At 39.7% G+C, this 103,164-nt stretch overlaps 10 protein-coding genes across 14 annotated transcripts; 3 read left to right on the top strand and 7 right to left on the bottom strand.

The window, feature by feature from the left end:
- Positions 1–1,471: 1,471 nt before the first annotated feature.
- On the bottom strand, positions 1,472–11,731 carry LOC147314954 (WD repeat-containing protein on Y chromosome-like). Its single transcript, XM_086260311.1, has 10 exons — positions 11,685–11,731; positions 11,554–11,599; positions 11,114–11,173; positions 7,290–7,452; positions 7,116–7,211; positions 6,958–7,016; positions 6,112–6,244; positions 5,971–6,010; positions 5,106–5,194; positions 1,472–4,369 (listed from the first exon to the last, which is right to left on the bottom strand). The coding sequence occupies exons 2-10, from the start codon at positions 11,590–11,592 to the stop codon at positions 4,152–4,154; spliced, it is 897 nt and encodes a 298-aa protein (XP_086116437.1). The 5' UTR covers positions 11,593–11,599; positions 11,685–11,731; the 3' UTR covers positions 1,472–4,151.
- A 1-nt stretch (position 11,732) lies between these two features.
- Positions 11,733–18,406, bottom strand: wdr95 (WD40 repeat domain 95). The gene is made up of 14 exons (XM_086260434.1): positions 18,347–18,406; positions 17,725–17,955; positions 16,948–17,033; positions 16,760–16,852; positions 16,631–16,676; positions 16,509–16,555; positions 15,274–15,391; positions 15,076–15,145; positions 14,333–14,573; positions 14,134–14,239; positions 12,601–12,752; positions 12,290–12,392; positions 12,034–12,140; positions 11,733–11,739 (listed from the first exon to the last, which is right to left on the bottom strand). Exons 1-14 carry the CDS (start codon positions 18,404–18,406, stop codon positions 11,733–11,735), a joined length of 1,467 nt encoding a protein of 488 aa, XP_086116560.1.
- A 2,928-nt stretch (positions 18,407–21,334) lies between these two features.
- On the bottom strand, positions 21,335–26,483 carry tex26 (testis expressed 26). The gene is made up of 7 exons (XM_086260461.1): positions 26,408–26,483; positions 22,739–22,823; positions 22,481–22,643; positions 22,226–22,382; positions 21,878–22,060; positions 21,626–21,787; positions 21,335–21,505 (listed from the first exon to the last, which is right to left on the bottom strand). The coding sequence occupies exons 1-7, from the start codon at positions 26,481–26,483 to the stop codon at positions 21,372–21,374; spliced, it is 960 nt and encodes a 319-aa protein (XP_086116587.1). The 3' UTR covers positions 21,335–21,371.
- Positions 26,484–28,214: 1,731 nt separating this feature from the next.
- On the top strand, positions 28,215–33,886 carry LOC147314951 (high mobility group protein B1-like). Its single transcript, XM_086260433.1, has 3 exons — positions 28,215–28,357; positions 28,470–28,691; positions 33,883–33,886. The coding sequence occupies exons 1-3, from the start codon at positions 28,215–28,217 to the stop codon at positions 33,884–33,886; spliced, it is 369 nt and encodes a 122-aa protein (XP_086116559.1).
- Positions 33,887–33,954: 68 nt separating this feature from the next.
- hmgb1b (high mobility group box 1b) lies at positions 33,955–36,617 on the top strand. Of its 2 annotated transcripts, none has more exons than XM_086262054.1 (5): positions 33,955–34,144; positions 35,235–35,390; positions 35,490–35,635; positions 35,737–35,911; positions 36,010–36,617. In XM_086262054.1, exons 2-5 carry the CDS (start codon positions 35,244–35,246, stop codon positions 36,145–36,147), a joined length of 606 nt encoding a protein of 201 aa, XP_086118180.1. In that variant the 5' UTR covers positions 33,955–34,144; positions 35,235–35,243; the 3' UTR covers positions 36,148–36,617. The 2 variants fall into 2 exon arrangements, with proteins under 2 accessions (XP_086118180.1, XP_086118181.1); XM_086262055.1 differs by lacking the exon at positions 33,955–34,144 and adding an exon at positions 34,476–34,608.
- A 1,197-nt stretch (positions 36,618–37,814) lies between these two features.
- Positions 37,815–56,672, top strand: LOC147314949 (protocadherin Fat 4). Of its 4 annotated transcripts, XM_086262053.1 has the most exons (16): positions 37,815–39,224; positions 39,395–39,635; positions 39,828–40,169; positions 41,669–42,579; positions 42,689–42,863; positions 42,980–43,160; positions 43,302–43,552; positions 43,662–47,993; positions 48,101–48,202; positions 49,513–49,814; positions 50,326–50,411; positions 50,524–50,703; positions 52,589–52,716; positions 52,811–53,025; positions 53,104–53,359; positions 53,615–56,672. In XM_086262053.1, the coding sequence occupies exons 1-16, from the start codon at positions 39,171–39,173 to the stop codon at positions 54,967–54,969; spliced, it is 9,111 nt and encodes a 3,036-aa protein (XP_086118179.1). In that variant the 5' UTR covers positions 37,815–39,170; the 3' UTR covers positions 54,970–56,672. The 4 variants fall into 4 exon arrangements, with proteins under 4 accessions (XP_086118179.1, XP_086118178.1, XP_086118177.1 ...); XM_086262052.1 differs by having other exon boundaries at positions 52,811–53,359; XM_086262051.1 differs by having other exon boundaries at positions 37,815–39,635.
- Positions 56,673–62,788: 6,116 nt separating this feature from the next.
- LOC147314948 (olfactory receptor 1500-like) lies at positions 62,789–63,760 on the bottom strand. Its single transcript, XM_086260310.1, has one exon. The coding sequence runs from the start codon at positions 63,758–63,760 to the stop codon at positions 62,789–62,791; it is 972 nt and encodes a 323-aa protein (XP_086116436.1).
- A 16,444-nt stretch (positions 63,761–80,204) lies between these two features.
- LOC147314947 (olfactory receptor 52E8-like) lies at positions 80,205–81,196 on the bottom strand. The gene has a single exon (XM_086260432.1). The coding sequence runs from the start codon at positions 81,168–81,170 to the stop codon at positions 80,205–80,207; it is 966 nt and encodes a 321-aa protein (XP_086116558.1). The 5' UTR covers positions 81,171–81,196.
- Positions 81,197–83,818: 2,622 nt separating this feature from the next.
- On the bottom strand, positions 83,819–84,810 carry LOC147314946 (olfactory receptor 52E8-like). Its single transcript, XM_086260309.1, has one exon. The coding sequence runs from the start codon at positions 84,782–84,784 to the stop codon at positions 83,819–83,821; it is 966 nt and encodes a 321-aa protein (XP_086116435.1). The 5' UTR covers positions 84,785–84,810.
- An 8,442-nt stretch (positions 84,811–93,252) lies between these two features.
- LOC147314945 (olfactory receptor 2AT4-like) lies at positions 93,253–94,245 on the bottom strand. The gene has a single exon (XM_086260308.1). It carries the CDS (start codon positions 94,243–94,245, stop codon positions 93,253–93,255), a length of 993 nt encoding a protein of 330 aa, XP_086116434.1.
- Positions 94,246–103,164: the final 8,919 nt, after the last annotated feature.

The raw sequence follows: 103,164 nt of genomic DNA, 5'->3' as shown, positions 1-103,164 counted from the left end.
GTGGCTCAAATTCACTGCTTTCTGTTATTCATCTTTCACGTGGGATGTGAGAAACACGCTTTTCAACATCCTGTGAAGGCAGCATTCATTCAGATGCACTTTGACAGATCTGTCCAGATTTGTGACTATGAACACAGCTAGAAACAAGAAAATCAGGACAGTGTCTTGTTTTGTTTTTTTCCCTCCAGTGACAGTACATGAAAGAGCAAGTTGTGAACAGTGACGGTGACTTGATTTTACAGAGACAAAGTAGACTTGACTGGTTTCTAAGTGCTAACATAAGAAGCAACTTGCCCCCAGTCTACTGTTACTGAAGTTACTACATGTTCTGTCTATATTAAACATTAAATAACAACATTAACATGTTTTTGTGTACTAAATGTGTAACTAATGTGAATTTCTGAGAGCTTTAACCTGTAATTATAATGTTATTAACTATAAACACAAACTATTATACGATTTAATAGTTACTGTAATCAAAAACCCATCAGATGTGCATAACCTCCCCTGGGTTTCTCTTCTAATTATTGTTTGTTAACCTTATATTACAAACCCTCATACTTTCCCAGTAAGAGAAGGACTGGGGACTATTCAGGTCTGTCTGTGTGAATGCGTGTGTAAGAAAAAGGATGATGGATTGCAGGTTTTAAAGTTCTCCATGGATATTGTTTCTACGGCAGTCCAGAAGAAAAAAATAAATACCACAGTGACAATTTACTTGATGAACTACACACTATGCACACTATCTCAGTCCCTCATTTTTCATTTTATGTCACATTTCATTTTGTTTTCACAAAGTTGACTCTGTCTACAATGGTGCATTCCCCTTACTTTTACCTGAAATACATGCAGCAATTCCTTCTAAAATATTGCAATCCACGCTACTTGGTTTATACAGGCAGGTGACAAATTAAAACCCCTGACCGCTACAGTGAAGTGATTTGGTGGCTCTTGGAGCTATTTTACTAAGAGAATCAGGATCCACTTGTCCCCTTAGAGGGAAATCAATACAGAATGGTTGTGAGAGATTAGCCTTTATCCTGTGATGAAACATTTCCATCCCGATGAGTGGTCTCTTCCAGGATGATGAGACTCCAATCTATAGGGGTCACTAAATGGTTTAATAAGTATGAAAATGTGATGTGAATCACATGGAATGTTTTGGATGTATTAGACACATCTTTTTACCACAGTCAATAAAACATAAAGATACTTTCTGTTTTGTTTTGTTTTTTTCCCTCAATTTGCCATTGTCTTTATTCTGATAAAGGTCTCCATCTTTGTTATACTTTAAGCAGGTGTCTCCTGTTTAGACTCAAGGATCAGATAGATCCTTCTCCTTCATGTGCTCAGAAAAAACAAAGAAGGGCATTTAATGTAAACTGCAATGCTTTATTTCTAAATGATAAGAATAAAAAATCTGAAAGCAGACTTTTATTAAGAAGACAATGTACAGTACTGTGGATGGGGTAATTTATTGAAATGCACTGACATACGATGTATATGTTTATACAGTGCTATTGATCTTGAAAGTCAATATTGAACCTTTATTCTTCAAAACCGCCTGAACTCTCTTAGATAAGCTCTCCTGTACTTTCTTTAAGTAAGTAGTCTTCATGAATAGTTCTCCAGGCTTCTTGAAGGACATTCAAAGCTCTTCTTTGGATGTTGGTTGTTTTGTTCCATTCTTTGTCAAGATGATCCCACACTGCTTCAGTAATGTTAAGGTTGGAAGTCTGAGGACATCAGCCCGTGGCTGATAGAGGCCCATTATGTGTTTTTCTATCCAGGTATGCATTTCTTCTTTGGGATTATTGTTACGCTGATAAATGAAGTCATTGTCAGCTAGATGTTTTCCAGATGGTACTGCATAGTGGCACTTTTTTGTGTTCCCAATTCTATCAATTTTGACAAGATTCCCAACAACACTGGCTGCAATTCTGCCCAAACAGATGGTTGTAGACACTCATTGTAGTACCTCTTTCTTGACCTCCATATATATATATATATAAATATAAGAACTAACTTCAGGTATGGCCCCCACAGAGCCCAGATCTCAACATCATTGATTGTGTCTGGGATTACATGAAGAGAGAAGGATGCAAGGAAGCCTTCATCCACAGAAGATCTGTGATCAGTTCTCCGGGATGTTTGGAACAATCTACGAGCCGAATTCCTTCAAAAACTGTGTGCAAGTGTACCTAGAAGAATTGATGCTGTTTGGTCACACCACATATTGATTTGATTTAGATTTGTCTTTTGTTTATTCAGTGCACTTTGCTGATTAATGAAAATAACTGATTAACATTTCCATTTTTGGAAGCATTCTTTGTTTACAGCATTTTTCTCGCCTGCCTAAAACTTTTGCACAGTAGTGTGTAATTGTTTTCTACATTCAAAACAAAAACAAATTATTTGTTTTTGTGACAGGCAGCTAACTAAACACCTAAAATACAATTAAAATTGGTTCTTTGCTATGGCACTGGTTCTTCCCTTGCACTGGGTGACTTTTTAATGCTTGAATGATTCATAAGTCAGTGCTGTCTTTTAACGACCTTTGGAAAGCCTGGAGAATTACTATTATTATTTTTTTAAAGGCCACTTTAAAAAAATTACAAAAGTCTGACTTCTTGGAACCAAAATATAAAAAAATAAGGGGTGGATCAAGACTTTTGCACAGTACTGTATGTTAGTCTGATAAAAAAAATAATAATAATCATGAATAATGCACATATAAATCTGCATATACATATACATATATTTTGGTTAAAAATCTCATTAAATTGTGCAAACCAGAGTTCTGCTCATTGAAACCACATTTTTTTCCTATGAATTTGTGTTTTTCCCCAATAATGTCAAATTTTCAACCAAACAACAAAAGGAATAAAGAATAATATTAATGAATTCATGTTTTCGCATACTCTCGTACATTTAAATATTTACTAGCCAATTATATTTTGGTGACTCTGAGTAACTGATTCATGATGTAAGAGTAAAAACAGTGGAAGTGAAAACAGTAACGTTTTAGGTTGTACCTAAAAGTATGAGCTATGAGATGTTGTAAAGAGAAATGTCAGGTGATCATTCCCTGTTGCTTTGTCACTTCTCTCAGAAAAATACAGGAGTGTGTGGGATCTGTTCTTATGAATTTAGATACTAATTATAAAGTACAGAGATTTGAAAAATAATCATCCTTTGGGCAGCAGACCTTCTAAGAGGTTTGCTGTCTTAATATTCGACTAGGCTATAAAAATAAAATTTAGCATGTTTCTTTTTCTGTTTGTTCAACACAAAGGTATTTTTTGAAAAAATCAATAGCTAAATTAGTTTACTCAGTGACACGGAAGAAAATGTCATCTTAACAGTTTAAAGTCATGAGTGTCAAAATTCAGCAGTGTTCCTTCCTACTTTTCTTGCTTACTTTGCTTTATGTCAGCGATGAGATCAAAAGTGTTTCAAAATAGAAATGAGAGCAGAACTAATTTTTGTAACAGCAGGTGACCTAGCGTCCTCCTGAATATGAACAGCTTCACATCTTCCATAAATTTTATAAATCTCCTTTTGGGTGAACTCGTGCTGTCTTTGTTGGTTTAATGAACTTGGTTTGATTTTCCTGATGAGAGAGTCAACTGTATATGATTACATGAGGCCTAATTGTTTGATATTATTTCATTCTACTGTATTTTCCATGTTCTGTCTTTAAAAGTATTGGATGCTGCAATGACCCAGTTTCCCAATACTGGCCAATACAGTTTCATTTTTTTTTTCAGTTGACTCAGTTCATCAGTGCTGCTTATGATAGGATCAATAGAAGCGAGGGAGAGGTGAGGTGGTTCACTGGTGTGTGGTGGCGCCACAGCATCAAAGCATTTCAGAGCGGAGTGGTTCGATAGCTTGTTAGTATGCCTGACAATTTCATCGCAAAGTCTGAAATGCAAAAGAAGACACACTTGCTCTAAATTTAAATCTCCCACTTTTTTCAGCTTAGACTGAGTTAAGACTTGCATTGCATATGTACAGTAGTCTTTGCCATAAGAATAGTTATAACTCTGTAACACCCAGCCTTCTATTCCTTTCAGCAAAATTTGCATCTTTTTTCTTCTTCTTTTTGCAGGGGAAGTGAAAAAGGCGGATACTGTATCTTGCACAGCTCAGGTAAGTTTTTGTGAAATAATGCAGTTCACCTTTAGTTCCCCTCTATCCTCCTCAGTCATGTCGGGATTGATTGCATGAGATAGACCTGTTTTTACATTCAAAATTTCATGATCTGGCATACTCAGTGGATCAGTCAGAACCTCAAAGGGGACACCAGGATGAATCCAAGATGAAGAAATGTGAATGCTCCAGCTCTCAGCCTGCCCAAAGGTGCCTGTGGGGAGGGAACTAAATGATCAGTTTTGATATTTTACCAGTTTGCACAGCGTGGTGCTGAACACAAGTGACATGGCCAAAACTACGGCTTCTTAAAATGTCACAATGTCTGAATCCATTTAAAGTCATTTTTCTGCAGCGCTATCCAACTGGGCAGCAGACCTTCTAAGAGGTTTGCTGTCTTGTAAATAACAAAAAAAAGGGAAATTATTTTTTGAATTTTGCTTTCAGTTTTCTGTGCAATTCAGTCAGTGGATGAAACTTTATTAAAATGCATCTGGCTCAAAGTGGTGGCTCAAATTGAGTTTTAGAAGGATATTTATATGTCTCTGTGATGAAAACTTGATATCAAACACATTTTCCTAAGGACTCCAGCTTCAGAAGGCTCCCACTTTACTGTTTTCCAGCTGGTTTGTTTAAACATCCTCTTCTGGTTTGGAAAGAAGCAATTACAATTCTAGCCAAACTGTTACAGCTCTTCTGCTCCAGTTGCTGCCACACAAACCAGCACGAAACCAAACAGCAGGTACTGCTTGTTTAATTACTAGTTTAAATTATACCTAATGGGTATTTGAAGCTGAGAGAACATATACATAATACAGAAAGAATTGACCCCCGGCCCCTCCAGTTGGTCAGTAGAGCCATGTCTCTCACACTGAATTCATTAACATTAATGCTGTTTTGTTTAATAAAGTCTAGAACAGGAGGATTGACATGTGCAAAATGTCACCTACCTATGAATTCTCCTTGTGTACTCCAAAGACGCACCGTGTAGTCAGTGGATGAGGTAAGCACCACTTGATCATTGTCAACAATGTGCAGGCTGGAGCAGAATAAAGAGACATGAGATGAAATGGGAGAAGGCATTTCTGGAGGAACACACTAAATCATCTACCCTGTTGGTACGTAAGATGGCAGATGCATCGTGGGCAGCTTCTCACCTATACTGATTGTACGTTTAAGCCCTTCCCACATGCAGTCTCTTCTATACTTTGTTTATGTACTGCAGCAGCAGGAAGTTACCGGTAAGCTGTTTCTGTTGCTGCTGCTGCTGCAGCTGCTGCTGACACCTCAGACTGAGAATGAGTGGATTCACTAAGGATGTACCCATGAGGAATTTTAAGCATGCAACTAACTAAAAGTTAAACACACAAAGAGTCTAATTCAGTCAGGTCCACTATAGTCAAAAAAGGGATGGCATTTCCAACTGTAGTAATTTATATTTCATGGCATGGCTCTTTTCTGTGCCTTCCTACACTTTCAAATGGATACATATAAAGCCAGAGCTGGGGAGAGCAGCAGCAAGACCTCTGAGCAAAAAGAACAGGCACCAGTGATAACACATATGACACTGATTAAGTCAGACACAGCATGAAAAGAGGAGCTGGCCTGGAGGTGGGTTGCAAAGCAGTTTGCAGATACACAGTAAAGCAGACTAAAACATCTTAAATACCATGTCCTATATGAAATGTGTGAATTGGATCCTAGAAGAGTGGTTCGTGTGGGCTGGCACTGATGTCAGCTGCCTGGCTTGAGACTGAGCTTGATTTTGTGACCCACCTGAATTAATGCTATGCTCTATTTCTGTATTTTACATACCCAGTAACTGTGTTGGTGTGGGCACGCCAAAAGGTTTCAGCTAAAGGAATAAAGGAAAAAAAGTGTCCTGATAAAGACAATATCTAAATTTCACCATTTGCCAAACAAAAGAAGAAATCAAAGAAAAAATAATATACTAACCTCTTAGTGATTTCTTCTCAGGGTCTAGCTTTTCCATGCTGTAGACATAGATGTAACCAATTCTGTCAGCCATGTACAGCAGAACATCCTTCTCTGCTTTGGCCAGTTTTGTTATCTTTTGTTGAAATTTGGACTGAAAAGTGCAGATGAAAATAAAAATTGGAATTTACTTAATACTTCTGTACAAATCGATCCCTGATTATTCAAATTCATTATTTGATAATGGATCTCTTCAGCTCAAATGAACAGAAGAAAAGGAACAAAATCAAACAATAACAGTTATCTCCCCCGTCGTGACCAAATGTTACCTTCCCCACCGAGGGACTTAATAGCCTACATTTCACTGAATAACGTTCCTCTTCAAATAATATAACATATACATAATAGAATAAAAGCTGTGTTGACTGTTAACAAAAAATTGCAAGTATGCGACCCATTGATGGTTGGTTAATAAACACAGGTGAAGCCAACAACTCTTTTGATTCGGAAGATTTTTTCAGGTCATTTGTGTTAATATTTTTGTGCTGCTTCTTGTGTTATTTGGGCTGACTTTAGCAGAATTGCTTAGGCACACATTGCATTTTATTTCAGCTTTGAGGAGGTTGGAGAACTGCTTGGATGTCCTCATGTTCACCCACCTCCCAAAGCAAGAGGCCCTGCTTTGCATTACTTAGCTGCAAGGAATGTACCTGGGAGTTTCTTAAAATCTAGAGCTAAGCAAAGAACATGCAGACTATATATTATCTTGATTTTTATTCAGCTGTTTTAACGATAAGAGAAAGAAAATAAGTATTCCTTGATTGCCAAAAGGGAAACAGGAAAACATTGCAGAGTAAAAGATCTTACAGCTTTGAAGCTGCTAACAAACTTTCCTCTGCCGAGCACATTCCAGAGATTTACACAGCCTTTAAGAAGAGAAAAATATATAATTAACATTATAATGGAGGACACTGTAAGGTTGCACAAGTGCAGTCTTGCTTATTAGACCTGTTTATAGCACTGACCTTCGGCCCCAGATGACAGGAGAGCTGTAGTTGAGGAAAGCTCTTTTAAATAGGAATCCTTCAGGAAAACTATGCTTGGAACACTCGTATCCAGACCTAATTGAGAGAGGGAAAATGTGAGGCAAATGCAGTGATTTGATCACATTAAATTTCACTTTGAAGCTCCAAAATCACCTTTAACATCTTGCTGTTCAGCTACAATGGGACTAACAAACCGACACTGTATACGTCCAGAATCCACGTTCCACACTATAATCTCGCCATCAGAGCTGCCAGTGGCCACAAAAGATGGGGGACACTGTGCCATACAAAGGATGTCATCCTTATGGCCATTTTTCTGTAGAGAGGCAAACTGTTAGTCTTGGTACAATTGCAAAAAGATTAATTTGTTAATCCTAAACCCAAAACTGCAGTTCAGTCTGAGTGATTCAGAGTAATTATCCATCTTTACACAAGGTAAAATGCATAGCTTATGGTTATATTTATGGGGGTGGGTGCGTGGGGGGTATTGTTAACATATATAACAAGTACTATATAAAAATTTAAAATATCATGTCACATTTCACCTCTGACACTTCATTTAAGGGCAATAGACTGAACGGAAGGTCAAAGTGATTGCAACACTATGTTCGATCAGTAAAACAATGTTCTATTTTTTTGGGATTGATAACATATACACACACACACACACACACACACACACACACACACACACACACACACACACACACACACAGACAGACAGACAGACAGACAGACAGACAGACAGACAGACAGATAGACAGACAGACAGACAGACAGACAGACAGACAGATAGATAGATAGATAGATAGATAGATAGATAGATAGATATGGAACTATTAATGGGGATTATATACACATACACATGTTATTTCATTGTATTTCATTATCTACATTACAGTAACGGCTTATAACTACTTAAATATATAACAATTTGAATACATGCACATGTTTCTGAATAAGTACTATTTCTTTTGGAAACCAACCTTTTTTCACTTGATTTTTTATTACTAAACACATTTACTAAACAATGAATCCTACACATGTACTATATACACTGATACAAATCATATACGGGACCTCTAAGAGCTAGCTTGATTAACTTATGTCATTTCTCAGTTCTTTCATATATTAAAAAAAGAAAGAAAAAAGGAAACAAATTATACAACTAGCTCAATTTGAACAATATATCAGTCTTCTCATTTAACTCTGCGTTATTGTGAATACTTTGTAAATATTGCCAAAACAATTCCTGAATCTTATCAGCTTAGAAATGATCAAGAAGTTTGTGCACCTCATGGAATACGTAAATGCCAGAAAGGTCAACTTCTGTTAAGCAATAATTTACAGGAAATGAAAAATCAAAGGATTAAAGAGCTGGGAGGAATCAGGATGGAGAATATTTTGAGTTATTTCAGGCCTAATATGAATGTCAAAGAGCTTTCACTGAAGTCTTGATTTTGCCTAAAATATTCAAGCCAAATATGTCACACATGGATTAGCAACTCATTTGATGTCAAACCCCTGAGCAAGCAGACAAGCCAAACATTAGTCCTGCTGCTGTACTTCACACACTGATACAAAGTGATTCATCTCGTTCTTCATGTGCCTATTTCTCACTGCACTCAACAGGAGGATTTTGCTTGGAGTGATGCTGCCAATGTGTAACTGTATACACCACTAACCGGGAAAAGCAGATGGCATTTTGAACTTGGATTATATTCCGTGCCAAAGTGAAATATTTAGCGGAACTAGGTCATGTTTTTAAAGTTTAATGAGATGCAACACAACACTGACCATCTGGAGGAACTGAAAAATTCACACTGAACTGGAGGCTCAGTGGGTAATGGGGAGGAGAGCAGTACATATAAAACAACCCATTGATCTTCCTCCTCCAGGCCATTAATGAAAAACAATTTCAAGAGAGCCCGCTGTAGATAATCAAAGGGGTCACTTTTCTTCTTGGCCACTGTAATGTAGCCTTTCTGCTCTGTTAATGGGCGTCTTTGAGGGTGAAAGGAACCATGAGGCATAATGAAAGAGATGGAAGGGCATGGGACTTGCTTCATCCAATGAATCATACGGCATTAATGAGAATCAGTTTTTCTCCTGCAGCTCATGTATGCAGAACTGTGTCCCGCTGTCAGAGATAACTCCACCAAATTAGTCAGGTGAGATCAGATGAAACAAAAACTGTAATTTATGAGCTGATATTTGAGGGGGTTGATTACGCAGCTTTGAGAGCACTAGTCACTTTCAAAAAAAATGGAAAGAAATCTGAGCACTTGGCAGTTTTACCTGGTAATGAAGTCAGGATTCGCTTGGTCTGCGGAGGCGATTAAATGTTTAGTGTCCAAAGCAGCATAATTTGTTGTCTCATCATATCCAAATATGATGGTCAATCAAAAGAGATTATGTTGAGCTTTCCTTTTGTGTCTTATAATAGAACAAAACATACTTCGGAATTTTATAACTACATATATGTCTCCAAATGCCATTATATAAGAACATAGAGTCCTTGTTTATTAATACACTAGAAGGTGGTAAAAGAACACATCTTTTCTGATTTTTCATTAAGAAAAGATTGCATTTTAGTGGTATTGCAATAACAAGTGTTTTTTCTTTAATAAAACTCTTGATATAATTTTATGTATACACAAAATAATAAGAAACCTTATAAGACACTGTAATATTGGTGTTCAAGGTCTGCATTCTGGACTAAATCAGTGAGAGAAACATCATTTCAGCAGAATCTCAGATTGTGTGGAACAGAGCGTGCCATGAAATACAAGTATAGGTGACAGGTTAGAGTTCAGCTGCACTGGAACTAAGACCCAAAGAAGTGATGTGAGGACGCTGATGTGTATGGAATAAAATTAGAAAAATGCCAGCATAATTAAGTATTGTCAGACATTTATGAGGACAATTTTATGAGAGGAGTAAAGGTGGAAAACTGAGGAGAGGAGAGTGAGGCGGGAAGGGATATTTCACTGCTTGAGTTTAAAATCTGTCTGCAGGCAATGCTACGCAGCAGGGCAGAGATCAGGGAAGCTTTGTTACCCATCTTTCCCTCTGAGCTTTTCAGCCAGTCAGCAAAAATTATTCTTTGGACTTTCATAAGACTATAGTATTCTTTATATGTCTGTATAATATGAACACAGGGGCAGTAGGGAAGCTTTATTTTCAGTGTTTGTAGGTGCAACAGTGACTGAGGCAAAGCATGGTCAGGACTGGCCCGGCAGCCCCTACTAAATAATGTACAAAGATGATTTGTTCTGTGACAGGAAGGATAAAATGCACCACGGTGGGTTGTGTAGCATTCTGATTACACAGACAAACCTAAGTAGGTACTGAAAAATCAGATGCAGGCTTCAGCTTGTCTAGAAATACAAGAGGTAGGTGTAGCTATTTTCTTTTCCTTAAATATAGCAATGCCACACTGTGTCAATTTTCCGCATTTAAAATTTCACACAAACGTATGACCAGCAAAATGCTGTGGTAGTCCAAGAATTTACACTGGCACATTATGAGAATGCATTACAATTGTTGTATGAAAAGCATTTTAATGGTCAATGTGATTCAATGTTTTGTATACAACCAGGTTATAACAGTTATTATAAGATTATGTTCCATGCTATGATCATGTGCATTGATGTATAATCTCCAATGTATATTTAAAACAACACACTGACTTCACAATGATAATCTGACACAATAATAATAATCTGTGATTCAGCTAGATAGACTACAACTCTAGTTTTTTAATGTGTTCCACTAGACTCACTTTGCCCTTTTTTCAATTTAGTACAAAAGCCTGTGCTTTGGCTGACATCAGCTTCACCTAAAATACATGTCACAAAGGAACACAAGCTCACTCAGAGGGCACTAAACACTTTTTTAAAAATGTTTTTAACTTGAGCTTCTGTTGTTAGACTTGTTGTTGTCAAAAGAATATTTGTAGTAGTGTTTGTAATTACCAGATCATCCTGCCATGAAGCCTGTGGCCTCTGGACATGATGAAGATCCTCAGGTATGTCCTGACAAAGTACAGACGCTTAATCAGAAAAACAGGGAGGCATTTTGAATTTTTTATATTAGCAATACCTTTTTTTCCTTCATCTTTAAAACATCCTTTAAGGATAAAACATGTCATTAGACATGGGATTAAAAATGTGCATCATTTTTTCTCCTTCATTTGTCTGGTTTTATAAAACAATTTTAAGAAGGGCATATGTGATATGAACCGTCTTTATTTTCTATTTCAGAAAGGAGGTTAGCTGGTAATAACAGTGTAAACAAATCCAAATAGGATGCAACATGATGGAAGGATGGAGGAAAGAAGAAATAATTGGATGGGGATTTCTGAAATACAACTGACAGATAATACCTTGAATTCGTTCATTTCTTTTGTACTCACTGGGTAAATGTCAATCTTCCGGTCCCTTCCCACTGACATCACATAGCTTCAAACATAAATTGCACAAGCTCAGCATGGATTCAAATTTATTCTAAGCCAAAAACACTTCCAAATATCACATCATTACTCACAAATTCCTGTGGACTTGGAGAAAGATGCAGTCACACACCTCACGACATTCACCATCTACAGGGAGAAAAAAAATTCAAAGTAACTTTTCAATGATCAGATAATTTAATGTTTCAAACTTTCTGAGAGAGAAAAAGAAAAAAGAAACCCATGCCTTTCTTTAATGTCTTCAGGCATAGACCATTGTTGAAGTTCCAGATCTTTAAAGATCCATCTCTTCCACCAGTGACGAGTCTGCAGACTCGAGAACATACGATGTGAGAATGGCATCTTATGGCAATGTAATATAAGTATGATAAGGTAGTGGCTTATTATATTATATAAAAGGTGACACTAAATATTGTATCATACCTTCTCCCTTTGGGATCAAATGTCAAACAAGTGATAGAAGACAGTTCGTGAGAGCCACCAAACTCAAAAAGTTGACACCCAGTGTCAAAATCCCAGACTCTCACAACCTAAAACCAGTAACAGCTCAGGTTTATTAAACACTTGATTTTCAGAATATCTAATATGATGGTGGTGTATGTGTTTTAACAGACACTGGAATCATTATTAATAGAATTCCTAAGGTGGTTAACATGTTGCAAAGCAGTAATTTACTCACAGATCCTTCAGTGCAGCTGACTACCTGACGAAACTCCTTACTGTAACCGCAGCACAAAACAGGCTCATTATGAGAAACAGTGAAGTGGCGGTGAAGCCGCTGCCTGACAGAAGAAAAAGATAAGAAGATGAATGAAATGACTAGAACGAGATTAGTATTAAGGAGACACAGTCATCTCTGCAAAAATAAATCTCCTATAAATCTCATGTTCAGAATGAAAGTAGGATTTTAGTTTAAAATCAACAGCTGTATTGAACTTCAGAGCATATTGGATCCCCTCGCTAACTGAGCTCAAAGGCATGACATCCTACCTTAACTTCAGAGGGAGCATAGTCATACAGTCCGCTGCAATATACAGAGACTTCATTGCAGGGGAATATGCGCATGCAGAAATATCACCATGAATCCGGCTTGCTTTGGGGTCTGCTGTAAACAGGCAACACTGATCCTGAAGATGCCAAATCTGAAGTAAACAGATGAACAGCAGTGAAAGACCTCACACTGTTTACTGTTTATCCTTTTAATCACAGTATAAATTATGTCTTATGAGAGAATAAAGTATACTAGAGTTATACTTTTATGTGAAAAATAAAGTAAAATATTTTTTACATCTTACATTTAAATACTATGAGTTCAATAGTTCGCAGATTCACTTTTAGTAGCAAAAACCTGAAGTAATCATTTTCTGTATTACTTGATCAGCTTCTCATATTGGTGTGTGAGAAATTGGTGTGCAGGAATTTTGGCCCACTCGCCATTGTGATACCCTGATTACTTTCTTTGTAGATTTGTTGATGTGTCTGGGATAACCGTCCTGCTGCATAATCCACTTTAAGCTTCAGCTGTGAGACAGATGGCCTCAAATTTGTCTCTAGAATACTTTGGTATACAGCAAAATGTATAGCTTACTCTATGACTGTAAGGAGCCCAGGTCTGGTGCAATACAAGCCTAAATCATCACCCCTCCACCACCATGCTCGACTGTTCACATGAGGTGTTTGTTCTAATATGCTGTGTTTGATATTTGCCAAACATAGCATCATTCACTGTGGCTAGAGAGCTCCACTTTGGTTTGGTGTGTACAAGGAACATTATTTCAGATGTCTTGTGATTTGTTAAAATGCAGCTTTGCAATCCTAAACCATGTTGCTGTTCTTTGTAGAAAGAAGAGGCTTTCTCCTAGCAACAAGAATGGTCTTTTTTTTTTTGTTGTTTTGGTTTTTTTAAAATAATTGTACCGTCGTGAACATTTCATATCCTAACTCTGACCTGTAGTTTCTGAGATATAGATTTAGGAGTTTTTCTACTTTCTCTGAGAATTGCATGGTCTGAAGTTGGGGTGAATTTGTCTACTCCTGGGAACATTGATCATTGTATTAACACACAATGATTGCTCCAAATCAGCAAACTCAATGATGATCGGTCAATCAAGTGTGCTTCATTAGCAGCCCAGGCCAACACTAACGGGGCACTTACTGTTTCACAGAACAGCATAGAAACTTTCTTTTTGACGTGACCGTATATACAGGCTTCTATCAGTATTATATTGTACCACTGAATCCTTATTATTATGGTTCATCTGTAATCATCTATCAAGTAATGTGATACAATTGAAACTCACTGTCAAATTTAAAATGTAGTGGACTAAAAAGAAAAGTATAAGTATCCCCACTGGAACATGGTGGCACTAAACTGGCAAAGTTAACCTTATATCAAGTTTTCTAATACTGTTGGAGAAATGCACATGGGCTTGATGACTGTACAACAATAAGAATCACAAATCATTTGTATAATTTGGAAAACATAAAATCACACGTAAAACATAAAAATGAGTCATCAGTCACTTTCACAGTGCAGTCTGTTGAGACAGAGAAGATTTGATTGTCTTCTGAGGAGATGCGGATGGAGATGATAGGAGCAGAGTGGCCTTTCAAAATACCAGTTGGTTTTCTAAAATTGAAATTGAATCAGGTGAAAAAATGATTGTTTTTTAAAAACATGATACTTCAAAGAACAAAATCCTAGTGACTCTAGGTCCCTTACCCAGAATAATGTGGATTCCACAGGCGTATAAGTTTATCCATGCCTCCAGTAATCAGCAATCTGTGCTTCTGACAGAGGTCAAAGGTCCTGACACCTTTGTAGATGCTAAAGACAGTCTGATCACACGATGCCCGGACCTGTGGTGTCCAACTCAGCTGGATCTTCTTGGATTTACCTTCATAACAGGTCTCTTTAATTTCACTCAGCTGTTGCTCAGCATCTGTTAAAGGCAGCAGGCAGCCTCAAGAAGGAAAAAACAAAATAAAACATAGACAATACACATTTTATTTAGGCTTTGTGTACAAGCATCAATCAAAACATTCCTTTTGCACCAACGGTAAGTCATTATCAGAATAAATGACCAAGTCTGCAAGTGGACATGCCCACATGCGGGGTGATCACGCACACAGACAGGTGGGAATAGATTGGTGAATTTGTGATAGATGAGTCATCATGAGTCATTTCTCACAGCTATCCATCCAGGCTACCTAATGTTCAAAACTGTGTTTAATTACTGAACACTGCAGAATACAAAGGAGTTGATTTTTTAAATCTATTTTTTAACGACCATCCTAAGGATGCGTGATTTTCAATTTGGTTCTCTCATTACAGACACTGTGTATGCATCCAAAACAGACAAGTAAATATGTACATCCAAGTAACAACAATAAATGTATGATTTTCTGGTATTGTACTGAACATATTATATAGGAAAGACGGAAATAGAGCTGAACAGAAATTACCTATAACAAGAGAAGAAGATTCTTCATTTGATGAGGAGACAACAACCTGAAGACTATGAAAATATTTATTCTAAATTGGGAAAGAAATGTTTCTGTTTTAGGACTTTCATTTCATAATATATGTCAAATATCACACCATGACCAAACCTCAATATATTTCTTTGTATGGAGCATAACCACAGAAAGGTAAAACGTCACCTGTGTCACCCAGTCATGATGAACCTTCCATCTAATAAAAGCCAGGTTTGGAGAAAGAACTGCATGGTTAATTGATATGTTAGGTATAGTTTCAGTCTTTGGCAGTTTATTCCATAACCTATAAAAAGAGATGTGGAGATGTTCAGTCATGCCTGAAAACCATCAGACATTCAGAGATGCAACTTCATGTAAGTTATGTATAATTAGGGGACACATAGAATCTGAGGTATAATTTTAAATCACATAAAAATAACCAGCAACATGAAGTTGCCAATTTGACTAATATTCTCTATTACATTCTTGTTTACAGATTATCATATTCTCGTTTACAGATTGTTGCTTTATAATTTGAATTAAATGACAGCAGTAGTAACACTACTAGTAAAATACACATGTTTTAATCCTCCGTGAAACAGTCTAAAAATAAACTCTCAAAAGTGTTAAAAAGTGAATCAAATCAAGGTAACTTACCTTTAAACTGCATGATAATTAAAATAAAACAAAATAAATTAATAAAAATCACTGAGTTAAAAACCAGCTGGCACCAAAAGTGACTGATGATAAAATTTCTTCACTTGGCTTTTATAAATATATAAACGTTGAAAATTAGACGGTGCTAGAGGAAGCAGTAAATTGGATTTACAGTGTATGTAGAGGATCCTCCACTGATGATCCATATTCCACAATCAGTGGAGGATGAAAAACTGACCTTAACTTTAAAATAAATAAAAAAAAAAGAGAGAAAAAGAAAATCTCAAGAAAGCAAATCATAATAGCCATCTTATAATAGCCTCAGTATTGCAGTTACCATGCAACTGAAGTGGTGTGGGAGTTATTGTAAAGTGGGTGATATTACTCAGTAGAGCATCCCAAACTTTTAATTGCTGTGTATTATGCAGAATCACCAAACACATTTTAAATATATCTTGTCTTCTGAGGTATTTCTTTTTAACTTGCAAATTCTTTTTGATCAAGCAAGATCACAATTTGGGAGAAAAACTAATACTGAAGTACTGACATATGATTGTCTATGAATGGTTAATGCCTCTCCCAGGCTTTTTTTGATCATCCAGTAGTGGAGAAAATCAGAGGTAATACTTAAATTTGAATAGCCAAAATGTTTTGCTTAAAGTCACAAAAATATGTCACAAAAATATCTTCAAATGCATTCATAATATATACAGAAACAAAACTTGAATTTAAGTGAGTGTAAGTATTTGAAAAAGCAACATTACCTGAAGGTATCTCCAGCAGAGGATATTAAAATAATAGTCACACATCCCTGAGAGACAAAGCAGTTAGATCTCTGCCAGATTTTTGTTTGATAATTCAATCAGCTTTTAATAACAAGACCTACTTCAGAGTCTCCATACAGAACACAGCATTTATCCTGGCCATTGTAGCTATGAGCAGAAAAACAAACACCGTGTAAAGAATTCATTTAGGTAATCATAAGACGATGCTAGCGTGAAGAATTGCTGCTCACCTGTAGTCCACTGTCAGGGGTATTGTTTCTAGTTCACTGATCTGACAATAAGGCTCCAGAGAGAAAAGGTTATAAAGCTGGAGCTCTCTGTCCCTGCACAATAGTAAAGATATCTACATAAACAAACTTAGCAGAGCCCAGGACCTGTAGTTAATGAGACTAAATTTTATTTCACCACTTCTCATTACCCTGTCGCGATCATCAGCTTGTTGTACTCGCTCATCAGAGCAAAGTCACTTGCCCATTTTGACTTTGTATTTGTTGGATCTTCATTCTGTGAAAATTAACAAATACATTAAAAACTCATATTTACAAAATTCAAGGTCACTCTGAAATGACAATTGACCTGCTGTTCTGAGTTTGCTGTTTGTTATGTTAGCTAAATAATATGAATATGCTACAATCACCGTTAGAACAATTTTAAAGGTTTAAATGCTTTCCAAAAAAATTTTTTTTATTTAAATGCCCTCGTCGCTGATGTGCTGCATATTCCAGTATCAGTAATTATTTCCACAGTGTCACAATACCTGCCTCTTTTAGGAATTTACTGGTCTTTTTAAAAATATATACACTGGCAAGCTGGTTTGAAAGAATGTTCAACAGGAACTATTTAACTCAAGGCTGAATGCAACAGACTTTAAAAAGTCCATCCATCCATTCGCTTCCGCTTATCCTTTTCAGGGTCGCGGGGGGGGGGGGGGGGGGGGGGGGGGCGCTGGAGCCTATCCCAGCTGTCATAGGGCGAGAGGCAGGGTACACCCTGGACAGGTCGCCAGTCTGTCGCAGGGCCAACACACAGGGACAGACAACCATTCGCACTCACATTCACTCGCACATTCACACCTAGTGGTAATTTGGATTATCCAATTAACCTATCCCCACAAGTTGACTTTAAAAAGTCATCAGGAAGTAATCATGGTGTTGACAGTAAGCATTCAGGTAAATGTGCACAAGCTGAAACATACAAACAGGTGTTTGGTCTTCTGGGGTTTAAGTTCAGGACTCCAGTGGCAAGCACACCCGTCTTCTCGCACTGTTACGATGGTGCCATCATGAGTAGACTGGATGTTGACGATAGGAATCCCGTGATTAAAGGAATTCATGGTGGCTGGCAGAATGAAGGCCACCTGGTTGTTGCGTCTTGCAGTTTCCTCCTGCCCTTTATACTGCTGCAGCATGTATGTGCAGAACTCACCCTGTATCACATTATGTTGTGTGTTAGAAAAGCCAGTGTTCTTCTGTATATTATTATTATTACAATTGTATCAGTTCTTTAAGGAATTATTTTTAGCCTTTTCTTTACTAACCTAAAATTTTGCAATTAAATTAAAGGTCATAATCCAATGTCCAGGGAAGATACATTACTATTACTGCACAAGGAGAATATATTAGTTTACAGTCAACCTAGGGCTAGGAGCACTCTGATAATTATTAGTTATACTTGGTTCACAAATCCCCACTAGCCAAAGTAATTTTACTGCTGTCTAGCTTTTGTTTTTTTTTAAATTGCATAATCCTGGTGTTTACATACATGGGAAAGTGTTTTGAAGGGGTGTATGCTTCACAAAAAAACATAAATAATCTCACCCATGAAATCGTCCCTTTGCCTAAATAATCAATCTTCTTAAATAACCCTTGAATCTCCATGTAGGTCTGTGAAATTTAAAGAGTGGAAGAATGAACTGACACTTTTCTACGGTAAATTCTTCAGGCAATTTCCTTAATTGTAGATAAAGGGAAATACAGACGAGGCAGATTTTAAAAAAATTCTGAGACAGAGATGCAAAAAGAGGTGTGATGCTATCTTACTGCATTAGGTAAATCCAAACACTTCTTCATCATAGGTCCAAATTTGGCCACATCAATGTATCTCAATCCACCTGATTCAAATTCCTTTGCAAGAAAAAAAAAATTTAAATCACATTTCAGAAATGAATAACCAGACAATACATTTTTTAAAAAAACAGAAGAGATCACACAATACCTCAAATGCTAGTTTCAGTTTCTCAAGGGTCTCAAGTGATATTTTCTCATCAATCTTAATCAGAAGGAGGGAATTGTGAGTTATTATGCAAGGCAACCTGGATTATTAGAATAAATCAGCATGGTGAAAAATAAAACAAGTAATTAAGTGTAATTGGCAAATATGCTACTTCCATTTTTTTTCACTCCATTTAAGCAGTTCTTAAAATCTGAGTGCTAAAAATGCAAATTAAAAGGATTTTTTTTTTTTATGTATATATTTATTTTACACTGAACCATTATCAGCACATATGATTAGGGCTCAACCTCAGAGTATAATTACTATCTGTAATGGTCACTACAGGCACCACCAGCAATGTCATGTCTCGAAGATGCTTCCACAAGGCCGGATGGCAGGCCATGCTCTCTGTGTTAATGGCCTATCCTCAGATTTTCCATGGTTTCCTAGCAACTGGTCCCTGATCCATGAAGCTCTTTGATCGATCATTAATAAATAACACGGATAAACAGCCTAATTCCTCAAGGATGAAACTAGGGTTGAGGTTTCCCCACGGTATCTCCTGAACTGGGGAGATAATTGTTTAATCAGTCAGAGTGATGGAAGGACTAAAAATGTTCACATAACCTCGACTGCTTTGCAGATCCCTTTATAAGAGATGCATAACTTTGAACTCCTGAGCCTTTTCTGCCTAATCTGTTAAGGCGCACTGCTCATTACATTAGCTAGGAGTCTGACTGACATCTGCAACTGAAACCCACAAAGTTGAGCTGCTGCATTTGCACCAGCCTCCCACATAATTCTATCATTTTTGTCAGCTTGAAAGCTTGAATTTGAATCTACTGGGGACCTTTTAAGTAGTTGGCTCAGCCACAATGTTTGTTTTACTTTGGCCTGAAACATGGCCATCCTGGGCTCTGGGATAGATTGTCCTGCCCGATGTGCTGTCAGGGAGCAAGTAAATTGATCATCAACTTGATTTAAAATGGCATTTTTGGCATTAGCTCACATCCATGCTGCTACTGGTAGGATGTGCTTCAGCTGTAGTCAAGTTTAAAAGCTCTTCGAGATCTGTAACATGGTCTGTAAAGTCAAGTTCAGAACTGCAGCACTCTAGTGACATCTTCAGGCTAAATGTAGCAACTCTAGAAAAGAAAGCTCATGGGCAAGGGGTGAAAATATATAATGATGTTATCCCATCTGGACTTTGTTCTTGGAGAGATGGTTTGGTTAACATTTATTCACTCATTTCATTTCGCATTTAGCTTGATATTTAGATTTTTACCTTGAGGTTGTAAGTTGAATTGATGAGGTAATATTGCTGTCTCGTGATTTTCTCATTATTTCCGAGTGTGACAGAGTGCCTCCGTCTGCTCTGTTTGAGCAGCTCTTTCACCAACCAGTCAGGCTGTTCTTTTCCATCCTCGCTGTCAGTCAGTTGTCTTGGTACTGAAGAATCATCTGCTTTCTCATCCCGATATCCCAGCCCAGATGTGTTTCTTGTCCTCTCGTCTAAACCACTCAGTTCTGAGAGGATGCTGGAGGATTTGATATATGGGTAAGTAACGTTTAACCTTCAGTTATACAAGAAGGGACTTATTAGAGGAATCAAAATTCTCACATGTTTGAAAAAGAAACATTAGCGATGTTGCATATGATCTGTTTAATCCTAGGAATGTGATTATGATTCCCAGGTGACAGTGCTTCCTGCATTACAGGATAACTACTAAGTACTACCACAGATGGCAACACAAGCCCCATGACTACAGCAAACATTTTGTAACCAAGACTGAGAATAAAGCAAGGCTTCAACTTTTATCACTTGTCTAGACATTTAAACTCTGTTAGAGCTGACATTTAAAAGCAATGTGATTTCCAGTGGCGGCAGGGTAAACAATAACAGAGCAGATTACCTGTGTACATGTTGAGTCTCTAATCTTCCCGAAGCTGAAGAAGAGCGAACCTTTTTCCCCAAAGGCATTCTTTTTAATTCCTGTATCTTAAAGGTTGGTGTGACGTAAAAGGCACATTTTAGTGTTAAACATTTCTTCAAAGAGACCTCCAAACAGACGTTAATCAGTCAGATCTTACACTAGCTCACCTGATACTCACTTATGCATTACACCTGAACAGAGCAGGTGGCCCCGTGGTAACTAAGACACCAAAAGTGACAACTGAGACTACACAGCTTAAAACAAGACCCAGTGCTTGCAAAGAATCAGGGCTGTGACCATGTAAACATTGCAAATGGATAGAAATAAGCTATTGAGATATTGTTCTGTATTTTAAACTACTGTGCCACATTTTAACTTTCACTTCATTTAATTTACATTGCAAACCTACAGTTGCTAATATGTGTCAACAAAGGTTAAGCATTTTTCTTTTATTGTTATCAAGCTGTATAAGAATTGAGTTAAGTCCGATTGGGGAATATATTTTATATAAAACTAAGAGAAGCACGAGAACATTTGATTATTAGGCACAGACGTTAGGTCACAATATCACGCACACAAAAACTAAATCAGCAAAAATGAATTCTTTCATGTTTAATTCATAATATTATTGTGCTGATTTTACAGACTGAACTGAGATTACATAAAAACACAAACAGCTAATATAAAATGATGAAATTCAGTGAGGTCCTGGCCAGCTTGATCTCCACTCTGGCGAGTCTGAGTTACGCACAGCTGCTGGAAGTTTATTGACTTTCTCCTTATTGTTTGGACAGACATCTTTACTCAAAACCACTTTTAGAGCCTCCTGCTCTGTAAAGCCAAAAGATAAAAACCAACATAAGCACATCTGTCAAACCACAATTACTGAACAATCTGTTATAAAGCTAAAACATCAAAATAAATAAATAAATAAAATAAACTGGTGCTAACCCCTTTTAGGTAAAATTCTGTGTAACTGCTCCAGCTCCTGGGGTGTCAGAGACTTCATCACAGATGTGACAGTATTGACTGGCTTTCCGAAAAAATGGTCATAGGTTGTTACATTAGCACGATTCTTCTGAATCTGCAAGTTTCTTGGTACAACAGTGGGAACTGTAACATAGACAATCATCATCTAATACACTGCAAATCACCAGAGCTGCTGTTTACATGCATCTTCTATAGTTTTTGAGTAGACAGTACCTATACCGGGGCAGGTCACATTTGGATCTGTTTTGCAACAGCGAGAAACACTGACCATGAGTTCAGATTTTTGGTTTGGCTGGCGATAATTGGCCCTCATCACAGTGTCAGTAGAGAGTGATATGCGGTGCCTGTTGTGCATAGGTGCAAACCATCTGGCTGCTTTTTCAGTGTCATTGTACTCTGTCAAGAAGAAAATACCATGACAAAATGAAAATGAATGGCAAATGGAAAATGAACTGTAGAGAGAAATGTCATGAAATGTTATGACATCTGGATGTGTGTGCACAGATGTAGTCAGCCATTCTGACAAGTTCTCGTACATGAGATTGACTGAAAATTGTGTACCTTGAGGTGTACCCATGAAGTCACATTTGTAAGTGGAGAGGTACTGTGCGGTTAGGGCCTTACGGATCTCACCCTCAGAAGGGAGGCATTTCAAAGGGAATGCAATATGGTCAGAGTTTCTTGCAACATCCCTTGGCAGCCTCCACATCATGAAAGACTTGGGGGAAAATAGCTTAATTTAAAGGTTACAATACACTGTGAAAGGTCAAGCATGCCATTTCACTATAAATGTAAAAACTGAGGGTTGGTGCCAACCTTGCTGGGATGCGGGTTATTTCTCCTCTGCCCTGAGGCTGTTCCTGTACGAATGCATTCAGGTTTACAGGCAGGCTTCCAGCTAAAGTCCTTACTGTATATACTTGAACCAAAAGGTCCAGACTGTGAATATGAGTCTATCAATGACGTTGACAGGGGCTTCCTACATAAGTACCAGCACAGACACATAATTACACACACAACCATGCATAATGTGTATGCTTATTTAGAGCCTCATAAGTCCATGATTTTACTTACAGGAAAATATCTGCAGCTGAACTTGGCTGGTAGACGAATTGCCTTTTGTGAGTTGTTTCATATGGATCCCACCACTGTTTCCCCCCTGGAAAAAATACTACTATACTGTAACTACTTTTTTAAGTATTTCAATCACTGTAGACATGGCACATCTAAAGCTGAGTTCAAATTAAACTTTTTGATCTACATAGTAACGACAGTATAACAAAGGCTACTGTATACCTCTGTAACGTAACTGTGCTTAAAATAAATGTTACTTTTTGATCCATTAAAATGTAGACTTGTACTAAAAAATGAATCTGTACTTCTAAGTTCTGTTGTTCTCTGTAATTTTAATATTATCCAGATTTTGCTTGAAATATTAACATGGACTTGGACAAAAATCACATAAAACAAAAGCATACTGGAAAATTTACTGTTAGTCAATTTGGTCAAAATTGCCACGTAAAACATGAGTAGTAATTGGTGCATCTGTTTAATAAGAGAGTATAAAATGGGATATTGTGACTGTGGTGCATGTGCTTGTATTATAAGGATTTGTTAGAGGTGCCTTATATACACTGAACAAAAATATAAACGCAACACTTTTGTTTTTGCTCCCATTCCCCATGGGATGGACGTAGAGACCTAAAATTCATTCCAGATACACAATATGACCATCCCTCCCAAACAGTGGTCACAAATCAGTCCAAATGTGTGGTAGTGGGCACATCTGCTATATTGAGATAATCCATCCCACCTCACAGGTGTGCCACATCAGGATGCTGATCTGACATCATGAGTAGTGCACAGGTGTACCTCAGACTGCCCACAACAAAAGGCCACCCTGGAATGTGCAGTTTTTTGCGCTATTGGGGGTCTGGGGACCCAGAACCGGTCAGTATCTGGTGTGACCACCATTTGCCTCATGCAGTGCAACACATCGTCGCATGGAGTCTATCAGATTGTCAATTGTGGCCTGTGGAATGTTGGTCCACTCCACTTCAATGGCTGTGCGAGGTTGTTGGATATTCGTGGGAACTGGTACATGCTGTCGTACACGCCGGTCAAGCACATCCCGAACATGCTCAATGGGTGACATGTCCGGTGAGTATGCTGGCCATGCAAGAACTGGGACATTCTCAGCTGCCATCTGCCCTGAACAATGTGAACCATGATTCATCCGTGAAGCGCACACCTCTCCAACGTGCCAGACGCCATCGAATGTGAGCATTTGCCCACACAAGTCTGTTACGGCGACGAGCTGGAGTCAGGTCAAGACCCCGATGAGGACGACGGGCATGCAGTTGAGCGTCCCTGAGACGGTTTCTGACAGTTTGTGCAGAAATTGTTTGGTTGTGCAAACCAATTGTTCCAGCAGCTGTCTGGGTGGCTGGTCTCAGACGATCTTGGAGGTGAACCTGCTGGATGTGGAGGTCCTGGGCTGGTGTGGTTACACGAGGTCTGCGGTTGTGAGGCCGGTTGGATGTGCTGCCATATTCTCGGAAACGCCTGTGGAGACGGCTTATGGTTGAGAAATGAACATTCAATGCACGGGCGACAGATCTGGTTGACATTCCTGCTGTCAGCATGCCAATTGCACGCTCCCTCATTGCTTGTGGCATCTGTGGCATTTTGCTGTGAGACAAAACTGCATATTCCAGGGTGGCCTTTTGTTGTGGGCAGTCTGAGGTACACCTGTGCACTACTCATGATGTCAGATCAGCATCCTGATGTGGCACACCTGTGAGGTGGGATGGATTATTTCAATATAGCAGATGTGCCCACTACCACACATTTGGACTGATTTGTGACCACTGTTTGGGAGGGATGGTTATATTGTGTATCTGGAATGAATTTTAGGTCTCTACGTCCATCCCATGGGGAATGGGAGCAAAAACAAAAGTGTTGCGTTTATATTTTTGTTCAGTGTATATAGTAACAGACATATAAGGTGCCTTATATGCAATGTTCTCTCTAATTTCTCATATGTCTGAGCGAACGCACAAACTCCCTGAGCGGTCCCTTGGACCACTGTGAGCAACAGTAGACGTGTGCACTGTGGTCACGCCAGCATCGAATCCATCCAAATTACATGGTTTATTAAAATAATCAAATTACAGCATTTACATTTATGTTAGACTCCTTTTAACTGCTTTATCCCACTTACAATGAAAATGTAAAAACATCTTGTTCATGACCTGTGTAGTATGTTAACACTATTGGAAGTAAAAATAACTTGAACTCCAATTTTGAAAACAAAACTTTCTTTTTTTTTTTTTTTTAATAAAGCGGACTATGAGTCTGTGGTCTGGGAGAGAGTCCTGTAACTCTCTGTCTGCAAAATAAAGTATACAAAGACCAATGTTGGGTAATTAATTATATAGTTACTTCTTTAAAAAGTTACTGAGTTTTGCAAACAAAGTTTTTTGCAGCTGTTTACCTAAAAATGCTGCCAAGGCGTTTTTTAAATAAACATTTCAAAATATTTACAGAACAACCAGCTGTTCTGCATCAAATTTGATGCCACACAAATTATTTGTGCTACTCCAAAAAATCATTTCTGTCCACTGTGAGATAAAGGAGAACATCAAAAGCCTGATACCTGCAGGCCTGACAACAGGAGATGTATCACTGCTGTAACACCTGTAACATTCAGCAGTCGCCTCATTGTTCTAACGCACACAACAAAACTATTGACTACACTACACACTAACTACACAAAATTTGCTCTAAACGTTGCAAATCTCTGGCATTTCAAAACCGCCGTCACTCCTAAAACTTCCTGGAGTGCTTTCAAGCGTTTTCCTTATATGTTTTTACCGTTCCTTCCCGCAGTAAATATAAACAACGATAGTAATCCAGAAGAAAACCAAACATTGCATATATTTTTATCATAACTCTGGTTTTACGTGGCCTATCAACACAATTTAAAAACTGGTATAAAGTCCACACTTTTTCCGTCAATTGTTCCTTCTGTCCTGCTCACATCTCCAATGGTTGTACACGTTGTCATTAACGTGGCTTCACTCCACAACAGCCACGCGGCGCCGCTTTTCTAGCTAAAACACCGGTGTCGGCACATAAGGACGCTGTCATAGCCTATCAACGACGTTGATTAGCTGTGCATTTACGTGAATGTGAATTGCGTGATTGGCTGGACTATGGGATAAGGTGGCATCGTTCTAATCCCATACTGGAGCCGCCAGTCACTTATTGACTAACACTTCAAAACAGAATTGTCAAAGTTTTAATTTTAATTTCAATTCAGGTTAGATTTTTTTTTTGTGCGCAACGCAGATTTTTTCTGCGCAGGGACCGTGCCATCAGTGCGCAATTGCGCACGCATGCAGTTTAGAGGGAACATTGCATATGTCTGCTATAGGTGATAGTGGGCAAAACAATTCCTAACTTCTCAAATCTTATAATCTGACAAATACTCATATTACAACCACAAACAACTAAAAATAACACCCCAAAATAATAAAAACTAAACATTTTAAAACAAGAAAAAACAAAACATAAAAAAGCAGATAAGTAAGTTTAAAAAACACAAAACTGGTATAACATGTACGTTAATTAAACAAAACCTTTTGATGTTACAATAACATGCAAAATAAATGCAAGAAAACATTTTAAGTTCCATACTGGGTTTCTTTTTGTGTTTACCTATCCTTGGTTTAACATTACCTTGCGTTGCCATTGGTGACTGGTGGTTTGTTCTAGCATCTCCTCTTATAGCTGATTTCAGTGTACTTAAATCCATTTAATTTTTAGATGAAAAGTTACTTCATTGGTATCCTGATGAAAAGCATATGCTGACAATTCCTGTGAGTATTAAAATTAGAGCATTATACGTACACAAGCTTTATCTACACAGTGTCAAAGCTGATCCAAGCAGGATGTAGTATGCACTGTGGTTATGGAGACCTACAACATTTAAACAGAAGCACAGCAGGGGAGATGTTGAATTAAAAATTTAGCATTGTTACAGGCGCCTTATATGTCTGTTACTGGTGATAGTGGGTAGTAACTAAGTACATTTGGGTATATTTTTCGGTAATCAATATTCAACTCATCAACAATTCAAAGAGAAATAACTTACAGCAATAGATTTAATAGTTCCTGAATATTTTATAAATAAAAAACATTAAAAGAGAAATGGGCAATTCTTCTGTACTGCACTTCTTTCAACTGTATTACACATCTTTTAACTGTATAAACTAAACTTTAGATAATATCATGATTTGTTTTTTCTAAAAATAGTACATGACATAAAATAAGATATTTCATAGTTGCAGGAGGTAAACATTTAACATTTTGGCTTTGTTCATCCATCCTTGTCCACACAAAAAATGGACTTCAGAAGTTTTTACTATTAGAAGTCACCTCAAAGCTTTGCTATTATTACTTTTGCTGCTGCTAAAAATGATAACACTACATTCCCTAACTTAAAAGTGAGTGCTTCCTAAACCTAATAACTAGTTTGACCACTTTTGGCAGCAATGACTATAGTATATACAATCAAGCATTTGTGATAACTGGCAATGAGTCTTGGGATTGCTTTAATTTAGGCCCAGTGAAGGATTTTAAAACATGAATGACCTGTTTAAGGCCACGCAAAAGCATTTCAATTGGATTTAACCTCGGTCTCTGAGTGGGCCGCTCTAAAACCATCCTTTTATTTATTATTTTTTGAGACATTCAGAGACTTAGTCTTGTGCATAACCAAACTGTACTTCACAGCTTTGGGTCACAAACTGATGGCCGGATATTATTCTTCAGGATTTTCTGATAGAAAGCAGAATTCATGGTTCCATCAGTTTCGACAAGAACCTGAAGCAGTATAGCATCCTGAAATCATCACACTAGCACCACCATGTCTGACTGCTGGTATGATGTCCTTTTTATGAAATGCTATGCTAGTTTAATGCAAGGCTTCCAAAAAGTTGTACTTATGTCCCATCAGTCCACAGAATATTTTCTCAAAAGTTTTGGGATGTTCTTTGGAGGATGTTTTTTGGCAAATGCAAGACAAGCCTATGTATTCTTGTTGATCAGCAGTAAACTCACCCATGGATGCTACTTTTTTCCCAGTCTCTTTCTTATTGTTGAATTATGAACACTGACCTTATTGGCACATTCCAGTTACCTCATACGTTGGGTGACAGAACTCAGGAGGGCTGTTACTCCCGAGTTAAAATAAATATAAAGAAAAACAGGATTTGATTTGCTTCTCAACAAGGAAGAGCCATTCCTGTGTCGCAAACAATACAGCATAATACTTGCTTTTTGTAATATGCTGTATTTGTATTATGCACAGCTGCAGGTTGGTGGAGCTGGTACTTTCAGAAAAGAAAATTGGAGTCGAAGGGACATTCCAGACCAACAAAAAAAACATCTTAAGGCAACTGTTGTTGTAATTAAATATTTTTTTTCTAAATTCAGTATTTAATTTTTTAGATTGTTTAAAATTGGCTGTGTTTCTCCAAAGACAATGTCTCCAAAAGAGAAAGGCAAGTTTGAAGACATGGCCAAGCAAGACAAGTTGCGTTATGAGCGGGAAATGAAGAATTACGTGCCTCCCAAGGGCCAGAAGAAGAAGCGATTCAAGGACCCCAATGCCCCCAAGAGACCACCGTATGTGCCATAATCTACACTTTCTCATTTTCTTTCAGACTGTAGGGGTATTTTGAGCAATTAAACGGCAACGTTTTTGGTTTTTTTCCGTTTCCTTCTTTCCCCCCCACAGGTCTGCATTTTTCCTCTTCTGTGCAGATTTTCGCCCAAAAATAAAAAGTGAAAATCCAGGCCTTTCCATTGGGGACACAGCAAAGAAGTTGGGAGAGATGTGGAACAGCTCATCTGCGGAAGAAAAGCAGCCATATGAGAAGAAGGCTGCCAAGTTGAAGGAGAAATATGACAAGGTGATAATCCAAAATGATTATCACCTTGTCATATTTTCCCCCCACAGGTCTGCATTTTTCCTCTTCTGTGCAGATTTTCGCCCAAAAATAAAAAGTTAATTAATTGAACTGAAATAAATATAACAATTGCAACTGGGAACTTGGAAATTCCGACTTAATCTGAAATGCAGGATAACTGAGGGAAGTGAGACTGCGAGTTTTTTTTAGATATTGCTCTGGGATCTTTTATGACCTCATGGACGAGTTGTTAATCCACTCTTTTGAGTCATTTTAGTAGGCTGGAAAATCCTGGGAAGGTTTCCTGTACAAAGTTGTTGCATGATGTGCTTTTTGAGATCTTTAAGACCACTAGTGGTGTGCGGATCGATACTGAAATATCGATTCTTCTGATACCAGTAAGTTATGTTGTAGAATCGATTCTCATATTAAAATATCGATATTTTAGTACTTTGGGGTAAATTTGTAGTTTATCATTAAAAGGAACACAGTAGAAAGAAACTATATCATTTGGATCGTCTAAATTGGAAGGAACTACTTCCTCTTACGCCCTTCATAGTCATATGTGAAACACGGCTGTACATGATACTACATGTTACATGATGATGTGTTTCCCTCTTTATGCACTGAAGCTGGCACGTTCCCTGAGTTTTTCCAGCAAGATGGTGCACCACCACATTATGGGTGCCAGGTCCGAGCATTCCTAGATGAAGTTTCCTGAAAAGTGGATTGGTCGTCGTAGGCCAGTTGAATGGCCCCCAAGGTCTCCCGATCTGACCCCCTTAGACTTTTATCTTTGGAGTCATCTGAAGGCAATTGTCTATGGTGTGAAGATACGAGATGTGCAGCACCTAAAACTACGGATACTGGATACCTGTGCTGGCATTTCTCCTTCGGTGTTGCTATCAGTGTGTGATGAGTGGGAGAAGAGGGTTGCATTGACAATCCAACACAATGGGCAGCACATTGAACACATTTTATAAGTGGTCAGAAACTTGTAAATAACTCATGAAAGAATAAAGTTACGTTGAAACCAAGCACACCATTGTTTTTCTTGTGACATTACCAATAAGTCTGATGTGTCACATGGCCCTCTTCCTATTGAAAAAACAAAAGTTGTATCTAAGATGGCTGACTTCTAAATGGCCACCATGGTCACCACCAATCTTGAGGAGTTTGCCCCCTCACATATACTAATGTGCCACAAACAGGACTTTAATATCACCAACCAATATTATACGTGTATGTAGAAAGGAGTATTATAGTAAAATATTGAACAACAATAAACATAATATGAAAGGAATATGGGATGTTTTAAACGGTATCATTAAAAATAATTCTGGACAACAAAGTTATCCACAATACTTTATCGATAATGGCAATATTATGGAAAACACTGCTGATAAGGTCAACAGCTTTAATCATTATTTTGTAAATATTGGACCAAAACTGGCAGAACAAATTCCTGAGTCACTGCCATCAGTAGAATGTAGTGAAAACCTGATTGATAGGAACCCTAACTCAATGTTCCTCACATCAGTGGAGGAAAAAGAAATAATTGACATTGTACACATGTGTAAATATAAAACATCCACTGATTGTAATGATATTGACATGAAAATCGTCAAGAAGGTCATTGAAGGAATTGTAGGACCTCTAACATATATTTGCAACTTATCATTTCAGACGGGAAAAGTGCCAAACAAAATGAAAATAGCTAAAGTTGTGCCGCTGTATAAAACCGGGGATAGACGCCACTTCACAAATTACAGGCCTGTTTCTTTACTACCACAATTCTCCAAAATCCTAGAAAACCTGTTTAATAAACGATTAGACAAATTCTTAGATAAATATAAATTACTCTCTGACAGTCAATATGGATTCAGATCAAAAAGATCAACATCTCTGGCATTAATCGAATCAATTGAGGAGATTACGAATGCTATAGATCAGAAACAGTATGCAGCTGGAGTATTTCTGGATCTCAAGAAAGCATTCGACACAATCAATCATGACATATTAATTAATAAACTGGAACGGTATGGGATTAGGGGGGTTATACTGCAATGGGTGAAAAATTATTTAAGTGACCGGAAACAATTTGTGAAGCTGGGTGTCCATTCCTCATCATGCTTGGACATTGCTTGTGGTGTTCCACAAGGCTCTGTACTGGGTCCAAAATTATTTATTATTTATATAAATGATATTTGTAAGGCATCTGATATATTAAAATTAGTATTATTTGCAGATGACACAAATATTTTTTGTTCTGGGGGGAATCTAAAGGAGCTGCTGGATACAATTACTTCAGAAATGTGCAAAATTAAAAAATGGTTTAACAGGAACAAACTATCGCTAAATCTAAGTAAAACTAAAATTATCTTATTTGGGAATTCCCTTAGAAATGCACAAGTGCAGATTCATGTAGATGGTGTGGAAATTGAAAGAGTACTTGAACATAAGTTTCTTGGTGTGATTATAGATGATAAATTAAACTGGAAGTCTCATATAAATCATATACATAACAAAATTTCAAGAAGTGTCTCAATCTTGAGTAAAGTAAAACACATTCTGGACCACAAATCACTCCACATTCTCTATTGTTCCCTGATTGCACCGTATTTGAATTACTGTGCAGAGGTTTGGGGCAATACTTACAAATGTTCGCTATCATCAATCTTTATATTACAAAAAAGGGCCATAAGGATAATCCATAAAACTGGTTACAGAGATCATACAAATCCACTATTCTTAAAATCAAAAATTCTAAAATTCACAGATCTGGTTCATTTTCTCACAGCACAAATTATATATAAAGCAATAAATAACCTGCTTCCTGACAATATTCTAAAAATGTTTTCTAAAAGGGAACGGGGATACAATTTGAGGGGGGAATTAAATTTAAAACATCCTCGTATCCATACAACATTAAAAAGTTTTTGCGTCTCTGTGTGTGGAGTGAAGCTGTGGAACAGACTAAGTAAAGATATGAAGCAATGTCCAAGCATGGCGCAGTTTAAAAAGCGGTTTAAGGATATGGTTTTTACAGGGTACAGGGAAAAGGTAGAGATTTGATAGGGTGTTCTTGTCTAATATTTTCATGTGTGTGCGCATGCACGGGTTTGTTGGTATGGGTATATATGTATGTGTATATGTATGTATGTATATATATATATATGTAATTGTAGGTTGTGTATCCTTCAGGTGTTAATGGGGTTATTGAAAATGTGTATATGTGCGTATGTGTGTATATACGTAGGTATGGATAGATAGAAACATATATGTGTATATATTAAAAAAAAAAAAAAAAAAAAAAATTACACATAACATATAATGTAATTACAAGGAGGTATTTCTGTAGTCTATTGATACTAGATAGTGGAAAAGGGGTGGGATTAAATAAGCTTATGCTTCTTCCTGCTCCTTTTTGAACATGGACGTTATTTGGAGTTGTGGTTGCTCGTTTTCCTTTTGTTTGCTTTGTTCATTTGTCTCTTTTAATTCTATTTTTTTTTTATACTTTTTCAACATGTTCAAAATAAAGATTCAATCAATCAATCAATCAATCAATCAATTCCCATTTTATTACGTTGTATCCAAGTGGAGGAGTTCAAGTATCTCGGGGTCTTGTTCGCGAGTGATGGGAGAAGGGAGCTGGAGATCGACAGACGGATTGGGGCTGCGGCTGCAGTAATGCGGACGCTGCACCGGTCAGTCGTGGTGAAGAGGGAGCTGAGTGTAAAAGCGAAGCTCTCAATTTACCGGTCGATCTACGTCCCTACCCTCACCTATGGCCACGAGCTGTGGGTAGTGACCGAAAGAACGAGATCGCGGATACAAGCGGCGGAAATGAGCTTCCTCCGAAGGGTGGCTGGCCTCTCCCTTAGAGATAGGGTGAGAAGTTCGGCCATCCGGGAGGGGCTTAGAGTAGAGCAGCTGCTGCTCCACATCGAAAGGAGCCAGCTGAGGTGGTTCGGGCATCTGGCAAGGATGCCCCCTGGGCGCCTCCTGGGCGAGGTGTTCCAGGCATGTCCCACCGGGAGGAGGCCCCGGGGCAGACCCAGGACACGCTGGAGAGATTATATCTCTCGGCTGGCCTGGGAACGCCTTGGTATTCCCCCGGACAAGCTGGAGGAGGTGGCTGGGGAGAGGGAGGTCTGGACCTCTTTGCTTAGGCTGCTACCCCCGCGACCCGACCTCGGATAAGCGGATGAAGATGGATGGATGGATGGATGTATCCATATAAATGGCCCACCCTGTATAAATGTGTGGCAGCCCCTTGGCGTACGCACTCACAACAATGGCAGAGTGTTAACGGAGTCATGTGTGGACGTATTTTACATCCACAAACAGCCAAGACGCGGTTTGCGATACATGTGGCAAGACAGTGAGGTGTTGTGGCAACACCACTAACCTCGTCAAACACCTCAGAGTAAATCATATCACAGAATATGATGAGCTTATGTTGAGGTGAACTGAAGAGGAGGAGAGGGACAGGTGCTGATAGGGCGAGACAGACGTATCTCGCGGAGTCCTTTAGTGTTGCAGGCAGGCAACATGCTCAAATAGAGCACAACTTCAAGTTTTTTTTTTATTTCTATATGATAATTCTGCATTATTAAGCAATAAGAACAAGTAGTCTAATGTTCTGTAATCATTATGAAGCTATATTATTATATTATTATTACAATTACATAATACAATTATATATTGTATTATGAAATACAATGAAACATTAAGTTTTCGTACAAAGTATTGGTATCGGATCAGTATCTTCGATACCACCCTGGATTTTACTTGGTATCGGATCGGAAAAGAAATCAGTGGAATCGCACATCACTAAAGACCACTTCATTTTGTCAAAACCTAATTAAGTGCTTTCCATAGCCAGTGAAATTGAACTCCGCTTTTCAAAAAATGTGTTAAATCATACCTAATTCATTAATATTTAATAATAATTAATATTTCGCTGGATAAATGAAACTATCATTTAAAATTTTTTTAATTTATTCTTGTCTAATATTAAAACTTGCTTTAACATGTACATGTGGTAAAATAGACAATAAATAAATCAGAACGGGGACAAACACACTTTCTCAAAGCAGTGTGTTACGTAAACGATATGATTCGCTGATAATGCTCCTTTAAGGTAAGCTTAGGAGTAACTTCAAATTGCTAGTCTTTCCTTTTTGTTTTTTACTAATGGGCTCTGCATTTCTTTCCGTTTGTGTTTCCCTGCAGTTAAACTCACTGGCATTCAAGCCGAGCGCCATCACACCGCCGTGTTTTGAACAACCAACCGTTCAACAAGCAGGACTGACAGCGCGTGTCCAATAAGATACTCCAAGGAGTTGGCGGCAGCCAATGTCCGACAGCCGGTGCCCAACACACAGAATAAACACAGACGGATTCTCGCAGCCGAAAGACCGCGCACTGACGGTGCTTTTCGTCCCATTGTTTGAGACGTACCGACGTGCGGCTGGCCTCATATAGCGCTGTAGGGGTAAGCACTATAAACGTAATCTTAAACAAAGCGAATAGTGTGCGGCTCTTATGAATGAAACGATGCTCTGGGATATGCTTTGCACAGTATACATTAACGTTGTACGTAGTTGGTTGCATGGCTGAGCTGAATGGGATGCTAACTCAGTATCACGCTCCTGGTGTTTAACGTTATCTTGCTAACTTGGCTAAGTAGTTACCGTACAGTGACATTCACCACGGCCATGAGTAATAACTAAAATAAAGTGGCCATTGGGTTAAAGGACAAGAGCCCTGATGGTCGAGTTAACTGTCTGCCACACTTCGCTTAACGTAACGTCCGCTGCTGTGGTGCGTGCTAAAGGTGGCTGGATGCTACCATAAAGGCTAGCACTAGCTGGCTGTTGAATGTAGGTTAATACCGTTGACTGGTGCTGAGGCAACCGGAGTACGGTGATACAGGCAGAGCATCATTCTCCGGCATTAGTACGACTTTCACTAAACTTTTAGTCGAATAATATTTAGCGTTTAGACAGGTGACAACAGTAACAGGCAAATTTGTTCTGAAGGACGTAAGGGGTGTTTGAAAAACGGGCAGCTAGCCATTGTTAGCAGTCTAATCAGCCATTTTCATAATCGTCTCCCGAGATGAGCACCGTGACATGCTAGCCTAGCTTGAAGGCTAACGCTGATAGCAAGAGGACACAAAGCAAGATGGCTAAAAGCTAATGAACAATCAAATGAGGTGGACGCTAATGTGTTCACGTAGAACCTTTAGCCGGTTAGCTTCACGTTATATTGTCGGAGTGCTAAAATTAAGCAGTACTATACTGTTTTTACTAGCTTGTATAGGTAAACGTTTGATCTAACGCGCCAGTAGAGTAATGTGTAGCTGATTGTAGTTTTAATAAATGCTAGCCTCTTCATACAATGGATCATCAGTCACCCCAGGCACCCTCCTCCCACCACCCAGTTTAAACAATAGATGTGAGGAACTGATGGAGTAGGAGGCAGACTATTGGCGAGGGCCATTCAGATTCTATTACTTACATTGCATGAAAGTGCTGGTATACTTTGAATTTAAAACTGTATTTTCTCTCCTTAAAATTTAGTAAGCCAAAATGGGGAAGGATCCAAAGAAGCCGAGGGGCAAAATGTCCTCATATGCCTACTTTGTGCAGACGTGCCGGGAGGAGCATAAGAAGAAACACCCTGATGCCAGTGTCAACTTCTCAGAGTTCTCCAAGAAATGCTCTGAGCGATGGAAGGTAAAAGGAATTATTCATAATATTAGATTTTATTTTCAGTTTTCTAAATTCAGTATTTTATTTTTTAGATTGTTTAAAACTGGCTGTGTTTCTCCAAAGACAATGTCTCCAAAAGAGAAAGGCAAGTTTGAAGACATGGCCAAGCAAGACAAGTTGCGTTATGAGCGGGAAATGAAGAATTACGTGCCTCCCAAGGGCCAGAAGAAGAAGCGATTCAAGGACCCCAATGCCCCCAAGAGACCACCGTATGTGCCATAATCTACACTTTCTCATTTTCTTTCAGACCATAGGGGTATTTTGAGCAACGTTTTTGGTTTTTTCCCATTTCCTTCTTTTCCCCCCACAGGTCTGCATTTTTCCTCTTCTGTGCAGATTTTCGCCCAAAAATAAAAAGTGAAAATCCAGGCCTTTCCATTGGGGACACAGCAAAGAAGTTGGGAGAGATGTGGAACAGCTCATCTGCGGAAGAAAAGCAGCCATATGAGAAGAAGGCTGCCAAGTTGAAGGAGAAATATGACAAGGTGATAATCCAAAATGACATGGAAGTTAAACTTGTTGATTTGATAGAAAAATGTTATTGTCTGTGGAGCATGGAAAAGAGCCTATCTCTCTGTTACAGGATATTGTTGCTTACCGCACAAAGGGAAAAGTGGATTCAGGACCAGCTGCTGCAGCTGATGATGATGATGATGACAATGAAGAAGAAGAGGAGGAAGGAGAAGAAGAAGAGGAAGATGAGGATGATGATGATGAGTAGCTCACTTGGGGATGGGACCTGCAGTTTTGTTTATGCCATATATCCTTATATCTCAATTCACCATCTTGAAAAACCGAAGTCAGATTGACCAAGATCATGTGTATATTTAATGTTTTTAAGATGTACAGTGTTATTCTCCTTTTCTTTTTCTTTTGTTTTTTTTGTAAAGTCAACACTACATATCTTACGTTTGGAATTTTCTAGTGGTAGTACTTTATCCCTGCCATATTATGTAACAGTCTAGGAGGACTACAAATAAGTATGAAAGTAACTAGTCCTTAGGTGTTCCAACTCAAAAATGAGATTTCTGAGTTGCTAGTGTATTTTTGTTTATTTTGAAAAATATTTTTTTATGTGCTGTCCCAATGTCTTTTTATTGTTCTTTGAATACCACTCTAATATCAAATGCAGCTGTCGACATTCAAGAATGTCTTCAATAAAGGTCGTTTTTTTTTTTTTTTTTTTAACAAGTTTGTTTTTTTTTTTCCTCCTAATTTTAATCATCTCACAATATCTAAAAACTACCAAACTTCCATGTATTCTATATTCATTACATGCAAATAGGGCCCTTCAGTCCATCTGTAATTCTGTGTTGGGTGTTTCTCATCTTCCTCTTGGGTTCAGGTTTGTTAGCAGCCCAATAATGCGGTCAGCAAGCTATTTGATAGTTTTGGTGCTGTGGGAAGCTTCTAGGTCTTGCTGTAAAAGGAAATAAGAATCTCTATAAAGCCTGTCAGCAGTGGAAAGCAAGAAGTACTCTAAAATCTAGTGGTTCAGTATTAGGAATGCGGCAGTTGTAGCTCCTTTCCTAGTACTGAGCCACTAGATGTCCATGTGTGGTGGATCTTAATCCTCTGTCACCGGCCTCAGTTCTCTGTTTGCAAAGCTCTCCCAAGTTCCTGATTTGACTTACCTTGACAATCTTCTCTTTATATCACACTTCCCTTTTAGACAGATGTTTAAATACAGCAGTCTGCAAACAACTTGCCTTTTTCACAAATGAGACTTAACCTCTTGTGGAGGATAACCATCATTATCTGCAAAACTGTCAAGTCAGTAGTCCATTTTTTAAGTCTTGAATAATAAATGTACCTTTTTCAATCAAGTTCACAATACTAGTTAATCTATGAGTAATTCAGAGTTTGAGGCTTTTTATGTAAACAGATTGCTAATGGCACAAATGACTAAGGATAATTGACAAGTAATAATTCTTACTTACCAGTACTGGACTCATAGTATTATTAAACCAGAAGGTCAGATATTTGACAATAGCAAGTAATACGAACACAATTAAGGATATCACATTGTTCTATTGGAAAATAAACAAACTTTTATTGATTTTAACAATTTAAGAAAAAGATATTGCCTAATGGCTGTTATTTCCAAAGTGCTAAGGCATTCACATCCTCAGCAATGTTTTATAAACTCTCTGGAAAGTAAGAAACATCGATCATGCTACAGTAGTTTGAGCAACCTCAATCCAGAAGGTGGCGCCATGATATAAAAAACCTGTATGTGTATGTGTGTGTGTGGCATTAAAAAACTTTAAACTACACTTGTTTTGTCATGCGCACACAAGTGACAAGTCCATATAGGTTCTACAGAGTGGTTTTTTTTTTTTCAGGATGATAATGACTCCATCTGTAGGACACGGAGGATCACTGCCTGGTTTAAAGGGACAGCTGTTAGCAGTCACCCAAAAAATGATCAAAACACCAGATTAGGGAATTTCTTTTGTAGGAATAGTTTTTGCTTTCCTCCTGGGGAGTTCCAGAGGCTTGGATAATCAATGCAAAAAGCACAAGAAGATGCTCCACTACACAATATTATTATGGATGTCTTTTATTCCCAGCCAAGTACCAAATGAACATAAGAAAAGTACTCCTTCTCCGAGTGCTCTCTTTCCCTTTTGTGGGACCTTTTGTGATCCCTTGGTTGTATTGAGTTGCAATTCCCTGTAACTGGAGGCAAGCTCACAGGCACGGTGGCCTCACCATCACTTAGAGGGGGTTCACATGTCCATTCATCAGGCTTTTCTCAGTAGTGTTTTCCCTTGCAGTAACCGTTCTTAGAAGTGTTAGCGAATATGAATGAAACCTCTGTGTTCTCCTTTCAGTAGGTCTGACACACAAACAAGCTCAGTGTTCCTGCATGTAGTTAACATTAGGGTCACAACAGTTGTTTTTTATTGGAAGCAAGCATAAAGATGGTAAAAGCCCTGTTTCTTTAGAAAGAAGAGTTTAGTGAGTCCAGCAGCAACTGAATTTTGAATATTAAATAAAAAGTTAATAATTCAATATCAGTTGAAATGATTAAAAATGAATTACATTTGCTCTAAAAGATATTGCCTTGTAGTTGGCAAATGGTTTCTGTCTGTTTGACATTGCTCTACAGTATCATGTCAAGTCAGTTTTGAGACCTGTGATTCTGAATAGTTTTTTCCCCTTCTTTTCACTCCCTTTTTACCAATTGAATGAATGCCATTCTGTCTCTGAATGAACCCCCCCCCAATCTGATATGCAACAACAAAGTCTGCCTCTAGGCTACCTAACTGCAGGCAACTGTTCAGAGAGTCCATTTCATGCGTACGCTGAATAACCTCAATAGCAAAATCCATGTCGAGAATATAAAACATACTGATTCAGTAAACCATAGCTGGATATACTATTAATGCTTTTTACCTGGTAATTTTTCTTCAACCGTTAGCTTTTTTCACAAGCAAATAAATAGAAAAGAAAATGTAATCTGCTTCACTCTCAAGTCCCACGAAACTTTTTTTTCCTCCCCAGCTGCAGGATTTGCATAGAGTGATGTCAAAGAGGCGTGTCAGTCAGGATTACAAACTGAACAGATTGAGTAATCACCATGGATACAGCTTTAATACTTTACCATTTGTTGGGCTTGTGTGGGGGCTGCACAGTTATGGGATTTTACCTTTTAGTGCCACGTCTGTTTTGTGTGCTATTATTACTTGATTTTGTAACTATGGTCAACAAAAAGGTGCTGAAGAAGTAAACTTTATAATGGATTCTACCGGATGTAGGAGGAAATATATAATTATTATTATTCACTTTGTGGTAAGTTGGCCTGTTGGTTGATGTGTTTTGATAACTGGCTTCAAATTTTGTTTAGATGTCTATTTGTGTTTAAGGTTTCCAGCACATTTTACATATCTCCAATAATTTCATTACTTCAGAAGTTGACAATTTATGCTTGCTTCGAAACTGTGACTCCTTGCCTTCTTCAGGTGTTTATTACTACATCATCTCATAAACTTTCATCTGGAAATAGGGTGAATGTAAGTAGTGTGAGGGAGCTTGCAGATATCATACTAGGGCAGCATACGCTCCCCTCCTGGTATCCTTCGTCTGTTGATGCTGTGCTGGAGCATGGTGAAGTAAGCCTACACCCTCATAACAGATGGCAAACACAGATGGCTTTCTCCAAAACTGTTTACTCGTTTCAAGTGAAAGAAGACACACTACCAGGTTAGTCATCTTTCCCCATGTAAGCGCATATGCATGTTAGCTGAGAGATTCTTTTTTGAAATATTAATGTGTAACTTTGGGTCCCCATTTCAAATATACTTCAAATTATTCCATTTTGACATAACTTTGCTGCTCAATCCACTATTATTATTATTATTATTTATTATTTATTTATTTTCACTGTGTTCACAGGAACAATTGTGGGAAAAGTGGAAACACAGTTTGAGAGTCTCACAGCTATCACATACTCAGTTCAGGAGGATGACGGTGAGAACCTATTCCTTCTCAGCCCTTTCTCGGGGGAGTTCCTATTAACCCGCAGCCTGGATTTTGAAGCACAAAGGTTCTACATTCTCACAGTGGAGGCGCAGCAGGGGGATCTGCAGGTATCTGGTATCAGGGTGTATTTCAATTTGCTAGATGTGAATGACAACCTCCCTGTTTTCAGTCAAGATACCTTTTCTGCAGTGTTATTGGAGAACACAAACATTGGAACTTGTTTCCTGTCTCTGAATGTGTCAGATAAAGATGAGGGTAAGTGTGCAAAGTGAATATAAAATGTTACTACCATCATACGTTCAATGGATTTTACTTTCACCTTAACCCTTTTACACATAGTGATCACTACATTGGACAGCTATTCAAAGGCCGTTTTCTTGTATTTGTGTCAGTGTGTACTTGCACATAAACCATTACATTGGAAACTGATGTGTCACTCCATACCCTGCCACCCACTCCAAAGGTGATGTTGTCCACCTAAGTGGGCATTTAAAAGACAAGATGTTAAGAAAAAATGAAATTCAAAAATATTTTTTCATGCCTACAGATGAATAAGAAAACTTAAGAAAACAATCCTGATTGAGGTTGTCATAATTCATGCACGAAAGGGTTAAAGCAACATTTTCCTAATCTTCTGTTGTCCAATTTTGGTGAGCCAATGTGAATTTTAGCCTCAGTTTCCTGTTCTTAACTGACAGGAATGACGCTCAGTGTGGTCACCTGCTTTTGTAACCCATCTGCTTCAAAGTTTTGAAGTATGTAGAAGAGCAGAAGAAATGTTCTTCTAAATATTTTGGTAGTAGCAAGTGATTATTTAAGTTACAGTTGTCCTGCTGTCTCTGCTTGAAGCAGTCCAGCCATTCTCTTCTGACCTCTGGCATCAACAAGGCATTTTCTCTAACAGAACTGCCACACTGGACATTTTCTCTTTTTCAGACCATTCTCTGCAAACCTTAGAGATGGTCTCCAGATCCATCCAGCACTAACAGTCACACAACATTCAAAACCATTTAAATCACCTTTCTTTTGCCTTCTGACACTCAGTTTCAATTTCAGCAGTTTGTCACGACAATATCTACATGCCTAAATGTGTTGCTGCAATGTGATTGGCTGATTCCTTTGTGTTAAAGAGCAGTTGAACAGCTGTACCTAACAAAATGGCCAATGACTGTACATTATATTACATAAAATATATAAATGAATCCTGCATTTGTAGTAATACAGGATACATTCTATCCGCATTGCATTATTATTATTATTATTTTATTGGACTGCTCCTCAAGCAAATGATTTATACATTCATCTAGTCAGTGGGGATCACACCCATAACCATCCCCGTATTTCACTGTTCAGATAAAGTTAATGAGAGGCTGTTGTCAAGTATTCTGTGGAATAGTGTATTTGTTAAGAAAACATATTTCATATAAATAAAATGACAGAAAGGAATCAGCAGCTAGATTGAACTTTAGCCCTGTAAGTCATTGATGTAAAACCACACATTTTTCACAGTTCACATTCAAGCGCCTCATTTTGCCCTTCGATTTATACAGGTTTAAGACAACTGCAATGAAAATATAAGGATTATGATACAAATGTGTTTTCAGAAAGTATAATATAATGCATTTATCATTTTTAGTTATGCTTCCAAGAAAGGTCTATAATCGATGTCTATAACTGATATCTTACTTGACAACAAGTCTAAACCCATTTTATCCTTTTTAATAATTTACATGCTATATTTTCTTGTCTGCAAGGTGATAATGGAAAAATGACACTGAGAGTGATCAGTGGTGACGACGAGGAAGTGTTTGTCACAGATTCAACTGGTACCTTATGCCTTAACAAACCTCTGGACAGGGAGAGACAGTCCTACTACAATCTGACTGTGGCAGCCAATGACTGTGCCCAGCCTGCATCTTTACAATTCACAAGTACAGCGCGTGTTATTGTGATTACTGAAGATGTCAACGACAATGCTCCAATGTTTGTGTCAGCCGAAAGTGTTAGTATACCAGAAGACACTGCACTGCATTCTGTTGTAATAACTGCTCATGCTGAGGATGAAGATGCTGGATCCAACGGGAGGGTTTTGTATTATTTAAACACCTCCAGTGGGATATTCAGCATTGATAACAGAAGTGGAAAGATATACCTGGAGGAGTTATTAGACAGAGAAGAAGTAGATACTCTGACTGTTACTATAATAGCTACTGATGAAGGCTTACCCATGCTGGCAACCACTATGAAACTCACAGTGCATGTTGAGGATGTGAATGATCATGACCCTGAGTTTTTACAAAGCAGTTATAACCTGACAGTCAGAGAGGATATCCCCAGGGGAACAAGCCTGCTGCAGGTTCAGGCTCACGATCAAGACATTGGATCCAATGGACAAGTACGGTACATGTTGGCCCAGATTGGTCCATTTGTGGTGGACATAATTCGAGGAGTTCTCACAGTCATGGATGAACTAGATAGAGAGAGGGACTCAAACTACACATTGATGATAACTGCTGTAGATCGGGGGAACATACCCAGATCTGCTAGTGCTGCAATCCATATCACAGTGATGGATGTCAATGACTTTGCACCCCAGTTTGTTCCAGAAACATTGACCATTCATGTGAAGGAGAATGAGGAGGATCCAACTCAGCTAACATATCAGGTGCAGTAAAATTCTGCTGAAAAACAACAGCATTTTAATGTTTGTCTTTTTATTTATTTATTTATTTTCTGTTATTGTTTTTTTCTTTTTGTTTTTAAAATTTTGCCAGGTCTCAGCTTTGGATGAAGATTTAGGAAACAACAGTCAGCTTACCTATTTTATAGAGAAAGGAAATGGATATAATTTATTTTCTATCACTCCCAGTGGCACATTTCATATTTTGCACACCTTAGACAGAGAGAAGGAGTCGCTATATATAGTCACCATCACTGCTGTTGATTCAGGTAACTTATATCCAAATAAAATTGCACGATACTTAATTCAGTATGGAAATAATGGTCTATGTTTTTCTAATACTCACTTCACACTGTTTGATGATGACTTCCACTGTCATTTGAAGGACTGCCATCCCTAACAGGCACTTTGACTGTGCACATCATAGTTGACGATGTCAATGATAATCACCCAGAGTTTACCGAGGAAGTCTACAACACCATAGTGCCTGAGGACAGTCTTATAGGCACTGTGTTTGCTGTGATAATCGCTTCTGATGTCGACGAGGGTGTCAGTGGGGAAGTAAGGTAAATGTGATAATTTGTTTCTTAAAACAAAATGCTTTTATAGTATTTTGATAATCTTCTGAATTTAATGACTGTGTTATATTAGAGTAACTTTCAGGGTTTTGCATAGCGCACTGCTTTATTTTTATTTGTTTTGTTTAGCTATTCTATGGAAAACCTCAATGTGCCTTTCGCCATTGATGAAACATCTGGAGAGCTATTTACAACAAACATACTGGACAGGGAGACAGTGGCCATTTACAATTTGGAAGTGACTGCGAGTGATAAGCATCCCATTCAGCCTCTGTCCAGCTCTGTGCTTGTTACTGTACTTATTGGAGATATTAATGACCACTGGCCCCAGTTTATGAATGGGCCTTATGTGGCCTATGTGCCAATCGAGTTAGCTCCAGGTGAGAGATTACCTTTCTATTTGACAGCTATATGTTTTATTCTGGGTAATATTGGCAATCGTATTAATATTGTATTATCCCCCCCCCCCCCCTTTAATTTTTTTTGCAGGCTCTGTTGTTTGTGCAGTGAGAGCATTAGATGACGACACTGAGATCAATGCAGAACTACATTATTCGTTACAGGGAGAAAGCTCTGATATGTTTTCAATCGATCCTTACAGTGGCACTGTTTTCACTTCAGCAGCTCTACAGTCAGTGGATGATGTTATTGTCACTGTGCGTGTGGAAGATTCTGGGGAAGATCCCAAATTTGACACCACAACTATTAGTGTCAGGTTTCAGAACACCGCTGATTTCCCAAAGATGAACGTGGATGTTCTGAGTTATTCCCTCACAGAGGATGAGCGAGTGGAAACACTGGTGGCTGTGGTATCTGCCCTGAGTATTAGAGCTGAACCTGTCACTTTTTATCTCGCTTCTGGAAACTTTGAAAACATGTTTCACATCGATCATTCAAGTGGAGCCCTGATAGTAGAGAGACCATTGGATTTTGAGAGCAAAAAAGAGTTTCCTTTGTTGATAGAAGCCAGAGACTCAGGCCTGCCTCCTTTCTCCTCTTTTTCTGAAATTCACATAAACATCACTGATGCAAATGATAATTTCCCACAGTTTACTCAAGCTGAGTACAGGTGTGAGGTTTTTGAGAACTCCCCGCCTACCGTGGTTTGTGATGTACTTGCAATTGATGCAGATTCTGGCTATTATGGCACAGTGCAATACAACATAACAGACGGAAACCACGGTAACTTCTTCACAATTGACCCTGAAAATGGTTACTTGAGTACCACTGTAAGTTTAGACAGAGAACATATTCCTGAATTTAATTTAACAGTTGAAGCAGAAGAACTAGAAAACATGCTTCACAAAGACAAAGCAACTGTTATCATCACTGTTTTAGACAGAAATGATAATGCCCCTCTATTTTCTCAGATTTTTCTCACAGAGGTGTCTGAAGATACCCCTGTTGGACAGACAATTATAAAAGTCACCTCTACAGATGATGACACTGATGCCAATGCAGTGATTAATTACTTGATAGTTGAGCAAAGTGATGACATGCTTTTTAATATTGATTTCACCACTGGCTACATCACCGTTGAAGGAGTTTTGGACAGGGAAATGCAGGATCATTATATCTTTAAAGTAAGTGCAAATGATTCAGCATGGAGTATAAGCACAGATGTGACTATAGTCATTTTAGACGTCAATGATAACAGACCAGTATTTTCTGAACATTTCTATAACATTATCCTCCCTGAAACAAAAGATGAAGAGGCATTTGTTTTGCAGATTCTTGCTACAGATGCAGACATTGGGAAAAACAGTGAGATTTTCTATGTTATTGACCCTCCACATGAGGAGTTTTGGCTGAACGCTACCACTGGTGAAATCTATACAAAGCAGCCCATGATGTTACGTGACTGTAATTTTGAAATCTATCAATTTATGGTTACTGCTTTTGACCGTGGCAGTATCCCCCTACATAGTAATGTCACTATCAGAGTAAGATTGGAACACTACAACAACCACCCTCCTATGTTTTTCCCTTTACAACCCTTGATGGCTATTCCTTATCACCTGGCTGTGGGAAGTGAGGTGGTCCAGTTTACAGCAGTAGATCTGGATGTCAATGGCAATAGTAGCATTAAGTATTTTTTGAATGGAGGAAATGCATCTGATTTCTTTTGGATTCAAGGTGACACTGGAAAACTAATTTTAAATCAGACTTTAGGAGAGAATGAAAATCAGATCCTCATTTTAATAGCTGTGGCTGAAGATGAGGGCACCCCCCCTTTAACATCCCAAGCTGAAATCACTTTCCAAATTACTGGGAGGAATCAATTTACTCCGAGCTTTAGCGAATCTTATGTTACTTTCTCTGTCCCTGAGGACCTGCCTGTAGGATCAGTAATAGGAAATATTCAAGCAGAAGATGGGGATTATGGTCCCAATGGGGAGATCACATACAACATTACCCCAGAAAATCAATTTTTACCACTATCTGTGGGAGAATTTTCAGGACTGATAACACTGATCAGAGAGCTTGACTTTGAAGAACAAAGTATTTATCATTTCCAAATTAAAGCTAAAGATGAGGGCTGGTTCTCTAAAACTGGCACATTAAATGTCACGGTGTTAGTCATGGATGTGAACGACAATCCCCCAGTCTTTTCATCCTCAGAGTACATAACATCAGTTCGTGAAAACTCAGCTGTTGGAACGAATGTTCTCGATGTAACAGCCACAGATATTGACTCAGGTGCAAATGCACAAATATTCTACTCTCTCATTGGTGGCCATATAGATAAATTTGCAGTTGATTCAGGAAATGGCACCATCACCACTTTGGCCATGTTTGATTATGAGCAAGAGCAGATGTTTGATTTAACAATCAAAGGTTCCAATACTGGAGGACATGCTTTATTTAGTTTAGCACATGTTGTCATCCAAATCTCAGATGTTAATGAGTTCACGCCTAGATTCATCAAAAAAGAATTTAACTTCTCAGTACTTAAAAACGTGCCTATTGGAACTGTTGTTGGAAAAGTGATGGCTACAGATGGTGACCGAGGCACTGAAGGTCAAGTGTTTTACTTTTTGTTTGCCAGGAAAAAAAAAAAGAGCTTTGAAATTCACGAACGTTCTGGAGACGTATATACGACCAATAGTTTGAGGAAACAAGGCAACAGCCATGTAGTTTTGAAAGTTCTGGCCAAGAACTCTGGTGTTATTACTGGAACAGATATAGATGAGACTTTTGTCCACATCAGTGTGATTGACACAAATGAAGCTCCCATGTTCACATCTCCCCGCTATATGGCGAATGTTACAGAAGACACCCCAATTGGGACATCTGTTGCAACTGTGAGTGCTGTGGACGAGGACTCCATTGTTAACTGGAATCATTTCTTCTTCACCATTGAGCATGGAAACACCAATTTCTCCTTCTCTATTGATCCATCTAATGGTATCATTTCTGTGAATTCTCCACTGGACAGAGAAGTCTGGCCAGTCTATAATCTTACTGTTATAGCCACAGATAATGGCTCTCCACCAGCCACTGGGACTACTAATGTCATTGTGACTATTGGTGATATTAATGACAATGCCCCCAAACTCACATCAACTGAAGCTCATGTGAGAGAAAATCAACCTGAAGGCACCATAGTCACTAAATTAACTGCATTTGACTCTGATTTACCACCCAACCAAGGCCCTTTTATGTACTGGTTATTAGACTCCTCGGTGGCCAGTGCTTTTTCTCTCACTCCTGATGGAGTTCTGCTCACCACCCGCCCAATTGATCGGGAACAAATCTCTGCATATCAAGTGCTTGTGGCTGTCAGGGATTCAGGATTTCCCTTGCCACTATCATCAACATCAACCTTCCACATCCGGGTTGTGGATGAAAACGACAACCCTTCAATGGCAAGAAATATCTTTATTGAGGTGAAATATTTTGGTAGTTCTTTCCAAGGTGGCATGATTGGTAATGTCCATCCTGAGGATCAGGATGAGTCTGACAGATTCAACTGCACCATCAAAAGTGGGCCAACTCACATGTTCACAATCCTTAATGGCACATGTGAGCTGTGGTCTTTTCCCTTTCAAGGCGAAGCTACGTTTAACATCTCCATTGAAGCTACAGACCAGCTGCACTTTCCCGTAAACAACAGCGTCTACGTTAACTACAAAGGTTTTACAAATGCTTCTATAGACAATTGTATATTATTCTCTTTGTCATCATCTTCAGTAGAGCAGTTTTTGTCTAATAACTATTTGAGGTTCGTAAAAGCTCTGGACAGTCTGTTTAACCTACAAGCCTCTAAGACTCATGTATTTGGAATCAAACATATTGGGTGGGAAATCCTTCTGTTGGCTGCAGTCAAAAATTACAACGGTCAGTACCTTAGCAGAGAGGTGGCGAGTGGTATATCATCTGGACACAAGAAATTACTGGAGGCTCAGAGCAATGTGACAATTTCTCACATCACCAGTGATCCATGTCTGAGCAGCCCTTGTCAAAATGGAGCATCATGCCACAAAAATATTTACATCAGCCAGGAGGTTGCTGTCCTTGAAAGTGTAGCGGTCATCTTTGTTGCACCAAAGAAAGAGATTTTTAACTGTACTTGTCCATCCGGATTTACTGGTTCACTGTGTGAAGAAGAAATTGATGAATGTGAGCTAAATCCCTGTGAGAATAAAGGCACATGTGTGAATACAGTGGGAAGTTTCTTCTGTCACTGTCAGGTTGGCTTCTCTGGTTCCCACTGCGCTGCTGATGTCAATGGATGCCTGAAGGTGAAGTGCCAAAATGGTGGGACTTGTATCCCCTCCGAGGATGGATATCAGTGCCACTGTGTGCCTGGATTTGGAGGTACATTTTCTCATGTATAGATAGATAGGAAAAAAATTAATATGTGAGAACCAACTGTTAATTTGTTTTTTAAAATAAAACTTCTTTTTTTAATTTAATTGTTTCAGGAGAAACCTGTGATGAGTTCATAGACTACTGCAAATCATCACCCTGTGTTCATGGTATCTGCATTAATTCACAAACAGGATTCTCTTGTAATTGTCACTTTGGTAAGAATGATACATAATGCTAGATGTACATTTGTCTACAAAAGTGTAAAATCTTAGGAAAGACACACTTTCTTGCATATATTTAGAAAAAAAGGGTTGCTTGTAACAAACTGTATACAAATGATGGACATAGCAAAGCTGATGACACCCACTCTTTAGTTATGTCTCATTGTGAAGCTTTAAGCTGAGCATTTTTTAGCATCATTTTTAATCCAGGAAGAGTAATAACTCGTCAGTCACAAGGTAAACCCACTCTAACACCTAATTTATGCTTCAACTGGAAACTTCACAATGTAACCTCCAACATAAGTGCAAACTCGTCAGTCCCCTTGGACACATGTAGGTTACACTGTAGGCTCTACAAAGATCTAAATCAGGCCTAAAGCATGCCCTGCTTTATTTTCCTTCTTGACTCTAACTGGGGCCACAATTTACAAAATAAGTATAAAATCAACACAAAAATATTTACTGAGGTCGAAGCATGGGTACCAAAGTGTCATTTATCCACTGACTGATGTACAGGCCTCTACTTTATGGCTCGTAACTTTGTCAACACATCTGTCAATCAAAGTGACTACCCCTAACTTGAAATTTAACAAAATTCAAGAGTGGTTGTATCACCAAAGGTGGTGTACAGTGGTTAAAAAAAAAGAGAAATTAACTATTGAGACCAAACTCATGTTCTGTACCTGGCTATAATCATGTTCATTTTATCCTTAAGTTGATTATTTTAAAACATACAAGTCAATGGGAACAGACTGATTTTTGGAGCCAGTGTCAAGTAGCCATTTAAAGAACGGCAGTTTTTTTGTGTGTGTGTGTGTTCATTTTCATCCACAGCAGACATACATAGCTTCGGTCTAAAAAGTGAAACCAGTACAGAATTGACTTAAATCTGCATTCATTGTCATGTGTACCAGTTTGTGACTCCTCTGGGTGCAAAAGATGTTCTCAACTCGCTTGGTCTATGAAAGCTTTCCTCATGAGATTCCGGCTGAGCCACTAGTTTCATGTCATACTGAATATAAGATGAGATTAATTGTGTAAACTATGATGCATATTAGTGTCCAGAAGAAAGATAAAGCTTGTCTATATGAAGTATTCCTTGCATTATCAGCAAGATCCACCGTTTGCTTGTTATACAGTTTCAAAACACCAAAATAGCAACAGCAAAATGCTCAGCCTAAGACCTCAATGGGTGATATCAGTGGCTATATATGCTATCTGTTTATGCGCATATATGAAATATGCTAAGAGGTTTTCTAAGAATTAAATGGGAAAAAATAATATGGAACTCATCTTTATGTTAGGAGTCAGTGGAGTCCGGTGTGAGGATCACAGTTATGGCTTTGAGGAGCTGTCCTTCATGGAGTTTCCACCACTGGATCGTAGGACTAATTTAATCTCTTTGGAGTTTGCCACAATGCAGAGGGACTCCCTCCTCCTCTACAATCCAGGAGGTTCAAACAGCAGAGAGTTCTTTGCACTGGAGATACTGGATGGAGCAGTACATCTCTCTTATGATCTGGGTTCAGGACCTGTGAGGTTGCAAACATACAAGCAAGTTGCAGATGGATATTTTCACAGTGTTATTGCCAGGAGGATTGGCAGTGTGAGTTTTAAATATATCAGTATAAGAAAACAACAACGAAAAAAACCAACTGCCAGGTCACAGGGTTGCCTGCAGAGAAATGTTTACTCATTAGAGTACTTTGCATTACATGAGCAACTTAGCAATACATTTACTTCTGAGTATACTGATCTTTTAGATCAGCAGTTTCTGAAACACTTAGATCAGCCCAACTGGCACCAACAACAATGCTATGTTTAAAGTAATTTAAATCATCTTACATTCCCATTCTGTTGCCTTAATCCCTTGAGGTGCTGCCATGATTAGTTGATTAACAATGAGTTTGACTGTTGAACCCAACAAAGTGGCTAATAGTATGTCTACTATCAATGGATTACTCATTTAAATAAGAAAATGACTGTTTACTTGAACTGCAGAAGTAATGTTTTGTTTCTTCATTGAAAAAGTAATTTGAGTACTTTAATACATTAGCATGTTTTATTGAATTTGAGTTACATTCATATATCTTTTTATTATTTATTGCATTTCACAGATGGGTTCACTGCATGTGGACAACTGCACGGATGACGAAAACAATAGATTCTGTTTTTCAACGAATGATGGAAGTATTTCAGAAAGGTAGCAGTGAAATATTTAATTGGAATATTCCTCATTTCTAATTTTCATCTTCATGTAAGCAATATTTTTCATTTTTCAATTTTTTTCTTTCTTTGTCTTTATCGCCAAATAGGACACTTGATGTTGGCAACAGTAATATGACCTTTGGAGGATTAAGAACTACTGAAGCTATTTTAGTGCATCCTTCTCAGATAAGAGCCCATGACTTTGTTGGATGTATCCGAAACTTTCATGTTAATGGCATCCTCCTGAGACCCTCAATGGCTCTAGCGGCATATAACATCTTTGACAGGCAGGCTTATTAAAATTAGTGCATGTAGATGTCTTTATACTTTAAACATTGCTGAATACATATTTGATACATATTTGAGCTCATATATATATATATATATATATATATATATATATATATATATATATATATATATATATATATATATATTAGGGGTGCAACAATATTCGTATCGATATTGAACCGTTCGATACAGTGCTTTCGGTTCGGTACGCATATGTATCGAACAATACAACATTTGTAATTTATTTTATCAATTTTCCTTCTGACGATGCTGTCTGTGTTGAGCGCTCAGTGAATCTGTGTTCGACTACTCCGCCTAGGCTGCACTGTCCAGCGCAGATCCACTGAGCGCTCAACACAGGCAGCATAGTCAGAAGGAAGAGCGCAGGGCACCTCCCCCACCCTCATTCAGTTCTGGCGTTTGGAATTATTTTGGTTTTCATGTGACGTATGACCCTGAAGGTAAGCGAGTCATGGACTAAAGTAAAACAGTATGTTGGATGTGCCATGCAATGCTCAATTACATTGGTGGGAACTAGTGTGTTAGCGCAGTTAGCTCGTTAACGTGTTGGCCGTCTAGCCCCATGCACGGAGCGATCGGCGGTAGCTCGTTAACGGAGATTTGCCGTGTTGTGGCGTTAAGGTCATTTCAACGAGATTAACCTGAAAGCACTAGTGGGAACACAACGAATATGACTGCACATTTACGCCGACATCATCCTAGTGCAAAGACAAGTGGAAGCAGACAAAAAAAAGCAAGCATGCTACTAACTTTAGCTGAGTCATTTAGACAGCTGTTAGCACATGATTCTCCTTATGCTGCTGAGAATATAGCCCGGAAGAAGCGGATAGTATAGCTTTTATTTTGGAAAGAGCCATTTCTCTGTAATAAACTCTCTTTTCCAAAGATGAGTGATTCCTCAATCAGATACAGGGCTCGCAATATCGCTAGCCCGACGTCCCGGAGCTAGCGATTTTTTCAGTCCGGCTACCAAAATCTATCTCTGCCCTGCCCGTCGGGCTATTGTAGGAAAAATATATGTCAATGCTTCTGCATTCTTTCAGAAATGTAGCTGGGTAATTATGTCATTGGCATCGGTGAGCCACTGTCAATATGTGACATATTGAAGTCGCGTTTGAATTTGCGCTTGTTTTTTTGCTTTCACTTTGCAATTGTGCGAACTGTGTATAGAGAGCGACAGCACTGATCTGTGAGTGATGATAATTTGTGCACCAATTCCTCTGACATCGTCTTATTAATCGTTAGCTTACTATGCAAACATGACAAGTGAAATCTCCCGCAGCAAGCTTAAACATGTGAGAGGTTGATCGCGCAGAGAATCGCTGAGCTTATGTGAGTGAGTGTGTAAAAGCATTTCAGTTCTGCTGAGCCAAATAAGACAGGTCAGGGTGAAGAAGTGACAGCCAAAGAAAAGCTTACCACAAAACGGAGAAGTTATGACAAATCAGACTATAAGGCAAAAAGAAAGTGCAGCTTTATGGTTTCATGGACAAAAGAATTTCTGTGGCTGCAATATGACGAGCTAAATAACCAGGGCTGCACATAAGTGGTCCGCAGGTGCGCATTCGCTGTCAAAATAAAAAACACGCACAAGGGTTAGGGTTAAATTTAAAAACTGTACTTTTGAGTTAAAATATATATTTATAATTTTAATAAATGACAAATTAAAAATGCATGAACATTTTTTTGTATCGAAAAAATATCGAACCGTGACACCAAAGTATCGAACCGAACCGTGAATTTTGTGTATCGTTGCGCCCCTAATATATATATATATATATATATATATATATATATATATATATATATATATATATATATATATATATATATGTATAATGTCTTACTGTTTATCTTTAGGTGTCCTCGAGCAGCAGTGTCATTATGCTATAGTGTCCCATGCAAGAATGGTGGTGTGTGTCATGACCTTTGGTCCAACTATTTTTGCGAGTGCAAAAGCCCTTTTACAGGAAAAAACTGTGACAAAGGTATAAATAATAGTGCATATGATATTGAGCTTCTGTTTTAAAATCAGGTGCAGAAGATTAAATTGAGTTTTTTTAAACTCTTTTTTTCAAACAGAAATGTCAGAGGAACTTGTTTTGAAATTTAATGGCAGTGACTACATTGATTATGTTATTAAGGAGAAATTTAAGAGAGACTACCTAATGAAAGAGATTTTGGATGAAAATTTGGGATTAAACAGAGACCAACAAACGATTAACATCAAGTTCAAGACCAAACATGATGGTGTGCTGATGTTTATCCGTGGACAGAGAGCATATATTATGCTGAAGGTAGGTGAAATTCATTTAACTATATACACGTCTTGTATTCTATATTCAAGTATGAAACTGTTTTTCCCCTTTATTCAGATAAAAGACAAGAAGCCTGTCTACATTTTTGAAGATGCACTTTTGGGACACCTGTCAGACTTCTCTGTGGACCGTCCTGTGGCTGATGGAGTTTGGCATCTCCTCTCCTTGTTCAGCAGGGGACAGAACACTTTCCTCTCTGTGGATGGTAAACCAGTTTTGAACATCACTGGCCAAAGTATGGATCTCACTCCACTTAGCGTAGAAAAGATCACTCTTGGTGCTGCTCCCACAAGAGAAACAGTCAATCAATCAGGTAAAGTTTATTCTTAAAGTCAGTTTTTAAAATGCCAACTTTTGTACAACATGTGAAATGAAGGCCAGAAAATATACACTGCATACAGTCTTGTCATTGCACTTGATGAGAGTTTTGGATAACTGTTTAATCAGACTGGATCTTCTTACCTGTTTAAACTGATCACTCTAAAAGCAACATGTACCAGTAAAGTTAAACTGAAGGAGTAACGTGGAAGTAAGTGGACCTCTGAACCTTCTTTGTTTTTTATGACAGGGTTCAGTGGATGTGTGCAGTATTTCAATGTGACAGGTTACTCTCTGCCTGTCAGCGGACACAGCATAATGGTGGATGTCAGGCCAAGCTCTACTCTCACCCAGACCAACTGCAGCTTTCCGCATTTTTGCCTCGCTTCAGGATGCTCTGAGAAGGATGGTCCCAGCAGGACTTGTCTCTCACACTGTCAAAATCACTGGACATGTGAACCTGGTGTGCAGAACAACTCCTGCATCTGTTTACACAATGTTACTGACCATTTCTGTGATATATGCATCTCCACAAAGGATAGCCATGATCACTGCTCTGAAATGCAAGGCAACCTGCCACTGTGGCTCATTGCTGTGGTTCTTCCTCTCATTGCCATTCTGGTGATTGCAGTAATGTGTGTTGGCCTTTACAAAGTAAGACATTCTCATTCAAGATGTCAGAGTGCGAGCTTACCAGTGAAAACAGAGCATGGGGCAGACAACAAAGCATTTTCGTTTGATGACAAACGAAAATGCACAATGCCCACAGAAGCTCTGTCACCAGAAAAAGGGAACAGACCTGACCTCATGAGTACCAATCAGTCAAAGTCAAGTGTAGAGATATACTGTGATAACAGTCTGTCAAATGTTCAGCCATTACCAAAGAGTGAGGTTGAGTATTATGAAATCGGCAGCATCTGTAGTGCATTTCATTCAGATGATACCTCACTGAAACTCAGCTGGCAGAAGCATCTATACAGCTCAAAATGTGTGAAAGCTGATCCGAAACAGTGGGGAGATTTGAGGATGCTGTTTGCAGGATATAAGAAAGAAAGCTCTAGTGATGACAAAAGCTCCCCAAAGCCTCAAAATGTTACTTTGATAAATGAACAGTTGCTGAATAAGTTTCATTCAAAACAGTCCCAGCAGACAGATTCTTGTTACACAAAGAGATTCATACAGCCAGAATTCCTGGAGCCAATGCAATGTCTCACTTTTGAAGAAATTAGCAAGCTAAACACACCTGTGAAAAAAACATTGCATCAGTCAGCTCTGAAATGTGCAGTCACAGACCAAATCACAATGGTGGATGACTCATGTGATAGTGAAACACAAGGCGTGCTTATGTGCTCAGAGTCTGAGTTCAGACAGTTTTCTGTTGTCACTGGTGGGAATTACATACATGACCATTCATTAAGGCAACAACAGAACCTACCTTTCAACCCAGAGAGTATTCCCTTAGGTATATTTGAGCAGTGGGAAAATATTTTAAATATGCACCTACCTTTTAGCAGCTATGCCCCTGTATTTGAAGATATTGCATGCCTATCCAGTGAAGCCAGTAATAGTAATGACATGCAAAGTGACATAGAAGAAATTATTTGATTTTCATATCACCCATATAGATTTAACAAAGGTTTCATCTGGATAGTCTAACTGTTGCACATTTTAGAATTTTTGATATTATTATCTATAGTTAAAATGTCTACTTGATCAATAACATAACAACATAAATTAATTACTGAGTGGACAAAGAACCTGTTCATTTTTACTTCATCAATGTGTTGCTGGTTATCTTTAAAGACTTGTCAGGTAAAAGTTAATTATGTATCTTCAGAATAGCCAGAGATTTTGTCTCACAGTTCACTTTATATGAACACACATAGATCAATAACAGCATTTAATCTTAATGGACAATAAAATTGTTCATAGGCTTCAAATTGTTCTCAATATCTAGACATATTTCTTTCACCGATTGTTTTTTAATCAGTTTTTTGATGCTGCACGAAGATGCTGTTTGCATACTGGGAATAGGGAACTAGTTAAAACATGCAAAAGGAAGGTTTATACTAAAGAGTAGGGATGGGTACCGGTATCCGGTGCCATGATGGCACCGGTTCTGACATAAACGGTAGTACCCAGACCGAAAAGCAGCGCACATTTCGGTGCTTTATTTCGGTGCTTTTTTTTCCTTAGCTGTGATACACTTTAGATTCTAGCCAATCATTTTACATTTCCAAGGATAGTAGGCGGGTCCAGGTATGTACGTTCTTTTATTTTTTATTTTTTTTTATTTTATTTTATTTTTTTCGCCTGTCCCATTTGGTTCTCTAGCCATCAGAATTGTTGTCTGAAGACCAACAAGGATACCCAATGGATTTACTTTGCCAAATGGATCATCGTGGCATTGCCGTATTGGTCCATTTGGTCGATCTTTGTTTTTATTATTTATTATATTTTATTTTCAGATGTTACAGACGGGACAGTCATGAGTGAGAGATAGGAAAGGGAGAAAGAAAGAGGAAGGGAAGGAAAAACAGAAGGGGAGAGGGACAATGAGAAAGGGGGGGAGAAAAAAAATAAAAATCTCCTGGATCACCTGTTGAGAGAAGAATAGAAAACAAGCAAAAAAAGACAAAAAAAACAAAAAACAAAGCAACATACTAAACACAACACCATCGCATTAATCTAGCTAAGTGTAAACAGCAGTAAATACTAAATATTCAATGTTGTTGTGCAGCACGCAGGACAGATGTGCTTCGAAGTAGCAGCCAAGAAAGGTGTAATTTGGGTCTACGAGCAGTGAACACCCGTGTGCATACCTGTGTGGATCAGCGCGCTTGTATTCCAAAGGTTTCTCCATGTAACGATCTGCTAGGGAGTGTGGGGGGGCCACAGCCCCGTCCTCCAGGGTGTGAAGCAGGTATGGAGGAGATCAAAACTCCAGACATCCAGAGGCCCCCAGAACACAAGAAACCATGGAAGACCAACAGAGGGGCAGCCGCGCCACTGTTCCAGTAAGAGCTGAGGAGAGTCCCAGATGAGGGTTCACTCAGCAGCCGCGGAGCAGAAGCCAGGGGGAGTTGCAGTGACGCGCCCGTGAGCTCCGCCGGCCGCCAGCTGTGCCTGAGTGACCGAGCCCCAGGCCGAGAGGCCGGGGGCACCCCACCCCCGAAGGGGCCCGAGCGAGCCCCAGGCTCCAGGCCCCGATAAGCGGCCGCCAAGGAGTGAGCCGGTGTGTACCTGGACGCCCACCCCCAGACACAAAGAACCACCAACGCACCGACACCTGAGGGAGTCCGCCACTGGCAGGGGAAGTGGTGGTGGGCGGAGATAGGCCTCCAAACCTTGGAGGGCCTGAGGTGTCCCCAGAGAGGTGGCGTCTGATACCCAACCTGACATATAGACACAGACATACAGGCACACACAGACACAAACATCCATTCCCCCCCTCATGCTCTCATATGCACTCACTCCACACTCAACCAACGTGGAGACAGACATAAAGAGACGCTGTACACACGATCACACTCCCCAAGCGTACTCTACAAACCGGGTCTAGGTACCCTTGCTCCTGGAGGGGGGAACTGCACCCAGACCCAGGTGGTGTTACCCTTTTCCCTGCGGTGGGGAGAGGCAGACCACCCCGACTCCGTAGCAGCAGGGAGGCCCCACACTCCAGACCGCAGTCGGACGGCCAACTCCACCTAGCCCTCCCGCTCCAGCAGGCTGCAGAGAATGGGGGTGGGAGAAGACTCCAAACCTCCCTCCACCCGCTCATTGTAGTGTTGATGCATGTGTGTTCTAAGGTGCAATTAAAACCCAGGAGGGCATGGAGCTACCTTCCAAGGAGCAGCAGGTAAGCGCATAGTCCCTCCTGATAGCCCTCAATGTCTAAGTGTATTTAAAATTGAGAGGTGGGCAACGACGCCACGGGTGAGGTGTACACCCTGATGGTAATTTGGACTCCGTGATTGTGCCCACCCCCAAGATCCTATATGTATGTGTAATGAGAGTGTGAATAATGTGAATGTCTAAGTTGTGGGATAAAATTGAGGCAGAGGCAGCCAGAAGGGGACAGAGGGGGGGGGGGGGGGGGGGTAGCCTCCTCTGCACCCTGGTGACATACCCCTACTCCAAGGCCCTGCATGTGTGGGTGGTTGTGGTGGAGCGGGAAGAGAGAGGCAGCTGGAGATGGGGAGGGAAGGAAGGGAGGGGCAGGTAACCCCTCCCTGGGGCCAGCTCCCCCGCTGACCCCAGTAGGCACTCCCACACTCCGCGACCCACCAGGGAAAGGGGGCCCAGGCCCATCCAGACCGGGGCCCAGTGCAGCAGCGCCTCCCGGCCCCACAGAGCCCGGGACAGTCCACCCAACCCCACCACAGAGAAAACTGCACCCACCCCACCATCCACTCATCTTCCAGACTACATAAGACAGTAAACGCCCAGGCTGAGATCTTACTCCACCTCTCCTGTATCTCCCCCTCCTGCAGAGAGAGTTCCTGAAGAGAGGAAAGCTCCTGCAAGATGTGACCATCTCCCCCACCAGTTGAAGAGCCCCCCAGGTGGTTCGACGCACCGGCGGCACCCCGCTCCAGGGCCGGGCCCCCATGCACCCACCCGCCCACAACCCGGCAACACACCAACCAGGATCCAAGCCCCCGAGGCCCGGCCCGGGCCCCAGCCCAGAGACGGCGCGCCCCCAGAACCTCACGCCCATCCCGGACCCACCCAGGGCCAGCCAGGCTACCAGGTCAGTAACCCACGTCCGTCAGCACAGACCCTCCCCTAGCCCCGCTGCACGCAGCCGCGAGGAAACAGTCACCTGAGAGCCAACAGAGCCCCCAACCGGACATGACCGCTACCCCGGGTTGAGCCCCCCAAGGAAGATGCCTCCGGGGAACCCCCCGACGCCCTAAGCCTGTCCCTACCCCCACACCAATCACAACAGTGAAGGCGGGACCAAATTATGACCCCCCACCCCCACTAGGTGATGGAGCTGATAAAAGGAGTCCAGAGCAATTGATCTGATGTGGTGGCAGAGGCTGTATCTAGACTAATGTAATCTAATAGATAATTTCTATATTGGTTAGAATTAAGATTATTTTTATTTTTCCAGTTCATGAGGACTGTTTTCTTGGCTATGCATAGGGCAGTGAAAATCATATGGGCTATATTCTTTTCTGAAGTGACATTATCTAAGCTGCCCAGTAAACACACTAAGGGGGAGGTTGGAATGTTACATTTCAGACACTTTGATAAGTCTTCACATATCTCGCGCCAAAACTTTTGCACTGGTGGACAGAACCAAAGAGCGTGGATGTAATTGTCTGGTGTATTGCCTTGACAGTGTGAGCAGTTGTTGGAAGATGTAAAGCCCATCTTGAACATCCGATGACCTGTATAGTGCACTCTATGTAGTATTTTGTATTGTATTAATTGCAGACTGGGATTTTTAATTAATTTAAAGGTTTTTAAGCAAATCTGAGACCAGAAGTTTTGGTCTAAGCTGACTGATAAATCTGCTTCCCACTTTGCAATAGGAAGGGATATTGAGTCATCTAATTTAGAAAGTGTTCTGTATATTTTAGATAATAATTTGGGGGATTTAAGAGTAAGAAAATGTGCCGCACTTAGTGGTGTTTGTAATTCAACTTGACTGAGGTTAAATTTCTTTTTTACTATGGATTTAATTTGTTGATATTCTAAAAATCTTGTCTTGTTGATCCCATATTGTGCAACTAGTCTGTCAAATGGAATAAATTCTGTTCCCTCTAATATATGTTCTAAGTATTTAATTCCTTTACAACTCCATTCTGGGAAATTAATCATATTATTGTTTTGTAATATGTCAGGGTTATTCCAGATAGGTGTACGTTTGCATGGGATTAATGAAGACTCCGTTATTTTTAGAAACTCCCACCATGCTGTCAGAGAAAAGCTGATGTTGATACTTTTAAAGCATTCATGTCTTTTGATGTTTGAGCTAATAAATGGTAGGTCTGAAATCTCTAGATCCTTGCATAGTGCCTGTTCAACATCTAGCCAGGGCTCAACTAAGAAGGTATGTTTTAACCATTCTGAGATGAACTGAAGCCTGTTGGCTAAGAAGTATTGGTGAAAATTAGGCAGATCTAATCCTCCTCTATCCTTGGTTCTTTGTAGCGTTTTTAAGCTGATACGCGGGGGTTTATCTTTCCAAAGGAATTTGGAAATATATGAATCCAGAGATCTGAACCAATCTTGTGATGGTTTGTTAGGGATCATCAAAAATAAGTAATTTATTTTTGGCAAGATCATCATTTTTATAGTGGCGACCCTTCCCATGAGTGATATGGGTAAAGATTTCCATCTAGTCAGATCGCCTTCTACTTTCTTTAGAAGTGGGATGTGGTTTAATTTAGTTAAGTCTGAAAGCTTAGGAGAGACATTAATACCTAAATATTTAATATTTCCGGATTGCAGTGGGGCAGAGGAAGAATTATGGAAGGAGCAGTTAATGGGGAGAACTGTAGATTTTGGCCAGTTAATTGAATAATCTGAAACTCTTGAAAACCAGTTTATTAAAGTAATTACCTCAGAGAGGTTGGTTTGTGTGTTTTGCAGAAAAAGCAACACATCATCCGCATAGAGACTGATTTTATGTTCTATGTTCTTACATTTTATGCCCTTAATTGTTGTAGCCTGTCTAAATGCTGCTGCTAGAGGTTCGATAAAAATTGCAAAAAGTGAAGGGGAGAGTGGGCATCCCTGTCTTTTCAGCGGCAAGCGTTTCCACCTGCTGCTGGCTGAATTCCAGGGATTCTCTCAGAGATTTAAATTCCCGGTGTAAAATCTCCACCAGGGACAGCCTCGCATCGAAACTGGACAATCGCTTGTCGATTGACTCCAGGATGTCTGCGATGTCTTTGCCGGCAGGCGATGTTGTACCGGGGGAGTCTGCCGGGCGACATCTCTTCGATGACGGCGTCTCAATTTTGGCTGGGGAAGATGCACTCTGGGCCTTATTCATTACTAAATCTTGAAAACAGCGGTCGATGTAATCTTGGAGAGCGTCTAAACTCTCCCCGTTGTCCTCCAGGGTGTTAGAGATGATAAAACAGATGTTGTTAGTTATATGACAATTGATTAGTATATTTGGTAATACTGAAGCTTGAAAAACCTTTGTTAAACTCTATGCTACCATTTGCTTTTTCTCCGCCAAAATCTCCGGCGTCTGACGTCACCTACAACATGGGTCGCTTACCTTGTCGCTTGCCTTGTGTCGCTTACCTTGTCCGTCACTTCCGTCACTTACCCTTGCCCCGTCCTCCTCCTCTATGTACGTTCTTTTAGAGCAGAGCTACAGATTAAAAATGCCCAAGGCGAAGCGGTCAAAAGTCTGGCTGTACTTCACAGCAAAAGATGCAAACTCAGCAGCCTGCAACAAGTGCTTTAAGGTGATACTGTGATACTGTCAAAGGAGGTAACACCTCGAATCCGATGAAACACCTGGCGACGCATAGCGTTTTTTTAAAAGCCGAGAAATGCGCCGTATTTGATAGCTTAATGCGAGACCTCACACCGAGCACATCTACTGTGGGTGTGGTGCCTCTTATCGGACCCGGAGTTAGCAACATCCCCCAAAAACCCGAAGAGTAGAGTCCTGGCCCCTAGCCCTGCCAGTGTAGCAGAAATGATGACGGATGATGATGCAGCAGCCGTTCTTCTCTGCGTGAGTAGCTTAATGTTGTTCGTGTGTAATTTACGTTGAGTAGGCTCACCACGTTATTACATTAATGCATGTAAGGTCAACTAGCAAACATCCTCATAGCTACATGCGGCTGTCTTCTTGTTTGATGGCAGATACTCCCTTCACCCTGGCCAAAAAGGCTAAAATGACCAAAGAAAAAGTGGAAAACAGTTAAACGTGAGAGGTTTTTGGACAAAGTTTGTGTTTTTCCATTGATTAAGCACTGCTTCCAGCCAAGAGTGATGCCATATATGCCCCATAGATGCAGAAAAGGCTAACATTGTTATCTTTTTACAAAAAAACAGCTGAACATGAGTGGTTTTAGGACCAAATTTGTGTTCTCCATTCTTTAAGCACCAGTTTGAGCACCGTTTAAGCACCAGCACCGTTTCAAAAGTACCGGTTTGGCACCGGTATCGGATAAAACCTAAACGATACCCATCCCTACTAAAGAGATAAGGAAATCTGCTGTGAGAGTCTCAGTTTCAGTCTATAATGTCCTGTAACATTTAGAATTTTCAAATAAATAAACAATCTCCTGCACATACCTTCAATATACCCACGTGTATCTTAATTTTCTAAAATTCAGTGATAAAATATTATTAAGGATATCACCTGGTAACACTTGATGGGCTGTTTTGGCGTGGTTGCTGGCCTGGTTGCTTGTGGATTATAGATACAGGGTGGCTTAGACCTCTTCGTGGCACGGTGAGGGGTCGGTTGGAGTTAGGTGAGTCTAGGGCAACTTCCTGCTGCCTCTGGTCCCCTGGCACTCCTGCCCTTGGCTGCGAGAGCTCCATCCGCGGCCTCCCTTTTCGCTAACCTGGGGTGGATGCACGGCTGTCATCAGGATATGGACTCAGATCTTCAGCTCTCTTGGGGGCCATGGACAGCCAGGGTCTCTTCTTTCCTTGTCAACCACTGGCTTGGGGGAGTAAAATTGTATTTGTTGTTGTGTCGTCTGAATGTGCTTTGTTACAAATGCGGGAACTGGAGACCCAGCATGTGTGTTCATCCTTTGCTCCCGCCTCCCCTAACCCCATTTTTTCTCCCTTTCTTTCTTCCCTTTTCTTTTTCAATTCCTCTGCTTTCTATTTCTCTGCTTTTCTATTCCCCCTCTTCGCCTACCTTTTGCCAATCTGACCTTCGCCCCCTGTCTGTGCCAGCATAATATCCAATCAGATAAAACTATGAATAATAACAAAGTCTGCTTGCTACAACTGCTGGACAGGACAGGTTTAAAAAAAATGCAACCCTGGTTATTTTTTCATTGGGAAATTTATTCTCATTGAGAGTAAAATTTGAAATCATATATAATGTAAAAATTTAAATTTAAAATGAATAAATATATTTATTTTCAAAAACATCTTTCAAAGGCAGCTGAAGAATTCACTAAATTTGAAAAAAACAAACAAACAAACTATATTTCCCCACCTTCTACATGCCCTGTCATCCCCTCCTGTGAAATGAAAATTATTTTTTGCAAATAAAAAGTGTAACTCGGTCTTCACTCCATCAAATATACTGAGCCAATTAGTTTTAAAACTTATTGTAAAGTGACCTCTAGTGGTCATATGACGTAGTGTCAGTTGTTTCAGAACCAAATACTCTTGTTATTTATTACAGAAAGCCAAGATAACAGCCTGATTATAAGACTTCTTCGGTGTTGTACTGTTTGGATTTTGTAAAGATTTATTTGCATTCAGTTTTTAATCCAGTGCTCACTTTTCCTTTTTTAAATCTCCGCATCAAAACATTTTTAATGTCTTTAGTCTTGAAACAGTATATGATTGGATTAACAGCAGCAGGTATGAGGCTGTACATCATTGTAATAATAATCCGAATAACAAGATTAAAATTAAATCCTAAAACATTAGCAAGATAAACAAAGCATCTTGGCACATAGTAAAGGCAGGTAATAAAGAGCTGAGGGGCACAAGTGGACAGCACTTTGTGACGTCTCTCAGTTTGAGACATCCTCAGAACAGCTATGATGACAGAAAAATAGGATAAAATTATGAATGTTAAAGGAACCAGGAGAGTGACCATTGCATTAGCAAGTGCAACACTGTTCACATATGCCAGCCCATCACCACAACCCAGCCTTGTTATTGATATATGATCACAGTAACACTGCATGATAATATTCTGGTCACAGTAAGGTAAAGTTAAGGCATGAAGCACAATTCCCAGCAAACGTATAAATGTTAAAACCCAGCACATGGTGCAAGCAATAGCCACTGCTTTGTTTGTAAATAAAATGGGATATTTGAATGGAAACCATATGGCAACAAAACGATCCAAAGCCATCATCAGCAAGTTTAAAGACTGAATAGCTCCCAAAGAATGAACAAAATACATCTGTGTAAAACAAGCTCCAAAAGAAGTGATCATGTCATTCCACCAGTATCTGGCTATGATTTTTGGAAGAGTCACCACGCCAAAGCAGATGTCTGTCATTGCAAGGTTAGAAAAGATCACATATATTGGTTTGTGCAGAGTCCGCTCAAAAATGATAACAGCTATAGTGAAACCATTTCCAATTACAATAGCAAGGAAAACAAGAAGAAGAAGAACAGACACTGGACCATAATATTCAGGAGGAAGTCCAGGAAATCCAATAATAATGAACTCTTTTATAGTGGTAATATTGGTGTATTTCATAATTATATATACAAAGAAATAATCATAAACCAAAGGTAAAATTAAACAAACCACATTTTAGTCCTATGACAAAAATGATACAAATGTTTGGATTAGATACTCTATTATAATAATGATTAATTCGCTCTATTCATATCAATACACCTCAGCTCTTTAGCTCTAACTATGCAAGAACATAACCCACTTTCCAAAACAGTGTTGATGGTTTTATATTGTAAATGTTTCCAACAGAGTCTGAACTAATGATGTGTGGGGTAAATAACACTCAGAGGAAACAACTCCCATGTGCACTCAAACTTTTGAAGTGACTCGTTGCTTCTACTGTATAATGAAATGATTTGTGATAGGTTTGTAGCTTTAGACTAGAACAGACGTAGCTACGTTAATCCTACCGTAAAACAATAAGACAAGGTACGACCTCTCTCGTGCTCCCAGAGTGCTCTCTAATGCACACAAAGTTTGCAGACTATCAAGGATCAAACCTCTACCAATCTACAACTAATTACAAAACTCTAAGCATATATAAGTAGATATTTCTAAGCATAAATGACAATCAACAATACAAAACCTAACAATTTGCACTGAAGATTGTCAGAGCTTCACTGTGCAAAACTAAAGAAAAAGTTTATTTAATCCAACAAATCACAGATAAAATCTTTCAAATTACATAGCTTGCTGTGCTGTTAAGCATGCTCTTGATCTTCCCAGAGTTTGTGATAAACTTTTGGAAATTGAAATTCTTGTATTTTAGCTGTGTGTTACTTGTTAATAATTAACACAAATCTTTTTCCATTGTGTTGCACCATGCACCTTACTACCAAATTTACTAGTCTTGAACGATAACATAGCTCTCAATACTCTGGTCCACACCAGGGTCATATTGTGAATTCATCATTTCTACATTTTTTTCTGTAAACTGGGGATATGTGTTAGTCATCCAGTACTGTACAAGAATCTTCAGTCACCTTAAATTTCTTTATATTTTGCAACGAGACTTTAGTTCTCCAAGCTTTCTGAAGTTCTTTCAAAGTATTTATTTGGACATTTGCTGCTTTTTCACTTGTTATCAGGTCAGTCTTTGTACCTAGGACAATTTCCAGAGGAATGTTTTATTTGTTAAATACTGGCCCATGAGTCTTTTAATCACTAAAAAAGACACCTGACTTAAGGGATAAACCATTGTTGTGTCTGCACATAACAGACAATTTAGCAACAACCACCTGCAAAACACAATTTGGCAGAGGTGTGGACTCGAGTCACATGACTTGGACTCGAGTCAGACTCGAGTCATTAATTTTATGACTTTAGACTTGACTTGAAAAAATGTTCTAAGACTTGTGACTTGACTTGGACTTTTACACCAATGACTTGGGACTTGAATTGGACTTGAACCGGTTTACTTGAAAAGACTTGATATTTCACCCCAAATATAAAATTTAACATGCATATTATATAGAGATTGAAAATGTGACGTCATTCAGGGGTAAAACCGCAAAGGATTCTGGGAACTCGTGGCAAGAGGTACTAGCGCACGCAGGCTTTACAATTGAAATCACAGCGATAAAAAAGAAACACAAAAATGGCAAGAAGCTGTTGTATTATTAACTGCAATAGCCGGTCGCATGACAGCCACGGGAAGCCGACGGGTAAAGAGATCGGCTGTTATCGGATTACGTCGTTGAAGAGAAATTGTTCGAGCCATGTTTCCGAAGTAACAAAGACGCGACGGGTGGCCTGGATTGCAGCCATTCAAAGACCAAATATAACGTCCCAGAACCCTCCAGCTCACAGGTTAGTCTGCTCCAAGCATTTACACAAAGGCAAATCTTCTGTTGTAGTTAATGCGTCATTTTCATAACATAATTGGTGATATAGGTTACAAGCAAGTCTGGCGCTGAACAGAAATTGTCGCGCTATGCTCCTTTGTTTATTGTGCATAAATAGTGAATTGTCCTGACACAATATTGCGTTTCGCTTCTGTTATTATGGTACAGTGACAAAAATATATACTTTTATTCACAGGATAAAACAGGTTTTTTGTATCACTAATTGCCCAGTACGATTACAGCATACAGTATTATTGTCACTGCTACATTTCTGTAACGCGTACCAGAAATTATTTCCACTGCTAATTAATTACCGTTGAGCTTAAAGGTCCTATTAATAAACGGTTAACGATTGTGTATTTATGAAGACGATTTATGAGACTGGTAAACTTATGATACGTACGATGGTCTTTCGTTCTACACGGTGCATTTCAAGGTCCTGTACCCATCCGTCGGTAAACTGTACCTGGGCTTGTTGCAGTGACCTGAAGTTACTATGTCGTGCCAAACTGCATCCAAGAATAACATGCAGCTTATCTCAGAACTGTCGGTGAAAATTATTCTTGGAGCTAGGTTTAATTGAGCTGCATTTTAAAGAGGTGCAATTTCACAATTTGTGTATATTTTCTAAGTTCACTATTTTGTCATGTGTTGAGAAAAACACAGATTTAAAAATTACATGGTCTAATATTTACATTTAGCATAACTGCAACATGCTTTTTTCGTTTTTTTTTTTAAAGACTCGAAAGGACTTGAAATTCAAAATTTCAGACTTGTGACTTTACTCGGACTTTTACACCAGTGACTTGAGACTCGACTCTGACTTGCCTGACATTACTTGAGACTTGACTTGAGACTTGAGGATAAAGACTTGAGACTTACTTGAGACTTGCAAAACAATGACTTGGTCCCACCTCTGCAATTTGGTCCCATTAACTTAACTGAATCTAAAAATTATTAGCCAAAACATACATATATCTGGACATTTGGTTGTGTGTCCTTAAAAACTTTGAGGAAACTGGACCCAAAAAAGTCTAACTTTTAACTTTTAACTCCTACATCAATAGACCCTGATATCTGAACACACAGAGCCTGCAATGATGGATGACTCATGCAACAGAGAAGCAGATAGCAAATTCACCTGTTCTAATTGCAGGACTCTCCAAATCATCAGTAGGATTATTTCATCTTATTCAAAATTCAGCATTCCGAGGTATGGGGAAATTTTTTACCAAATTACCCCTGTATTGAAGGCACTTCATTGTCTCCAGGTACAATATAGAATAGAATAGTCTTATTGAAATGCTACCTTATCATGGTTGAGGGGTTTGTGTGTCCCAGGGGTTGCTGGGGCTGTGTTGTGGGGGGGCTTTTGCTGCTTGGTAGGATCTCCCATGGGAAATTAGTCCTGGGTGAGGGACCAGACAAAGAGCGATTCAGAAAACCCCTATAAGTAAAAGGGCGAGGGACCAGCTCACCCTGCCCGTTATAGGGTTAACAGGGCCTCACTCTGGAGCCAGGCCTGCATAACGTGCCCAAGAGGGAGCATCTGGTAATTGGGCCTTAGGCCATGGGCCTGCCGGGCACAATTCAAAAAAGGGACATGGGCCCACCCTCCTGTCTGCCCACCACCCATAGGAGGCGCTGTAGGAGTCTGGTGCATTGTGTGTCAGGCAGTGGCCACCAGGAGGCCCTGGTGGACTGATCCCTAGCTACCGAGACAAGTAACTGGGACACTGAATGTCACTTTTCTGTTGGGGAAGGAGCCTGAGTTAGTGCGTGAGGTTGAGAGGTACCAGCTAGATATAGCTGAGCTCAGCTCAACGCATGTCAACGGGCTGGGGTGTATCTCTTAGCATGCCCTTGGCTTGCTGTCTGTACATGGGGTTTTTTTGGTGGACAAGAGCATTTTCTCCCTGCGGAGAATGGGTTCTGACTGCCGTCTACGCTTATGTGCCAAACGACGGTTAAAGTACCCAGCCTTCTTGGATCTGAACCTGAAGGGTGTTCAGTTACTGGACTTTTGTGCAAACCACAGTTTGTCAATAACGAGAACCATGTTCAAACATAAGAGTTTACATAAGGGAACGGACTCCAGAAGACACTCAATTTTGGAAACGTATCATTAGATCTGTGGCTATATGTTCTGGACACTTGGGTGAAGAGAGGGGCTGAGCTGTCAACTGATCACCACTTGGGGGTTTGGTCCACCAAATGGTGGACACCAGAGGTGAAGGGAGCCATCAGGCTAAAGACGGAGTCCTATCGGGCTTGGTTAGCCAGTTGGACTTTGGAGGCAGCCGGTAGGTACCGACAGGCCAAGTGGAAAGCTGCCCGGGCAGTTGCTGAAGCAAAAACTCGGATGTGGGAGGAGTTTGGAGAGACGATGGAAAAAGACTTTTAGACTGCCTCAAAGAGATTCTGGCAAACCATCAGGCAACTCAGGAGGGGAAAGCAGTGCTCTATCTGCACTGTGTATAGCAAGGATGGAGTAATGCTGGCTTCAGCTGAAAACATTTTGGGGCAGTGGTAGAAGTACTTCGAGCCTTTTGTGGAGAAAGCAAAGTCTGGGGGATGACTTGTCTAGCTTTGGGGGTGAAGTCACTTAGGCAGTTAAACAACTCTTTGGTGGCAGGGCCCCTGGGGTGGATGAGGTTTTCCCTGTTCCTGTAGTTCCTGGAGGCTCTGGATGTTGTAGGGCCGTCGTGGTTGGCATGCCTCTACAATGTTGCATGGAGATCAATTCAATTCAACTCAATTGTATTTATATAGCGCCATTGTTTTCTATTTGAGTCAATGATGTACTGGTGTCTTGGTTTATGATCGTTTGACGCTGTTATCCATCCGATCTTCAATGATGGCTCAAGATGTCTCATCCTCCTCCTCCTTTGGCACTTTCCATCCTCCGCCAGTGGCTGGATCCTCGGCCAGCGTCCTCAGCGATCCCCGCAGACCACGGAGAAGTAGAGGAAGAAGAGCAGGTATCCAGGTGAAGCTTAGGCTTTTCTGGTGGCGGGGTCTGACTGGAAAGCAATGTCGAGCATGCTTTATTACCTATCCTCAGAATAGCTCCATGGAGGGGAATTTGTTTTCCATGTCCCTGCTTGGATACGCAGAGCCTGGCTCTCCGAGACCGTGCTGCCTCAGGAGGATTCATCCAGACTCTTCTGCTGACTGGCTTTTCATCCCCTCATTGAGTAGAATCTACGAGCGTGAAGGTTCAAACCCCGAGTATTTGCGTCCTTTAACTTGAGCCTCTGCTAAAAATGATGCTTCCACCCCGCTGAACATGGCGCTTTTTAATGCCCGATCATTGACTAATAAATTGTTCGTTCTTAACGAGTTTATATCTTCTAAAAAACTGGACTTCTTATTTCTGACTGAGACCTGGCAGTGGGACTTGGACTATTCGTCCCTCATTGAACTGTGCCCAAACGGCTATTCCGTCATTAACCAGCCTCGGGGATCTGGTCGTGGAGGAGGTCTTGCTGTGGCATTTAATGGGCCATTTCTCCTGCCGCTCAGTGAAAGTTGGACACTTACTTTCATTTGAACTACAGCTGATTAAACTCGGAAGTAAGGATCCTTTTTATTGTGCTGTGGTGTATCGTCCACCTGGCCCAAATAGCTTGTTTTTATCAGAGGTCAGCGACTTCCTGTCCTCTACTATGAGGTTGTCCAGACTGCTTTTAGTTGGGGATTTTAGCATGCATGTTGATGATGACTCCGACCTCTTTGCCAGAGGTTTTATCAACATTATGGATACTTTTCATTTTACCCAGTATGTGTCAGGCCCCACACATAACAAAGGACACACACTGGACCTTGTTTTTACTTTGGGTTTGAATATTGATTCTATTTGTTCTGAGGACATTTTTTATCTCTGATCATCACTGGTTTGTTTCTTTGTTCGTGGTTTTGGGCGTCTGGAATCCGCCCTTGAAGGGGGGGCTCGGTCACGATCCTGGGTCTTATGACCCAGTGTTTTGAGTTTTAGTTCATTTTGATGTTTTAGTTTATGTAAGCCCTTCAGGTTCCTAAGTTCATTTGTTATCATGCTTAAGTGTTTCTAGTTATTATTTCCCCCTCGTGCTTCCACCATGTTAAGTCTCCCCTGCTTTTCATGTATTTCATGTCTGTGGCTTATGTTGTCAAGTTCAGGTTGTCATGTCTATATCTCACTCTGTTTCCTGTTTTATTGTGAAGAGGTCTGGCATTTCTGTGTTCATCGTGTTCAGTTTTACTCTCCCACTGTGACGTCATTATGTTCATGTGTGCCAGCTGTTTCCCCAGGTGTTGCCACTTCCCCTAATCACCTCCTGTGTATTTAAGTCCTCTGTTTTCAGTGTGTGATTGTCAGGTCGTCTGTTGTCCATGCCATGCTTCCAAGTTTCTTGTCTAGGTTTTTCTTATTGTTTGTTTAGATTCCCCAGTTTAGGTTTGTGTTAATTTTGCTTCAGTTTGCCTTGCCCTTTTGTTTGTACCTTTTCTACCAGCCATATTAAACGGCTCACCTTTTGTTAATATTCAAGTTTTGTTCCCTGTTCCTTGTAGTCTGCATTTTGGGTCCTTTTTTCAATTCATACAGTCTGCCCTCGCCAGACTGTGACACAATATCCGCTCCATAAAACGTGATTGTCATAAAGCTGAGCGCTTGTGGAAGAAAATTCATTTAAATGTTCATCTCCTGTACTTAAAGGATCTTTTAGCCTCTTTTAACAGTGCAATTAGAGATGCGAGGGCTGCTTATTTTTCTCATCTTGTCGCAAAGAGCAGAGGTAATCCTAAGGTGTTATTTCACACTATTTCTGATATTATTACTCCTGTTCCACCTGCTGCCATTATTACTTCTAATGAAGACTGTGAAACATTTCTTTCTTTCTTTCTAGAAAAAATTAGTAATGTAAGGAAAAAAATGTCCCCATCAGCATCTGCATTGTCAATTCCTACGCCAGCTCGGCCTGTCATTTTAGAAAGCTTTTTATCCCCCTCACTATCAGAGCTGGTAAAAATAGTTAATGCAACGAAAGCATCCTCCTGTTCACTCTAAATTTTACCTGTAACGTTATTCAAAAATGTCTTCCACTCTATTGGTCCCTGTGTGCACACCATAGTTATCATCTCACTGGGGTCTGGTGAAGTCCCTGCTTATTTTAAAACTGCTGCTATACACCCCCTGTTAAAAAAAAACCCACGCAGGACCCATTTCTCACTAGCAATTATAGACCAATCTCAAAAATACAGTTAATTGCTAAGATATTAGAGAAGGTTGTGGCTAAGCAGCTTACAGCAGTTTTAGACAAACATAATATATTTGACAAATTTCAGTCTGGCTTTCATAGAGCTCATTCTACTGAGACATCCCTTCTTAGAGTTTCCAGTGACATTCTGATGCAAAATGATGCAGGAAAATGTTCTGTACTCCTAATGTTGGACCTCACGTCAGCCTTTGACACCGTTGACCATTACATTTTGCTTGAAAGACAAAAGTACTGGGTTGGAGTATCTGGGTCTGCCTTAGAGCGGTTCTCCTCATATCTCTATGAATAGGGATGGGTATTGATAAGATTTTCACGATTCCGATTCCATTTTCGATTCTGTTAAACGATTCAATTCTTTATCGATTCTCTTATCGATTCTTTTTAAAAAAGGAGAACACTAAGGTCGATTAGCTTAGAACTTTGTGTATATCTTTTCTTTGAACAAGATAGAAATTTAGGAGTAACATGGCCTTACAAACCCAACAGTGAGATCTTAAGAGATCCAGCCTACAGCTCTTCAATGGGTCACAGGGCCCCCGGGAAAAAAATTGTAAATGTAAAATAATAAAAATAAATATTCATCTGTAGCAATAACAAAGTATAACATAAATTATTCTGTAGCAATTACACAAGAATATCCAGTAATGTCCCTGCCTACAATTAAACACATTCACTTACCGAAAATCGGGGGCATCTGCTGTGGCAAATGGGTGCAAGCCTTTTACCACAAACTTAGTCACTGCTCAGTGACACTCGTCTATCCTGGCCTGAAAGGAGACGCTACCGGTAGACTGCAGCGAGAACTGCCAGCATCTGAGCCAGCCAGACTCTGTCTCGCTCATCGTAGTCACTTAAATGCAGCGCACAGTAATGGTAGATTTTGTAGTGGTTGGGTGTAACAATGAAACAGATGTGAGATGAGGGAAGTGCCAAATGTTCCTTTGTGTCTCCAAATAAAAATCTGTACTTCCTCAGATATCCTAAATAAATTGACTTTTGTGAAATAGAAAGTTCAGTGCCATCACTTATTCCTGAACCAATAGTTTACAGCTAGTGAAGTGTCAGTGACTTCTGGGTTGGTCCCTGATCTTCATCTTATGAGATTGTTATTTTAATAACACTTGATTTATTTAAAAGAAAAAAGAAAAAACGAAAATATTTTCTCCCTGTTTTTTTTCTTATTCTCTGGGTCTCAGGAGGACATTATGTCCCTCTCGACTACAAGACTCTTGTTATGTCTAAAAAACAGTCATATTAAAATGATCCTCAATTGGACTCTGGCGCTTTCTCCCGACTTTCCTGACATGCTTCTGCGCGTGGACGGAGCAGCCGCACAGACGACTCGACTACCGTAGCGCCTAACTTAGCTATTGTAGGGCGCGCACACATCAATGAAACTAAACACATTTGACAATAAATCCAATTGACTTTGGCTAATTTTGTGAACATTCATTACAGTTTTAGTTAATTTTCCTTTTTTCTTGTTATTTCCGTTAAAGCAAACGTTTTTCCACTTCTAATTTTCGTTGTTTCATTTATTTTCTTTAATAATAATAATAACCCTGCTCCGCACACTGGAATAAACATAATCAACATGATCAACATTTTACTGCATGTTATTTCACTATCTTATTGAGTCAAATACTCCATCCTTATGTGGTTTACGACATTATATTTATCTAAACCTCCACTTTGTCTCTAAATGTTTAAAGAATTTTTTCAAGTTCAGGGTCAAATTTTGAGAATTTGACCATAAGTGAAAGTTATGGCGTTATCACCCCCTTTTGGGCTTACCTTTCCCAGTTTTGATGATATTCCTCTCTATTCTTTGCAAGTACCCCTTTTTCGGTGGCGAGAAACTGTTGGCGTGGCCAAGTGGGTGCTGAAAAAACAAAAGCTCAGGACAGAACAGGACAGAACAGTCACCAGTCATGTACTTCATACAAAATTAAGATATATTGACCTTCATATTGATCCTCTGAGTGTAATGTTACATTTTAATTTAAACTGCTCAAAGCTAAACACAATATTTTACTTTATTTTACTCTTGTTCTTGTGCAGCACCACCCCTATCGGTTCTCTCTTAGTTTTAAATTGCTGACTATTTCAAAAGGCACCCAAAAGGCGGGGACCAGTGTTTATCATTACATATCTCTCTTTTGAGTTTGGCAAGTTTATCATTTCCCTATTATTCATAAACCTCAGTGCAGGATTTTTTATTTTTAATTTTATAACCATTAATTGACTTTTACAGTGGCCTGCCATGGTTAACAATAACATGTTCAGTCATGAGTGAAAACGAACCTTTTCTTCACTTTAACATTTAGCATTCCCAACCATTTTATAATGATACATTAATCAAAATACAGCTACTATAACACAATTTTCTTAATGCAAACATCAGTAACTCAAAATTAGCAACCAAAGGGTTAAGTCTGCAGTTTACCCTCATGTGACGCTGCAGCCTCCCCCTTTAGTCTCTGTCAACCTTCTGTTCTCGCAAAACAAAACAAAGCAGGACAAAACATCCACCCTTCTTTTACAGAGTGGGTGAACTGTTTGTGGGCATCTACTAATCCTAAAGTCAGTACCGTTTTTGTCTCAATTTCAAGTCAATTAAAACTTTTAGTCATCAGTCCATCACAGTCCAGTCACATGCATACATCCACACACATTCATACCAGATATTGCTGATAATGGAGCTCCACGCGCAACCTACTCGAAGCTCCCTCACCAGCAAGATGACGTCATCATTTTAAAGGAAAACAGTTACTTGTTTTTTGGACCGGATTGGCTCGCTGCAATCCTTTTAGGCTCAGGACTTCTCATCCGACCAGTGTCCCATATAAGTGAATTTCTCCCCCGCCCATTATAATCATGGAGAAAAATTACTTTACGACTGTTTTCAGTAAGAATATTTCATAGCGCTCTAAAGTTCAATTTCTCAGGCCTGGATTAAGGAGCCGATTTGCTAAATCAGGAACTCACAAAATACCAAAATATCGCCACCGGTGGATCACACCTCTCAGATGTTCTTATCTCAGTGCACTGTAACAAAAGCAAAAACAACCATAACCAATAAAGTACTCATAAAATAACAAATACTGGGGCCCATTGCAAACATGTCCAAACATAAACCATCTTCCCCTCTCTTGGAGAAAGAAAATAATCCAAACCTCACTGATCAAATACACCTTGTGTCAAACAAAACCCAAAAATCAACCAAAACTTCACACACAATATTTAGCATTTGGTCAGGGTCACATCAAAGATGGTGGAGGAGAGAGCAAAGATGGTAGGGAGGGAGAGCAGGAGTCCAGGGTCAGCCTCGGCTTTCTGGGCGACAAAGCAGCCTGTAATCAAGCATAAAGAGAAAAAGGAAAGAGAAAAAACAAAACAAAACAAAACAAAACAAAATCGAACGAACCAGAATGATGTTTTATTGGCTGCGTCACTCAGAGAGGGGAGAAACACCGGGACCGAGCCCTGTGTCAACCTTCTCTCCCCCTTTTTTTGTTTTTTCTCTTATATATATAATATATCATATAATCAACTCATAACCCACCAAGCTGACAGGACAACACAGGTACATGTTAAAATTCTTAAGATCATGTTTAAAAGCACAAAAATGGAACTTTCTTTCACTCAATAATCACTTATGTTAACCCTTCAGCAAAAAACATGTCACAATTTGACTTTTCTAGCCACTAAATTTGTTGTATCGTCACTGGTTGGTCAGACCAGTTTTTTATTTTTATTTTTTTTAAAGTTAAGTTGTTGTCCTGCAACCCAGAGAGTTTATTTGTTAGTACTGGATAAACTTTATTATTTAACGGCGGGTGTATATTAAGTTTCACTGCTTTAAACTTGCTGTAAAGTCTTCACACGTTCATGAGTGTAAGCTGTTTCTTCATTGCATGTGTGTGCATTTGTATAAAAGCAGGTTGATTTTAACTTTTTCTCAAACTAGGCGTTACCTTAAAAGGAGCCTTTCTCTCACATTTCTCTGCTTGTGTGTGTTTTTGTTTCACCTTTTGTTGTGATGCTCCGGACGCCTTCCCAACCTCCACAAGTTTGTTGGGCCCAATGTTATATGTTAAAAAACTCCTCTTAATTCCTCCTTTAATTCTCTGCTAGCTGCTGTCTTTTCCACAGCTGCTGATTCTTGCTGAATTTGGTTTCCATAACTATAATTTGCTTCGGCCGCTGTGCTTGTGGGGGCAGTTGGTCCAGGCCTGTAGCCGCCTGTATCAACACACTGAGAGATTTATTTAATATCATTTTCATCACAATCTTACTCTGCCGACTAAAGTGCCGGTCTTAATCATATACGATTTGTCACTTCTATATCAAAACCCAGCCGAACATCAAACATTCAGCATAGTCATTCAAAACCTTATTTATAATATTATAATCAGCAAAATCAGCGTTTTAATTACAGGCATGTATCATTGTTTGCAACTCATAATTATAAAACTCAAAAAACATGCTAAACAGCAACAAAAGTCCTCTGTACTCCTCCCAGCTCATTTGCATGTTAACACACAGTCTAAAAATAGCTCGCAGCGCTGCAGCTGCACGTCACACAGAGTCTCACACAAAGCTCAGGCAAAACTCTATTATTTTATATTACAAAGACGTCTTATATTTACAATCACTGACAGGCCTGACAGATTCAGCACCTAACAAATTTCGACAAATTTAATATAACGGGTCTCACCGAAGAAAGTCTCACTTTTTTGTAATCAATCAAACAGTATCTGTTACTTCTGGAACAGTTTCTGACCTAATTTCTAAAGAGCACCTACACAATTTCGACAAATTTAACCATAATGGGTCCAACCGAAGAAAGGTAACTTTTTTGTAATCAATTAAACAGTATCTGTTACTTCTGGAACAGTTTCTGACCTAATTTCTAAAATCCCTAACTCAATTTAACAGTATCCAAAAAAGCACATCACACCGTTCCAAACGGTGAGGAGACTCTAACTCCTAGCTTATTTCAGGATGCCCTGTACCCCACAGAGAAGCCAAACTGAACTAACCCTGTTCGCCGACAGGTCAAGACCGCGCATCCACGGCCAGGAGGGAGCGTAACCTCCGGGCTATGCGCTTCTTAGCAACTTCTGGTGCCGTCCTATAATAATTTGTAACAATTTGAAACAACAGTCAACACCCTAAAACAAGAGTCTGACTAAGGCAAGTGCCACCTAGAGGTCAATGGAGCCAACCCTCACTTATAATCACACAGGACCACACTTATAGCCAATTTGGACTTTAACCAACAACATGACCAATTCCCTACCAAACTACCTGAGCCTTTAACTCAATATCCAGGGACTCAAACCCAACATTATTACGTTCATATTTTTTCAACTTCATTAAATACTCTTAACTGACTTTAACTGCATAACACACACGGATCCTCATCAAAATCAAAACAGACCCTCTACCAGTGATTTCAGTGAGTAGACTTTAATTTAGTCATATCCAATTTGGCACACTTTGGAAATAATTCAACAGGTAGTGCCTTACCTTTAGATAAGCCGGCTTATGCCCACTCACGTCAGACCACTGGCTTGTGCCTGTCCGTTCGACAACCTCGGACCATCCAAACCTTTAAATTCCACCCCAATACCACAGGACGAGCCCCCAAGCTGTTACGAGTTCAAATTGGGGATGGACACAAGAGAAAAACCACAATAACAACACTGGTCCGGCCGGGTTGAGTCAAACGATGATTTTAATGCACACACGCGTGGGAGATGGACACTGTATGCAGACAGCCTCAGATCTCAAAATGGTGGAGCATTACTCAAACTCTTATAGCCTCTGGTGCCTCCACCTTATCATAAAAAGCCTAAACATTCACACTCAAAAGCCTAAACACTCACATGCTTTTCTCTCACACGACGCCTAAGCTACAACCTTGGCTCCCTGTTTATCTGCTCCTGCTGAGATGGGGCAGAAAACTCCAGTATACTCTCTCTTCTAATCAGACAAACAAGGCGATGACTTTCTGCGAACAGTATTTCTTATAACTCAGCAGTATAATGCATCATAAAACAATATCATTCATTCACAATAAATCAGCAGTCTACTTTAATGCAAATCAGTTTAACTAATGCAATAGTTGTCAGCTTCTTCTAATTCAGGAGAATAATGCAAACTAAAACTACATAATAATTCACAATCTTTAATTAGGGGTATAACATGGCATAAAATAATATTATAATCTAACAGCAGTCAGCACACCTCACTAAGGGACCACTGCTTTCTGCTGCCACTGGTCCTGCCTCACCTTCAAGAGTGCCAGGGGTAGGGATGTCGAGCACGCTACAGATCAGGACTCTGAGTTGACGTGACAGATTTGAAGAGGGGAACCTCTGCTCTGCCCATGGTTTGATGAGTGCCAATGCCAAAGCCTCCTCTGCATTTGGTTTTCACCTGTCTTCATTGCATTCTCATTGTGAATGATCCATGAGTTTATCACACCAGCATTGATCATGCCATAGAACACGCAAAGGGGCCATCTCTTGGTTTTTCTTCCATAACCATAGTGAGCGCACATCTGGTCAAAAGTATCGACACCTCCCTTTGTTTTGTTGTAAAATTCAATCACTTCGGGCTTACGAGTGGGTCTTATGCTTGGTTGTGTATGCATGGATGACAGGAGCAGTACAACCTTCTTTTTTGAAGCTTTGTCAGGGAGGAAGGACACCAAGGTTAGTTCTTTGGTAAAAAGAAATGCACTGGAGCCTGGCACGTGATTTTCTTTAACTTTCATCACTTGTGGGATCTCCCTTTTGTTTGCTTTTATTGTTCCCACTAAGGTCATGCCACAGTTCTGCAGCAGATCAATCGCCAGTGGCACAGAAGTGAACCAATTATCAGTGGTCACATTCCTGTTTGTATGGTGATATTGTTTGGTCAGCTCCTTGGTGAAATGCTGGCCAAGACTTTGTCCATCCTGTCGTTGTGTTACAAGTTTCCCCAGGTATGGTATTCCTGTCAGCAGGTACTTGCTTTGGGAATCATTGGCAAGGACAAGCTTGATACCATATTTGGCAGGTTTGTTGGGGATGCACATTCTAAATGGACACCTCCCTCTAAATCCAAGCAACTGTTCATCTACAGTTATGTTTTGACTGGGCACATATAAGTTTTTACAGTTGTCAATGAATATTTGCCATATATTTCTAATGGGAGCAAATTTATCCATGGCCTGTCTTTCTTGCCGTGTGTCAGGGTCATCAAATCGGAGACAGCTAAGGAGGAATGAAAAGCGGCCCTCAGACATAGCAGCACGGTACACAGGTGCAGCAGTAGCAGGGTTCCACATTTCTTTAGTAGACAAATGGTTGTCCATCTGGCAACCACTAAAGATACAAATCCCTAGCATTGCACGCACCTCTGCTGGGGTTGTTCTCTGGAAAGTACCTGTTATCTTCCGATACTTCACAACTTCAGCATCAATACGGATGTTCGTCCATGTCACAATTTCGTCGATGATTTGCTCCTCAAAAAATAATGTGAAACACTTCTCAGGGGTGTCAGCATTTGATGCTTCTGGTGTTGGTCCTGGTGTAAAAGCAGGCATCGTGCAGCTGTCCTGGTAGCTGCCAATGTCTGAGGCCGAGAACTCCCCTGGAAACCAGAAGTACTCCTGTAAGACTTGTTTTGGAGTCTCACAATATAGGCCATGTCATCATTCACATGGCGGTGTCCTCTCCCCCTGTGACCCACATCAGGCGTGGCAGGGACCGCATCAGGCGTGGCAAGAACCACATCAGGTGTGGCAGGGGAAGTAAGATGGGCAGTAACCCTAGAGGCAAAAGGTCCTGAGGTGGGAATTTGCCTGGTGGTCAGTCTACTTGAATCACGATGTCGCATTTTTTTTCTCCGATGACTTGAAGTGCTAGGCTCAAAGCCATCACTATCACTGTCATCATCACCCGGTTTTGGAATGTAGTCCACGTCACTTTCGCTGTCATACATCTCTTCTGCTTCCACATGATCAACATCTTCATCACTGCTTTCCCTGAATAGAATCTCTTCTATTTCTTTTTGGGTGAAGTACTTCAGTGGTTTCCTTTTTGGCATTTTTTTCCCTAGAGGACTGCTAGAACTTCACCAGCTAGCTATCTTGCTAGGTATTTGCTGAAAGAAATAATGTGCACAGTTATCTAGCTAGCTTTTAGATAAAAAAAAGAAAAGAAAAGGAAATCTAATCAGCTAACAATTGCCAAGTTAAACAAACCTTACCTATGTGTTACTCACTAGCTGGGATGCCAGAAACACTAAACCTGCAACAGGGTGACAGCTGTAGTTGAAGAGGGACAGTAAATATGGTGAGCCTGAATGTTGTCACCCTTGAAATGCGGCAAGCTCGCCTGATTTTATACACTAACACTATCACCGGGTGAAATCCACCCAAAACCTACTTTATCCTCTATCACTATTGCCGGGTGAAATTCACCCAAACACATGCCTGTAGGAAAAAGCGGGATTTGGGGTAGGGAAACACCCACGCCTTCAAAGACAATGCTGAAACTACCCAGAGACCCACCACACTCAGACAAACGCAACATATTGAAAATTATGTAAATACATTTGCTCGGGTGAAAATCACCCGGCGATAGTGTTCTAGGGTTAAAAATGATAAACCCTGTCCAGCATGTTACTTAAAGAATATGGAATCATAACAGAGACGCTGTACACATATGTCTGTATTTAATTCTTTGTATGTCTACCTAAATACACAGTGACACATCATAAACATATACAGCAATAGTTTAATAAGTTTCAACAATATACTGAGTCTATGTCTATAACATCACATACTATTTTATAATCATTACATCTTTATAATGAAAGAAAAAATTTAATTAGATTTTGCACATCTTAAAAATTAGATGACAGGATACTAATGAAGGCTTGACTTGAAAAACAAAACAAAGACAAGTTAAAAAATGTGTCTTGCCTACATGCAAATGTGTAACTGTGGTTACGGGTTCAAGGCAACAGCTTCAACAAAAACCATCCTGATATGTCTAATTACTAATATGTACTAAAGTAGGAATATGTATGTATTTTCAATGATAGCAAAATTTGATTGATTTCATACAACCTATGTTTAATATTGTGGGTAAACAGCATACTTTTACACTTTTACAGATTTTGAGCATTACACCTTAAAAGAGAAGTAACATTTTTCAGTACAATTCGCCATAATTATGTACAAAATATATGTACATAAAATAACATTGTGAAAAGCGAGTAGTCTACTTTCATAAAAGTGTATGAGAAAGAGATATCCTGATTTTGGCTTATCGACTTATTTCTCAGAGTTACATATTAAAGGGCAAGCTTTATCTCTAATCCGATTTTAGTTTTCTTCAGCCTCTTCATCAGCATGTGTTTAATGTCGCGAGTCTTGAAACAGTATATGACTGGATTAACAGCAGCAGGAAAAAGACTGTACAGCAATATCAACCCAATGCGGACATCTAAACTGAAAGAAAATCCAAAAGCATTAGCCACATAAACAAAACATCTGGGTAGATAAAAAAGACATGCGATAAATATTTGTGAAGTACAAGTGGATAAGGTTCTTTTGCGCCCTGCAGAACTGGACATTTTCATAATAACCACAATAATAGAAATGTAGGAAAACAAAATGAATGCAAGAGGAAGCAAAAGACAAAACATGGCTAAACAGAGTGAAGTGACTACAACAATTCTAACATCGTCTCCACAAGCCTGGCTTACTATGGATATGTGGTCACAGTAGCACTGAACAATGATGTTTGATTTACAGAAAGGTAAAGTTAGGGCATGGAGTACAACAGCTATCATCAAAGGCAGAGGTATGAACCAAGCAAACCCACACAACACAGATATGACACTGTTTGTAATTAGAACAGGGTAACGAAGAGGAATACATATTGCAACAAATCGATCAAGAGCCATTACCAGCAAGATGAAAGATGTTACTGATCCCAAATAATGAACAAAGAACATTTGCGTAAAACAGCCATAAAATGAAATAACACTATTGTCAAACCAATATTTTGACATGATTTTTGGCAGTGTCACAGTGCCAAATGTCAAGTCATTCAGGGCCAGGTGACAAAAGACCAGATATGTTGGCTTTTGCAGGGACTTTTCATAGGCAACAAATGATAAAATGAAAATGTTCCCCAATGCAATTGCTAGGTAAACAAAAAAAAGAAAAGTTGATATGGGTCCATAATACTGTGGTGAAAGTCCAGGAAATCCAAGGATGAAGAAGCTTTTCATCCTTGTTACATTGGTGATCATAATTTCAGTAACAAATTTGATTAGAGCTTTGAAATATTGATATGAGAATATACTACTAACATGCACTATAACATTTATACATTAATCATTTTTCAGAAATCATTAAAAAAAACCTATTTAAAAGGTGGTCTTAGAAAAAAGCAATTAATTAGATGATCTCTGTTACATACTTTGAGTATGGCTTTTGCTTCTGATTGCAGCTCTATATTCAAAAGAGTGTCGGGGTGGTAGGCAGCATCCATCTTTTATGAGGTCTGACCTGTTGTATCCTCAATGGACACCCTTCAGCACATCCTTCTCTCTTCCTGCTAAGCTAGCTTGTAATAAATTATTCTTGGTCAAAAAGTGCTGTTCCCTGAAGATTTGGCAGTGCATTGGCTGCAAAATTCCATGCCAATAACTGAAGTCTGGAGAAACGAGTACTAAACAAGAGTGTACATAAGTAAAGTAAGTCAGTAAAATTTTATTTATATAGCACCTTTCAAGATAAAATCACAAAGTGCTTCACCAAAGCTAAAACATAAAAACAAAAATCAGCCAAAGGCAAGTTTAAAAAGATGAGTTTTTAGCTGTTTTTTAAAAGAGGTGAGTGAGTCCACAGATCTCAAACTCAATAGGAGAGAGTTCCAAAGTCTGGGGGCCATAGTTACAAAAGCTCTGTCACCTTTTGTTTTCAGCCTCGTGTGCTGGACAACAAGCAAGCCCTCATCACATGACCTCAGGGGCCTGCTGGGGATGTAAGGATGTAAAAGATCACTGACGTATTTTGGTGCTTGTCCATGCAGAGTCCTGAATGTCAAAATCATAATCTTAAAGTGGACTCTGAATTTTATGGGGAGCCAGTGCAGCTGGATCAGCAGGGGTGTGGCATGGGAGTACTTGATAGACTTGGTCAAAGCCTTGCGGCAGCATTCTGAACATCCTGCTGATGTTCCAAGGAGGTATTACATAAACAGGTGAACAAGGAATTACAAGAGTCCAAATGAGAGGAAACAAATGCATGAATGATCATTTTCAGTTCAAAGCATGAAACAATAGGACTCAGCTTCGCAATGTTTCTTAAATGGTAAAAACAGGAGCGGACCAGAGATTTAACATGAGCGTCCAATGTCAGAGCTGGGTCAAAAGTAACACCAAGATTCCTAATAGAAGATTTTGCAAATAAACCAAGAGAGCCTAAAGATAGAAAGACGATGATTATTAAAAAGGTTTTATAATAAATCAACATTGTTATAGGAATGTAAAAATAAATTAACAACATCAGAAAATCAAAAAATCACCTTCCATGGCTCTAAAACATTGGAAGCATCAGTGCCTATCAGTAGCTCCACCTCTGCATCAATGTCGTGAAGTTTAACAGGTTTAAGATGAGGCCACTGATCAATGTTGCCTTGCTGGGGAATATTGACTGTAGAAACTGGCATGGTCTTTTGAGTCAAAACATCTGGCAGCGGCATGAAATCATTTGCTTCCAAACCAGACAGAACTTGTGCACTAACAATCCTATCTTGACTCATTATTCTCAAAAGGATATTGGTCTTTTTACCTTTTAGATTCAGTCTTTTTGCCAGGGTTTCTGTACAGAATGTACCTGAACTTCAAGGATCCAGGATTTCTTTTGTTTGACAGACCAAACATCCCACAATTAAAAGTCCACAAGCCACTGCTGCACTGAGATAATATTTCGTACGCAGGCAAAAGAAGTCCACTGTCCAAACTTGAAAGTTGCGTTTTTATGATTTATTTTATCCAGTTTGGCAAGCAATAACAAGATCCATTTTTGTTACTTCCTGCTGCTTCTCCTGCTCTGGTAAAAAAAAAAATACATAGGCCCACCCCAGTGCATGCTGGTCCTATACCTGTCTCTTTATTTATAGAAACAAAATGGCCCTAGAGCTCTTAGTGTCCAGTCCAGCATGTTACTTAAAGAATATGGAATCATAACAGAGACGCTGTACACATATGTCTGTATTTAATTCTTTGTATGCCTACCTAAATACACAGTGACATATCATAAACATATACACCAATAGTTTGATCAGTTTCAACAATATGCTGAGTCTATGTCTGTAACATCACATACTATTTTATAATCATTACATCTTTATAATGAAAGAAAAAATTTAATTAGATTTTGCACATCTTAAAAATTAGATGACAGGATACTAATGAAGGCTTGACTTGAAAAACAAAACAAAGACAAGTTAAAAAATGTGTCTTGCCTACATGCAAATGTGTAACTGTGGTTACGGGTTCAAGGCAACAGCTTCAACAAAAACCATCCTGATATGTCTAATTACTAATATGTACTAAAGTAGGAATATGTATGTATTTTCAATGATAGCAAAATTTGATTGATTTCATACAACCTATGTTTAATATTGTGGGTAAACAGCATACTTTTACACTTTTACAGATTTTGAGCATTACACCTTACAAGAGAAGTAACATTTTTCAGTACAATTTGCCATAATATGTATGAAATATACACATAAATTAAAAAAAAAACAAGAGTGGAATCCATGTTTGGGAGGAAAAATACTGAAAAGGGGCTACATTGTGAAAATCATCACGTCTTTACTCTCATAAGTGTCTGAGAAAGAGATATCCTGCTTCTGACTTATCGATTCACTTTTCAGAGTTACATATTAAGGTGAAAGCTTTATCTCTAATTCAATTTTAGTTTTCTTCAGCCTCTTCATCAGCATGTGTTTAATGTCGCGAGTCTTGAAACAGTATATGACTGGATTAACAGCAGCAGGAAAAAGACTGTACAGCAATATCAACCCAATGCGGACATCTAAACTGAAAGAAAATCCAACAGCATAAGTCACATAAACAAAACATCTGGGTAGATAAAAAAGACATGTGATAAATATTTGTGAAGTACAAGTGGATAAGGTTCTTTTGCACCCTGCAGAACTGGACATTTTCATAATAACCACAATAATAGAAATGTAGGAAAACAAAATGAATGCAAGAGGAAGCAAAAGACAAAACATGGCTAAACAGAGTGAAGTGACTACAAAAATTCTAACATCGTCTCCACAAGCCTGGCTTATTATGGATATGTTGTCACAGTAGCACTGAACAATGATGTTTGATTTGCAGAAAGGTAAAGTTAGGGCACGGAGTACAACAGCTATCATCAAAGGCAGAGGTATGAACCAAGCAAACCCACACAACACAGATATGACACTGTTTGTAATTAGAACAGGGTAACGAAGAGGAATACATATTGCAACAAATCGATCAAGAGCCATTACCAGCAAGATGAAAGATGTTACTGATCCCAAATAATGAACAAAGAACATTTGCGTAAAACAGCCATAAAATGAAATAACACTATTGTCAAACCAATATTTTGACATGATTTTTGGCAGTGTCACAGTGCCAAATGTCAAGTCATTCAGGGCCAGGTGACAAAAGACCAGATATGTTGGCTTTTGCAGGGACTTTTCATAGGCAACAAATGATAAAATGAAAATGTTCCCCAATGCAATTGCTAGGTAAACAAAAAAAAGAAAAGTTGATATGGGTCCATAATACTGTGGTGAAAGTCCAGGAAATCCAAGGATGAAGAAGCTTTTCATCCTTGTTACATTGGTGATCATAATTTCAGTAACAAATTTGATTAGAGCTTTGAAATATTGATATGAGAATATACTACTAACATGCACTATAACATTTATACATTAATCATTTTCCAGAAATCATTAAAAAAAGCTATTTAAAAGGTGGTCTTAGAAAAAAGCAATTAATTAGATGATCTCTGTTACATACTTTGAGTATGGCTTTTGCTTCTGATTGCAGCTCTATATTCAAAAGAGTGTCTGGGTGGTAGGCAGCATCCATCTTTTATGAGGTCTGACCTGTTGTATCCTCAATGGACACCCTTTAGCACACCCTTCTCTCTTCCTGCTAAGCTAGCTTGTGATAAATTATTCTTGGTCAAAAAGTGCTGTTCCCTGAAGATTTGGCAGTGCATTGGCTGCAAAATTCCATGCCAATAACTGAAGTCTGGAGAAACGAGTACTAAACAAGAGTGTACATAAGTAAAGTAAGTCAGTAAAATTTTATTTATATAGCACCTTTCAAGATAAAATCACAAAGTGCTTCACCAAAGCTAAAACATAAAAACAAAAATCAGCCAAAGGCAAGTTTAAAAAGATGAGTTTTTAGCTGTTTTTTAAAAGAGGTGAGTGAGTCCACAGATCTCAAACTCAATAGGAGAGAGTTCCAAAGTCTGGGGGCCATAGTTACAAAAGCTCTGTCACCTTTTGTTTTCAGCCTCGTGTGCTGGACAACAAGCAAGCCCTCATCACATGACCTCAGGGGCCTGCTGGGGATGTAAGGATGTAAAAGATCACTGACGTATTTTGGTGCTTGTCCATGCAGAGTCCTGAATGTCAAAATCATAATCTTAAAGTGGACTCTGAATTTTATGGGGAGCCAGTGCAGCTGGATCAGCAGGGGTATGGCATGGGAGTACTTGATAGACTTGGTCAAAGCCTTGCGGCAGCATTCTGAACATCCTGCTGATGTTCCAAGGAGGTATTACATAAACAGGTGAACAAGGAATTACAATAGTCCAAATGAGAGGAAACAAATGCATGAATGATCATTTCCAGTTCAAAGCATGAAACAATAGGACTCAGCTTCACAATGTTTCTTAAATGGTAAAAACAGGAGCGGACCAGAGATTTAACATGAGCGTCCAATGTCAGAGCTGGGTCAAAAGTAACACCAAGATTCCTAATAGAAGATTTTGCAAATAAACCAAGAGAGCCTAAAGATAGAAAGACGATGATTATTAAAAAGGTTTTTTAATAAATCAACATTGTTATAGGAATGTAAAAATAAATTAAAAACATCAGAAAATTTAGCAGCAGTAGAGGAATTTAAGATGCAAGAGCTAACCACATGTCAAATAGGAGAGAGAGACAGATGGAAAGACAGGAAAAAACAATACAACAATGTCCAAAATAAAAATGTCCTCAGAACTAATAAAATCACTGGTTAATCCTTGTCAGGGTTTCTGGGTCGTTGACCCAGTATTTTCAGTTCATGTTCACTGTTTATCTACTGCCTGTTCCACTTCCTGTTTTATTGTGTTAGCCTTGGTCTGTGTGCATTATGTTCAGTCCTCTTCCCATTTATCATTAGTTCATTATGTTCCGCTGTGTACTCACTGGTCTCTCATTATCATCATTATCATCAGTCTGTGTATTTAAGCCCTCTGTTTCTACTCGTTCACTGTCGTGTCATTGATGTTGATGTTATGTTGTCCTTCCCGTGTGTTCCCTCAGTTCAGTCAGCCATTCAGTTGTCCAGCCAGTCAGTGTCCGTTCACCCTCTGTTCATCCACTCCTTAAAATAAACCTTCACCAGTCTTCACCTACCTGCGAGTCCTGCATTTGGGTTCCTTCTTCCTCACCTCCACACAACACCTGACAATCCTAAGGTAAAAACAAGGTCCAGTGTGTGTCCTTTGGTGTGTGTAGGGCCAGACACATTCTGTGTAAAATGAAAATAATCCATGACGCCAAGGAAACTTCTGGCAAAGAGGTCAGAGTCATCCTCAATGTGTATATTAAAATCCCTGACTATAACCAGTTTGGACAGCTTCAAAGTGGAGGATAAAAAGTCAATGAACTCCTTTAAAAATTGACCATTTATGCCAGGTGAGCACTACAGTGTCCTCTCTCGAGAGCGGGAGAGGGATAGGCCCTGACCGTCGACACTCCCGGCCCCTGGGCCAGGGACAGGGAGGTGTCAGAAGAGGTGGGTCCAGGTGCTGCCTACATGTCCAGCAGCAACCACGGAGCTTGTCTGGGGTCCACCCATGTGGCATGTGACAGTGACGCAGCAATCACGGCCGTGAATCTAAAAGAAGTCCTGGTTTTCATTGACGATCTCATTGTTTTTGCACCAACTCTTGAGGAACATGAAGCTCGCCTGATGAAAGTTCTCACCAGACTCAAAGATTTTGGCTTGAAGCTTTCACTTGAGAAATGCGTGTTCTTCCAGACATCTGTGAAGTATCTGGGCCATGTAGTGTCCCAGGCTGGTGTTGAAACTGATCCGGACAAGATTTCCACACTCACTTCTTGGCCAGTGCCAAAAAACTTGAAGGAATTAAGATCTTTCCTTGGTTTTGCTGGGTACTACAGACGTTTTGTCCAGGGATATTCAGCCATTGTCAAGCCGTTGCATGATCTCACTGCTGGTTATCCACCTTCCCAGAGGAAACTGAGACAAACTGTAAAGCCAGAGAATTACCTCAACCCCAAAGAGCCATTTGGAGGACGATGGACGCAAATGTGTCAACAAGCTTTTGAGTCCATTATTGACAAACTCACTTCTGCCCCAGTTCTGGCATTTGCTGATCCCAGAAAACCATACACACTCCACACTGATGCCAGTGCCACAGATCTTGGTGCGGTGCTGTATCAAGAGCAGGATGGAAAAAACAGAGTCGTAGCATATGCCAGCAGAGGTCTTTCCCGGAGTGAGTCAAAGTATCCCGCCCACAAATTGGAGTTTCTTGCTTTGAAATGGGCGGTGACTGAAAAATTCCACGACTATCTTTATGGTGCTCAGTTTACAGTTGTGACAGACAGCAACCCATTAACATACCTCTTATCATCAGCAAAACTTGACGCTACCGGTTACAGATGGCTTTCAGCGTTGTCCACTTTCACCTTCAAATTAATCTACAGAGCAGGAAAGCAGAACGCGGATGCTGATGGTTTGTCTCGCCGACCTCATGGTGAACTGTCTGATGATCCTCTGTCACAGAAAGAACGTGAGCGAATCTGGAGATTTGCATGGCAACATCTCAATGAACCAGATCATGTCTCTATTGACCAGCATACCATCAAAGCAGTTTGTGACCGTCATCTGGTGTACAGTTCAAGCACTGATCCTGATCTTGCTCTGGTGTTATCCATGTCTGTCAATGTCAACAGTCTGCCTGACAGTTTCACGGACGACATCCAGTTCACCTCCATGGTACTCCCCCAAATCTCAACAGCTGACCTTGCAGCCAAACAACGCCTTGACCCTGTCATCCGGCATGTCATAGCTCAGGTTGAGCGAGGAGAGTCCCCACCGCCATTCCTGAGGGAAGAACTTCCCGATTTACCTCTATTACTGCGAGAAGTAAATAAACTGGAGCTCCATAACACCCTTCTCGTCAGGAAGAGACAAGTGGGAAGTGACTTCACATACCAGCTAGTGCTACCTGAGTAATATCGACCAGTTGTACTACACCACCTACATGATCAAATGGGTCACATGGGAATTGACAGAACGCTGGACTTGGTCCGTTCCCGGTTTTATTGGCCTAAGATGACGAGTGATGTGGTCAATAAAATAAGACACTGCGAAAGATGCGTGAGACGCAAATCTCCATCTGAACGAGCCACACCTCTGGTCAATATCAAAACCTCTCATCCCATGGAACTGGTGTGTATGGATTTTCTCTCTGTGGAACCAGATCGTGGAGTCAAAGTCATAACTGACCATTTCACAAAATATGCCATTGCTGTGCCAACACCAAACCAGAAAGCCAGGACTGTTGCCAAATGTTTATGGGACAACTTTCTTGTGCATTATGGTATCCCAGAACGCTTGCACAGTGACCAAGGCCCTGACTTTGAATCCAGAATCATCCGAGAGCTTTGTGAAATGGCTGGGATCCACAAAATAAGAACCACTCCATACCATCCAAGAAGCAATCCTGTTGAACGGTTTAACCGAACATTACTGGATATGCTAGGAACACTCACAGCTCAACAGAAATCCCATTGGAAAGATTTTGTAAAACCCCTGGTGCATGCATACAATTGCACAAGAAATGATGTTACAGGTTTTTCACCATATGAGCTTATGTTTGGCCGCCAACCTCGCTTACCGGTCGACTTGGCCTTTGGACTACCCCTTGCCAAAGAAGGATCAACATCCCACACACAATATGTGGAAAAACTAAAGTCCCACCTAGAAGAAAGTTACAAGCTGGCCATCGAAAGCTCAGAAAAGGTGATGAAACGTAACAAAAACAGATTTGATAAAAATGTCACTGCATCACAGCTGAATGTTGGAGACAGAGTTCTTGTGAGGAACGTGTGGCTAAGAGGCAAACACAAGCTTGCAGATAAATGGGAGTCATCTGTGTACATTGTAGTGAAGAAAGCCGGCACTCTTCCTGTGTATACAGTTCGACCCGAAGGCCAAGACAAGCCCCTGAGAACTTTACATCGAGACCTCCTACTGTCCTGTGGGTATTTACCACCTGAAAAGGAAAGGCTTACTAAGCAGAAGAGAAAAATGCCTGTCTTACCCATGTCTCCTGTATGTGCTGATGCTGATGACAATGACGAAGAGGAACTCGTCTCATACCTACCTATTCCTTTCTCTGCTGAACCAGTCACCTTCACAACAACCATTGACTTACCCAATACTGCGCAACCTGTTCCACTTATCAACCAGCCAGATGTCCCTGTAGTATTGGCTACAGAGGAAGAGAATGCTATTCTCTCAGAGGAACCTGTACCTATTGAAGAGGAACAAGTTATTGCTAACGGAACCTTGGAAGCTGGCTTTGAGCCAGTTGACCTTGCAGAAACTTCACACGATGAAGAAAGTCTGTCTTGTGATTCAGAAGCATCCAGAAATAACTTGTCACAACACTCACCTACTGAATCATAGCCTCTCAGTCCTGAGGCAGAACCACCCTTGAGGCATTCAACCCGCACCAGGAATCCTCCTGATCGGCTGCAATACATCAAGCCTGGTAAGCCTCTGTTAAAGAGCGTTCAGACCTTTCTCCATGGGTTAAGTTCTGTCTTCTCCTTCGCTCTTCAAGATGATGAAGAAGAGGAGACAATGCCTTCACACCTCAGCCAACCAGTCATTCGCTGCCAGCCTAGTCCATGTACGAGGACGTCCATGAGATTAGGGGGGGAGAGTGTAACCACGGTAACTTCTGACCCCACTTCCGCCAGTCCCTTTATTGTGGCGGGAATGAACCCTGTATAAGTTCCGGGTCAATCAGCTGCATGTCCCTGCTCCTCTGGCTGCTGTTGTCCCTGTGGTTGGCGTACTTGTCAGATATCGACAAATTTTACACTAGACCAGTTGACAGCGTGCAATAACCCGGCCGATTCATTCATCTTTACACTACCTCACAATCGACTCAACGGTGAGTTATTTGTTTGTTTTGTTTTGTCACAATTAATGAAAATGCGGAGCCGCGATCGCACATCCGAAATCGCCGGTAAGCTAATGCTAGGCTAGCAACAGTAAGTGCAATTACTAGTTTTATTTATTGAATATTGTTGTTTTTGTTTATTCCATTATGGCCGAATGTTGACTTAATGTATCTAGAGTTAACGAGTGATTAAATTTTTGTAGTTTTGTCCGTTTTGGATGTTTTTTGTTACTTTTCTGATGAAATGCCAAAATGGCCTATGAGATTTTGCATGGAGTTAAATTCCATTGAGATTATTGAATCTGTTGTGCAACACCTGTGATTAAATGAGTTTTGTAAATATATGTGAGTAACTTTGGATAATATTTATTAGCTTTATTGCTGATATACTTTGATGGGACCCATGAGAATGTTTTTCTATAATAGTATTTTGAATGAAATTCATTATAAGAGATGATGGTTTGTTGATTGTTGTATGAAACGTGGCATTACTTGTCTTTGTTATTTATGGATTTATGTATTTATTTTGTCACAGCAGTAGAAAGAACTCTGCAACTGAGTTTTGAACAAACTGCAGCATGTCCAGGGCTTTAATAGGCAGACAAAACTGGACAGCTTTGCAGGAGTCCATGCTGGAGGTATAAGGCTGGAGTCTCAAGATGTTATTTAGATGAGAGTGGACAGTTGTAGAGAGAGATATTTAATATGAAATGCGAATTAATTCAGTGGTTATAATGGCTGTAGGATGTGATAGTGAGTGTTTGATTGTCTGTCTCTCTGTTATCCCTGTGATGGAGCGATGCCCTCTGCAGGGGTTGCTGCTATTTGCCTAGCGTCCCTGCAATGGTAAATTTGATGTGGTTAAAAAAATGTTAATAGAGCCCAAGTTCATGTTCTTATTCTGATTGAGGATTGATTTAAGACTTTCCCATAATGAAAGTGATACAAGTGCTAATAGAAGACAAACAATTCACAGCAGAAAAAGTCTGTGGAGGTGTCTGAAATTTATGGTGCTTTGGAATTAAAAACAAAGTCAGAATAACATTTACTAATCTATAATATGCCAATTTGCTTATCAGATAAAGAGAGACATGTATGATGCAAAGCTCTTTTCCTCAAATAACATATATGAACACTATATACTTTCCTTAAAGTTGCTTCAGGAATTTGTTTTGTTTTATTTTGTTTGTTTTTTCTGAAAGGGTTGAATTATGAATTCCTGACTGAGAGAGGTAATGCTGCACTAATGAATTAGACTAACTATTCACTTTAGCTAAAGTTATTAAGTTAGCTAAAGAGTTGGGATGCTGTAAGACATAAATAAAGCTAAACTACAAAGGTTTGGACACTGTTTTGCATGTTTCCCTACTGTAGGGGTCTCTGCAAGCATACAGGGCTCTAAGAGGGTACAAGATGACAACTTTGGAATTCTACTAGAAACAGTCGAGCATATTTGTTTGTCAAAGCTGAATCCAGGGCGTATTTAGCTAAAAGCTACAATAAGCATAAAAGTTACTGTATGGCTATCATTTGTTAACATGACGCTCGTTCTTATACATGTAATACATTTATTACCAACCTGAGAGTTTATCCGCTGGTCATTCGACATGACTTCTGAAGTCTTAATTCAGCTCAAGATGCTGTAGATTCCCATCAGTGACACTTTCGGTCCGCTAGTAAAACGTAGTTCTATTAATCTGCGCTCTGGTTCCGGTTCATACTCTTGAACCGGAACCGGATGCAAGTCACAGAGAACGGAATTTTGGAAATGAAATTGAATTGTAGAACTGAAACTGAATGGTGAGAAGTGAATCTGAAATTATTCGAGAACTAAATTTTTAAAGGATAAAATACAGTTTCAAAGCAAATGAATTCATTTTCAAACTATAAAATTGAAGTTCAATTTAGTGATGATAATTTTCAAACCAATAAATTGAATTTCAAATTAGGCTAATTCAAATTTAGTTTTTAAAAGCTTTTATTCAAGCTACAATTCAGATTCAGTCCGAATAATTCAAATTTAACTTATTCAAATTCAGTTTCTGATGGCACAGATTTCTGCCCATATAAATGACCGTCTTTCAGATGCTGTAGTTACCTCCACAGAGTCACCACCAGACTGGTGTTTGAAACTCCTTACGCAATTTCAAACACTTCAATTCAAGATTCCAAGAACACTGTGTTGATTTCTACTCTCAGAAGTCCTCACTTTATCTCAACTGTAGGTGTAAAAGGGATGGTGCTAAAGGGGGAATTTTAAATTTAATTGAAATTAAAATTTGAAATCATACACACATACATATATTAGCAAAATTTCTTATAAATGATGATTAAGCTGCATCATTATTTAAAACATAAAACATAAAAATATCGCAGTAAATAATAGAAATGATGCATTTCCCCCCTCTAATTTATTCAGTTGCATACCTGTTTAAAATGATTTAACAGACACTACAATTAATCCCTTCTATAATTACATTCCAATACAATTTCTCCTTAAAAAAATTATAAACAAAGTGAAGCATCCCAAAAACAGAAAAAGTAAAACATACACCTTAATATTATACAGCAAAGCTCTTGTTATTGTGGGGTTTTTAAATTAAAAAGCAAAACTAAAGAACTAAATGTTAAACAGCCAATTTGATTAACATAGAACTACTTTGTGCTCTGAGATTATTTTCTAGATTCAGTAGAAGCAATAAATAATTTAAGTCACATGCCAGGAAGTGTCGACTCTGTACCCTGCGAGAGATACCACTGAAAATCAACTATATAAAACTTTTCTATACACTAACCAAGCAAAAGACTCCTTAATGAAATACAAGAATCACTTTGGCTCCCCATTAGAATAGGATAATTTAAAGCATGTTAAGGTGATGTTTTTAACGAGTTACTAATAGCTGCAACCTGAGCTTTTTCTGGAACGATTCTTCTGCAGAATTGTTTCAACAAGCTTTCTCTCATGTCTTTTGCTCTTAAGCAGTATATGAGTGGATTGATCATTGGTGGGGCAAGGCTGTACAGCATGATGATCACTATTCGCACATCAGCACTAAATGTAATGCCAACATTTTGGGCTAAATATACAAAACATCTGGGTAAATAATAAAGGGAGATTATAATCAGCTGAGTACTACAAGTGGACAATGATTTCAGGCGGCCTTGCACATTTGCTATCTTATACACTGCTATAAGAATAGAGCAGTATGAGAAAATGATAAATGCCAGAGGCCCCAGTAGTGTAACCATTGCTGCTGTAAAGGCAAGAGTGGCATAAGGGGTCCTGTCAGTGCACGCCAGGACTGTTATACCAATATGGTCACAGAAACAGTGAGTGATTATATTTGAGGCACAGTAAGGAAGAGGATATGCTCTAATAACCATCATTAGAGGGAATGCCTTGGAAATAATCCAGGCAGTAATACTGAGAATTAAAATATTAGATTTTGTAAGAACAAGTGAATATCTGAAAGGATAGCAAATAGCCAAATATCTATCTAAAGCCATCTGAAAGAGAATAAACGAATTGACTGAACCAAGATAGTGAACAAAGTACATTTGGATAAAACAGGCAGTAAATGAAATGCTTCCTGATCGAAACCAATATCTGCTTATGATCTTAGGTAAAGTGGTTGTGCTAAAGAGAATATCACATACAGTCAGATTTAAAATGATATAATACATTGGCTTATGGAGGCTGCGGTTGGTTGCAAATAAAAAAATAACTTTAGCATTTGCTATCAGAGTTATCAAATATACAAAAAACAATACAGCTGAGACAAGACCATAGTATTCTTGATGAAGGCCAGCGAATCCAGTAAGGATGAACTCAGTCACACTGCTATGATTTCTCTCAGGCATGACAGAGCAGAAATTTCCTGAGAACACTGGAAAACCCACAATGTTAAGATAAATGGTAACATTTAAATTTATAATACCTTGAAATCATTGTGCTTTAAAGTAATTTTTGGTACTTTGTGCATATTGTTAAGAATATTTTAGTAAGTTTTAGTTCTCATTTGTTTTTCCTTTAGGTCTGGGAATTTATGTTACAACTAAACATGTTCCTGACTGCATAACATACATGACATAATCTTTTTTATGGGATGAATAACACATAACATAACATAATAATGACTCAGACTTCCTTTCGCTCACTTTACACTTACCTTTCTCATACACCGTGGCAGCATAATCTGCTGAGTTGCCCGCTGGTTCTCTTTTTAAAAAACTTCTCGCAGTATGTTTTTGTGATGAAGGTGTGCTATAGGCCATTGTTATATTCTCTGTGGATCAGTCAGTGCTCAATATACAGTCAATCAGACCCAGATTAATGATTTTTTTTTTTTCTAGGAAACAAAAAAGATCTTCAACAATAAGTCAGAAGATTAGGAAAAAGAATAGTTGTGTATTTGCTGAAGATTGTATGACTCGATCATATTATATAAAGTGCAGTTTTTGTTTGAGCTGGATTTAAGTTAAAGCACCTTCTTTGTTTTTTAAAGATCCTTGCTGAGGACCAGTGAGGCCCCAGTTTGTCAAACTAGAGATTCATGAACTTGTCCTGCATTTTGGAAAATTAAAAGTTAAAATCTTATTTTATGACATCTTAAAGTTTGTGGGTTTTTTATTGATTCTTTTGCCCATGGAACAGTCTTTATTTTTCAGAAAGAGATGGGTTTTCTGACTATTATTGTAGGGTCTTTACCTTACAGTATAGGGTGCCATGGGGGGTCAGTTGTGATTTAGTATTATATAATTCAAATGGAATTGAATTGAACTTAAAATCAACTGTACAACGGCTGATTATGCTCAACTCGCTACTTGAGCAAAACGGGTAAGGATAAGTAACAAAGTGCAATGGTCATATTACTTGTTGTGATTTATAATAGGAAAAAAAAAAGACACAGACAGTCTAAGGAGGAAAACTTTACCCTACCGCTTATTAGCTCTGAAGCTAATGGATTATAAATCCCACAGGAGTAAACAACTGCACCTTAATGAAACCCCAATGTGCACCTAAATTGATACTGTGGTAGAAGTGCTGAAACCCCTTTGTGTTTAATGATGCTCTCTAATCACACATCTTAGATTGCTTCACAACATAAGGCCCAAGGTCATAAGCACATAACATGCACAAAATTGTAAGCCCGCGTAAGGGGCGCGAAACACACAATAATGTGTCTTCTTGTGTTCTTTCATTTAATACGATTAAAATTTATTGTAATTGCTTAGAAGATGAGTAGGCCCCGCAACAAAAATTATGAGGTTTTTTGCCCTAACACTGTTTCAAATTTTTTTAAATAAAGCTGAAAAACAGCAACACCTCTCAGTAAAAATGGTCTTTAAGAAACCTGCTGTTTAATATTTTGTGCTTTAATATTTTTTTTGACTTGAAAAAGGGTAAGAAAGCCAATTTTTTCTTTTTTCTATGTGTGTGTGTGTGTGTGTGTGTGTGTGTGTGTGTGTGTGTGTGTGTGTGTGTGTGTGTGTGTGGTGTCTCGGTTCATTTGTTTTTGGCACTTTACAGCATTCATATTTCAACTTTTCTGTTGAACTTAACTAAAAGGTGAGCTAATGTTTATAGTTCTTAGATACTTTCAAATGCTAAACTTAAAAATAACCACGGCTGTTCAGGTGAAAACAACATTGCATAAGAGTGTTTTGAGAATAGAATACGGTGAGGAGCAAAGACAAATATAGAAGACACACACTTTAATTACACACATGAGACCACTGTTGCCATAAGATGGTAATTAGCTCCCTTGTGTAGCTCATTTGTGTTGTTGCTTCTGAGTATCTGTAGACTGAGGCAACATGTTTCTTTGCCCCAAAGACAAAACTTTTTTGATTGTTAACCAGCAGCTGAACACAACAACAGTTAATTGTATATTACACCTATAGCATTCACATAACCTAAAAAATGAGAAACCTAAAGAAAGTTTTCTTACTAAAAGTATCATATCAGTGATATATAATATCATTAGAGTGGACTAGATAACAGTGATCGACTTTTGAAAGTGATGTGCTGTTGTGATTTGCTGCTATATAAATAAAATGTGCCATTTATGATGGCAAGGTATTACATGTTACTGTAATCACATTATATTTTTCAGTAATGCAGTAATTTTAGATGTTACTGTACTACATTAAACAAATACATTAGAGTTACAATCATGTCATTATGTATTGCTGCAAAGGTTCTTTGGTTCTTTGGCTGCTAACACAACTTTGGCTGCACAGACGGCATGCTAACATAAAGCTAGCCAAAAACCAACAGTGAAGTTAAAGTTGAGTGCATGCTGACCACAGCCCAGCAGTCAGATTCTGAACTTCAACAGGTAGAACCGGTAATGATAAGTAGTCAGGCCTGCAAAATTGTAGCCTCAATTTGTACCTGTTTTTGTTTCTACAGTCTATCCCTTTAAGGTCTCTTTGGGATAGTTTTCAGCTTTGTTTTGCCTTGTATTGCCTTTTATGCTCATGTATAAAAAAGAAAGAGCCAGTGTGTTTTTGACTGACCACTGGAGAAGCTCAAAGAAAAGTGACTATTGCTTTGAGCACGTGAAAAATCCGCTGCTGTTTATAAGTGGATATGATATTTAATTCTCAAATTCTTTTACTTTGTCTGATAAAGTAAATGGCCTGATTGCGAATATCCTTGGGCCATCTGTTGTAAATCCTTTTGTGTACTGCCTTAGGACAAAAGAAATAAAAAATAAAATCTATATGATATTCAAAAAATTAACTCTTAACTGGTAACTTTTTTTTCTTCTTATCAGAATTGTAAAGCACTGAGTCCCAAACAGTTGAGAATCAACAAATCATTAAATGCATTAATCATTTTAAACAGTCGACATCTGCAGAGTATGTACAGTGAATATACTGAGCAAAGGACATTGGTGGAGTTACTAGGCAGGAGGAAAAGATGACAGCCTCAAAGCAGGTTCATGGATGAAGTGAACAAGGACAGGCATATGGTTAGTGTGACAGAGGAGAAGGACCTAAAATGCAGGACTCGCGGAAGCGAAAGTGAATTAAGAAAAACCGGCTTTATTGCAGTGGTGACTGAACAGAAAACTAACTATACCGGAAAATAACTAAACTGGCATGCAGGTAAACAGAACACACAGGGAGGTAAGAGGGAGAACAGACGTTAACAATGTGACACCGAGTAGGGGAAGACACAGGCTGTGTCCCAATTCAGGGTCTGCACGCTTGAAGTACGCATTTTAAGTGCGGTTACGTCACCTCCACGCGACGATAGCTGTCCCAATTTGAAGTGTACTTCAAATGCATACTCCAAATGCGCCGTCGATTTCCCCAAATAGCGTGGTCCGGTGCACGCTTCGTGGTCCCATATATCCCACAATGCATAGCGCGGCGGTGGGTGTGGATAATTTTGCCGCAAAATACGGCAGAAGGGAGCGGCCGAAGAGGGTTTTTTTTTTTTCTTTTCAAAACTTTATTGAAATTATAAAGCGAACAGTCAGTCATTCCAGTTCAGTTTGTACAGTAGACATACAAGGCAAATAAGAGTAACAATATACAGTACAATGAAATAAGAAGGATAAATAAATAAAGGATACAAAAGAAAAAAAGAAAAAAAGGGGGGAAATGTGACAGACTTCATAACAACTTTGTACTTGAAAGTTGTGACAGCTCATTTGTTAAACATTTCTGAATGAATTTCAATCAATGATAAACCTTTTTTTATTGGAAGTTCATTTAAGAGAGTTTAAGTAATATTCAACTTCAATCAAAAACAAATTAAATGATGGGGTTGAGTTTTGAAATTGACATTTATGTATGTGGAATTTTCCTAATAAGATGGAGCGGCCAAAGAGTGAACTGTCAAAAGTACTGAATATGACGTCACTTATTTATGTGCGAATGTTTAATAATTAAAGTCAGTCATATATCCACAAACACAACAAGCTGAAAGTCAGTGATTTTATATATATATATATATATATATATATATATATATATATATATATATATATATATATTAAAAAAAAAAAAACACCCAGCACGCCCCTGCGGGCGGTTTATCCTTCAAGCTCAGGTCCTCTACCAGAGGCCTGGGAGCTTGAGGGTCCTGCGCAGTATCTTAGCTGTTCCCAGGACTGCGCTCTTCTGGACAGAGATCTCCGATGTTGTTCCCGGGATCTGCTGGAGCCACTCGCCTAGCTTGGGAGTCACCGCACCTAGTGCTCCGATTACCACGGGGACCACCGTTACCTTCACCCTCCACATCCTCTCAAGCTCTTCTCTGAGCCCTTGGTATTTCTCCAGCTTCTCGTGTTCCTTCTTCCTGATATTGCTGTCATTCGGAACCGCTACATCGATCACTACGGCCGTCTTCTTCTGTTTGTCTACCACCACTATGTCCGGTTGGTTAGCCACCACCATTTTGTCCGTCTGTATCTGGAAGTCCCACAGGATCTTAGCTCGGTCATTCTCCACCACCCTTGGGGGCATCTCCCATTTTGACCTCGGGACTTCCAGGTTATACTCGGCACAGATGTTCCTGTACACTATGCCGGCCACTTGGTTATGGCGTTCCATGTATGCCTTGCCTGCTAGCATCTTGCACCCTGCTGTTATGTGCTGGATTGTCTCTGGGGCATCTTTACACAGCCTACACCTGGGGTCTTGCCTGGTGTGATAGACCCCAGCCTCTATGGATCTTGTGCTCAGAGCTTGTTCCTGTGCTGCCATGATTAGTGCCTCTGTGCTGTCTTTCAGTCCAGCTTTGTCCAGCCACTGGTAGGATTTCTGGATATCAGCCACCTCCTCTATCTGCCGGTGGTACATACCGCGCAGGGGCCTGTCTTTCCATGATGGTTCCTCGTCTCCCTCCTCTTTCTTGGGTTTCTGCTGCCTGAAGTATTCACTGAGCACTCGGTCAGTTGGGGCCATCTTCCCAATGTATTCTTGGATGTTCGTTGTCTCATCCTGGACTGTGGTGCTGACACTCACCAGTCCCCGGCCCCCTTCCTTCCGCTTAGCGTACAGCCTCAGGGTGCTGGACTTGGGGTGAAACCCTCCATGCATGGTAAGGAGCTTTCTTGTCTTTATGTCAGTGGCTTCTATCTCCTCCTTTGGCCAGCCTATTACCCCAGCAGGGTACCTGATCACGGGCAGGGCGTACGTGTTGATGGCCCGGATCTTGTTCTTACCATTCAGCTGACTCCTCAGGACTTGCCTGACCCTCTGCAGGTACTTGGTGGTTGCAGCTTTTCTAGCGGCCTCTTCATGGTTCCCATTCGCCTGTGGGATCCCCAGGTACTTGTAACTGTCCTCTATGTCTGCAATGTTGCCTTCTGGTAGTTCAATCCCCTCAGTTCTGACTACCTTCCCTCTCTTTGTTACCATCCGACTACACTTCTCCAGTCCGAACGACATTCCAATGTCATTGCTGTATAGCCTGGTAGTGTGGATCAGTGAATCGATGTCTCGTTCACTCTTGGCATACAGCTTGATGTCATCCATGTACAGGAGGTGGCTGACAACTGCTCCGTTCCGTAGTCGGTATCCGTAGCCAGTCTTGTTAATGATCTCACTGAGGGGGTTCAGGCCTATGCAGAACAGCAGTGGGGACAGAGCATCTCCTATGGGCTATGGGCTTGGAGTTGGCCTCTAGTGTTGTACGCCACATCCCCATTGAGTTCCTGATGAAGGCTCTTAGGGTCCCATTGATCTTGTACAATTCTAGGCATTCCAGTATCCAGCTGTGGGGCACTGAGTCATAGGCCTTCTTGTAATCAATCCAGGCAGTGCACAGGTTGGTCAGTCTGGTCTTGCAGTCTCGGCTGATTGTTCTGTCTACCAGTAGCTGGCGTTTTGCGCCTCTGGCATTCTTGCCAATTCCTTTCTGTGTCCCGCTCATGTATTGACCCATGTGCCTGTTCATCTTAGCCGATATGATGCCTGAAAGGAGCTTCCATGTAGTACTGAGGCAGGTTATTGGTCGGTAGTTGGAGGGGACCGGTCCCTTCTTGGGGTCCTTGGGGATCAGGACCGTCCGGCCTTCAGTTAGCCATTCCGGGAGTCTCTCGTTAACTAGCAGCTGGTTCATTTGTGCTGCCAAACGCTCGTGGAGTGCAGTCAGCTTCTTCAGCCAGTAGGCGTGAACCATGTCGGGCCCTGGTGCTGTCCAACTCTTCATACTGGAGACCCTTTCTTGGATATCTGCCACTGTGATGGTTACTGGACCCTGTTCAGGGAGGTCGCTGTGGTCTGCCCTCAGATCCTCTAGCCACTGAGCATTGCCGTTATGGGTTGCATCCTTCTCCCATATGCTCTTCCAGTATTGCTCCGTCTCCAGCCTTGGTGGTGCTGTTCTCTTATTGTTCCCTTGCCACTGAGAGTACACCTTTGCTGGTTCTGTGGAGAACAGCTGGTTTATTCTCCTGCCTTCTATCTCTCTGGTGTACCTCCTCAAGCGGCTGGCCAAGGCTGTGAGTCTTTGCTTGGCAGTTTCCAAGGCCTCAGGTATGGACAGCTTGCTGTATTTCTTAGGCACCTTATTTGTCTTACCTTTCTGCAACTCCGTTAGTTGGCTAACCTCCCTCCGTGCTACTTTGATCTTGCCCTCTAGCCTCCTTCTCCATGGAGGGTACTGCCCCTTGTCGCTGTTCAACTTGTAGCCAAGCATCTCACTGATCACTGCTGCCGTATTGTAGATCAGCTTGTTAGTGTCGGTAATCGTGGTTGTAGGTATTGTCCGTAGTGCTGCATTAACATCATCTAGCAGACCTTCTGAGGGAACTTCACGTAATCTTGGTAACCGGCTACGGGGGATCCAGGTTTCAAGCTTGGCCATGATCCTATTTTTCAGGTCAGTTCCTCTCGCACTCAACGATCCTTCTCCTATCGCACTTGGGGCTATGTACCCAATCTCGGGTGGGGGTGATGATATCGCCCCCCTGACCTGGCGTCCTGACTCCTCCTTGCCGTAGCATTTGTGTTGTACCTCGTCAATCTCTAGCTGTGAGAGCAGTGATTGGGAGTTATTGCCCTTTCCCACTATGAGCTACTCGGCTTTACTTGACGCGGCTCGACTAAAAACTGAGTAGGTGCTAGTGGAAAGGGGCTATTAGTGCAGTGTAGAGATGTCTTAGTATCATTTCCAGTTATAATGAACACAGTCCTCCGTATGTAAGGAACACTAAGTCAGAAAAAAGCTGAATCCCTTTTTCAGCACATTTGATTCATCATCAACCCCTCTCCCATGTTTGTCCCCACTGTTGCACCTACAGCTACTGCCATCATAACATGGCGCCCCTGGGGAGCGCCCCAGCTCTACTCCCACCTCAGCTCCTCTTTGCACTTCCACTACATTCCCAGTGTGCTGCCCCTCCCCCTCAACCATGACTTTCAATAGAGATTGAAAATGTGACGTCACTCAGGGGTAAAACCGCAAAGAATTCTGGGAACTCGTGGCAAGAGGTACTAGCGCACGCAGGCTTTCAATTGAAATCAGTTATACAGCGATAAAAAGAAACACAAAAAATGGCAAGAAGCTGTTGCATTATTAACTGAAATAGCCGGTCGCATGACAGCCACAGGAAGCCGACGGGTAAAGAGATCGGTTGTTATCGGATTACGTCGTTGAAGAGAAATTGTTCGAGCCATGTTTCCGAAGTAACAAAGAGGCGACTTGATTGCAGCCATTCAAAGATCAAATATAACGTCCCAGAACACTCCAGCTCACAGGTTAGTCTGCTCCAAGCATTCCCACAAAGGTCAGTCTGCTGTTGTAGTTAATGCGTCATTTTTCTTAACATAATTAGTGATATAGGTTACAAGCAAGTCTGGCGCTGAACAGAAATTGTCGCGCTATGCTCCTTTGTTTATTGTGCATAAATAGTGAATTGTCCTGACACAATATTGTGTTTCGCTTCTGTTATTACCATGGTACATTGACAAAAACATATACTTTTATTCACAGGATAAAACAGTTGTTTTGTATCACTAATTGCCCAGTGCAATTACAGCATACAATATTATTGTCACTGCTACATTTCTGTAATGCGTACCAGAAATTATTTCCACTACTAATTAATTACCATTGAGCTCAAAGGTCCTATTAATAAACGGTTAACGAATGTTAACCGTTTAACACTGAGATATTCAACATCTCTTTATCTCAGTCGGTGATCCCCACATGCTTCAAAGAGTCCATCATTGTTCCTGTCCCGAAGAAACCCCACCCTGCTTCTCTCAATGACTATCGCCCTGTAGCCCTCACCTCAGTAGTGATGAAGTGCTTTGAACGCCTGGTCAGAGACTTCATCATTTCTTCACTACCAGACACACTGGACCCACTACAGTTCGCTTACCGTCCAAATCGTTCCACAGACGATGGCATCTCTCATCTCCTCCACACATCACTCACTCACTTGGACACTAGAAGGGGGAATTATGTTAAAATGCTCTTCATAGACTACAGCTCTGCATTTAACACCATAATTCCCTCCACACTCACCACCAAGCTGGAGCATCTGGGACTCAGCTCATCTATGTGTCAGTGGATCTCCAACTTCCTAACTGGCAGACCACAGGCAGTAAGGATGGGCGGACATGTCTCAGCCTCCACCACTCTCAGCACTGGAGCCCCCCAGGGGTGTGTTCTGAGCCCCCTGCTGTACTCTTTGTACACATATGACTGTGTGGCCACTACCAGCTCCACCACCATCATCAAGTTTGCTGACGACACCGTCGTGGTGGGCCTGATCTCTGATAACAACGAGACGGCCTACCTGAAGGAGA

This window comes from Aulonocara sp. 'chitande type north' Nkhata Bay, linkage group LG14, assembly GCF_057382095.1.
Source record: "Aulonocara sp. 'chitande type north' Nkhata Bay isolate Kocher_YH1m ecotype deep benthic linkage group LG14, A_spYH_male_GT1.1, whole genome shotgun sequence".
Lineage (NCBI taxonomy): Eukaryota > Metazoa > Chordata > Actinopteri > Cichliformes > Cichlidae > Aulonocara > Aulonocara sp. 'chitande type north' Nkhata Bay.
The sequence above is the reverse complement of the archived record's forward strand: the minus strand, read 5'-3'. Positions and strand labels throughout refer to the sequence as shown.

Coding starts and splice junctions, on each gene's coding strand:
- LOC147314947 (XM_086260432.1), bottom strand. CDS start 81,170: ATGATCACCAATGTAACAAGGATGAAAAGCTTCTTCATCCTTGGATTT.
- LOC147314948 (XM_086260310.1), bottom strand. CDS start 63,760: ATGAAATACACCAATATTACCACTATAAAAGAGTTCATTATTATTGGA.
- LOC147314949 (XM_086262050.1), top strand. CDS start 39,245: ATGTGTTTTGATAACTGGCTTCAAATTTTGTTTAGATGTCTATTTGTG. Junction 50,704..52,588: donor GCATATAACATCTTTGACAG/GCAGGCTTATTA, acceptor GTTTATCTTTAG/GTGTCCTCGAGCAGCAGTGT. Junction 53,360..53,614: donor AGAAACAGTCAATCAATCAG/GTAAAGTTTATT, acceptor TTTTTATGACAG/GGTTCAGTGGATGTGTGCAG.
- LOC147314954 (XM_086260311.1), bottom strand. CDS start 11,592: ATGTCAGTGGGAAGGGACCGGAAGATTGACATTTACCCA. Junction 7,453..11,113: donor CTTCATGGCAGGATGATCTG/GTAATTACAAAC, acceptor GCCTCTCTACAG/AAAAATGGCCATAAGGATGA. Junction 7,212..7,289: donor TGAACAGCAAGATGTTAAAG/GTGATTTTGGAG, acceptor TCTCTCAATTAG/GTCTGGATACGAGTGTTCCA.
- LOC147314946 (XM_086260309.1), bottom strand. CDS start 84,784: ATGATCACCAATGTAACAAGGATGAAAAGCTTCTTCATCCTTGGATTT.
- wdr95 (XM_086260434.1), bottom strand. CDS start 18,406: ATGGAGATTCAAGGGTTATTTAAGAAGATTGATTATTTAGGCAAAGGG. Junction 16,556..16,630: donor TTCTGTATGGAGACTCTGAA/GTAGGTCTTGTT, acceptor TTTGTCTCTCAG/GGATGTGTGACTATTATTTT. Junction 12,753..14,133: donor CAACAGACTGCACTGTGAAA/GTGACTGATGAC, acceptor TGTTTACTTCAG/ATTTGGCATCTTCAGGATCA.
- tex26 (XM_086260461.1), bottom strand. CDS start 26,483: ATGGATTTAAGTACACTGAAATCAGCTATAAGAGGAGATGCTAGAACA. Junction 22,644..22,738: donor TCAGCTGCAGATATTTTCCT/GTAAGTAAAATC, acceptor GTACTTATGTAG/GAAGCCCCTGTCAACGTCAT. Junction 21,506..21,625: donor CAGAATTTTACCTAAAAGGG/GTTAGCACCAGT, acceptor TTGGCTTTACAG/AGCAGGAGGCTCTAAAAGTG.
- LOC147314951 (XM_086260433.1), top strand. CDS start 28,215: ATGTCTCCAAAAGAGAAAGGCAAGTTTGAAGACATGGCCAAGCAAGAC. Junction 28,358..28,469: donor AATGCCCCCAAGAGACCACC/GTATGTGCCATA, acceptor TCCCCCCCACAG/GTCTGCATTTTTCCTCTTCT.
- hmgb1b (XM_086262054.1), top strand. CDS start 35,244: ATGGGGAAGGATCCAAAGAAGCCGAGGGGCAAAATGTCCTCATATGCC. Junction 35,391..35,489: donor AATGCTCTGAGCGATGGAAG/GTAAAAGGAATT, acceptor GTTTCTCCAAAG/ACAATGTCTCCAAAAGAGAA. Junction 35,636..35,736: donor AATGCCCCCAAGAGACCACC/GTATGTGCCATA, acceptor TTCCCCCCACAG/GTCTGCATTTTTCCTCTTCT.
- LOC147314945 (XM_086260308.1), bottom strand. CDS start 94,245: ATGCCTGAGAGAAATCATAGCAGTGTGACTGAGTTCATCCTTACTGGA.